The sequence below is a fragment of the Manis pentadactyla genome, chromosome 3, assembly GCF_030020395.1.
Source record: "Manis pentadactyla isolate mManPen7 chromosome 3, mManPen7.hap1, whole genome shotgun sequence".
Classification (NCBI taxonomy): Eukaryota; Metazoa; Chordata; class Mammalia; order Pholidota; family Manidae; genus Manis; species Manis pentadactyla.
Window position 1 is genome coordinate 140,263,236 of NC_080021.1, and position 121,896 is coordinate 140,385,131.

At 37.4% G+C, this 121,896-nt stretch overlaps 3 protein-coding genes, 1 long non-coding RNA gene and 2 pseudogenes across 14 annotated transcripts; 3 read left to right on the forward strand and 3 right to left on the reverse strand.

The window, feature by feature from the left end:
• The first annotated feature begins 11,584 nt into the window (after nucleotides 1-11,584).
• Nucleotides 11,585-11,958, forward strand: LOC118931073 (ATP synthase subunit g, mitochondrial-like; annotated as a pseudogene).
• Nucleotides 11,959-18,543: 6,585 nt separating this feature from the next.
• Nucleotides 18,544-25,081, reverse strand: LOC118931081 (cullin-1-like; annotated as a pseudogene).
• A 14,318-nt stretch (nucleotides 25,082-39,399) lies between these two features.
• Nucleotides 39,400-67,745, reverse strand: RMI1 (RecQ mediated genome instability 1). 4 transcript variants are annotated; one of them, XM_057498542.1, is made up of 3 exons: nucleotides 67,600-67,745; nucleotides 45,603-45,699; nucleotides 39,400-44,488 (listed from the first exon to the last, which is right to left on the reverse strand). In XM_057498542.1, the coding sequence occupies exons 2-3, from the start codon at nucleotides 45,618-45,620 to the stop codon at nucleotides 42,869-42,871; spliced, it is 1,638 nt and encodes a 545-aa protein (XP_057354525.1). In that variant the 5' UTR covers nucleotides 45,621-45,699; nucleotides 67,600-67,745; the 3' UTR covers nucleotides 39,400-42,868. The 4 variants fall into 4 exon arrangements, with proteins under 4 accessions (XP_057354525.1, XP_036779124.2, XP_057354526.1 ...); XM_036923229.2 differs by having other exon boundaries at nucleotides 39,400-44,788; XM_057498543.1 differs by having other exon boundaries at nucleotides 67,487-67,741.
• Nucleotides 67,746-67,835: 90 nt separating this feature from the next.
• On the forward strand, nucleotides 67,836-79,824 carry HNRNPK (heterogeneous nuclear ribonucleoprotein K). 7 transcript variants are annotated; one of them, XM_036923230.2, is made up of 17 exons: nucleotides 67,836-67,973; nucleotides 69,899-69,975; nucleotides 70,087-70,171; nucleotides 70,593-70,690; nucleotides 71,100-71,156; nucleotides 72,587-72,630; nucleotides 73,496-73,568; nucleotides 74,091-74,162; nucleotides 74,666-74,779; nucleotides 75,074-75,202; nucleotides 75,823-76,130; nucleotides 76,254-76,308; nucleotides 76,640-76,723; nucleotides 76,986-77,001; nucleotides 77,079-77,161; nucleotides 77,565-77,734; nucleotides 78,448-79,824. In XM_036923230.2, exons 3-17 carry the CDS (start codon nucleotides 70,114-70,116, stop codon nucleotides 78,479-78,481), a joined length of 1,395 nt encoding a protein of 464 aa, XP_036779125.1. In that variant the 5' UTR covers nucleotides 67,836-67,973; nucleotides 69,899-69,975; nucleotides 70,087-70,113; the 3' UTR covers nucleotides 78,482-79,824. The 7 variants fall into 7 exon arrangements, with proteins under 7 accessions (XP_036779125.1, XP_036779129.1, XP_036779130.1 ...); XM_036923234.2 differs by having other exon boundaries at nucleotides 78,508-79,824; XM_036923231.2 differs by lacking the exon at nucleotides 67,836-67,973 and adding an exon at nucleotides 68,211-68,328.
• A 2,604-nt stretch (nucleotides 79,825-82,428) lies between these two features.
• LOC130682973 (uncharacterized) lies at nucleotides 82,429-88,024 on the reverse strand. Its single transcript, XR_008996489.1, has 3 exons — nucleotides 87,806-88,024; nucleotides 86,756-86,785; nucleotides 82,429-84,863 (listed from the first exon to the last, which is right to left on the reverse strand). It is a non-coding gene; the product is annotated as an uncharacterized LOC130682973 (long non-coding RNA).
• Nucleotides 88,025-88,292: 268 nt separating this feature from the next.
• Nucleotides 88,293-121,622, forward strand: QNG1 (Q-nucleotide N-glycosylase 1). 2 transcript variants are annotated; one of them, XM_057498545.1, is made up of 4 exons: nucleotides 88,293-88,876; nucleotides 89,429-89,652; nucleotides 106,806-107,001; nucleotides 120,636-121,622. In XM_057498545.1, the coding sequence occupies exons 1-4, from the start codon at nucleotides 88,540-88,542 to the stop codon at nucleotides 120,866-120,868; spliced, it is 990 nt and encodes a 329-aa protein (XP_057354528.1). In that variant the 5' UTR covers nucleotides 88,293-88,539; the 3' UTR covers nucleotides 120,869-121,622. The 2 variants fall into 2 exon arrangements, with proteins under 2 accessions (XP_057354528.1, XP_036779123.1); XM_036923228.2 differs by having other exon boundaries at nucleotides 88,299-88,876; nucleotides 89,393-89,652.
• Nucleotides 121,623-121,896: the final 274 nt, after the last annotated feature.

Sequence of the window (121,896 nt, forward strand, 5' to 3'; positions counted from 1 at the left end):
ACACACATTAACATAATAGGTGTATAGTTACATAACCAAAGCATACCTGTAATTACCAGCCATCTCCAGTGAAACCAAGAAAACCAGTTAGGCACCTTAGGCATTTGTGAAAACTTATCTATGATATGGTGGATATTGCCCAACTGAGCTTGAACAGTCTGAGAGAAATCAGACAAATTAAAACAATCCATTCCTGGGGAATGTTCACATTCCATATGTTCTTTTAACAGTAAATAGTCTGTAGTTGTAAGATTTTGGAGCGCTCCAATTTGCACTTCTCCTAATTCTTGTTTGAGTTCCAACAGTATAGATCCAGTCAAATTTGTTGTTTTACTGTATGCACAGGCCAGCTTAGATATCTCCTTCCTCATTCCCATGGCAAGTCCAGGAACTGGTGGGATGAGTGCATCTACAGCTGTAGCAGTGCGTGGATCTTTGTTGGGGTTTTTTGATGATCATCTTCTGGCATGAGTCTTCCAGAGAGTGCTGATGTTGGAAGTTCTCTTTCATATCATATCTTAGTTCATTTTCGGGGTAGCCCAATTAGGCTTTGATCCTCTGTATAAACACAAACAGACCCTTTGCCTACACTTTTATATGCCCTTTATACCCTTGTGTAGGACTCATTGGAGGTATCCACACAGAAACTGCCTTTTTTTTTTTTGGTATCATTAATCTACACTTACATGATGAATATTCTGTTTACTAGGCTCTCCCCTATACCAGGTCCCCCTATAAAACCCTTTACAGTCACTGTCCATCAGCACAGCAAATGTTGTAGAATCACTACTTGCCTTCTCTGTGTTGTACAGCCCTCCCCTTTCTCCCACCCACCCCCATGCATGCTAATCTTAATACCCACCTTCTTCTCCCCCCCTTATCCCTCCCTACCCACCCAGCCTCCCCAGTCCCTTTCCCTTTGGTACCTGTTAGTCCATTCTTGAGTTCTGTGATTCTGCTGCTGTTTTGTTCCTTCAGTTTTTCCTTTGTTCTTATATTGCACAGCTGAGTGAAATCATTTGGTATTTCTCTTTGTCCGCTTGGCTTGTTTCACTGAGCATAATACCCTCCAGCTCCATCCATGTTGCTGCAAATGGTAGGATTTGCCCTTTTCTTATGGCTGAGTAGTATTCCATTGTGTATATGTACCACATCTTCTTTATCCATTCATCTATCGATGGACATTTAGGTTGCTTCCAATTCTTGGCTATTGTAAATAGTGCTGCGATAAACATAGGGGTGCATTGGTCTTTCTCAAACTTCATTGCTGCATTCTTAGGGTAAATTCCTAGGAGTACAATTCCTGGGTCAAATGGTAAGTCTGTTTTAGCATTTTGATGTACCTCCATACTGCTTTCCACAATGGTTGAACTAATTTACATTCCCACCAGCAGTGTAGGAGGGTTCCCCTCTCTCCACAGCCTCGCCAACATTTGTTGTTGTTTGTCTTTTGGATGGCAGCCATCCTTACTGGTGTGAGGTGATACCTCATTGTAGTTTTAATTTGCATTTCTCTGATAATTAGCGGTGTGGAGCATCTTTTCATGTGTCTGTTGGCCATCTGTATTTCTGTTTTGGAGAACTGTCTGTTCAGTTCCTCTGCCCATTTTTTAATTGGGTTATTTGTTTTTTGTTTGTTGAGGTGTGTGAGATCTTTTTATATTCTGGATGTCAAGCCTTTATCGGATCTGTCATTTTCAAATATATTTTCCCATACTGTAGGGTTTCTTTTTGTTCTATTGATGGTGTCTTTTGCTTACAGAAGCTTTTCAGCTTAATATAGTCCCACTTGTTCATTTTTGTTGTTGTTTTCCTTGCCTGTGGAGATATGTTCAAGAAGAGGTCACTCATGTTTAAGTCTAAGAGGTTTTTGCCTATGTGTTCTTCCAAGAGTTTAATGGTTTCATGACTTACATTCAGGTCTTTGATCCATTTTGAGTTTACTTTTGTATATGGGGTTAGACAATGGTCCAGTTTCATTCTCCTACATGTAGCTGTCCAGTTTTGCCAGCACCACCTGTTGAAGAGACTGTCATTTCGCCATTGTATGTCCATGGCTCCTTTGTCAAATATTAATCGACCATATATGTCTGGGTTAATGTCTGGATTCTCTAGTCTGTTCCATTGGTCTGTGGCTCTGTTCTTGTGCCAGTACCAAATTGTCTTGATTACTATGGCTTTATAGTAGAGCTTGAAGTTGGGGGGTGAGATCCCCCCTACTTTATTCTTCTTTCTCAGGATTGCTTTGGCTATTCGGGGTTTTTGGGGTTTCCATATGAATTTTTGAATTACTTGTTCCAGTTCATTGAAGAATGTTGCTCGTAGTTTCATAGGGATTGCATCAAATCTGTATATTGCTTTGGGCAGGATGGCCATTTTGGTGATATTAATTCTTCCTAGCCATGAGCATGGGATGAGTTTCCATCTGTTAGTGTCCCCTTTAATTTCTCTTAAGAGTGACTTGTAGTTTTCAGAGTATAAGTCTTTCACTTCTTTGGTTAGGTTTATTCCTAGATATTTTATTTTTTTGATGCAATTGTGAATGGAGTTGTTTTCCTGATTTCTCTTTCTGTTGGTTCATTGTTAGTATATAGGAAAGCCACAGATTTCTGTGTGTTGATTTTGTATCCTGCAACTTTGCTGTATTCCGATATCCGTTCTAGTAGTTTTGGGGTGGAGTCTTTAGGGTATTTTATGTACAGTATCATGTCATCTGCAAATAGTGACAGTTTAACTTCTTCTTTACCAATCTGGATTCCTTGTATTTCTTTGTTTTGTCTGATTGCTGTGGCTAGGACCTCCAGTACTATGTTAAATAACAGTGGAGAGAGTGGGCATCCCTGTCTAGTTCCCGATCTCAGAGGAAATGCTTTCAGCTTCTCGCTGTTCAATATAATGTTGGCTGTGGGTTTATCATAGATGGCCTTTATTATGTTGAGGTACTTGCCCTCTATTCCCATTTTGCTGAGAGTTTTTATCATGAATGGATGTTGAACTTTGTCAAATGCTTTTTCAGCATCTATGGAGATGATCATGTGGTTTTTGTCTTTCTTTTTGTTGATGTGGTGGATGATGTTGATGGACTTCCGAATGTTGTACCATCCTTGCATCCCTGGGATGAATCCCACTGGGTCATGGTGTATGATCCTTTTGATGTATTTTTGAATTCGGTTTGCTAATATTTTGTTGAGTATTTTTGCATCTACGTTCATCAGGGATATTGGTCTGTAGTTTTCTTTTTTGGTGGGGTCTTTGCCTGGTTTTGGTATTAGGGTGATGTTAGCTTCATAGAATGAGTTTGGGAGTGTCCCCTCCTCCTCTATTTTTTGGAAAACTCTAAGGAGAATGGGTATTATGTCTTCCCTGTATGTCTGATAAAATTCCGAGGTAAATCCATCTGGCCCGGGGGTTTTGTTCTTTGGTAGTTTTTTTATTACTGCTTCAATTTCGTTTCTGGTAATTGGTCTGTTTAGATTTTCTGTTTCTTTCTGGGTCAGTCTTGGAAGGCTGTATTTTTCTAGGAAGTTGTCCATTTCTCCTAGGTTTCCCAGCTTGTTAGCATATAGGTTTTCATAGTATTCTCTAATAATTCTTTGTATTTCTGTGGGGTCCGTCGTGATTTTTCCTTTCTCGTTTCTGATACTGTTGATTTGTGTTGACTCTCTTTTCCTCTTAATAAGTCTAACTAGAGGCTTATCTATTTTGTTTATTTTCTTGAAGAACCAGCTCTTGGTTTCATTGATTTTTGCTATTGTTTTATTCTTCTCAATTTTATTTATTTCTTCTCTGATCTTTATTATGTCCCTTCTTCTGCTGACCTTATGCCTCATTTGTTCTTCTTTTTCCAATTTTGATAATTGTGACATTAGACCATTCATTTGGGATTTTTCTTCCTTTTTAAATATGCTTGGATTGTTATATACTTTCCTCTTAAGATTGCTTTTGCTGTGTCCCACAGAAGTTGGGGCTTAGTGTTGTTGTTGTCATTTGTTTCCATATATTGCTGGATCTCCATTTTGATTTGGTCATTGATCCATTGATTATTTAGGAGCATGTTGTTAAACCTCCATGTGTTTGTGAGTCTTTTTGCTTTCTTTGTAGAGTTTATTTCTAGTTTTATGCCTTTGTGGTCTGAAAAGTTGGTTGGTAGGATTTCAATCTTTTGGAATTTACTGAGGCTCTTTTTGTGGGCTAGTATGTGGTTTATTCTGGAGAATGTTCCATGTGCACTTGAGAAGAATGTATATTCTGTTGCTTTTGGATGTAGAGTTCTATAGATGTCTATTAGTTCCATCTGCTCTACTGTGTTGTTCAGTGCTTCCATGTCCTTACTTATTTTCTGCCTGGTGGATCTCTCCGTTGGGGTGAGTGGTGTGTTGAAGTCTCCTAGAGTGAAAGCATTGCAGTATATTTCCCCCTTTTGTTCTGTTAGTATTTGTTTCACATATGCTGGTGCTCCTGTGTTGGGTCCATATATATTTAGAATGGTTATATCCTCTTGTTTGACTGAGCCCTTTATCATTATGTAGTGTCCTTCTTTATCTCTTGTTACTTTCTTTGTTTTGAAGTTTATTTTGTCTGATATTAGTACTGCAACCCCTGCTTTCTTCTCGCTGTTGTTTGCCTGAAATATGTTTTTCCATCCCTTGACTTTTAGTCTGTACATGTCTTTGGGTTTGAGGTGAGTTTCTTGTAAGCAGCATATAGATGGGTCTTGCTTTTTTATCCATTCTATTACTCTGTGTCTTTTGATTGGTGCATTCAGTCCATTAACATTTAGGGTGACTATTGAAAGATATGTACTTATTGCCATTATAGGCTTTAAATTCGTGGTTACCAAAGGTTCAAGGTTAGCCTCTTTAGTATCTTACTGCCTTACTTAGCTCACTTACTGAGCTGTTATATACACTGTCTGGAGATTCTTTTCTTCTCTCCCTTCTTATTCCTCCTCCTCCTTTCTTCATATGTTGGGTGTTTTGTTCTGTGCTCTTTCTAGGGGTGCTCCAATCTAGAGCAGTCCCTGTAAGATGCCCTTTAGAGGTGGTTTGTGGGAAGCAAATTCCCTCAGCTTTTGCTTGTCTGGGAATTGTTTAATCTCACCATCATATTTAAATGATAGTCGTGCTGGATACAGTATCCTTGGTTCAAGGCCCTTCTGTTTCACTGCATTCAATATATCATGCCATTCTCTTCTGGCCTGTAAGGTTTCTGTCGAGAAGTCTGATGTTAGCCTGATGGGTTTTCCTTTATAGGTGACCTTTTTCTCTCTAGCTGCCTTTAAAACTCTTTCCTTGTCCTTGATGTTTGCCATTTTAATTATTATGTGTCTTGGTGTTGTCTTCCTTGGATCCTTTCTGTTTTTAGGTTCTGTGTATTTCCGTGCCCTGTTCGATTATTTCCTCCCCAAGTTTGGGGAAGTTTTCAGCAATTATTTCTTCCAAGATACTTTCCATCCCTTTTCCTCTCTCTTCTTCTTCTAGTACCCCTATAATACGGATATTGTTCCTTTTGGATTGGTCACACAGTTCTCTTAACATTGTTTCATTCCTGGAGATCCTTTTATCTCTCTCTATGTCAGCTTCTATGTGTTCCTGTTCTCTGGTTTCAATTCCATCAATGGCCTCTTGCATCCTATCCATTCTGCTTATAAACCCTTCCAGAGTTTGTTTCATTTCTGTAATCTCCTTTCTGGCATCTGTGATCTCCCTCCGGACTGCATCCCATATCTTTTGCTTATTTCTCTGCATCTCTGTCAGCATGTTTGTGATTCTTATTTTGAATTCTTTGTCAGGAAGACTGGTTAGATCTGTCCTCTTCTCTGGTGGTGTCTCTGTGATCTTTGTCTGCCTGTAGTTTTGCCTTTTCATGGTGATAGGAATAGTTTGCAGAGCTGGGATGAGTGATGGCTGGAAGAACTTCCCTTCTTGTTGGTTTGTGGCCCTCCTCTTCTGGGAGAACAGCGACCTCTAGTGGTTTGTGCTGGGCAGCTGGGTGCAGACAGGGTTTCTTCTTCCTGCCCAGCTGCTATGGAGTTTATCTCCACTGTTGCTGTGGGCGTGGCCTGGCTCGGGCAGCTGCTCCAAAATGGTGGAGTTGCGTTGGAGGGGGTGCTGCCTGGAGACTATTTATCTCTGTAAGGGGCCTCTAAGCTCCCTGCAGCCCAGGGGATTAGGGTGCCCAGAGATCCCCGTATTCTCTACCTCTGGATTAAGTGTCCCGCCCTTCCCCTTTAAGACTTCCAAAAAGCACCTGCCAAAACAAAACAACGACCAAAAAAAAAAAAAAGAAAAAATTTTTAACTAAAAAAATAAAATAAATAAAAATAGAAATAAAAAATGGCCACTCATTTTTCTTTATTCTCCGGTGCCAGCCTCAGGCATCTGCTCACCAGTCTTGCTGCCCTGTTTCCCTAGTATTGGGGTCCCTATCCCTTTAAGACTTCCAAAAAGCGCTCGCCAAAACAAAACAGAAAAAAAAAAAAATGGCCGCTCGCTTTTCTTATGTCCTCCAGTGCCAGGCCTCCGGTACCCGCTCACTGTTCTTGCTGCCCTGTTTCCCTAGTATCCAGGGCCCCACGCACGCACTGTGTCTGCGCTGTGGTCCGGATGGCTGGGGCTGGGTGTTCAGCAGTCCTGGACTCTGTCTCTCTCCCACTCTGCCTATTCTTCTCCCGCGGGGAGCTGGGGGGAGGGGCGCTCGGGTCCCACTGTTCCAGGGCTTGTATCTTACCCCCTTTACGAGGCACTGGGTTCTCACAGGTGTGGATGTGGTCTGGATGTTGTCCTGTGTCCTCTCGTCTTTATTCTAGGAAGAGTTGTCTTTGTTATATTTTCATAGATATATGTGGTTTTGGGAGGAGATTTCCGCTGCTCTACTCACACCGCCATCTTGGCTCCTCCCCCACAATACTTTAAGAGAAGCCATGAAATACAGTGGAAAGTGAGAGGAAGGATAACTCTGGGGAAGACTGTCCTCACATACCCAAGCTGAATAGACCTTGCCCTCCAGCCCACTTTCCCATACATACTCTGTGATCATATCTGAAATCATTTATTGAACTTATTTGCATGCTTCTTTTTCTTACTGGACACCATTTTCCTTGAAACACTGAGTCTTATTCATCATTAAAGACCCTGGCACAAAATGGGCATTGTTAATTGTTGGTTGATTAAAAGAACAAACAAATGGTCACCTTTTTCCTCCTACATTTCATTCACAATATTTTGTTACTGAAAACAGTGTTACTTCCAGTATCATGAGTACCTTAAAAAGTATATTATGTAATGAGTGTATCTTCCACAATAATCAAACGAGTCTGATTACTGACAGAATTACTGATTACTGATGCCCTTTTACCCCTTAAGTTTTACATTTATGACTAATACCTTTCCATTAGAATCCAGCAAAATCTAGCTCCATTGTTTTTATACAGTGTACCATTTCCCAGCCAGATGTGGTTCTGTAGCTTCAAACTATATATCTAATCTGATAGAGGATTTCTTACCCAGTCTCTAAGGTTTTCTAATGTTTTTATTGGATCTGTCCAACATTTATTAAGCAGCCACTGAATATTTTTTATGAATACCACTGATTCATTCAATTAAGTTTTTGTTGAACGTTTAGGACTATTGAGAGCAGCAGATTGGTATCATGTAATCTCTGCCTTCTAAAGGAATTTCTGATCTACTGAAAGATATAAGACTTGTATATACATGAAAAGATGACTAATAATGGATCTTACATAAAGCAATGCATTTAATGTGCCAAATAATTGGCATAGAAAATAAATGACAATATGCTTATTTTTTATCTGTCTTTCCTAATTCACTGTGAGTGCCTTGAGGACATGTTATTTTGTCACATTACCACCTGCTTTTCAAGAGACATCTGATTTTAACAAACTTCCTAGGTGGTTCTGATGTACACTGGAGTCTAAGAGTCACTTCTGTAGACAATAGGGAGGGATTGAGGGGTTGGGGGGCAAGAAAGTGGCATGACAAGCATGTTTGATGAAGATTCATCTAGTAGAGGGCAAGATGGAGCACAGCAGGGAGAAAAATGAAGATGGAGGGGACAGAAAAAAAGCTGCTGCAATTTTCCATGCATGAGAAAACCAGGAATATTAGGAACAATGTGATGGGAAAGAAGGAGTGGGCACAGAAAACTCTGATCAGGAGGAATCCATCAAACCTGGTGACTGAATGTTTGCTCAAGAAGAAGATGGGGAGTGAAAAAATAACTTCACCCCCTCTAATGTAAGGACCTGGAATAATAATAATAATAATAGCAGTTAATGTGTATTAATCATTGGCCTGGCTACCTCAACAACCATGCCCAATCCTCTTTTCTTTCACTCATCTCCCATTACAGAGGGTAGAAAACTAATCATCTCTCGGCCTCTTTCACATACAAGGGTGCACATGTAATTTAGTCTTGGCAGTCAGATGTAGGGAGAAGTCCTTTGGGAGGCTTCTGGGAGGTTTTGCTTTCCTGATGAAAGGGACGATTGAGGCTGACCCTGCCCTTCCCCCTTCTACCTGCCTTGAATGTGGATGAGACGCCTAGAGCTGCAACAGTCTGGTAACTATAATATGTGAACATGAGGATGAAAAACCAACATGTTAACGGAGGCAGAGCAGAGAGATAGAAAGAAACGGGGTCCTGGTGGCAGCACTGAACTACAGCACCAAACCTGAGCTACCCACCTCCAGCATTCTAGTTATGTAGGATAATTACATGTGTCTATTGCCTACATTACTGTTAAGCAGTGTTCTGTTACACAAACCAACTACATGTCAGGCACTAGTCTAACCAATTTAACTCAATGCTTGCAACAACTTGATAAGGGATATGTTACTATTATCCCCATTTTATAGATGAGGTAATTAAGGAACTGAAAGTCAAATAACTTACCCAAGTCCATACACTTAGTAAGAACACAGCATGGATTTGAAACCAAACAGCCCCCAAGCCCTCATTCTTAACCACCACATATTCAGTCTCTCAGTAATGGTGGTAGCATAGAAATAAGAAGCTTGGGAACAGATGTTATCAGCTGTAAATCCAAGTGGAAATGCCCATGAGACAGTTAGAAGTGCCAAATTGGAAGCACAAGAATGTAAAGGATATTATTTAGAACAAAGAGACATCTGCCTTGAAATAAGAATTGACTTAGAAGCTATAGAAGTTCCATATTCTCAACTTCTATCTATAAGGTGAGTTAAACAGAACTATATATGTAGCAACTCTAGCTTGGCCTGAATAATAATGCTCTGTTGGCAGAATGCCTTTGACTGTCCAAAAACTGCCTCCCTTGGTAGTGCAGCCTTAAATTCTGTCCATGAATGCATTGTTTAGAGGAATGCTATGAGGTGGGGTCCAGGGCCGCTCTTCACTCCTTACTGCCAGGGAAGACTGTTGGCTGTACAATATAAGTCCCCAGTGTAGGCCAACGCAGAATATGACCACAGTCTCCCAGGCAGTTACCAGTTTGCAGGGCTGTGCTGGACCAGCAAAATTAACAAATCTGGAATAGGGCTTCCAGGGCTGCTGACTGTGTCCTCTCACCATTAACATCACGACAGCATATCCTCAGCAAGAGAATGAATGTTGTTGACCTGAGGTTCAGAGGAAAAGGAAAGACACTCATGGACCAATGTGGAAGAAGGGGGATACAGGTGACATTCATTCCAAGTAACAAAAATAATGGTAGTAAGAGCTTGCATGTATTGAGCATTGGCCCTGTGCTGAGCGAGTGCCTTTCGTGGGTTAATCTCCCTTGAAGTAAGTGTGCTTCTGTTTTAACAGAATCACAAAGTATCTAAAGCAAATTGTTAATCACTGAAGGTACCTTGGCACTTGCCAGTTTTTGCTTTGTTTTTGCTTTCCATCTTTTCTGAAAGGCCTAACAAAGATCAGCTGGAACATTCTTCTGATGCCCACAATATCGTGAGAATCTCGTGCAGTGCTGACAACCAGGACAACAGATCACTCCTGTGAAAAACAGAATGGCCTGCTGGGAGAATTGAGAGATCACAGATATGAAACAGATACTTTTATGACTTCCTATGACCAACTTTGAAAGGTTGGTATTTACATGGTCCCAGAAATGGAGCTGACCTAATCCACGAGATTATTCTACTGCACTGGAAACAGACCAAAGAAGGGGAAAATGCCTGTTATGCAATCCAGGTATTGGTCAGAATGTTCTGTCCTTTCCTCAGTGATGAGCTTCAATTAACTCCGTTCTGTTCTGGACATGCTGATCATCACAAATCACAGACAATATCAGAATAATTTCACTGTCATTAAAGGTTTAAATGATGTTACAATCACTTAAGCAACTAGAGTACATATATTAAAGCTTTAATTTATAATCCTTTTGCCAAAGCACTTCTGTTAGAATTTAATTTAATATTTCTCTAGACTCACACTCCAAGTCCAATCATTACAATTAATTCCAATCTCTCTAATCAAGGATGCATGTCTTTACTTATTCTCTCTATAAGTAATGGAGATAATGGATGAATTTCATTACTGTTCATAGTTGTGGTCAGTTGTTCTCAGGTCCTCTGTCTGGGACCATTTCCCCCTGGGAGGATATTTGAAAGCTAAACAACCCTATATTTAGCTTTACCTTACAGAACAGAAACAACAAAAAGACCAAACACACACACACACACACACACACACACACACACATCAAGCTTATTACAGACAGGCTGAATCACCACTGAAGGGGTCAGTTGTCCAAGGCCATTCATGTCTCATGACTGGCAGCTGTTAAGGGTTCCCTCTGCCAAACCCATTGGCCAGAGAGCAAAGGATCAGAATAGCAGAATGCTGCCTTGAAGAAGTGGCTCACACAGCATTAGTGGCTAAATCCAGGTGGACTGGAATAATTCCTCAGGTGGGTTCTGATCTAGTAGTTTAAAGCACATAGATGGGAAAACAGTTAGCAAGTCCTCTCAATTCTACAAAAGTTGATTTTTTTTTGGTCTCAAAAGAAAATGAAGAAGTGAATTTCCTCCTAGACATCAAACTCCTTGAGGATAAAGATATAAAGGAATATCTAGCATACAATAGGAGATTAATAAATGTTTGCTGGAATTAAAATTAACTGATATGTCCTATCACTGAATCTGTATAACTGCCTGGCAAAGTAGGTACTGTTACCATCATTTCACTATGAAGACAATGGGAAAGAAGAGCTTGATAACCAAACCTGTGAAAAAGGAATGAAGCCAGGATGCAAACACAGGTCTTTCTGGATCCAAAGTTAATATTCTTTCTACTACATCATGCTGATGTAAACTACTTGCTTTGCTAAATTAAGAAAAACCTTCTTTTATCTTTTCTAATTATAAAATTTGCAAGACTGTTCTATAAATGCAAAATCCCCTTCTTTCAGTTTCTTTATTCTCTCCAGATGATCATGTTCATTCCTTTGTTCAAAATGTGGAAATGATTCCACATTAACTTCATTTTCTTTTTCTCTTCCCCATCCTCCCTTCCTTCACCATGGTCATAGAGAGAGAGATGACCCTCTGGGTCTGTGTGATAGATTTTTTTCCATCCTAGAACCATGGTCCAATTTGTTCATAACCTCACAGAGAAGGCTCTGACCCTGGAAAATTCTTCTGTGACTTACTTGAAGCCTTAATTGGCCACATTTTGGCATTATGCTAAGGTTTAGCTGGTTCTTCCAACTCCTGCTGACATCCCTATGGCTATTCAGAGCTATAAAAAATAGTCCCTAATGCTCAAACTGGTAGCTTCAATTAGCTCGTGGTTAAGGAAGCTGTGTTGAATGGTTAGGTGGCCTCTGTGGTATGGATGTGTTTTTAGGTCGATAAGATTATAGGCAAGCATGGCATCATAATGTTCAAAGACCAATCTTTAACTGTCAGATCAAAATTTAACAAATATAATCTTGATTATATTTGGTTTATTATTTAAGTGCTCTTGGAGCATGTGTGACCAGACTGGATAAAATAAGATAACGTATCAAAATCAACGTTTTCTCTATCAAACACTACATGGAAGGTCACATTTCTCTTGATATTAAGTTGGGTTGTCCCTCACTTTGATACATTAATACAGCTCTAAATGCACATCTTGCCTTAGACTAAAATTAGAAAGGACATATGCAAATAAATCAACCTGGTATATGTACATATGGGGATAACTTTTGAATTTGAAGGTTTGAAATATATGATATTCAAACTTCATTTCCAGAAAAGTTGAAACAAAAGTCTTTAGAAAATTAGGACTTGCTATAATAGGAGAAATACTAATACCATGTGCCAAAGTGACATAGTTAAATTATGTCAGTAGTCATAAAGAATAAAATTGGGATGTTTCTCTTTGCTAAAATCACAGAAAGATGGCTTTTGGTAACTGCTCTGTCTACAAATGTTAGGGTACTTCTTGTCATCTTGAATATACCTCCCAGAAAGAGAATAGCAGGGTGGTAGTCTAAGTATGTACAGAGTGAATGACAGCCATGACTACATTCAAATATAAGTTTGATAGGTGTTATATTATTAATCTGGCTTGTTTTATGATTTTTAGAACCTATCTTTGCAAAATAAAATATCCTACAGATATGTAAACAGGGTTATAACTTAGTTATCACCCATGAGTCTAAATAGTCCTGAAATATACTTTTAAAAGTAGAAGTGACTGGTATCAAAAAAAAAGGGAAAAGAAAGAAAGAAAAGAGGCAACCCTTCTCTATTTACAGGTAAAAGCCCCAACTGTGGCCCTCGTCCTGATCCTTTCTCAGTATCAAATGCATCAATAAAACCCCAACCTGACCACACTTGATTCAATATTTATTCTTTCTTCTGTGACTTCTTCCCACCAGTGTAATATATGTTTTGAAGTGCCTCCCATCTTTAAATACAACACACACACACACACATATCCTCTGCTCACCAGGCTGTTCCTTGAGCTATGGTCTTGTTCCTCCCTCCTTCCCTTCACTACCAGGTTTGTTTCTCACAGCCTCCATTTTCTCACCATCTATTCATGTGCAAAATATTATTTCTTGATAACCACTTAAGAGTCCTATCCAACAGATTTTCCTCCATTTTCATGCCCCTCAGACTCTCTGCAGCCACTGTCAACAACTCTTACTTCTTCATATTATCTTCTCCCACAATGTTTTTCTCATGCTGTTCACTCTCAGATCTCCCTCTCTTTCTCTGACACCTCTTTCTTCCTCTGATCTCAATGTATGTACTCCCTTTGTTTAGGCCCATGGCCATTTCTCCTCTCTCTACAATCTCCTTTGGGAATTTTACTCAGTCTTTTCTACTAATCTTCAGTCCTGTCTAGTGCTCTAGCCCGCATTCCCAACAGTCTGTTAGACATTTTCGTCTGCCTATCCTACTGACATCCAAACACAGTATGCTCAAAATATAGTCATCTTTCTTTTCTGTACATATCTACTTATTATATTGTAATTACTATTTTCCCAATCATTGTAAAAAAGAAATATTCACAAGTTAAAGTTGCAAATGTCCAAAACTAAAGCCAAATATTAATTATAGGTGGTCCAATATTCAAATAGAACTATTTCTTTTGTTTAAAAAAATGACTCTTCAAAATTAATGCATGCTTTTCTAAAGTAATGCAATAGTAAAAAGAATAATTCAAAAGTATAAAATAGAATATTATATATAGTAAAAGGTAGATTGTCCTCCCATCCCTGACCACCATATTTCCAATTCTCCTTCTCAGAAGCAATCAATACTATCAGTTTCCTATATATCTATCCAGAAATACCTACATATTTGAAGCATATATGAATCTATGCCCCTTAAAAATTCCAGCACAATTAAATGGTAGCATGCTTTAGAAATAATTCTCCAAATTACTTTTGCTCACTTAACAATATATTTTAGACTTTATTTCTTATGAGATATACCTTATTCATTTTTAAGGACTGAATAATACAACCTTGTATGTATGCATTCCCTATTGGTAGGCATTTTTTTTAAAGGTATTAAACTATTCCTGGCCTTGGCCAAGAAAATACCTGCAAAATTAACAAACACTACAGCAGTAAGTGTCCCTCGTAACCACATTATTTCCTTTAAATACCATTTTCCACTAAAAGAAGCAAGGGTTCCTGATACTAATGTTTGATTCCAGGTAAATACATAAGACAAACCTGGCATATCTTGTTACTAAGGCTATCAAAGACTATGAGGGTCACAGCAAAAGGACTCAGGAGCTAAATACCTGCAAAATTAACAAACACTACAGCAGTAAGTGTCCCTAGTAACCACATTATTTCCTTTAAATACCATTTTCCACTAAAAGAAGCAAGGGTTCCTGGTACTAATGTTTGATTCCAGGTAAATACATAAGACAAACCTGGCATATCTTGTTACTAAGGCTATCAAAGACTATGAGGGTCACAGCAAAAGGACTCAGGAGCTAACCTGAAGAGGATGGTACTGGCCAAAAATGAAACAATTTGAGTTTCAGTAAAAATAACTAGAATGGATTGAAATGTATCACATATTTCAAATCTATGAGTTTATAGTAACAACAAAAATAATTTAAAAATTAAAAATAACTCACTGGTTTCCTTTGGATGATGCCAGGAAGCTAACTCATTATTTTTAAACTGATAGAATAGAGGGGGAAAAAATCAAGCATTTTTCCTCTTTCCTTTATAATTTATACCTCAGGGTTACTAAATAGTTAATGAGTAGTTTTTCTTACACAAGTATTCTAGCTAATAAATAGGAATTATACAACTGGAATATCATTTTTGCAACCCTAATGGACTAATGGATTTAGGCAATTATCATTAATCATAAAACCTTTTAATAACAGACACTCTATATGATAAATAACCTGGTTTATTCAACAAATAAATTGCAAAAAAAATGGTGGGGGGAGAGAGTTCCAGTCATATAGATTAAAAGGGACATATAAACCAATTATAAAGTATGGATCTTATTTGCATCTTGATTGGAATACATTAAAAAAATATATGAGACAACCAGGAAAATCTGACCACTAGCTAGATATCTGATTACATTAAGTTGTTTACAAATGCATTAATGGCATTGTGGTTATGCTTTTCAAAACACAGAACTATTTACAGATGAAAGAATGTGATATATTGGATTTGCTTCACAATAATCCAAGGAGTAAAGTGCAAGGTAAATGTGAAACAATATTGTTCTGAGTTGTTAACTGTTAAAACTGGATAATGGGATCATCAGGGTTGATTATACTATTCTCTCTACTTTTATATGTTTTTAAAATTTTCCATAATAAAGATGTTTTTCAGAGGCACTTTAGCTGTTTTGTGCAGAATGGATTTAAGAAGGACATAAAGAGATTGAGAGAGACTAGTTAGGAGACTATCATGACATTTTAAATAAGAGAAAGTTCATGGTGGCCTGGATATTTTCCAATCGCTGAAGAAGGATACGAGTCTTGAAATTGAAATTGCCAAGTGTCAATCAGGATTACCTTTTTACCACCCATAACCAAATCAAAAATGGTGAAATTTTATAACACCAAAGAAAGAGGGAAAAAATATTTTGCCTACAAAGGAGCAAGAATCAGACTGAAGTCAGACTTCTCACTAGCAATCTGGATACTCGAAGACAGACTCCTCAAGAAAATTTTTAAGTCTAAAGTTATATATAGCCAACAAAATTATCATTCAATATAATATTCAAGAACTCAGATAGCTAATGATATCAGATTATTTTAGATGAATTACTTAGAGACCTAGCCTAGTAAAATGAAAACTATAGATGTGGATATATGAACAATGGTGAGTAAAGTAGGTATTAAAAATTGTGAGGTACTGATTTATACTGTTAATTGTTTTTTAAATTACAATCTGGAACTAAAAACTAAGAGATTTCAGTATCAGAGATATAAGTAGGGTGGGATAGGCAAAGGAGAGCTTGCTAAGACTACTATTGTGTTAAGGGAGAAATGTAGATAATTACTATCTGATTCCAAGAAAAAAATCAAAATTAAAGTATATATGTTAAAGGATTAAGAGTAACCATTATAAGAATAGACATAAATGTTCAGTCTTCAAGTCACAAAAAAATTTTTTTGAACAAAGAAACATTAACCTAATAAAAGATAGGAAAGTGGGGGACAAAAAAACAATAAAAAAATGTTCTGGCATTACAAAAAACAGAAAATGTAAATGATAAAAGGGCAACATCCAAATCAATTAGTAATAGCAACAAGAATAGGTTAGACTATCTTAATAAAATTCAAAGAATTTTAGGGTACATTTAAAAAATTAATCTATATTCTACTTACAAGAGACACATCTAAAACAAAATCATGTAAATAGTTTGAAGAAAAGAAATGGAAATGACAACTACATAGAACATGTGACCTTGAACTAGATCCTTCACCAGAGAAAAGTCTCTTTTTCTTTTGCTAAATGACATTAGTGGAACCAATGGTGAAATTTTTTTTAATCTATATGTTAGATAATAGCTTTGTATCAATATTAATTTCCTAATTCTGATCATTGTACTTTTTTTCCTTGTTTTCAGGTAAATACAGCATTATTTAAGAATGAAGTTTCATCATGTCCACAGCATAGTCTTCAAAGTTTCAGGAAAAAAAAATGTATCATTATCACACACATTGCCTGTATTTGAGGAACCGGTGTAAAGAGTATATGGGAAATTTTTGTACTGTTTTTACAACTTATCTCTAAGTCTAGAATTATTTCAAAATAAATTTTTTAAAGAGATTAAAGAACAAAGTACTATCAAAAAGAAAGCAAGTATAACAATATTAATGTCAGATAAAATAAAGCTCAAAGTAAAAAGCATAAAGCATAACAAAAAGGGCCATTGCATACTAATTTGAAAATACAAGCTACCAAGAAATGACATCATGTGAAAATCTCTTTGTACTTAATAATATAACTTTAGAAATAAAAAGCTAACCAACAAAAGTATAGAAGAATATAGACAAACTCCAATTGTAGTTAAAGACTCAACTCTTAGAAATTAAGATAAAATATGCAATTTTAAAAGTATAAATATGAAGAATTTGAATAAAAAATAATTTTGAAATGAACAACAATGGGAAAACTACACAGAACATAGAACACTATATCTCATGTGGGATATAGCCAAAATAATACTCAAGCTAGTTACAAGAAAATAAGAGAGTCTAAAAATAAATGAACTTTTCATATTACTCAAAAAGCTAAAAATGAAGAAGACAAATTTAAAATATAAGAGATAAAGAACTAAATAACTATAAATGTAGAACTTATGGCAGTAGAAAATAAAATATAGAGCTGTTCAAGAAAATAAAATGAAAGCAAAGTGTGTCTTTTAAAGAAAAATAATTAATAGACAAAAATTTTACAGGTTTGATTAAGTAAAAGAGAAAACAAAAAATATGAGAAAAACATAGGGAGAAGTGGGGTTATTATTGTTATTACTACTTTTATAAGATAATACAAACACAAGAAAGTTGAAGATCTAGATGAAATGGATTTTGTTTTCTAGGAAAATACAAGTTACCAAATTAATTCAAAAACAGGTTAAAAATCTAAATAAACCAAAACCTTAGAGAAATTGAATAGGTGAAATAGAAAAATTGAAGAGCTACCACTTTTTAAATCCCTAGATGTAGATGACTTCACCAGGTTTCACCATTTGGAGTGTTTCCAGTTTTTGCCTATCACAAATAAAGCTGCTATGAACAGTCATCTACAACTCTTGTCATCACATATGATTTCATTTCTCTTGAGCCTGGAACTTGCACCATCTATTTCAATTTGCTCCTAGTTTGTCTTAACAGGTAATATTTATATAAACTCCTAAATCTTTGCTTGCCAGGAGTAGAAGTCACCACTGAAAACAATTTCAGAACCACTGCTAAACCCATACAAACTTTCAAAAGGTTTAGTTTTTAAATGAGAAAGGGGGTAATTCAAAAAGATGAGCTGACAAAGATCAGACTAAAATCCATTATGAACTTAATACAATGACATTTATGTATATTGACTGTAAACTACATAATAGATGAAAGCATCTGAAATACCTAGATTCACTTTACTGAATAACACTCAGTATGGTTTTATCATTCTTCCTCAAATATAATTCACAAGAGATGCTCTTTCTCTATTACAAATCATGTTTTTTGTATAGAATGCTTATCCATTAATAACAATTTTGAGTCTGCTTAAATTTTCAAATTTCTCTACTTGAAAAAAAAAGTTAAAATCTGTTAATACACAAAAAGTCAGTGATTCTGACTTTTGATTCTGATTCTGATGGTACTGTTCCTTTGTTCTCTCTGAAGTATTCTTTGTTCTTTCTAAATTAAAAAATGTCTTTCAGAGACCGAAGGGAATGCCATGTGAAAATGGAGGCAGAGACTGGAGTCATCCTTCCATAAACGAAGAAATACCTGGGCTACCAAAGAACTATCCTCCCCCCAGAGATTCTAGAAAGAACATGACCCAGTAAACACGTTGATTCCAGACTTCTAGCCTCCAGAACTAGCCAAAATTAATGATAATAATAATGTCTTGCTCAATGAAAGAACAATACTAGCTCAGTGTGGAAAAAAACTGATCAAAACTGCATAAAAAGAGCACATTTTAAAAAACCCATATTCAGTGATGTCATTGAAAATGACAGAGTAAAAACTGAAAATTCTCCCCATCACAAAAGCAATGGAAACACAAGCAAAAATTATCTGAATCAATTTTTTTATAACTCTGGAAATTAACCAAACCTTGGAACAATTCAGGGAGTGTTTAAAAAAAATGGCTTCATCCTCATAAGAACAGCAAGTTCTGTACCATTTTAACTTGCCCTGTTCCCATCCCCTCTTCTCTTATCTCTGCAGTAAGGCTTGAAAACCATTCCACAATTACAGTGAAAACCAGCAGCCTGACAGCCACTTGAAGTCAAAAAGGGGTTGGAGCTCCTACAAAGCTGCACTCCCATAGAACTGTCATTATTTGACCTGTCTGGTGCTTCCCCAGACGACCCCCTCAGAATGTCTTTATCTGACCTAACTCACAGCTCATCCAGTGCTAGCAACCTCTTCTCTAGAGGCATTTGTCAAAAATATCAGAGCCAATTTTTTTTATCTTTTAATTTTCTTTATTTTCACACATTAAAAAATAAAACACACTATACAAATGATTTTTCATAGCCAATTACACATGGGTCCATTCATACTTCCTCTCAAAATGCTGCCAACACTCTAAGTGCTGCCTAAGAGGACAGCTGTTAATCAATGTAGCCAATGTATCGATTTAAATGCAGTAGCATGCAGCCCTCAGCATGGAAGGTTCAATTTCCCTGTTCTTAAATTATGTTAAATGGCATTGGTGTCCCTATTTACAGAATTGAAATGTTTCAATCCTGAGCAGTAGCAGTTCTGATGTATATCTGAGACCAGCTATTGGGAGTTTTGGTCTGTTTTAAAAAGGGAGGTCTAAATGTTGACAGTCTGGGTACTATGAACTTGAGTTGTTCTCATTCTCTCCACCAGGAATGGGTCGCACAGTCAGATCCTTCTAGAAGGATTAAGCCAAGTAACTGTAGGTGTCTTTTTCACCACCAACTCGCTCCAAATAATCTTTCTCGATCAGAATGTCAATGCATTTCTTGATGACCAGGACCTGCAGCTTGAATCTGGAGGACAGCTGGGTTAGCACATTGAGCAGCTGCCTGGGCTTCAGGACCTTCCTCATCTTCATGATTCTCACACTCGCTGCCTGCATCAGTGGTTTGTGGTCTTCCTCAGTATTTTTGTGTGTGGTTTCTCATTCCTGCTTCTGTTTGGTTTTCATTGGCACATTGATATTAACCCTTAATTTCTTATTTTATAACCAATATATAATTTTATTAAAGTGCCCAGCTTCAATTCCACCTATCCTCATTTGCATTTTCATCTTCCAAAACCAATGACTTCAACGCCAGTAGAATCTGTAAGAATTATGCCAAAATGTCCACTTTGATCTGAGTGCTGTCAGTCAGCTACTGCACAGCGTAAACGTCTTCTGTGCTGTACTGAAGCAGGATTGCCATCTGGAATGTAGATGCCTGTCAAGTGTATCCCGTTTTTGAAGCAGTTTGTTTCCAATTCTCCTTCAGAGAAGTTGACATAACCACATAAGTTTTCTGCCACTGTGGCCGCTAGAGTAAAAAGCTGTGAATGGCTGATAACTTCGTTCCAACTCCAAAGGTAAGGCAAATGTACACGATTGCTGGAAGGGCCATGATCCAAAACTCAGAACTTGGATGCTGAAGTCCAAATCCAGTTCTGAATTCACCGGGTGCATTTTGAACTGCCCATTCAAATCTTTGCTCACACCAATGTCATGAAACACCTTCTGCAGTTTAGAGGTGTACTCAAAACCACAAGCTTGTTTCAGTTTTGAAATCATGCTTGGTTTGGCATCATCACTGGCACTGTTCTGATGTAGGAGACTTTGGCTGGCATCTTTGCCTAGAATTTATGAAACACATCTTTATCCTCTATATACTTGAAGACAACCATAACTTGATTGAGCATATCTTCTAGCTCTGCTGCTTCTGGATTCTAGGAACTTTTCTTCAATGAGTTGCAGTATTGAGCCAGCAACTCGGAGGACTTACTGAATGACTGAGCCATCTTGGTGGCTGCATTGTTCATGAAGTGACCGCAAGCCTTGTCGAGTGTGGCCCAGAAGCCAGCATCATTGTTGAACACTGCCATAACTGGAATGTTGTATTTTTTATGAATATCCAGCGCTGTCTGCACATGTATTTTGGAGTCATTTAAAGCAGCTCCTCCACACTTTTCAATTGCTGCATGACCCTGATTATGAATATGTATCTCTAGAAGTTTTTTCAATTCTCCTAGGCCATTCTGGAGTCTAGATACAAGATTGTACATGTGACCCAAATTTTCACTTTTGTCAGGATACAATAAATTCTGAAATTTTGTGTGGAAGATTTCCAAATAATTTTCAATGAGTGCTTGCTCACACTGCCTTGCTAGCTCATTCTATATACTTTCATGAAGATAGACCTAGACTCTACGTTGTTCCTCTAGCAGATGGGCCTTGGACTTTTTCATGTATTAACTGTGTTCTGCTGCAAGAATTCAGTACTCTCTCTGGTATAAAATCTCTCTGTGTCAGCCAAAAACTGAAATTTAAAGGCTCCTTTACACACTATTAACCATAGGGCCTTTTACAAATGCATCATTTTCATTCAGCCCCAATTCCATGTAAGACTGGAACTCCACTTCAGTCTTATATTGATGGTTTCACCATTTCTTTTCTTTTCAATCCATTTTAAAACATCATTTGTTACCTGTTTATTCAATGGCCTGAATATAAAATCTCTCCAAGTCACCAATGCAAGATAATAGATTTCATATATTCCTTTTCATCCTTCATCACATTCATTGCAAACCCAATGTCTATTGAGGTAGGCATAAATTCCATTCAGTGATTTGCTTAAACATAGCCAAAACTGAAAACAATTCAAATATCCATCAACAGGTGAGTGAATAAACAAAATGTAGTACACATCCATACAATGGAATACTACTCAGAAACAAAAAGTAATGAAATACTGATATATGTCTAGATATACAATATGGATAAACTTCAAAAGCTTTATGCTGAGTAAAAGAAGCCAGACAAAAAAGAGTACACATTATGTGACATTTACATAAACTGCAAGAGAATGAAAACTAATTTATAGTGACAAAAAAAAGATCTGTGGACCTGAGGCTAGGACTGGGAGGGAGAGACTACAGAGGCATGAGGAAATTTGGGGTGAAGGGTGATGATGAAAATGTTCCATATGACTATGGTGGTGGTTTCACAAATATACATGTCTATCAAGACTCATCAAATTGTACCCTTTAAATTAATGCAGCTTATTGTACATACATTATACTTCAAAGTATTGGGATTTTTTAAAGCTTACAGGAGCTTACATCATATACATGTTTATTACAGTAACTTTTTCCTAAACTGTGAATACAGAAGTTCCAGGTTGAATTAATATTAACAACAACAATAATTGTAGCTAACATGTATAAGATTTCAGAAGCTGTCTTATCAGAATCCCAACGGTGTTTCTTCAGAAAGAGAAAAATCCATCCTAAAATTCATAAGGAATCTTCAGGAACTCCAAATAGCCAAAACAATCTTGAAAGAGAATAATAAAATCAGAGGTTTCACATTTCTTGATTTCAAAACCTTTAACCAAGCTACAATAATCAAAATAATGTGGTACTGGCATAAAGACAGATGTGTGGAACAATGGAATAGAATAGAGAACCCAAAACAAACATTTGCACATATGCTCAAATGATTTTTGACAAGAATGCCAAGACCCACACTCAACATCATTCTAACAAATGATATTAGAAAAATGGATATCCACATGCAAAAGAATGAAGTTGGACCCCTATACACAATATATATACCATATGCAAAAATTAACTCAAAATAGGTCAAAGACCTAAGTGTAAAACTCTTATAAGAAAACATAGGTGCAAAGCTTTATGACATTGGATTTGAAGTTCAAGAATGATTTCTTGGGTATGACATCAAAAGCACAGGCAACAAAAGAAAAAAATAAACTGCACTACATCAAAATTAATAACTTCTGTGTATCAAAGGACACAATGAATAAAGTGAAAAAGCAACTGATAGAATGGGAGAAAACATTTGCAAACCATATAGCTGATGAGAGATTAATATCCAGAATATATAAAGAAATCCAATAACTCAACAACAATAAAACCCAATATAAAAATGGGCAAAAGGCTTGATAGACATTTCTCCAAAGAAAATATACAAATATTTGGTCAATAAACACAGGAGAAGATATCAAGGTCAAAAGAAATCCCCAACATTTCCTATTGATTAATAGGTTCAGAATTTAAAAACAATAGTTTGTGCAGTATCCAACAGATGACACTGTGTCTCTCCTGAAAATGTAAAATAACCTGACCCTATAAGCTCACCGGAATGCCTGAAGCACCTCATTAAATAGTTTTGGAACCAGAGATATAGTTAATCACTATGAATAGGGAAGAAATGTAAAGTGTGGTTAAACAAAACTCTAACTAAATTATATTCAAGTTTTCAGACTTGTCTAAAAACCATGAGGTGTTTAGAAGTTGTAGTCACAGTTTTAATAGCGCTACTATAATATGAGAAATCTTCTCACTGTAATATTAAATTGTGTTGATCAGTCTTTGGCTTTGCCTTCCAAGGCATAAACTTTAGTACCCTGTTTTCTTCTTCAAAACACAATAAAATTCTGTTTAATTCAGATTTCTGTTCAACAAGACATAGCTTGATAAAGGAGCCAAAATTTTATTGTACTTTTAATTTGTATTTTTGACCATATGTAAATTATGTCAATAAATTACTGATCAAAAGGATATTAAGAACCACTAAAAATAGCATAAGAAAGGATGGATAACAGAATCAAAATTTTATGGAAGGAAAAGATCATTGAGATCATCTGGTCTAGCTTCTTCACTGTATAAATAAAAAATTGAGGTTCTGAGAAACATGACTTGCTCATTCTCAAGGGCAAAACTGAATAGAAAATTAAGGAGCTCATTTGATGGTTGGTTTCCAGGATATATACTAAATACTTGAAACCAGGTTTCAGGTATTCAATATATACATTACTATATTCAAACATAAAGGACCCAGCCAGAATTTATAAGGTAGTATTTGCTGGAAAGTGTTAACCATGTTTCAGCATGGTCACCTGACATATTCTGTTTTGTAGAAGTCCCTTAAGAACAAGCCTTCAGTGGAGAAAGATGTATAAACAAACTTACATTGTTATGTATGCCACCTTAAACCACTTTACTTTCCCTTTCCTTATTGTTCATTTCTCCAAATGATATTGTTCTTTTCATTTGAACCTCTCTGATTAAAAACATTTCTTAGATTAAAACAGTTTCAAATAAACCAAATATGTAGCAATTAATGATTGAATAAGGGGACACAAAGTAGAATAATCCAAAGCAAAGAAAACTTGATTCCTTTTAGGGTCACCTACCAAACATAATTAATTAGGAGTCAGATACTTAACCATGTAACTTTTCTGGATCTTTTAAAATGAAGTAGTCTAATATACAATATTTCTGTTATCTCTTAGGATATTTCTAAATTCCTTAGGATTTCATAGAGAAAACTAGAACATGAAGCTCTGGGGTGGGTTTCTCCATGACTAAATAGCTTATTTGGCTTAGAGAAATCTACCTACTCTCCTTGTGCCAATGTTTCCTTCAATTCTGTAAAACTGAGTGGTATAGGGTTGTTCTAAGAATTAAATGAGATAATTTGTTCCTCCTCAAGATGGTGGAAGACCTCTATGCTTTTTGTTGGTCCCTCCTAAAACCTTATTTAAATAATAGTAAGTTATTTTGGGAGCATAAGTTCACACAATAAAGAGAAAGGGAGGAAAGCCATCAGCAAACAAGTAATTTTAGCAAATATTTGGAAAACAGAAAGGGGAAGGAGGATTGATGACTGATAAAGCGGAGCAGGAAGAACCACCACTTAGAATCTGAGTGGAAAAGACTACAGTAGAGGCTGACACCAATCCTACCTGGAGAAACCCAAAATGCCTAGAACCAGGAATTTCCAGTTAGGATGGACAACAGAAGTGAGAGATGTGTCTGAAAGTAGGGGTATTATTTAAAGCCTGTATATGGAAACCAGCTATTCTCCTCCCAAACACCAGAGAGCAAAATATCCATCAGGCAGGTGATTATCTTCCAGGCAAAAAGAATGATGATGATAAATTAAAAAGCAGTTTTCTATAAAGAAATTTATTGGACGGTTTAGGAAGAATTAGAGCAGCTAAATTGGGCATTGTTGTACTAAGAATCCACCGATGTGTACAAAGTTCAAAGTCAATCTTTCTATTGCCTCATTCTTAAAAGTAAATGGACTCAAAGGTTGCCGGATTTTGAAGAAAATCTGTAATATGAATGAGAAAAACAAAAGTAAACAGAGAAATTAATTAAGAGAAATTCATAAGAATTCAGAAAACTTATGAAAAATACAGTATATATCATCAAGGATACATGGAAGACACATGTATAAAACAAGAACAGGCTTCTAGTAAAAAAAAAAAAGGAACAGTTCAATTAAATAATGAGAGTTTTTGGAGATAAACACTTGAATTCAATTATTTGATATTGAATATTATTCAATTCCAGTGTTCATCTAATAGAATATTTCAAGAATATGAAAGGAAAAAAATTTTCAAATATATACTACCAGAGAAATTTCCAGAACTGGGTATGAGTCTTCAGAATGAAAAAAGACGACTAGTGAATGAAAAGACTAGCCTAATGAATAATGAAACAACCACATCTAGATTCAACATAGTAAAATACCAGAAGAGCAGGAATAAAGGTAAAATCTTAAACTCCTGCAGAGGCAAAATGCAGGTCATTTGCAACAGCATCATGCTTCTCATCAATCATACTAAATACTAGAAGTCAGAGCAGCAAGGCTGTCAAAGTTCTGAGGGAAAATTATTTCAACCTAGAATATAGGTAGCCAAACTTTGCATCAAGTGCAAGTGTAGAATACAGAAGTTTTAAAACATGCCAGACAGAAAATTTACCTCGAATGTCCCATTTTTAGATTACTTGAGTTATGCTCCCACAGAAATTAGAGCATATAAAATCAGATCCCAGAAACAGTAGATCCATGTCAGGAGAAAAACAGAAGATAATCTAGGATGAAGGCTAAGCAGCATGCTTAGAAAATATTGAAATTAGATTGAAGCAGATTGACTATAAACGAGGTATTCAACTCCCAGTGTCTAGATCTTTATTTCTAATACTATTTTCCAGTGAAAAGAAACAGGGTCCCTTGGTGAAATAGCTAATCCTAGGTCTGGAGCAGGAAATGTACAAGATGAGTTTGGAGCATCTTATAGTACCAAAAACTAAAGAAGTGTTAAAAAAAAAGATATGTCAAAGGGACACAGGAACCAAGGGAAAGAGCTCCCAATAGTCAAAGGTGGAACAATTTGAACGAAATAAAGTGGCATTGTATGTTAACCCAAATATAAAATGAATATCTATGAGTCCAAGTTGATATGATTGAATAAATTAAAAAATGAGGGAGAAAAGAAAAATCTCCACTGCAGAAGAATTTCTAATAATTTATGTAGATACGCTGCTATCGTGGAGGGGGTCATAAATCCCCAATCTTTAAGTGTAGGTTACACATAGTGACATCCTTCCAAAGCATACAGTATAGAAAGGATGGGGAGAGTGTGAAAGAACACCTTTACAGTAGAGAAATTGACAAACACTATCTCAGCCAGATGATCAAGGGGAACATAAACAATGAAGAATCATGCAATGTGATAAAAACAGTACTTTACTTCTGTGGTGTTCCTCCCAAACACCCATAAGCCCAGTATACTCATAAGAAAAACATCACAAAAATTCCAACAGAGGGGCATCCTACAAAAAAAGCACTTGACCATTACTCCACAAATCTGTCAAGTCAGCCAAAACAAGGAAAGCCAAAGAACCTGTCACCACCAAGAAGAGCCTACGGAGACATTGCAATGTGGCTTCCTGGAAGAGAAAAAGACCTTAGGTAAAACTAAATAAATCTGAATAAAACATGGACTTCAGTTAACAAAAATAATAATATTGGTTTGTTAATTGTAACAAGTGAACCATACTAATAATGCAACATGTTAACAATAGGAGAAACTGAGTGTAGACTATATAAGAACTCTCTGTACTATCTTCTCAAATTTTCTGTAAATCTAAAATATCTATCATATTTTTACAAAGAGGTATCTAGGTAAAGAGGAGATACAGAAGATTTTATACTGTCCCTAAGAAGTTGGAAGAACTCAAGGATGAGATAAAGATGGGAAATCCCCCCAAAATGGAAAGGCAATTAACCTCCCCCCAAAAAATGCTTATGAATAGATTGGTAATCCCAACATACTACATATAACTACTGATGCATTGACAATACTTAAATAGTTGTAACAGTTGTAACAGTGTTACCACAGCCAATGATTCTTCCATTTTTTTGCACATTAATAATTTATTTTCATTGACTTTGAAAAAGCAATTACTAATTGTTTAACATAGTGGCATTTAAATCAGACTACATCTAATTTCAACCCTATTCTGCCACTTTTGATCTGGGAGAAATTACTAAACTTCTGTGTTCCTTAGCTTTTTAATCACATACTGGGATTGCTATCTCAATTGCTTTAGTGTTATTATAAGAGTTAACTGAGCTACTATTGCAAAGAACCTGGAACACAGTAAAAATAGTGTGTTACTACTACTAAAAGAAAAAGTAATTGATATCTAAGGAATAGTCTATCAAACACAGAAGACAATCCTAAAATGGTTGCAATCATTTCATAGATGAATAATTAATAAATGTGGTCTGCAAAGCTTTTTTTATCTTCTCATATTTTAATTGCCTATTTCTACATATTCTTATTTTAATTAAAATATCATTGATATATAATCTTATGAAGGTTTCACATGAACAACCTTGTTGTTTCAACATTCAGCCATATTATCGAGTTCTCACCCCCATCATTGCAGTCGCTGTCTATCAGCGTAATAAGATGCTATAGTCTTATTACTTGTCTTCTCCATCACAGCCAATGATTAAGTTTTATAATAAGCTTACAGAAAAATCAGATATAAACCTGATTAACAGAATGCAAATGTTATCAGTTTGATAATGTTAAACTAAGAGTAAAACTGCTCAAAGCTGAGAGTAGAATGGGGAGACATGAATTGGAAGGGAAAGTTATGACTGCTAATGAGCCTGCTTTGTAATGAACAAGTTAAGAGAAATGGCCTATAATTAAAAAAAGAAATCTAGGGGTAAGTTCATTATTTCATGCTTTCATGATAATGAAGGGGTTCAGAACATGCCACCCTAAAATATGCTGCTTTGGCATATTATTTTGCATTGAAGTCACTTGAGAAATAGCAGATACAGGAAGGGCTCTCTGACCTCTTTCTGCCTAAAAGCAGGTCATAAAACTTTCCATGAGAAGGGTGCCATCCCTGTACTATGGGAAGAAGGACATCCTTATCACTAGAGACTGGAGTCAACACTGAGATGGATCTGCACAAACAAACCTACTAAAATAAGTCCTATCTTCCATTAACTTCCCCCATATATTTCCTACTGTCCCACAATTTACTAGCCCCTAGCCTAAATCCCTTTGTCTTGTTACATCCCACAATTTATCATTTTTTGTCTTAAAAAGCATATAAGTTAAACAAGTGGGACTACCTCAAACTAAAAACTTCAGCATAACAAAGGAAACCATCCACAAAACAAAAAGGCAACCTACTAAATTGACAAAGATATTTGCAAATGATGTACCTGAGAAGGGGTTAATATCCAAAATATATAAAGAATTCATATAGTACAATGTCAAAGAGAACTATCTGATAAAAAAAATAGGCAGAGGACCTGAACAGACATTTTTCCAAAGAAGACATACAGATGGCTAACAGATATATTGAAAGATGCTCAACATCACTAACCATGAGGGGGACTCTCTTATCCCCTCCTGGCTGGAGCCAGAAGCTCTGTCCTCTTGCTTTCTCTCTAAATAAAGGCCTCTGCCTTGCTCTCCTAAAAAAAAAAAAAAAACACAATGAGATATCACCTCAAGCCAGTCACATGGCTATGCTCCAAAAGACTAGAAAATAACACATGTTGGTAAGGATGTGGAGAAATTGGAAGACTACACTACACTGTTGGTAGAAATGTAAATTGGTGAAGCCACAATGGAAAACAGTATGTAAGTTTCTCAAAAAACTGAAAATAGAAATACCATACAACCCAGTAATTTCACTTCTAGGAATTTACCCAAAGAAAACAAAATCACTGATATGAAAAGATATATGCACTCCTTTCTTTATAGCTGTATTATGGACAATAGCCAAGATTGGAAGCAACCTAAGTGTCCATCAATAGATGAATGGATAAAGATGTACATATATACAATCAAATATTACTCAGCCATAAAAAGAATGAAATCTTGCCATTTTTGACAACATGGATGGACCTAGAGGGTATTATGCTAAGTGAAATAAGCCAGACAGAGATACATACCAATGATTTCACTTATATGTAGAATCTAAAAAACAAAACAATAAATGAAAAGAAATAGATTCATAAACACAGACAGAAGACATTGATAGTCTCTCCCAATTTGTCATGGTATTTTTAATGTCATTCTAATGCTTCAAATTACTAGCTTGAATATTACCTCTCATCTTTATATAAATTCATAAGCACAGAGAAAAGACTGCCATAAGGAAGGAGGGTGGGGAGGAGATGAAATAGGTGAAGAGGATAAAGTTTTCTAGTTATAAAATTATGATTATAAAGTACAATATATAAAATAAAAATTTTTTAATTTATAATTATAAAATAATTTAATCATAGGGATAAAAGTACAGCATAGGGAATATGGTAAAAAATATTGGCCTATAAGAGACTCATTTCAAACCCAAAGACATACACAGACAGAAAGTAAAGGGATGGAAAAAGATATTTCAAACAACTAATCGTAAGAAAAAAGCAGGAGTTGCAGTACTGGTATCTGACAAAATAGACTTCAAAACAAGGAAAGTAACAAGAGACAAAGAACAACATTACATGATGATAAAAGGGTCAGTCCAACAAGAGGATATAACTATTATAAATATCTATGCATCCAAGACAGAATCACCTACATATGTAACACAAACACTAACAGAGTTAAAGGGGGAAATAGAATGCAATGCATTCATTTTTGGAGACTTCAACACAACACTCACTCCAAAGGACAGATCAACCAGACAGAAAATAAGTAAACAGACAGAGGCACTGAACAACATATTAGAACAGATGGACCTAACAGACATCTACAGAACACTCCATCCAAAAGCAACAGGATACACATTCTTCTCAAGTGCACATGGAACATTTTCAAGAATATATCATATACTAGGCCACAAAAAGAACCTCAGTAAATTCAAAAAGACTGAAATTGTACCAACCAGCTTCTCAGATCACAAAGGTATGAAACTAGAAATAAATTACACAAAGAAAATGAAAAAGTCCACAAACACATGGAAGCTTAATAACATGCTCCTAAATAATCAGTGGATCAATGACCAAATAAAAACAGAGATCAAGCAATATATGGAGACAAATGACAACAATAATTCAACAACCAAAATCTGTGAGACACAGCAAAGGCCACGCTAAGAGGAAAGTATATTGCAATACAGGCCTACCTCAGGAAAGAAGAACAACCTCATATAAGCAGTCTAAACTCACAATTAATGAAACTAGAAAAGGAAGAACAAATGAGCCCCAAAGTCAGTAGAAGGAGGGACATAATAAAGATTAAAGCAGAAATAAATAAAACTGAGAAGAATAAAACAATAGAAAGCAGAAGCAACAACATGGATGGAGCTAGAGGGTATTATGCTCAGTGGAATAAGCCAGGCGGAGAAAGACAAGTATCAAATGATTTCACTCATCTGTGGAGTATAAGAACAAAGAAAAAACTGAAAGAACAAAACAGCAGCAGACTCACAGAACCCAAGAATGGACTAACAGTTACCAAAGGGAAAGGGACTGGGGAGGATGGGTGGGAAGGGAGGGAGAAGGGGGTAAAAAGGGGCATTACTATTAGCACACATAATGTAGCAGAGGCAGGACACAAGAAAGGCAGCATATACAGAGAAGACAAGTAATGATTCTATAGCACCTTACTATGCTGATGGACAGTGACTGTAATGGGGTGTGGGGGGGGAACTTGATTTTAGGGGGGTTATTTGATACATTGATGATATCAAAATAAAAAATATATATTGTAATAACTTACTATGTTGACAGATGGTAACTAGATGGTAACCATGGTAAGCATTTAGTAATGTATATTACTGTTGAATCAGTATGTTCTACATCTGAAACCAATATAATACTGTATATCAACTATACTCCAATTTTTTTTAAGTTATTTCAGCTTTTGGGTCTAACAGCTTCAGATCATTTTTCTTCTGAAGACTCTTGTGTAGCCATAAAAATATTAAACAAAATTTGTATGCCTTTCTCCTGTTAATCTGTCTTATGGTCAGTTTAATTCTTAAACCCAGCCATAGAACCTAGGAGGGTAGAAGCTTTTCCTCCCCTATAGTAACCAGCAGAGAAACTAAAAAGAATGATAGAATGAAAGAGGAGGAAGAGAAAAGAGATTGGGGCATCAAGTAAGCTAAAACTTAATTACAGCCAGAATTTGATAGATGTCTAAATAATGGAAATTCCCATATTATTTAGACAGTAGGGAAAATAAACAGCTATACTAAAAACAGAGCTCAGGAGTGAGGGAGCAAAACGCAGCGGGGGTGACAAAGAGTGAAACAATTGCCTTTTCCTTACTGGTCCTTCTATACTATATATTTTTGTAATTATGTTTATGTATTTCCTTGACAAAAGGTTCTTTTTAAAGCATTAGGACAGGGCGTGGCATTCAGCAAGACACTTACAGCTTGGGCAAATATTCTTGTATGACCCAAAAACTTCAAAGCCGACCAGCTTCCACATGGGACAAGAGAGTGGAGTATGTTACTCCTTGAAAGAGAGCAATCTCCAAATATTCTGCTCAAAGTAAGACCTCTCAGGATCTTTGTACAATCCTGGTAGCTGGAATGAAAGAACTCCAGTAAGGGCTGATATTTAATTTTGCATTAGCCTGTGCCCTAGCATCTACAACAGAATTCGTATGACTCAGTGAACAAATGAAAATGCAAGAGAAAAAAGTGCTGTTCACAAAGCAGGAAAATAATGCTGTTAAAGGCACTAAAATCCCAAGCTGTTTCCATTCTTCTGCAGTCTCTCTCAATTTGTCACAGTATTTTTATATTGATTTTTAATGTCATTCTAATGCTTTTAATTAGCATGAATATTAACATTGTGTTAATGACAGTTATAAATGAAAAAATATAAGAATGTTTCACTTATATGTGGAATCACCAAAATAACATAATTCTAACTTTGTAGCTTGTACATGTACACATATTTTGTTCTTACCTGAATAGTGGAAACATTGTGCAAAACTAAGTTAAATGCTTTTATTTCATTTATTTCATGCCTAATATACATACATTCTACCAATACTCTAACTTCAGTTTACTGATGAGTAAGAAAGAACTGAAGGAAAAAAGAACTAGGGTTTATGCTATCTTTCCCTCTCATCATTTTCAGGTAAGTGGTTAGCTAAAACAGTAACACAAGAAAGGAAGGACATGATAGGGTCTCTAGGCTGTTTGTGTTTCTTACTACACCATTGCCTTCTTTCTGCAGTCAATGCAAGTTCTGATCAAAAAGTCAACATGAGCTCTAGGACTGTCAGTCACCCCACCCCACCCCTTACTCTAGTATAGACCTAACACTCTTTATTTTGTACCCCTTTGAGACTTGCTCAGACTAATGCACTGGGTATCCGCTGTAATTCTGTAATCATGGGGCATCTCAAATACTATATGCCTAATAGGGTGGCAAGAGACAGCACTGGATACACATATTGTGCCTATCACCTCTGCATGCTCCACAGTCCTATTGGACTTCATTTACAAAACACAAGTCCAAAGATAAAATGATGAGGAATTTTGAGGCTCCACAGTAGAGCATTCCCATGAAGCCAGCTTTGCTGGGCTTAGTCAAATTTAACTCGATCTCAAGAAAATAAAGAAATGTGACATTTGCCACACATTCAGATTTGTGGGGTAAGATTCATATCTGCAACAGATGAGGTTTTGTCCAAAATTATATTAATATGAAACTAGAATTTGGGTTGTCTCATAATATGACAACTTGGTTTCAGGCATTAGGTTTGGTCCTATCTATAATCAGGCCAGAGAGCAGATTATGTGCCATAAACTGGCTTTGTCATGCCTTAATTATATGTTTTTAAATCGAAAAGACCTAATTTCCTTACAGTTATATTATCTTATTCTATGTTTATTTAAAAATATTTTCTCACTTTTGTCAGTCTCCCTGACCATAAAATCCCTGAGATGAAGAATTTGTTATAGTCCCAGCTACTAGTACAAGAAATGCTCAATACATGTTAAATGATTGAGGGAACAAGTGAGGAAATAGTTTCAGGATAATTTCATGAGATGTTAATTTGTTTTTATGTTGTAGGAGAGTAAGAAGAAAAAGCATTGTGTTTTGTTCTCTGTATTTTTCCGTTTAGATCCCATATGTAAGCAGGAAAGCATTCCTTTGCCCCAGCTTCCATTCCCTTTCTAGTTTTTAAGAGTGCCTGGAGTCATTCAGGGAATTAGGCTAAAGTGAGGTAAAGAGGAGAAAAATGAGAAATTGGAGAGGGGAGGAGAATTCCTCAAGACTGAAAAACAGCTATTTGTACTCCTGAGGATACTGCTAGACCTTCTGTCTTTGGCAAATTTGGATGTACCCTGTATGGCACAAAAGGAATTACTGGGCTTAAGTTATGAATATATCAGCAGTCAATAGCTTGAACCAAGGACCAATGGGTGACTTTTCTACCAGCTCAAGAAAGGAAGGAACTTAAAGTCAAATTAAAGATGTAGGGGAAAATGTGTGGTGCAATAGAAAAATGTTTTGTCTGGATAACACCCCTCCTGGCTATGTGATTCTGATCCCAGGGGAGCTATTTTAAAACTGGAAATCATAGATAACTGTTAACAATGCAAAACAAGTCTTGTCTGATATGCAAGTTATGTCCTGAGAGGGGTTGAGTTGCCCCCTACTCCACCTGTCCATTGTGGAAAAACCTTTTTTGCCTCCATTTGTACATTCATTTCAACATTCTTTTATTCCATATAAAGTTGTTTTTACTTTTCCTGATTTCTTCAATGCTTTGTTAAATGAAATCTGTAACATGTTCAATTTCATATCTGTATGAGAACCTGATTTTACCTTTTTTAGAAATTATCTTTTCACAGAAAATAACTGAAGATTTCTTGTACCTCTTTGAGTTTAGAGATTCATATCCACAACAAATATGTAAAATATGCCCTAGAAGGAGCTAATGGAAAATAACTTAAGGTAATCCACACTGGGAATAGAATCACAGACTGTCCTGACTAGTTCTTTTACCTCTTTAGGATAGTTCAATCTGTATCCTACTTCCATTTCTTCTCTGAGCTGCAATTTATCTTGGAAATAAATTGATATTATAGGTCATACTCACTAGCTATTTAAAACATACTGCTTGGCAGCAAAGTCAAATATTTTGATCTATTATTATATAAGGGCAGGCCTATACCAACAGCTCCAAACTAAATGAAGTACATCCAACACAGAGTATTTAAAATTCTCTCCTACTGCTTCCATGCTACTTGGTACTATCACAGTAGCTGACAAAAAACAGACAGGCAAGGGACAAAAAGGAGAACAGAGTCTGTCAGGAAATCCACTGCCTGAGCACATTTGATCAAGAGATAATAGTAGCTTTGGGTTAAAATGATTCTAGGGTTGATGGAGAGAGGTAAGTTTATTGGAGTATATTCTGGGGGTAATATTGAAAGAACATTGTCTATTACCAAACCACTACCATAAATACATAGATAATAGCTAGCTTTCACTGTCCTCATTTTTAAGTTTTTAATTGTGGTAAGAGATGGTAACTTTTCTTAACCACATGTATTAGAGCTGGTCAAGAAAGCAGAGCTCCTGGCAGGCAGTTCAACAGAAATTTAATATGAAGAACTAGCTACAAAGGAGTTAAAAATGCTGAAAAGCCAGAGGGAATCATGAGGAACCCAGAGATGAGCAGCAGCAGTAAGCCCCTAACACCCTGGGACCAGAGGAATCAAGATACTAATAACCGAACTGAAATTAGTTGGCATAGGGAGAATATTAATTTCCCATTGTGTAACAAATTTAACACAAACTCTGTGACTTAAAACAACACATTATCCCAAAATATCTGTGAGTGAGAAGCTGGGGACAGATTAGGTGGGTCCCATGCTTAGGATCAAAAGGCTGCTGGCCTCTGATCTGGTGCTGGCCAGGGCTGTCTCATCTGAAGCTCAACTGGGAAGGATCCTTTGGCTATTAAAAAAAAAAAATCATTGAAACATCTGGCAAAACTAAAGTGTAAGAGTTAGATGGCAACGTAGCAAATACATTTCATGATTTTGAAGGTGCTATTCTGATTATGCACATTATAATTGCTTATAGAAATGCTAAATTATTTGGGGGTGATATGGCTTTAGTTTGCATTTCCATTTAAATTTTAATATCAGGTTGATTTACACTAACATAAGCTGTTGAGATTTCATTGATACTGCATTGAATCCATACATCTATTTGGGGAGAACTGACATCTTTAAAATATTGAGTATTCCAATCTTTGGACTAAATTTACTTAGCTCCTTGGTGTTCCTTCACTGTTCTTTAGTTTTTAGAGTACAAGTCCTGTACATTCCTCATTATCTTTATTCCAAAGATTCTTTTTTAATGCTATTATCGCAGTATCTTTTTAATTGTTGCCAGTATATAAGAACACACCTGAGTGATTTTATCTTATTCTATATACAGCAACTTACTAAGCACACTTACTACTTCTAATAGTTTATAGATTTTGGATTTTCTACATTCACAATTATGTCATTGGCAGATAATGAGATTTCTTCCTCTCCAACAGTTTTGGTTTTGGATTTTGTCTTTTCTTGCCTTATTACTCTGGCTAGGACCTTCAGAACATTGTCAAAAAGTAGTAATAGCAAACATCCTGTTCTTATTCCTAATCTGAAGTAATGATGTCTGCCTGAAGATTTCCTGAAGATTCTTAGAATAATAAATTCCCTTTTATTATGGTTTGGTAAGTTCTTATTACAAATACATAAAATTTTCCAATGCCTTTTCTGCATCTATTGAAATGGCCTTGTAATTTTTATTTAATGTGGCGAATTACATTGATTGGTTAAATTATCTTGCATTCCTGAAATAAACCCCACTGTCAGGAGTATCCTTGTACATTTTTAGTTTTAATTGGCCTATACTGTATTTAGGGTGAATTTATATTTTGAAATTATATTCACAAGAGGATTGGTTTCTCTTAATCTCCTATGCATGTTCAAAATTGTCAGCCTAGTGGAGTTGGGAAACATTTTCACTGCCTAGTCTCTGGAAGAATTTATGTAGAGTGCTGTTATTATCTGGAAGAATTCAGTGGGATGCCATGTAGGCCTGGAATTTGCAGGAAGCTATTAGATAACAGAGGTGTTCACTTTTTCTAAAGATATATTTCATATACCGTAAAATTCATTTTTAAAATTCATTTTATTATCATTAATCTACAATTACATGAAGAACATTATGGTTACTAGACTCCCTCCTTCACCAAGTCCCCCCCCAACAACCCCATTATAGTCACTGTCCATCAGCATAGTAAGATGCTGTAGAATCACTACTTGTCTTCTCTGTGTTGTACAGCCCTCCCTATGCCCCCACACACACATTATACATGCTAATCATAAGGCCCCCTTTCTTTTTCTCTGCCCTTATCCCACCCTTCCCACCCCTCCTGCCCAGCCCCTTTCCCTTTGGTAACCGTTAGTCCATTCTTGGGTTCTGTGATTCTGTTTTGTTCCTTCAGTTTTTCTGTTCTTATACTCCACATATGAATGAAATCATTTGATACTTGTCTTTCTCAGCCTGGCTTATTTCACTGAGCATAATACCCTCTAGCTCCATCCATGTTGTTGCAAATGGTAGGATTTGTTTTCTTCTTATGGCTTACTCTTTTAAAAGTGTACAATTGAATGGTCCTTAGTATAAAGGACCATTAAAGTTGCACAACGATCACCACTAATTCCAGAACACTTAAATTGTTGCACAAAGGAACCCCATATCCATTAGCAGTCATTCTCCAATCATCCTCCCTCCTGCTAACAACTAACTACCTTCCATTCTTGTGGATTTAACTATTACGGGTATTTCATATAAGCAGAATTACACACTATGTGATCTTTTGTGTTGCTTCTTTCACTGTTTTTCTAGATTCATCCATGTTGCTGCATTTATCATTACTTCCTTTTTTACAGATGAATAATATTCTGTTGTACCACATTTTGTTAATCTATTCATCAGTTGATGGACATCTGGGTTGTTTCCATTTTTTGGTTACTATGGCTAATGCTGCTATGACCATTCACATGCAAGTTTTTGTGTGAGAATGTCTTCAATTATTTTAGTTAAGAATGGTACTGCTAAGTCATATGGTAACTGTTCCACTTTTTGAATAACTGCCAGACTGTTTTCCAAAGGGGCTTTACCATTTTATCATCCCATCAGCAATAAGTGTGGGTTCCAATTTTCAACAACTGTTATTGTCTGTCTTTTCAACTGTAGCTATCCTAATAGGCATGAAGTAGTATCTCATTGCGGTTTCAAGTGCATTTCCTTAATGACTAATGATGTCAAGCATAATTTCATGTACTTATTGGTCATTCCTATATCCTCTTTGGAGAAATCTATTCAAATACCTTGCCCATTTTTAAAAATTGGGTTGTCTTTTTATTGAGTTGTAGAATTCTTTATATATTCTAGTTACTAGTCTTATCAGATATGTGATTTGTAAATATTCTCCCATTCTGAAGGTTGTCTTCTCCCTTTGATAGTGAAAGTTCTGAAACACAAATTTTTAAAATTTTGATGAAGTCCAAATTGTTTTCTTTGCTTACACTTCATGTTGTATCTAAGAAACCATTCATTGCCTCATCAAAGGTCACAAAGATTTACAACTGTTTTCTTCCAAAGCTTTAATACTAACAGTTTTTACATTTAGGTACCTGATCCGTTTGGAGCTAATTTTTGTATATGGTGTGAAGTATGGGTTCAAGTTCATTCATTTCATATGTGGCTATTCACTTGTCCCAACACCATTTACTGAACTTATTTACCCATCAAAAATAGATCCAATTATTCTAATATGGAACCATTCAGATTCTTTCTCCTTATATCTATAGATTTCAGGTATTTGACCATTTCATCTGAATTTTTAAATGTATCACAAATTATTCATAATAGCCTCTTAAAAGATCTGTTAACATATGTAGGTCTCCATTTCACTCCCAAGTATCTACTTGTGCCTTCACACATTTTTCACTTGTCTTGCTAATTTCAGTCTTTTCAAAGACTCTATTTATTAGCTTTGTTAATTCTATTGTTTTGCTTTCTACTCCAATTAAGTTCTTTTTCTCCCTTCTTTGTTCTTTATTGTTTTTATAACTTATTGGGGTAAATGCCACTTTTCTATTCCTTTTAATAAATATAAAGTCCCCTCTAAGCACTTTATCTACACCTCATGAATCTTGATTACACATTCTTACAAGTCTCTAACTTTCATCATGGTTCCTTCCTTAACCAAAAAGTTTGGAGTATATTTTGTAGTTTTTAGCTAAATATGAAAATTTTTTCTACCTTATTTAAATTATGGTCAGAGAATATATTCTGTATGGTTGTCTTTGAATCTATTTACTTTCTGGCATTGCATATGGCCAATTTTTGTAACTTCCATATGTACATGAAAAATGTGTATTATGCATTTATTGAGTACAGTAGCCTATACATGGCAATTAGGCTAATTATATTCTCTATAACCCTACCAACATTTTTCATTGATACAGAGTATGCAACCTTCCTGATTGTGGATGTTTCTTCTCATAGTTCTGATAAATTTAGAAGCTATATATTGAATTCTATAAATTTAGAATTGCTAAACCTTCCGAGTGAATTAGTCCTTTTATCAACTGTCTCTTTACTGTCTTTAGCCTAAAATTTTGTTTGATATTAATACAGCCACAGCAGCCTTCTGATATAATCTTTTTACATTATTTCACTTTTCACCTTTCCTTATTGTGTCTGTTGTCATATAATTCAATTGTTATCTGGCAATGACCTTTATGGAATTTAGCCTATTATAATACAAATTTCTAATCTATTTGGCTGTAAATTTACCCCTTACCAATTGTTTTTCTTATACACATGCCACTTCTCCTGAGTTTTTTTTCTTGCTTTCTTTTAGGTTGAGTACTTTTTGTTATTGCATCTTATCCCATTAGTATGTAGTAACATACTTTTACAAATCTTTTAATGTGTTTACCCTAAATATTATAACACACAATTCTGAATATTCAAGTCCAATATAGAACTACAGCTTCACCTTTTCTCATACGAAAGGACCTTAATACACTTTCCCATTTATCCCCCTCCCAACTTAAATGCTATTGTTTTCATATACCTTACTCCTCTGGTTTTTTTAAACTTTCAAGGCTTTTTAAAAAAATTCTACAGCAAACTTTATTTTTCTCTGAAACTACAGTTTTATTATCGGCCATGGAGATAATCAGCACATGAAAAAAAAATCAGAGGGAAGGTTCCCAGAAACCACACACCTTCAAGACATTTTTTAAATCACTGTTCATTTGGCTCACATATCTACCCTTTTTGGTGTTCATCATTTCTTCTTGCATCTCCAAGCTTCCATATGGTATTGTTTTCCTTTGCTGAAACACAACATAGTATTTGTATAGTTTAAGGGGAAAATTTCTCATTTTTTGTGTGAAATTTCTTAATTTAACCTACTACACCTTAACTGGTAAAGACTTTTCTTTATACAGAACTCTAGGTTGACACTTATTTTCCATCACATTGAAGATGCCACTCTATTGTCTTCTGAATCCCACTGTTTTTATTTAGTCAGTTGCCACACTCTTCTGGTTCTTTGAAATATACCTTACTTCTTTCACTGCTGTAAGATATATTTTTTTTAGATTTCAGTGGTATTGGTAGTATTTGTGTAATATTTGTATAAATTATTATCTGTAAATATATTCTGCTTAAGGTTTGTGGGACTTCTGAAACCTGTAGCTTGATGATTTTCATAAAGTTTAGAAATTTCTTAAGCATTAACTCCAAATAGTCTCTATTTCTTCTATTTCTGGGACTACAGTTACATTGCTAGCCCTTCTGTTACATTTTCTGTACTTTCCATCCTTTTGACTCTCCACACATTCTATTTTTCTTCTGACCACTAATTTCACTATTTCTTCTGCTGTTTCATTTGGTTTTAAATTCATTCACTTAATTCACATAATTCTTATCTGCTATATTCTTTACTTTTAGTTCTTAAAATTCCTAATTATCTACTGATTTTTAATCCTTTTTTCCTCCTTGAATTGTTTTTGCAAGTCTACATATGTATGAGTGTTTCACATAATGCCTGTTAACTCCAGAATTGGGCAGACTTACCCACCCAGTCACAAGCAGAGGCCAATATAGGTAATCTTTACAGAATATACGAACAAAGAACATGTACTCTCAAAAAGCAGATTCATTCCCAAGAAAAGAAAGCTGATCTGACTAGCCCATTTTTTCCTTCATTTTGTTTTTGCCAGGTGCCCTTAGGATCACTCATGTTAAATTCTCAGTTGGAGATAATCATGCAGGTAAGTTAAGATCTGCTTAGACCCACATAAGAGCAGGTCTACTGCTACAAAGTCTCAGGGAAAACTTTTACCCCCTAAAAGAATCTAGGCCAAGTCAGCCTCATTTTCTTACAGTGTTCCTTTGCTATTGGACATATTTCCACTCTTTCACTAAAGAGGGTAGCTAGCAGCTCTTTAAGGTGCTGTGTATACAGGTTTCAGGCTTTAGTTACTAGGCTATTGGAACAAATGATGAGAGATCACTGAAAGATATTAAGCAAAGGAATAAAGATGATCAAATATGATTGTTCATTTGTAACATCAATAAACCTTTACTGGAGTTACAAAGGTAAATCACTCAGCCATATCCTCAAGCAGCTTATATTCCATTACAGCAAAGATTCTCAATCAAGGGCACTTTGGTCTCCCAAGGAATATTTTGATATGTCTGGAGAGAGTTTTATTTGTCACAACTGGGAGGATGCTACTGGCATCTAATCGGCAGAGGGTCAAGGATATTGTTAAACATCCTGCAATACACAGGACAGCTTCCTAAAACAAAGAATTATTTTGCCCAAAATGTAGCAGTAAAAGAAAAGTACAGTAAAATATTAGTCTGTACAATGTACAGTATGGCATGAAAGTGGGCAGGAAGTACATCAATGGGCACCTAAGGCTTAAGCTGAGTTGGAAATATGAATGAATTTGGGAGGGAGAGTGATCACTATGAGCTTGAGTATCAAAGCATGAGGTATATTTATATTCTACATGTTTGGGGAACTACAAATAATTTGGTATGACTAAGATTTAGGGGCAGATTAGCTAGATGGAAAGTAATAGGACAAGATGAGGCTGAAGAAGGCAAGGGCCAGATCACAAAAGACCTTACATGAAGATGAAGAATTTGGACTTCACCCTGCATGTGAAATAAAGCAGTAAGAGGAGGTTGATATTGAAGGCTAACAATGAGAAAACAAATCTATCCTAGAAAGATTATTTAGGTAAAATTATGAGAAAAGGTTTGAGGGCAAAATAAGGCACACACCGATTAGTAAAATTACTAAAATAATCCAGGACAGGGAAGACCAGAGACAGAATCAAAGTACTAATGCAGAAGGATGAATTGATATGGCAAAATACTACATCCAGTCTTTCATGACTGAATATGAAGAAAATAAAAGGTCTAATTCCCAGCTTCTAAGCACCACTCAAAGAGAGTGTACAGGAGAACATTTAGATAACAAAAGAATGTCATCTCATTTAGATCTCTTATAGTAAAAGAGCTGTGCAAGTATATAGGAGGTTACTGTTAGAATACGTCAGCAAAATCTATGTTGCGCCTTGAACTTTATCATTCTTCAAACAAAAATAGCAAAAGATTTTAAAAAGACTTTTCTACTACAGCTAGATCATATTTTATATATGTATTTATCTTATTTCCAGGTATTTTCCTATTACATTATTTAAACTAAAAACACAATGTCTTCACTTTATTATTTCAGTATTTGTTTAATGTTTTAAAATTCAAGATATTTTAACTTAAAATTTAAAGACAAAATAAAAAATAGCTTTACCTTTCAAATGTGACTTTTTAACAGCAAAGTGAAACAGTGATAGTCTCCCATTAAAAAAAAAAACAGCACTTCCCACAAAACTAAAGGAAGGCTTACAGGTACAGCTATTTCAGAATGGGATTAACACCTGAAGACATGGAGAAATACCTTATTTTATTCCAAAACAGATGAGTACTTACTGAATCTTAATAATGGAGGTTTAATATGCCATTTAACATAAATTATCTTTGAAAACAGGGTTTTTAACCATTCAATGTAATCTCTAAAATAGTATCTAGTTAACATAATATTTGCCTTAAATATACCAGATAAATATTTACAATCAGCTAAATAAGAAATAGCAAAGCAATTTACAGCTGAAAACATGAAATTCTGATCCACTGGATTTACATTTTTTCCTAAGTATAATAATATAAACATATTTTGGGTTACTCAACCTATTAGAAATACAATCATTTGTAATTGTGAACTTTCAACATTACTCATCAGTAAAAACAATCCTTTAGCAAGCACCTTATGTGAAATGACAAGTGTAAAACAAATTTCTCAATTAACAGTTCATCACCGAATTCCTCAGAAGTTATTATAAAAAATTTTATTTAAAAATCTGAACACACAAACATTAGACATTTTTAAATTAAATAAGTTATGAAACTTCCTTTTTCTTTTCAGTTTCAAAATTAAAAGGACCAATTTATATCTAAATTATTTCCATATTTTCCTGAATTGTTTTTTAATACTATTTTAGTAAATTATTTATTCAATCGTTTCTTCAGGTTGTCAAGGTGTTCCACATTAACATCTTGTAATGCCAGTACCATTGCTTTAGACAAAGAGGGATTAAACGAAATAGTCATTAGACAGCACAAGTCTATTAGATCTCTTTGACATTTCTGCAGACCTTCTAGGAATTTTTGGTATTTAAAAGGATCCTTTTTTAACTGCTTCATTTCTGGTACTGAAAACCCTATCAGACTTGTAAGTATTTCATCTACAAAGCCTACATCTAGATATGCACTACCATCAGAAATCTTTGCTGTAATACGCCAAAAACCACCAGAACTTGAGAGATTTCCAGTTAAAGTTACAATAAATGCTTTGACTGTCACTGTTGTAACTTCCTTTGGTTTGCTGGTCATTAGCACAGACAAATACACAAAGGGTGGAGAAGACAAATCCATGGCTACAGAAAGATTAGTGCTATTTCCTGATGATTTTAAAGAACAAGTTTGTAAATGCTGATCATTTTCATTAGAAATTTGTGAATTCCTTTTTGGTACATAATTGACAAGCTCTCCATTTAGTATTTTATTATTTAAGGAATCTTCATCTGAACTGCTAATAGTTTGTTTTATTTTATTATGCATCTCTAAGTTCTTATCTTTACTTATAAAATCATGGGGAAAGGGTACATTATGAACTGAGAAAACACTACTGTTTTGGTCTCTAGCGGATAGACAACTAAAAGATTTGTCCTCAGTCATTTGTTCAGACAAGTATTTTTCATTCCAATTATTTTTATAATTGCCATTTTTGCAAATCAATGAACTATTATTTGGAGTATCAGGTTTATGTGACAATCTCTCTACACTTTCATCTGTGGTTCTGTTCAAAGCCAATGGCTGCAATTCTTTAGTCTCCCTTTGTTCTTTCTGGACAGTCTCTTCTAAAAGCAAGGCTTCCTCCAATGAAAAGTCATCTAATTCCCCATCAGGGAAAAGCATAGATTGATTCACTGGTTTCTTCTTTGGCCTTGGAGAAATAACAAGTCCCTGTTCAACACCTGACTGTCTTGTGGGAATAGTATTCAAGGAACTACCTGTGCTGAAACATCTTTTTTCTAAGGGGGTGTCATTATTTGCAGCAAGCTCATCACTTTCTTCAAGACTTGCTAAGAGTTCTTCATCAGAAGGTCCTAACGCAGGATCTACAACATCTGTAATTCTGGAGATGCTTTGGTTAGAACTATTTGGTATGACCGTAACTATAGGATCAGTTTCCCCAATTAATCTTGCAAGTACTTTTTCTTGGGCATGTTCCTCTAAAAGAGCATCTACTTCTCCTCCCAACACCTTCACATTTTCTGGTTTCAATAATAGAACACCAAAACGGAAAGTAATGTTGCCATAAACCAAAATTTTTGTACCTGGACTAAGATCACTATGAAGAGCTGGAATAGACTGGTATTCCATTCCCTGGATTTGTATAGTTCCATCAGTTAGCTGTAGCATTAACATTCGTGAAGGCTTTGCTTCCCAAGGTTTTTGAGTTACTTGTGTTTCAGCTGTAATTAGGTCATTCGTGGTATTCTTTCCTCTCAACTTTTCTATCTGGGAATATGCAGGCTGACTTACATCAACCAATGAATTAATCTGCAGAGCAAAAAATCCATTCAGTTCTCCTTTTGGTACTTCTAAGATGCCCTCAGGTAAAAGAGGATGCTCCAAATCTCTCAGGTCAGTAAGAAGCCATTGCTCAAACACTTGTTTATTTATTTGTGCCTGACTCAAATTAACATTATCATTTTCTTCTTGGATCCAGTTAATACAAGCTTCCAGCCACATTAGAGGCACTTTAACATGCCATGTTGCCAAAAGCCACGTTTCAACTTTTAATGCAATACTAGTTACACTCATTTCTTTTAAATAAAAGAAATATTATGCATCTATTACCTGAAAACAAAAAACAAAAATATAATTGAGTACATTTAAATATAGTTTCTATAATTCTTTACAATGCACAAATAAGTATAACTACCTTGTTAAGAGTTAAATTTCTAGATTATTTTAGATTTTTCTCTTCAGCATCATAAGATTATTTGACTTTCTACATGGCCAAAATCTACATAGCCTCAAGCAACCAAATAGTATACTGAGACAAGCAAAAGGTTTGAGGCAGATATACCTAGGTTTGAAAGACAGTTCTGTCAAATTATAAGCTCTGTGACCTAATATAAATTTCTTAATCTCTCAAACCTGGTTTTTTCATCTGTAAAATGTCAATACCACTATTTATCTTCCAGAGTTGTGAGAATTACATGATTAACATTTGTAAAGCATAATGTCAGATCTATGAAAGATACACAGTAAATAAGTTATCATTATATTAATATAATCATCAGATTCTAATAATTTAAAATTTAGTTAAGAAATGATATTCACTAAGGTTCTTTTCATATCTATAATTCATACTCTAAAACATACCATTGTATTTGCCCGTTTAGCACCTAAAAATGAGGTTTAAGGATAAAATTACAATAATTTAAAATATTCTGAGCTGATATAAAGCATCTTACTTGTTTGTCTAAATAATTCTCAACAATCCTACTAGGTAAATATATTTCTTCTGAGTTTCTCAGTAGGATAAAATAGCACAACTCTAAAGATTAGTTAATCTTGTGTTCACAAAAGTCTATTTTTTTCCTTCTACAGATAAATATATCTAAGAGAATTTATTAAAGTTTTAATATGTACATATTAAACTTACCATTTGGAACAAAAGCATAGGATTTGATGACAGGATTTGCAACTGGTTGTTCAGTGGAGTAATTGTAACCTCTACTGTTCAAAAACGGTCCTGGGAGCTATGACAAGAAGCAGTAAGGGTTATAAAACAAAGGTGCAGCAAGAATTACTGGCCCATTTCCATGAATGCAATAGTTTAATGGTATGGTTATTGGGGTTACCAGTATCAGTCAGGGACAGTGAAGGAAAACAATAAAAACATGAGGTTTGGAGTGAAATAAACAGAAGTGACGATGAAAAAACCTTACACACTCTAAGCTTGTTTCCTTATCTACATACTTACTTTATAGGGCTACTGTGAAAATTAAACAAGGGAGGAGAAGACAGGTGGCAGGGCACTGGCCCAAGCACAGACCTTGGACAGCTGGGTTGGCTGACCCAAGGGGACCATCCAGCCCATTCAGGCTGCTAAACTTGGCCCTCAGGGTTGTCACTGCAATGACCAGTCAGTCACAGGGGATCCTACAGGCCACGAGCAAAAGAAATGAAGGCTGAAGCAAGCCAAAAAACTTAAGCTGAAATTAGACAGTACTGCCTGCAGAGGGAGAAAAAGTTCAAAGCCATGGAAGCTGCAGATCTGGGATCGCATGGCAGTGGCAACACTTCAGTAAAGAGGACCCAGAGAATGACTATCTTACAGACCTACTTCTGGCAAAACAGAGATGAACTTCCTGGATACCTCTTGGTCTCTGTCTACAACATCCAGCCAGCCATTTATCCACATAAATGAAGAGGGGGAGAAAGAAAGACATGCCTATTCCATGGAATTGGCCAATTCATGGAATATGAAGTTTTATCAAAGCTTGACTTCTATTCTTGTGAAAAGGCATTAAATTATTTCTGTACACTATAGAGTCCCTTCAGTTTTCAAAAAAAACCTAACTTCTTTATACAATCTTAAAGCTTATATATTTACAGCATGGTGACCATAGTTAATACACTCCATTGCACATATGAAAGTTGCTAAGAGCAAATCTTAAAAGTTCTCATCAAAGGAAAAAATTCTGTAACTATGTAAAGTGAAGAATGTTAACCTAATTGTCATAATCATTTCAAACTAGACTTATAATGTTCATTCAAATATAAATACTTCTGCACAGCAAAGGAAAACAACAGAGCAAAAAAGCAACATAGAGAATGGGAGAAAATATTTGCAGACCTAGCAAGGATAACATCTGGAATATATAAAGAACTCCTCAACTCAGTAACATAAAAACAAATAATCCAATTAAAAAATGGGCAAAGGACTTGAACAGACATTTCTCCAAAGACGTACAAATGTCCAACAATTACACAAAAAGATGCTCACCATTACTAATCATGATAGAAATGAAAATCAAAACTGCAATGACATTATCACTTCACACCCCTTAGGTGTGTTACGATGGCCACTAACAAAAAGAAAAAACCGTTGGCAAGGATGTGGAGAAAATGGAAACTTACACACTGATGGTGGAATTCTAAAATGGTACAGCTGCTATAGAAAACCATATGGAGGTTCCTCAAAAAATGAAAAATAGAACTACCATATGATACAGCAATCCCACTTCTAGGTGTATATATATATATATATATATATATATATAATATATTAAAGAATTGACAACAGAATCTCAAAGAGATATTTGCACTCCCTTGTGGTATTATTCACAAGAGACAAGATGTGGATGCAACCTAAATGTCCAAGAACAGATGATGGATAAAGAAAATGTAGTACATACACATAAAGAAGGACTACTACTCAGCCTTTAAAAAAAAAGTAGATCCAGTCATATGTTACAACATGGATGAACCTTAAGGAGATTATGCTAAATGAAATAAACTAATCATCAAAGACAATACTGCATGATTCCACTCACATGAGGTATCTAAAGTAATTAAATTAATAGAAGTGGAAAGAATTATACTTGCCAGAGGCTGAGGGGAAAGAAAAACAAGGAGTTGTTCAGTGGATGTAGAATTTTACTCAAGCAAAATGAGAAAGTTCCAGAGGTATGTTGTACACGGGCATAGTTAACGATACAGTAATGCACACTTAAAAAATGTTGAGTTACAGTAAACTTATGTATATTTTACAATAAAGAGGGAGAAATCCAAGAGAGAAAAACAGGAAATAATAAAATTACCCGTTTGCAGATGACATGAATGTTATGAAGAAAATACCATAGAATCCACCAAAAAGTTAAATCACCTAAAACCTGAGTCAGCAAGATGCAAATGTCAAAAGGAGGATTATAGACTTGTAGCCTGTTGGATGCAGATAGGTGTAATTCTAGTACTTAACCTACCACCATGAAAATAAAGCCAGAGAAAAGATGGTGTCATGACAGAAGAGACAGAAACCTCCTCCCAAAAACACATACAATATGAAAATATAGCAAATACATCTAATACTGAAAGAGCAACAGGAAAGAAGGCTGTGGCCAACTGCTTACACCTAGGGAAAACACTAGACCTCAAGGAAAAGGGTAAAGTACCAAAGCCATGATCCAGAGAGACCTAAGCCCTTCCCCAACTCCAGCTCACTGATGGGAAGAAGAAAAACAGAGTGGCGAGGGCATGGAGGCCTAGGACTGCTGAACACCTAGCCATGGAGATCTGCTCTAGGAGAACAAACCTACATTACATGGTGCTCTGGAGATTAGTGTGGTTGGAAAGCTAAGACAGGCAGAATACTTGGAGAGACTGAGATTCCAGCCACTTGTGGAAAACACACATCCACAATCACCCTCTCTGGGACAAAAGAAGGCGGTCAGTCTGAGAGGCTTCCTAACAGCAAGAAGGCTGTTAAAGGGGCAAGGATTGCACAGAGCTTGCTGCTCAGGAGAAAGGACAGGTGGACAAAATTGTCCCGGCGCACTCTGCTCAGCAGGTTGGGAACTTTCAGGAGCTTCAGACGTTCCATCCCCATGGCTGGCTACACAGCTACAAGACTCCCCAATAGGATACACAGCCTACTGCACCTTTCTTCCATCGGAACCAGTTTGCAAACTGGCTGGCCCCACTGTTGCACCAGGCCAGCCAGACGGTGGCTCCAGCTACAGAACCTACAAGTGCAAAGCATAGAGGCGACTCAAGTGTACTTAGCCCACTGGCCCTGGCAATGGAGGTAGGCACTGCAGCTGGGAAGCAGGAAAGAACTCTTTCCTCCAAACAGGCACCAGCACAGCTTGCTTGCAACCCCTGCCATTGATTCAAGGGCTGAAAAGTTCCAGGGAGTAGAGCTTCTGGGCATTACAGGGTGCCACCTACAAATATGAAATGTTAAAGGAACCAGGTTCAAACCTAAATCCCACAAACACCAGCAATAGGCCTAAGTGAAACTAAACTCATCAACCTTCCTGAAAGAGATTTCAAAATAAAAATTATAAACATGCACACGGAGTTACAGAAAAATATTCAAAAACCCAGGGAGGAATTCAAGAATGAGATACAAACGTTGAAGAATTCAGTATCTGAAATGAAACATACAATGGAGGGATTTAAAAGCAGATTAGATGAAGTACAGGAGAGAGCAAATTCAATAGAAATTAGAAAACAGGAATACAAAGAAGCTGAGGCACAGAGAGAAAAAAGGATCAATGGAATGAACAAATATTGAGAGAACCGTGTTACCAATCCAAACAGAACAATATTCACATTATAGGGGTATCAAAAGAAGAAGAGAGAGAAAAGGGATAGACAGTATCTTTGAGGAAGTAAATGCTGAGAACTTTCCCAATGTAGGGAAGGAGATAGACTCTCAGGCCATGGAGGTACACAGATCTCCCAGCACAACAGACCTAAGGAAGACAACACCAAGACATATAATAATTAAAATGGTGAAGATCAAGGATAAGGACAGACTATTAAAAGCAGCCAGAGAGAGAAAAAAGAATACACACAAAGGAAAATCCATCAGGCTATCATCAAACTTTTCAACAGAAATCTTACAGGCCAGAGGGAAGTGGCATGATATATTTAATGCAATGAAACACAAGAGCCTCAACACAAGAATACTCTAGCCAGCAAGATTATCATTTAAATTTGAAGCAGGGATTAAACAATTTCCAGATAAGCAAAAGCAGAGAGAATTTACCTCCCACAAAAAGTCTCTCACTTTATTTTGGAAGGACTTCTCTAGATGGAAGTGTTCCTAAGGCTAAATAGCTGTCACCAGAGCAAATTAAACCATGGTAAAGAAAGCAGACCAATTAATTACTAAGCAAATGCAAAATTAAATCAACTATGCCCAAATTCAGTCAAAGGATAGACAAACAGTACAGAACATGATACCTAAAATATGAAGAATGAGGAGGAAGAAAAAGGGAGGAAAGAAGAAAAAAAAAACCCTATAGATTGTGTTTGTAATAGCATACTGAGTTAAGTTAGACTGTTAGACACTAAGGAAGTTACCCTTGAACTTTTGGTAACCATGAATCTAAAGCCTGTAATGGCAATAAGTACATACCTATCGATAATCACCCTAAATGTAAATGGTCTGAATGCACCAATCAAAAGACATACAGTCACTGAATGGAGAAGAAAACAAGATCCATCTATATGCTGCCTACAAGACACTCACTTCAAACCCAAAGACATATGTAGACTAAAAGTGAAGGAATGAAAAAGGAGATTTCATGCAAGTAATAGGGAGAAAAAAGCAGGAGTTGCAGTACTTGTATCAGACAAAATAAACTTCAAAACGAAGAAAGTCACAAGAGACAAAGAAGGACATTACATAATGATAAAGGGGTCAATCCAACAAGAAGATATAACCACTATAAATATCTATGCACCCAACATAGGAACACCTATGTTTGTGAAACAAATACTAAAAGAATTAAAGGGGCAAATAGAATGCAATGCATTCATTCTAGGAGACTTCAACATACCACTCACTCCAAAGGACAGATCAACCAGACAGAAAATAAGTAAGGAGACAAAGGCACTGAACAACACATTAGATCAGATGGACCTAACAGACATCTACAGAACACTCTACCCAAAAGCAGCAGGATACACATTCTTCTCAAATGCAAATGGAACATTTTCAAGCATAGACCATATACTAGGCCATAAAAAAGAACCTCAATAAATTCAAAAAGATTGAAATTGTAGCAACCAACTTCTCAGACCACAAAAGTATGAAACTGGAAATAAATTACGCAAAAAAACCAAAAATGTCCACAAACACATGGAGGCTTAACAACATGCTCCTAAATAATCAATGGATCAATGACCAAATGCAAACAGATCAAGCAATATATGGAGACAAATGACAACAATAATTCAACACCATAAAATCTATGGGACACTGCAAAGGCTCTGGTAAGAGGGAAGTATACTGAAATATAGGCCTACCTTAGAAAAGAAGAGCAATCCCATATGAACATTCTAAACTCATAATTAACAAAACTATACAAAGAAGAACAAATGAAGCCCAACATCATTAGAAGAAGGGACATAATAAAGATTAGAGCAGAAATAAGTAAAATAGAAAAGAATAAAACAACAGAAAGAATCAATGAAACCACAACATGGTTGTTCAAGAAAATAAAAATGGATAAGCCCCTAGCCAGACTTATTGAGAAAAAAAAGAGAGTCTACACACATAAACAGAATCAGAAATGAGAAAAGGTAAATCACTACAGGCACCACAGAAATACAAAGAATTATTGGAGAACACTATTAAAAATTATATGCTAACAAACTGGATAACCTAGAAGAAATTGACAACTTGCTAGAAAAATACAACCTTCCAAGACTGACCAAAGAAGAAACAGAAAACCTGAAGAGACCAATTACCAACAACAAAATTGAATTAATAATAAAAAAAACTACCCAAGAACAAAATCCCTGGACCAGATGGCTTCACCGCTGAATTTTATCAAACATTTAGTAAACACCTAATACCCATCCTCCTTAAAGTTTTCCAGAGAGTAGAAGAAGGAATACTTCCAAACTCATTCTATGAGGCCAGCTTCACTCTAATACCAAAAGCAGACAAAGACACTACAAAAAAAGAAAATTACAGACCAATATCCCTGATGAACACAGATGCAAAAACACTCAACAAAACATTAGCAAACCGAATTCAAAAATACATCAAAAATATCATCCATCGTGATCAAGTAGGATTTATTGCAGGGATGCAAGGATGGTACAACATTCGAAAATCCATCAACATCTTCCACCACATCAACAAAAAGGACAAAAACCACATGATCATCTCCATAGATGCTGACAAAGCATTCGACAAAATTCAACATCCATTCATGATGAAAACTCTCAAAAAAAGAGTATAGACAGTAAGTACCTCAACATAATAAAGGCCAAAAATGACAAACCCACAGCCAACATACTTAACAGTGAGAAGCTGAAAGCTTTTCCTTTAAGATCGGGAACAAGACAAGGATGCCCACCCTCCCCACTTTTACTCAACATAGTTCTGGAGGACCTAGCCACAGCAATCAGACAACACAAAGAAATAAAAGGCATCCAGATTCATAAGAAAGAAATTAAACTGTCCCTGTTTACAGATGACATGATATTGTACATTAAAAAAATCCTAAAGAATCCACTCCTAAACTATTAGAACTAATAACTGATCTCAGCAAAGTTGCAGGATACAAAATCAATATACAGAAATCTGTTGCATTCCAATATACTAACAATGAACTAGCAGAAGGAGAAATTAGAAAAACAATTCCATTCACAACTGCATCAAAAAGAATAAAATACCTAGGAATAAACCTAACCAAAGAAGTCAAAGACCTATACTTTGAAAACTACAAGAGAGTCATGAGAAAAATTAAAGAAGATACCAGTAAATGGAAATACATCCCATGCTCAGGGATAGGAAGAATTCATATCATCAAAATGGCCATCCTGCCTAAAGCAATCTACAAATTCAATGCAATGCTTATCAAAATACCAACAGCATTCTTCAACGAACTACAGCAAATAATTGTAAAATTCATGTGGAACCACAAAAGACCCCAAATAGCCAAAGCAATCCTAAAAAGGAAGAATAAAGCTGGGGGTATTATGCTCCCCAACTTCAAGCTCTACTACAAAGCCACAGTAATTAAAACAATTTGATACTGGCAAAAGAACAGAACACTAGAACAACGAACAGACTAGAGGGCCCAGATATAAACCCAAGAATATATGGTCAATTAATATACGATAAAGAAGCCACAGACATTCAATGGGGAAATGACAGCCTCTTCAACAGCTGGTGTTGACAAAACTGGACAGCTGCATGTAAGAGAATGAAACTGGATTACTGTCTAACTCCACACACAAAAGTAAACTCAAAATGGATCAAACACCTGAATGTAAGTCATGAAACCATAAAACTCTTAGAAGAAACCATAAGCAAAAATCTCTTGAAAATAAACACGAGCAACTTTTTCCTGAACACATCTCCTCGGGCAAGGGAAACAAAAATAAAAATGAACAAACAGGGGGCAGAGCCAAGATGGTGGCGTGAGTAGAGCAGTGAAAATCTCCTCCCTAAACCACATATACTTTTGAAAATACAACAAAGACAACTCTTCCTAAAAGAGAGACCAGAAGACACAGGACAACAGCCAGACTACATCCACACCTACGAGAACGCAGCACCTTGCGATGGGGGTAAGATACAAACCGCGGGCCGGCGGGATCCAAGCACCCCTCACCCCAGTTCCTGGCGGGAGGAGAGGAGTCGGAGCGGGGAGGGAGAGGGAGCCCAGGACTGCTAAACAGCCAGCCCTAGCCATCCACACCACAGCGCAGACAGTGCATGCATGGGGTGCTGAAAACTAGGGAAACAGGACAGTAAGACCTGTGAGCGGGTCCCTGCAGCCAGTGCCCCTGGGACAAAGAAAAGTGAGTGCTTTTTGGAAGTCTTAAAGGGACAGGGACCCCACAGCTGGACGGAAGTGTCCCGGGACACTTAGCCTAGCAGCAGGGAATCCCGGAGAACTCTGGGCATCCTAACCCCCTGGATAGCAGGGCAGCTCAGAGGCCCCTCACGGAGATAAACAGCCTCCCGGCTCCGCCATATCAGAGTAACGGCCCAAGGCAGGCCACACCCACAGCAACAGTGGAGATAAACTCCATAGCGGCCGGGCAAGAATGAGAAGCCCGGTCTGCACACAGCTGCCCAGCACAAGCCACTAGAGTTCGCTGTTCTCCCAGGAGAGGAAGGCCACAAACCAACAAGAAGGGACATTCTCCCAGCCGTCACTCGTACCAGCTCCGCAAACTATCTCTATTGCCATGAAAAGGTAGAATTTGAGGCAGACAAAGATCACAGAGTCAACATCTGAGAAGGAGATAGACCTAACCAGTCTTCCTGAAAAAGAATTCAAAATAAAAATCATAAACATGCTGATGGAGATGCAAAGAAATATACAAGAGCTAAGGGATGACGTCCAGAGGGAGATTACAGAAGTCAAACAATCTTTGGAAGCATTTATAAGCAGAATGGATAAGATGCAAGATGCCATTGATGTAATAGAAACCAGAGAACAGGAACACATAGAACCTGACACAGAGAGAGATAAAAGGATCTCCAGAAATGAAACAATATTAAGAGAACTGTGTGACTAAACCAAAAAGAACAATATTCGCATAATAGAGGTACGAGAAGAAGAAGAGAGAGAAAAGGGGATAGAAAGTGTCTTTGAAGAAATAATTGCTGAGAACTACGGAGAGGAAATAGTTGCTCAGACTACGGAAGCACACAGAACTCCCAAAAGAAGGGACCCAAAGAGGACAACACCAAGACACATAATAATTAAAATGGAAAAGATCAAGGACAAGAACAGAGTATTAAAGGCAGCCAGAGAGAGAGAGAGAGAGAAAAAAGGTCACCTACATAGGAAAACCCATCAGGCTATCATCAGACTTCTCAACAGAAACCTTACAGGCCAGAAGAGAATGGCATGATATATTTAATGCAATGAAACAGAAGGGCCTTGAACCAAGAATGCTGTATCCAGCAAAATTATCATTTAAATATGAAGGAGGGATTAAACAATTCCCAGACAAGCAAAAGTTGAGGGAATTTGCCTCCCACAAACCACCTCTACAGGGTATTTTAGAGGGACTATTCTAGGCGGGAACACTCCTAAGACTAAACAGATGTCACCAGAGAAAATAAAATCACAGCAAAGAAAGCAGACCAACCAAATACTAACTAAAGGCAAAAAATAAAATCAACCACCCACAAAAAGCAGTTAAAGGAAACACGAAAGAGCACAGAATAAAACAACCAACATATAAAGAATGGAGGAGGAGGAATACGAAGGGAGAGAAGAAAAGAATCTCCAGACAGTGTATATAACAGCTCAATAAGCGAGCTAAGTTAGGCAGTAAGATACTAAAGAAGCTAACCTTGAACCTTTGGTAACCACGAATCTAAAACCTGCAATGGCAATAAGTACATATCTTTCAATAGTCACCCTAAATGTAAGTGGACTAAATGCACCAATCAAAAGACACAGAGTAATAGAATGGATAAAAAAGCAAGACCCATCTATATGCTGCTTACAAGAAACTCACCTCAAACCCAAAGACATGCACAGACTAAAAGTCAAGGGATGGAAAAACATATTTCAGGCAAACAACAGAGAGAAGAAAGCAGGGGTTGCAGTACTAATATCAGACAAAATAGACTTCAAAACAAACAAAGTAACAAGAGATAAAGAAGGACATTACATAATGATAAAGGGCTCAGTCCAACAAGAGGATATAATCATTATAAATATATATGCACCCAACACAGGAGCACCAGCATATGTGAAACAAATACTAACAGAACTAAAGGAGGAAACAGAATGCAATGCATTCATTTTAGGAGACTTCAACACGCCACTCACCCCAAAGGATAGATCCACCGGACAGAAAATAAGTAAGGACACAGAGGCACTGAACAACACACTACAACAGATGGACCTAATACACATCTATAGAACTCTACATCCAAAAGCAACAGGATACACATTCTTCTCAAGTGCACATGGAACATTCTCCAGAAGAGACCACATACTAGGCCACAAAAAGAGCCTCAGTAAATTCCAAAAGATGGAAATTCTACCCACCAACTTTTTGGACCACAAAGGTACAAAACTAGAAATAAATTGTACAAAGAAAACAAAAAGGCTCACAAACACATGGAGGCTTAACAACATGCTCCTAAATAATCAACAGATCAACGAACAAATTAAAATAGAGATCAAGGAATATATGGAAACAAATGACAACAACAACACAAAGCCCCAACTTCAGTGGGACGCAGCGGAAGTAGTCTTAAGAGGAAAGTATATAGCAATCCAGGCATACTTAAAGAAGGAAGAACAATCCCAAATGAATAGTGTAACATCACAATTATCAAAACTGGAAAAAGAAGAACAAATGAGGCCTAAAGTCAGCAGAAGGAGGGACATAATAAAGATCAGAGAAGAAATAAATAAAATTGAGAAGAATAAAACAATAGCAAAAATCAATGAAACCAAGAGCTGGTTCTTTGAGAAAATAAACAAAATAGATAAGCCTCTAGCCAAACTTATTAAGAGAAAAAGAGAATCAACACACAACAGAGTCAGAAACGAGAATGGAAAAACTCACGACAGACTCCACAGAAATACAAAGAATTATAAAAGACTTCTATGAAAACCTATATGCTAACAAGCTGGAAAACCTAGAAGACATGGACAACTTCCTAGAAAAATACAACCTTCCAAGACTGACCAAGGAAGAAATGCAAAAGTTAAACAAACCAATTATGAGCAAAGAAATTGAAGTGGTAATCAAAAAACTACCCAAGAACAAAACCCCCAGGCCAGACAGATTTACCTTGGAATTTTATCAGACATACAGAGAACACATAATACCCATTCTCCTTAAAGTTTTCCAAAAAATAGAAGAGGAGGGAATACTCCCAAACTCATTCTATGAAGCCAACATCACCCTAATACCAAAACCAGGCAAAGACCCCAGCAAAAAAGAAAACTACAGACCAATATCCCTGATGAATGTAGATGCAAAAATACTTAATAAAATATTAGCAAACCGAATTCAAAAATATATCAAAAGGATCATACACCATGACCAAGTGGGATTCATCCCAGGAATGCAAGGATGGTACAACATTTGAAAATCCATCAACATCATCCACCACATCAACAAAAAGAAGGACAAAAACCACATGATCATCTCCATAGATGCTGACAAAGCATTTGACAAAATTCAACATCCATTCATGATAAAAACTCTCAGCAAAATGGGTAAAGAGGGCAAGTATACCTCAACATAATAAAGGCCATCTATGATAAACCCACAGCTAACAACATACTGAACAGTGGGAGGCTGAAAGCTTTTCCTCTGAGATCGGGAACAAGAGAGGGATGCCCACTCTCCCCACTGTTATTCAACGTGGTACTGGAGATCCTAGACACGGCAATCAGACAAAACAAAGAAATACAAGGAATCCAGATTGGTAAAGAAGAAGTCAAACTGTCACTATTTGCAGATGACATGATATTGTACATAAAAAACCCTAAGGACTCCACTGCAAAACTACTAGAACTGATATTGGAATACAGCAAAGTTGCAGGACACAAAATTAACACACAGAAATCTGTGGCTTTCCTATACACTAACAATGAACCAATAGAAAGAGAAATCAGGAAAACAATTCCATTCACAATTGCATCAAAAAGAATAAAATACCTAGGAATAAATCTCACCAAAGAAGTGAAAGGCCTATACCCTGAAAACTATAAGACACTCTTAAGAGAAATTAAAGAGGACACTAACAAATGGAAACTAATCCCATGCTCTTGGCTAGGAAGAATTAATATAGTCAAAATGGCCATTCTGTCCAAAGCAATATACAGATTTGATGCAATCCCTATCAAATTACCAGCAACATTCTTCAACAAACTGGAACAAGCAGTTCAAAAATTCATATGGAAACACCAAAGACCCCGAATAGCCAAAGCAATCCTGAGAAAGAAGAATAAAGTGGGGGGGATCTCACTACCCAACTTCAAGCTCTACTACAAAGCCATAGTAATCAAGACAATTTGGTACTGGCACAAGAACAGAGCCACAGACCAGTGGAACAGATTAGAGACTCCAGACATTAACCCAAACATATATGGTTAATTAATATTCGGTAAAGGAACCATGGACATACAATGGGGAAATGACAGTCTCTTCAACAGATGGTGCTGGCAAAACTGGACAGCTACATGTAAGTGAATGAAACTGGACCACTGTTTAACCCCACACACAAAAGTAAATTCAAAATGGATCAACGACCTCAATGTAAGTCATGAAACCATAAAACTCTTAGAAAAAAACATAGGCAAAAATCTCTTGGACATAAACATGACCAATTTCTTCATGAACATATCTCCTTGGGCAAGGGAAACAAAGGCAAAAATGAACAAGTGGGACTATATCAAGCTGAAAAGTTTCTGTACAGCAAAGGACACCATCAATAGAACAAAAAGGTATCCTACAGTATGGGAGAATATATTCGTAAATGACAGATCGATAAAGGCTTGACATCCAAAATACATAAAGAGATCATGCACCTCAACAAACAAAAAGCAAATAACCCAATTAAAAAATGGGCAGAGGAACTGAACAGACAGTTCTCCAAAAAAGAAATTCAGATGGCCAACAGACACATGAAAAGATGCTCCACATCGCTAATCATCAGAGAAATGCAAGTTAAAACCACAATGAGATATCACCTCACACCATCCAAAAGACAAACAACAACAAATGTTGGCAAGGTTGTGGAGAAAGGGGAACCCTCCTACACTGCTGGTGGGAATATAAATTAGTTCAACCATTGTGGAAAGCAGTATGGAGGTTCCTCAAAATGCTGAAAATAGACTTACCATATAACCCAGGAATTCCACTTCTAGGAATTTACCCTAAGAATGCAGCACTCCAGTTTGAAAAAGACAGATGCACCCCTATGTTTATCACAGCCCTATTTATAATAGTCAAGAAATGGAAGCAACCTAAGTGTCCATCAGTAGAGGAATGGATAAAGAAGATGTGGTACATATACACAATGGACTATTATTCAGCCATAAGAAGAAAACAAATCCTACCATGTGCAACAACATGGATGGAGCTAGAGGGTATTATGCTCAGTGAAATAAGCCAAGTGTAGAAAGACAAATACCAAATGATTTCACTTATCTGTGGAGTATAAGAACAAAGGAAAAGCTAAGGAACAAAACCGCAGCAGAATCACAGAACCCAAGAATGGACTAACAGTTACCAAAGGGAAAGAGACTGGGGAGAATGGGAGGGTAGGGAGGGAGAAGGGCGGGGAAGAAAGGGGGTATTATGATTAGCATGTATAATGTGGGGGGTGGGGGTAAGGGGAGGGCTGTGCAACACAGAGAAGACAAGTAGTGATTCTACAACATTTTGCTATGCTGATGGACAGTGACTATAATGGGGTTTGTAGGGGGGACTTGCTGTAGGGGAGAGCCTAATAAACATAATATTCTTCATGTAATTGTAGATCAATGATAACAAAAAAAGGGGGGGATTACTCCCTGATAGGATAAAATTAACTGCAAATCAATGATTAATGCATGCTTTACATAGCCTTAATTTTGATCTTTTAAAGGGTGTCGGATGATCAGCTATGAAAGTACATTTTTCTGATAATATTTCTTTCTCTTAAAAAAAAAAAGCAGTTCCTGTGTGGTGGTCTCCAATAGGTTCCTCACAATGGTATAAAGGTTATATCAAAGTGTGGGCAAAGGGTTTGTTTGTGTTTATACAGAGGATCAAAGCCTAATTTGGCTACTCAGAAAATGAATTAAGATACGATATGAAGAACTTCCAACATTAGCATCCTCTGGAAGAGTCATTCCAGAAGATGATCATCAAAAAACTTCAACAAAGATCCTGGCGCTGTTGCAGTTGTAGCTGCATTCATCCCACTGGTTCCTGGACTTGCCATTGGAATGAAGAAGGAGATATCTAAGCTGGCCTGTGCATACAGTAAAACAACAAATTTGACTGGATCTATATTGTCAGAACTCAACCAAGAATTAGGAGAAGTGCAAGTTGCAGTGCTCCAAAATCATGTGACTATAGACTATCTACTGTTAAAAGAACACATGGGATGTGAACAGTTCCCAGGAATGTGTTATTTTAATTTGTCTGATTTTTCTCAAACTATTCAAATTCAGTTAGACAATATCCATCATATTATTTTATAAGTTTTCACAAATGCCTAGGGTACCTAACTGGTTTTCTTGGTTTTACTGGATATGGCCAGTAATTGTAGGTCTGCTTTTGTTATGTATCTGTATTCCTATTCTGTTAATGTGTGTACGCAATTTAATTAGTAGTTTGTTAAAACCTATACATGCTTATGTTACTCTACAAGAAGTTATGTCAAAGAAATAATCAATTTTCCCATGTTTTCTTCCGTCTGCTACTTCTATAGCTTTTCTTCTTCCTTCCTAATTACAGCCCTTTAGTAGAATTCGTGCCTCATATCATATCGAAAATTACTGAGTATAAGATAATTTTCCAAGTGGTAAAGATACCTCAAGACAAATGTTGGGCATAGAGGCCACAGGGCATAAATATGCAAAGAAGTAAAAAGCTAACCTTTTCAAAGAATATTGCTTCTCTCTCACTTACCAACTTTACACTTCCGTGTATGGCCCCGGAAGACAGCTGGTTAGCCAGAGACAGGTAAGATTCCTCAAGGGAGGAACAAACTAAGACAGGCACAGTCGCAGGGGGTTATCAGGTGAGAAATTGGGGATCAACAGAGGTGAGGCTTTGAACCTCACCCCCCCCCATTTTGAGAGAAATCTTCTGCATCTGTGGATGTTTTGTTGCCCTTGTCTAGCTTGGATTAATACTTAGTCTATAGCCACAGACCTGATCATCTACATTTGCCCTCTTACAGCACTAAATTATGTTTTCTACCTTTATCTTGCATCTACCTACCACTTCAGCATTTTATTAAAAAAAAAAATAAGGGAGAAATGTGGGATTCACATATAAATCAAGTATAAAAATCAAATGAATAATCATATCTGACTTGATTGTTTATAGTTCATAATGCGTGATCAAAACCGAAAGTTTCTGTGATATGACTGCCCTTGCACTGTTCACCATGTAAGAATTTATTCACTATGTAAGAACTTGTTCACCATGTAAGAACTTGTTCATTATGCTTCAGAAGATTGGAGACTGTTGAGAATTAGGCTTGGGGTTGATTAATGATTGTGCATTGAGTCCCTTATACAGAATCTTATTGTTAACAACCATTTGATCAATAAATATGAGAGATGCCCTCTCAAAAAAAAAAAAGAATAAATGGGACTACATCAAACTAAAAAGCTTCTGAACAGCAAAGGATATCATCAGTAGAACAAAATAATAAACTGGGCTTCATCAAAATTTTGACATTCTGCTTGTTAAAAGCACTGTTTAGAGTATAAAGACAAGACACACACACATACAGCAAACCACAGACTAATAAAAATACATAATTGACAAAAAACTTGTATACAGAATATATAGTGAATTCTGTTCTTAAAATTAAATTAACGAACAAATTAATTTTAAAAGGAATAAAAAAATTTTTTGAATAGTCACATCACCAAAAAAAATATGCAGATGGCAAATAAACACATTAAAGGATGCTCAATATTATTAGGCATTAGGGAAATGCAAAATTAAACCACAATGTACTACACATTTATTATCATAGCTAAAATAAAAAATAACTAACAATACAAATACTGGAATTCTCATACATTGCTGGTAGGAAAGCAAAATGGCACTACTGTGGAAAACAGATTAGCAGTTTCTTAGAAAGAAAAAGATAAGCACTTTTTTTAAAAAAGTTAAACATATACTTACTATACAACCCAGCAATCACATTACTTCTATTTACTCAAGACAAATGAAAACTTACACTAATTAAAATCTGTATGTGAATGGTTATGTAACTTTATTCATAATCACCAAAAACAACCCATATGCCATTCAACAACTGGTGAATGGATAAATACATAGTGGTACATCATTATAATAGAATACTATTCAGTAATAAAAAAAAAGAACTATAATAGATGCAAATAACATGGATGAATGTTGCCATAGACTGTCTCCCCCAAAATTAATATGCTGAAATCTAATGCCCAATGTTGGTATTAGGAAGTGGGGCCTTTGGAATGTTCTCAGGTCATGTGGGTAAGAGCCCTTTTGAAAGGGATTAGGGCTCTTACAAAAGATCCCCTCACACAGCTACCTTACCCATTCTGCTATGGGAGGTTACAGTGAAAAGAGGCCATCCACAAACCAAGAAATGGGCCCTCACTAGACACTGAATGTGCCAGCACCTTGATCTTGAAACCTCCAGCCTGCAGAAAAATTAATTTGTTGTTTATAAGCCACCCAGTTTATGGTATTCTGTTACAGAAGGCTGAACAGGCTAAGACAAATGTCAAATGATGTATGCTAAGTAAAAGAAGCAAAACACTATAATTCCATTTATATGATATTCTGGAAAATTTCACATTATAGGAACAGAAAAGTCAGTAGTTGCCAAAGACTTGGGGGGTGAGGGTGGTAGAGAGCAGCTGACTACAAGAGCACAAAGAAATTTTGGAGGTGATGAAACTTTTCTATATCATGATGGTAGTGATGGTGATGTGATTATGTTTGCCAAAACACATATAGCTATACACCAAAAAGAACATAAATTTTACTGAATGTAAATTATACCCCAATAAAAAAACTGAAGGCAAACACCAAAACAATAGTATGGTAACTAACTTTCAAATTAGCTCAGAAAAACATAGAATAAAGAGAAAAATCCAACAGAAAACACAAAAGGCTAAGCATATAAATAGAACTATAAGATGGTAGAAATGTGTCTAAGTATGTCAGCAGTCATAGTGAACAGAGATTAACTTCCTGTTAAAAAACAAATACTCTCAAATTGAATAAACCAAATTCAGTTGTATGCTTAAAAGACCTAAAACAAAGTAACACTAAATGAAAATAAAAATAAAGGCATGCTAAAACCTCCAAACATGATTCCATGAAGCCATAGCTTAGTGACATCTTATCATCAAGAATGACAGGTCTGTACTTGTTTTGTAAAAACCCAAGATTCCAAAGTGCTACTTTATAATATCTACTGTCATTTTTTTAACCTCAAAAATTAAGGCCAGATCTGTGGCTTTTAGGTGCACTCATTCAGTGTTACCTATTTCCTCCACTAAAATTTAAATAAGACAACACTGTTAAATGTAGAATTTGGAAAAGTGTCGGTAGTAATGTATGACAGTAGTTGAGAAAACTGAAATAAGGGCAAAGTGTACTTTCAGCAGTTATAAATTGTTTAAGTGAAATATCAAGTATAAATACAACATTGACAATTAAGCTGTATGCAGAACGTTTTTGTACTATAAATCACTCTGGGTACAGTACATACCCCTAAATTATAAAATGCAGCCATATAATACAAATACTATTTTCTACCAAACCTGTCAAAAACTTGGAGATTATACTGTTGATCCTTATAAGGAGAAGGATCAGTAAGAAAGGAAGAAAGACTGGTTGTGAATCAGAAATGTCAAGGCTGAACAGAAAATGAAATGGGCAAGGATGAATTTCAGAGATATTAGTCCATATCCCAGCAGGTAGAGATATAAACAAAGAATTAAAGATGGGGTTTTCCAAAAATTAAAATTAAAACCTCTTATTGGTAAGATTTTTCAGCTTTTTTCAAAATACTTTCACATCTGCAATATTACCTAAGCCTCGAAATAGCAGTTGTGATAGAAAAGCTAGGCATTGTCATCTATTTGAGAATGAAACTGAAGCATGTGAAGACATAAGGATTATACCTAGTAGCAGAACCAGAGCATAAACTCTACTAATCTCCATTTTTATGCCTTTTTCTAGACACTGCTGACTTAAGTGAAAAAAGTATAGCCAGTCCCTCATTTACACATAAAACCCACTTATATATGAAACATAATGACATTTCTATAAAAAACACTACATTGCTATAATAATGAACAAACTTTCTGGAGATCTCATTTAAGTAACAAGCTCACCCAGTGCATCCTAAATTATTTCATATACGAAGTCAAGTCAAAGAAAAACACCTACTGCATCTTTGTGACAGCTTCAAAACAATTTTAACAGCTAAGTACTACTTTTCTTATGCTATAACTCTACTAAAATACCACTTAAAATAATTTTTAAAAAATTTTAATATTACAAACTGATATTTTCAAACTTATGTATCCATTTACTTTTTTGTTTCAATTTGCATTTGTGTTCTTGAGCATTCCAACTGTCAAAACTCCTTTCAAATGACAGTTGAAACAAATTCTAAGAAACCCTGCTCAGTGAATCACAACATTGTTCTATTAATATGTGCCAGTCGTAACTAATAATTGTCTTCATCCAAGTACTATCCTCTAGAATATAAAGCTCCACCCCTGGAGCTAACTGACATACTATAATTTTACAATAATGTTATCATAACTAAGCTAAGAAAAAAATTCCAATGACTATAAACCCCAAGAGAAAACCAAGATATTTTTATTTAAACACAAGCAAATGTGATGAGATGCTTAACAATGAGCAAGTACTCAAATATAGCTCCTCAAATATTTTATCAGAAAGTGAAGAACTTTGGGAAAAAAAGTGCTAACTGTACATCTGCTAGACAGTTTTCCTTTAATAGCAAAGTAAAGTGGAGGATATAGTGATCTGAGACACAGTATGGTTCCCACAATTGCATGTTAAAATAGTTCTAATAAAAAGATGATTCTGTATATAATAGGATATTTTTCTTCCAGTTTGTAAAGATTTATTAAGAGCTTTAATTGAATGGAAAATGTGGGATCTATATTATAAAGTTTACACTGGGTTTCAACAACAGTGCCCCTTAACAATTTAGTAAATTGCATTACTTGCATCTAGTTCTTCGGTTCCTACGGTTCTCATTCCTCCCTTTTTTGAGGAATTGAGTAACCACAGTCACTGCAGGTAGAAGTTAATCAGTGGGAGGTGTTAGCTAGGACAGCACAACTTCCAATTTGCTCATACACAAAGAACAGCCCCTGGCCCTCAAGAACTTCATTGTCCAAAAAAAGAAAAATAGGATAAGTATGTTTCTTAAATTGTACATTTAAGAAGTTCATACCATATTATCCACTTCTTACTTTCCAAAATTAATCTTAAGAAAACAATCAGAAATGAGGACAAAGATTTATGTACCTGTGTTTATCAGTGTTGTATAGTGTGGAAAAACTGAAAACCTAAGTGTCCAACAACAGAAAAAAATGCATATATTACACTGGATCCATGAAATGGAAGGTTAGAGTCTTTAAAAGTATATTTTTAAGGACTATTTAATGACGTGAAAGTACGTTCATACTTAAATTATGAAAAGGCCAGATATATAACTACATACATCTTAATTCCCATTAATTTTATAACCTTGAAAAAATACTTTCTTAAAAAGTTGACATTTTGTAAATGCTAAACTTGGGTAAACACAGTGACCTACATTCTACATTCTGACTGAAGGAACTGTGAAGGGATCAGAGGAAAATCTAAACATTCACCATTAAGACTAAGACATATTTGATCTTTAAGTTAATTTTTTTAATTGGAAAAAGGAGCAGAGGTACCTTACTTTTGGACAGTCTATGAGGCATTCAACCAACAGCTGAGACTTAAAAGCACTAACAAATACTGAAATCATAACCATTCCATGTTTCCACTAGCTTCACCTAAAAAATAAAGGTAAACTGTGTTTTAACTTCCTGGAGATGACTTCAAAATTTTGAGATGGTACTCTGAAAATTAGGGGAAAAAAATTATATTTAATGACTGGAATCAGAAGCAATCTGTGTGGCTCTTTGTGGGCCCTTAATAATCTAATGTAAAGAAAAGACAGAAAGAGAATAGGTTTAGGAGTCTGAATCTCACCTCTGTTATGTGACCTTAGACGTGTTCCTTAACTTCTTACTTTGTCCATAAAACAAACATAACCACAATTTATTCACAGGACTATAAGCAGCACTAAACTGCCAGCACAAGGTATAGCACATAGTGGGAATTCAAGAAATGGTAGTTATATTTTAATTAATCATCCAGCTGGCTAGTGTAAAATCTCAATTATATTGGCTTACCTAAAGAAAATTCCACAGCTAAGTAATACTAGCTCTAAATTCACTGAGAGTCCAAAAGGATACCATTAATTACACAAGACAAAAGCCAAGGTGAAAAATTAGCTCTTCCTGTTATTTAAAGAGTAAACCTAAAAAGTAAATTAAAAGACCTAAGGAAGAAAACAAGTGGAAAAAGAAAAACAGAAAAAAAACATCTGACAATGACATCTAGAAAAGGTTAACAGCTTTAACCAGTGAGGGTCCAGTCACAAGACCGTGAAACCGGGAGAAAGCAGTTCTTACAGCTGCTTACTTTGCATTCCTGCTCATCACTCATCACTTTTATCAAGGCAGAAAAGAATGGCTGCACCAAAAATGCTGCTTGAAAGAAAGCATCATTAAGTAGTACAGTACTACTGTATATGCCTATTGTTACAGAAATGTCCCAGGTTTCAAATGACAAACTCAATTAAATGTTGCAAATCCTGACTTGCAGATTAAGTCTATAATCCAAGTATCCCCAGTCTCCACATACTCATCAATGTTAGGTTGAACATTTAATAAAAATCTGACCTGTTATGTATCGTTTTACCTCCCAACAGGACTATAACACTCTTCATGGTGGGGAACACACACACACAAAAATCACATTACCACTTTAAAGAGATCTTTTTAAAACCTCCCCAATCCGACACTATTCTCTATTTGCTAACTCTCCACCCAGCCGGTAAATGTTGGCGCTTCGTGAAGTCTTCAGTTCCCCTAACAAGAATGGACGCAATCATAGGCATTAAAAAAAGATGCTGGTCACATCTATTTTGCAATAGTCAAGAGGGAAATCAAGTTGCAATGGAATGAATCAGCACAAATTCATCATAAAAAAAATACGTGTTCCTATTGTTGAGCTTAGCTTTACATGTAAATTACAACATCTATATGCTTCACCACAAGTTTGGGGTTGTGGATGAAGGCTGCGGGGTTGAATTGCCAAAATGTGTATACTGGTAACTACCAGGCCTGGCCACTTCTCATGTTTGTCAGCGATTGGAATTAACCTTACGTGCCTTAACAAAAGAAATAATCAAAGCTTGGCACAGGCGCCTTATAAATAACTGAACACTAAGCAAGTATCAACGGAATACGTAGAACGGTAACATGTGAGATCGAGGTTTTGGGTGTGTTTTAATCTCTCGAATACCAACACACCATAGAAGCTTTAGAGTTAAATGAACCGAAAGCGGATGTCTAAAACTTATTTTGCGATTTGCATTCGTTTTAAGAGATGAATGCAATACTTCCGGATATTTTTCAGATGTAACTGCAGCAAAGACACTAGACAACACTCGCATTACGTGTCCCACTAACAAAGCAGATAAAAATGCAAGGTCTGGGCCCTGGAAAGACGCATCGGCTCTCCCGGGCGTGCGGACTCTGGGCCGGAACGTCCCCAAAAGGAGGAAGTTCTCTAGAACTAGGAGACAAACCGGCGGACCAGCCTGCGTTTCCCGGAATCCCGCCCGAGCAGGCGGGGGACCGCGGGGCGCGAATCGAGAGCTGCACCCCGGGCCTGGCACATGCCTGACGGGCTCCGCGGCCCGTTACGAACAGCAGGTTTCCGCGGCGTGGACAGGGCCGGCGGTGGGCAGGCTGCACTTACTCACGCGCAGCCCGCCTCGCAGCCGGCAGCCGGGGCAAGAGAGAGTGCGGGCAGGGTGAGAGACCCAAGTGTGGACTGTGGAGATAGAGCATTCGTCTGGGCCTAGCACCGACCTGGGCGTCCCGCCTTCCTCGCGCAACAGCGGTTCCTGGGGCACGCGACTGGGAACACAGATACCACCACCGCGCGCACCCTACTCCTTGTTTGCCTCTTCCCGCCGGATTTGCAGCGCGCTCACGCCCCTCCTCCAAGCCTAAAAGACTCCTCCGCGTCCCGAAAACGCCCCTTCTCCGCCTCCTCCTGTGCGCGTGAACGAGGCAGCCTTAGTTCTCGCGAGAGGTTTCCCCTCCCCCCCAGCTATTGAGTGCGCGAAAGAGAAAGGAGGAGGGCGCTCCAGGCGAAAGCGCTGCAGACGCCATTATCTTCTGTTTCTCCGCTGCAGCAACCTCGACGTCTTGCCTACGTCTCGCCTTTTTGCGGCGTATAGGTAACTGGGGCTATTAGGGCTAGGGTATTATGGATTCAGGCAGGGGTTTGGCCTCCTTAAAGACTGCGCTGACTTTCCAAGCCCGGTTTTTCTCGGGCCTTTAGCGGCCTTAACAGCCTGAAGGGAGGTGCCGGCGATAGGCGGGGCCGTTGCCTTCTCGGCACGTTGATAGACACGGCCTTGGGCCAATCGCTTCGCCCTCGCGCCACCGTGGAAGCCGGGGCAACCAATCGGGCACAGCGGCGGGGTAGGAGCGCGGGGAGGCGGTGGAGGGCGGCGGGGGCCTGCGCTCGTTCTCTGTCTCGCTGTGACGGTCTGAGGCGGTGCGGCGGCGCAGGGACGGTGGCCTCGCGCGGTGAGGAGCGGGTCTGGGCCAGCGGTGCATGTGGGCGAGAACCGGAGACCAATTCTTCGGCTTGAGGGAGATGTTTCGGGGCTACTTGGTGGTTGGCCGATTCTCAGAGGGAACGTTGACCGGTTTCCCCTCCCCCATCTCCGCCATTTCCCTGAGCGTGTATCCGCAGTACGCGTTGTAGTACTAGAGGCTCGGAGAATCGCGAGGCATGCGCTTGTATGATGATATATGTTTGTAGTCTTGAAACTAGACATTTGTGGAGAAGAGGCTGACTCGAGAGCGGTAGAGAATGCCGCCCCTCCCTTTGTGTGGTTCCCGCCGCACTTCGAGTCTCCAGGCTTCAGCCTGAGATGGAGCCGGGAAGACCGAAGGGCCGGGGCTACCTCCCATGCTTTGTCTCTTCCGTAGTTGGGGGGAGGGCTCGGGGATGAGATCTCGGGACCGCGTGGTGGGTGGGGGAGGGGGTCCGCGCTCGGCTCCGCCTAGCAGCACGTAGTCGCCATTACGCGGGCCGCCATTTCCTGTCGGATCCGGGTGAGGAGAGGTGCGGCGCTTCTGCTCTGGTCTCCGGCTATTTTAACTCCCTCCCCGGTATCTGGTGAGGGGAGGGCATGTTTGCGCTCGGCTGTCGCCCACAGACTTAGCAATTTCCGTAGTTTGAGAAATGGTGACTAAAGGACCTGAAGGGTGAACTTCATCAACGTTACCCTTTCAAATAAATTCTGCTGTTTTTGTCTTTAAACTCCTTAACCAAATCTTCCGCCATACCACAGTATTTAACTGAGAACTGGGCCAGGATAACATTTCAGTTAGTCGTTAGTTACCGATAAACCTTAAGAATGTGAGGCATAAATGTTGCCTTGGATTTTGCTGTACGCTGTCTAGTCCCTAGTATGGGCCACATGCCGCCGCTTTCGGACGGTCCTAAGAGGGGACCTAAAAAAAAAAGGCTGTTAAAATTGGTGATAAAGGTGTAATTGTTAGATTATACCCTGATTTTAAATGTCCCTCTGGTTGTTGTATTGGTATTCAAGAACCCTGTTAACTCTGTTGAATGAATAATCGAGTGGACTTGGAAGTTTGGGTTTACTTATGTATCGGGTTTTGAGGTTTATATTTATCCCTAGATGAATCTTGTTGCATGTGGCTTCAGTTTGCCTTTTTTTATCTTCATAAACTTCGGAGATTTCAGAGACCAGCATTTCTAGTCATCAATGGAAAGAAACACCAAAAGTGATTAAAAATTCAATATAAAACCTTTTTCATAAACTTAGAGATTTCAGGGATAAAATTGAGAATCGTGGATGAGTGGTCTGCTGTGTACTTAACGTAAAACAGCTAGTTTGTGGTGGGACTTGATTCAATGACTAAAAATTAGTGTTTTTCCTTCTGCAAAAAAAATTCAGATGCCCTTTTTTTCTTTAAGGCGGTAATTTGAGCATTTAAGATCCTAAAACGAAGAAACTAATTTTAGAACTAGCTCTTCAGTATTTGTATTCAAATTAGCGTTCATTAGTATTCAGTAATAAGCGACCAAAAAAGCAAAACTGTTTTATGTTGGATTTTATAGGCTACTGCAGCACTAGGGTGTCAGTTGGTCCCGCCCAGAACACTTCAGTTCTGCTCTGCAAGGATATATAATAACTGGTACGTTCTAGAAGCAGATTTATTTCTTTACCTTTTTTTTTTTAACGTTTAGCAAGATGCACATCTACTTCTCAATAAGGCAAATGTACTAGCCTCAATTTTTTTCTACAGATTGGTGTGCCCATTTAATACAAGAAAATGGAAACTGAACAGCCCGAGGAAACCTTCCCCAATACTGAAACCAATGGTGAATTCGGTAAGAGGACATTTTAATTCTAACAGTTTTACATGTTCTGTTCATTTTATGTCTGTTTAGTCTGAGATGCCTGTTAACATTTCATCTTTTAAATATGACCTAGAGAATTGTAAACGAGAAAACCAATCAGTATGAAAATGTTTTCCTGGCATTTTGTTATTTGTAATCCTATTAAGTATTTTGGCATGGTATCTTGCTTAGAAAATATTGGAAGGGATTTAAGCTTTGATCCTTTCTGAAAGTCCTGCATATGAGTGCTGAGTGCCTTTGACTTTGTTAAAACATAACTTGGAATTAGCAACAAATCTCTTCAAATGGAATGGAGTTGCTTTGTGTGATATAGTTAAAACTAAAATGCAACTAAATTAAGGGTACTTTTGAAGATACTGCTTTCTTTGAAATATGAATTGTTAATTTTTAGGTAAACGTCCTGCAGAAGATATGGAAGAGGAACAAGCTTTTAAAAGATCTAGAAACACTGATGAGATGGTTGAATTACGCATTCTGCTTCAGAGCAAGGTATAAATTTTATTCTTGACAATTTGTAAGTGGTTCTTAAGTAGAAAATAAGTTCAGGTTTGGGAAGCCTTCAAAATCTTAAGAGGTTGAAGAATAAACAAGACTGGATGTGAAGGTGCCTACTATTGAAATGAGTCTGTTTACAGGGGGATACTGTAAAATTACTGTTTCAGTTTTATGTTAAGTGTATTTCTGGCATTCTGAATATTCCAAACCTTTGGCTTGGTGTTAAATGACCCAAATACATAGATTATTTCTTTTTCCTTGTTTAATCTGATGGTTTTGATATTCAATAGATTTTCAGTCCTATAACAAAAAAGAGAAGTTATAGGTTTTTTAGTTAAATCTTACATAGGAAGACAATTTTAGGAAAAGGCAAAAAAAGTTTCATCTTTTTTATCTTCTCCAGAATGCTGGAGCAGTGATTGGAAAAGGAGGCAAGAATATTAAGGCTCTCCGTACAGACGTAAGTATTAAAGAGTTTATACTACTACGCAAGCAGCTTCAGTTTGTGTTTGTAGAATTTTAAAGATTTGCATCATAGAAATCATAGTCTAGTTTATACGCCATTTGTAATAATTGATTACATATATGAATCAAGGTTTTCCATTCCTGATTAAACAAAACCCAAATGGATTTGGGGGTGGCAATATTAAACCTTTTCACTACACCGAATTGTTCACTTCAGGCAAGACAACATCTCAGAAATAACCAGTGTAAAAACCGTTTATTGCAACCTTTTCCGTGTGTGATTAGAATATGACCAAAAACCATTGCAGGTGGCTGATTAAACTCAGAAAATTTTACCTTTTTTTTACTTGTCCATCTGTTCTTTAACAGCATGCACATGGAACACGATGTTGAGGTTGCAAGATTTAAATATGGATAAAGAATAGAGTAGGCACTTGATTGCATAATTAGGAAAGCATTTGTCAATGCCAATGATTTGAGTCTTCATATTTTATAGTGGGTTGACTATTGTGTTAGACACATTGAAATGTTGGTGTCACCAGTAGTGAGCATAATTTATAGGACTTGGCTACACCAAATTTCCTAGGTTTTTTTCTCATAGTGTACACACTCTTGATGTTCCTTTGTTAAAGTTGAGGCAAATAATAACTTGATGTTGAATATTTATTTGATAGTATTTCATTTCTCTCTCGCAGATCTTTGTATGTTTCTCTTGATTACTGTAAACTGAACTTGGAGATTTGCTTAAAATTTTACAAACTTGCCTGTTAAGACCTAGGAATGCGTTTTAAACCTCCAGGAAACCAAACTATAAGTCTTTTTAGGAGTTAAGGTTTTTGGTGGTGTGGGAATTTTTGTTTTGTCTTTTATAAGCCTCTCTCCTCTTAATCCAGATGTTCTATATAGTTATCTGGGTTATTAATTCCCCCATTTCCTCAAGAATTTCAGTAAACTGAGTCATGACAGGTTTGTGTCTACCCTCATGAGCCAGCCTGCTACTGAAACATCATTTGTTTCTGTTTTTTCTTTTTAAATAGCTAGTACCATCATTGAAGGTCCTTAATGTTAAGCCACAGTCAGATATAGAGAAGTCCATTATTGTGTTAATCTTCAGAACAACTTAAGCTTGTTTCATTAATTGAGAGTATGAGTATAGTTTGTATTAAATTAAAATTTATTGCTTTTCCCCCTTTTCCCTCTCCTTGTTTTTTTGGCCATATATCTCCGTTGCCCATGTACTGGATCGACTTACCCCTGCGTTGCCCACCATGACGTTGGCCCATCCGCCCCTGAACGCCCATGTGAAAACCCTGGTTGGCTATGCCCAAAAATGTGCTCGTTGCCAAACGGGTACCATACTTGACAACTTCTGATTGAATGCCCATGCCCAATGCCAACATCCACGAACGCCAATGACCAATGCAGTACAATGCCAGTGTTTCAGTCCCAGACAGCAGTGGCCCCGAGCGGTATGTCCCAACAGTTTATGCCTCACTGCCTGATTAGAAAGAGAGAAATGTATTTTATTACCTGCCTATTATATAATTAAATAGTATCCCCTTTAGACGGTGTATTGTTTTTCAAGTTTCTGTCTTATTTTCCCCATTAAGTCTTTTTGTCACTGAACTTTTACCGTGAGTTGCCCACCCAAACGATCCACTAATTTTATTTCGATGGAAGGAGCACAGCTTCAAGTGTTGCATATTTGCTGCATTGTAAATCAAATTGTTACCAAAAATAGTCTCTCGCTCTGTCTTTGTGGCCCACCTTGCTTCCCAACATTGCCTGTTCATAATTTTTTCTGATGAAATGCTAACTCTAGTTCACTTTCCTTCACTTCTCATTTGTGTTTTGTCTTGCATTTGTATTTGTTTTCTTGCAGAGCCCATTAGTGACCTAATTTCTAACTGGTATCCATAACCTTACTCCAGATACAATGTTCACCACTTGCATATTCCCCCACTTTGCCTACGAGAAGGTGTGCCAGTTTTACCAATGTAACAGCGAGGGTATCCTTAATTAACTCGGTGGCGGGGAACATAAATATTCAACTCTGCTTCAGTTCTGGTCAATTTATTGCCCACTTAATCTGAGCCCTTCCAAGAGCCCATTCTCTCTGTCTCTCTGCAAGTGTCCTAATATTGTTAATGTCTGTATTGGGCATAAAACAAAATGCATGTGAAAATCTATAAATAGGCTACTTTAAATGGGGAGTATTGAATAATTGTATGTTACTTCTCTGTAAAAGTTTGAAATGACTACTGGTGATGAACACAAAACTCATTTTTCTTTTCCACCTTTTTTGTACTATCTGGTATTTGTGATGTTTGACAGCATATTGAGTATCAGTGCTGATATTGAAACAATTGGAGAAATTCTGAAGAAAATCATCCCTACCTTGGAAGAGGTAGGCTTTTTTTTTTAAATGTATTTGGTGATTGAGGGTGTGTGGGAGGTGTTTAAAGTTGTTTTACTGGGGCGTTATGGGAGAGGTACCAAGACAGTAATGTTAACAGTTTGTAGCAGCAACATCTTAAAACTGGCTGCATAACTTAATATCCACATTGTTTAAAAGTGTACTTTGGCCACTCTAGAATACATATGAACTTGTGGTTACCATACTTTTGTGGGCTTAGTGTATACTATTACGGGCGTTAGTCTAGAGGAGGTGCTTTTAAGTTGGAATATTGATTGTGGGACTTTTGGGAAAGGATTGTGTTTGATCTAGTTAAGGGTTTTTAGATTCCGTGTAATTGTTTACTTAGTTTATAGAGAAAAGTGTTTTACATTGATTTCTTAGTGTAGATGAGCAGTTTTCTCATTAATGATAATAAATGTGAAATATGTCGTAGTAGCTTTACCAATATATGCAACAATAGCCTGATCACACTAGACACTTAACCTATTACTCTTATTTTTCTACTTTCAGGGCCTGCAGTTGCCATCACCCACTGCAACCAGCCAGCTCCCGCTCGAATCTGATGCTGTGGAATGCTTAAATGTATGTCATAGTGCCATTGAACCCCACTGAAGTATGGAGCCTGGCCCATAGGATCGATTTTATTTTTAACATAGTATACTTTTCCCATCTCTATAGAAAAAGGCTTAAAAAATATGATAAGTGAATGGTCTTACAACTCACTGTTGACCCTGCTCCATGCTGCAGTGGGAATTAACTACATTTGCAAAGTGCTTTGCAGTCATTTTTATTATGGTGTTATTTGAATGTTAATAATAATTTTGTGGTAACAGCGACATGCTAAATGGCTGCAGTGTGGGTATGGTGTTGCAGGACCTGAAAATAAAATAGTTTTTTAAGGTGGTGCAGAATGTCCTTTTTGGGCCTGGCTATTGAGGATAATAAGCACATAACTGGTAAAGTTATTGAAATATAAATTCAGGTTGCTTACTGCAACAGTATATTGTTATGCTTATAGCAGATAAGTGTGTGTTACTGGGGAATCCTTGATTTGGGACTAAAATTTTACAATTCTCCCTCTGCAGTACCAACACTATAAAGGAAGCGACTTTGACTGCGAGTTGAGACTGTTGATTCATCAGAGTCTGGCAGGAGGAATTATTGGGGTCAAAGGTGCTAAGATCAAAGAACTCAGAGAGGTAAGTGCAGTGGTTTATTCTTTCCTGCCATGTTAACTTGAAAACCACCCCCTTGAGTTCTCTCCCTATCTAATTTGCTATTAGAATAGTACAAGGCCCTAGACATGCTAGAGAAATTACTTGCCAAGAATTTTACACCATTTCAAAGTCCTAAAATTTCTAAGTGTTTTTATTGGGGTAGGAAATTTACTGCAAGCAAATGTGAATTTACCTGAACTTAGGAAACCTGGTTTTAGTGGTTTTGTTCTTTTTATTTCTTCTGATTAATTTCTTTTTTATGTGAACTTATTACAGAACACACAGACAACAATCAAGCTTTTCCAGGAATGCTGTCCTCATTCCACTGACAGAGTCGTTCTTATTGGAGGAAAACCTGATAGGGTTGTAGAGTGCATAAAGATCATCCTTGATCTTATATCAGAGGTACCTTCAGAATACTTGTATATACATTTAATTTCATGAAACAGAAGTAGGTGTCTTTATTCAAAAGCAGTTTGAGAATGTTTAGATAGGTTCTGTCCCTTTACCTAGCAATTTTCTATCAGCTTTAGCTGTAAACCTAATTTAGAAATACATGGGAGAGTGTAGAAAAGTGGTCATTTTGATTACTGGTGAGGTGTTTTATCGCCTTTGGTCCTTCAAACGCAGGTTCTATAGTTCTCTGTTGTACTATATCACACAGCTTCTGACTGATGAACTTCATTAGGGATTTGTACCCTTTGCCAAGATACTGATACCCTCAGCATGTTTTTTCTTCATACACCCACTGAAATGTGAAAAGAGGCTTGTTTGTAGTCCTTAAAGCAAGGGGTAAAAGCAGGCTGCTTAGTTCTTCCCCCAGCAGCGGTAAAACTCTCCTTTTAAGACTCATTTTTTAAAATCTTTTTCTTTCTGTTACTTTTGCTTGTATTCATGTCCCTTTCTCAAGTACCTTCCCAGGAGAATTAAAGGGTTTTAAATGTTTTGTTAGTTGTTAAAAGAATGGTCCTATGAACCAAGGCTTCTTTTTCAGTCTATATAACATTGATATGTTTTTGTTTCAGTCTCCTATCAAAGGACGTGCTCAGCCTTATGATCCCAATTTTTATGATGAAACCTATGATTATGGTGGTTTTACAATGATGTTTGATGACCGTCGTGGACGTCCTGTGGGATTTCCCATGCGGGGAAGAGGTGGTTTTGATAGAATGCCTCCTGGTCGTGGTGGGCGTCCCATGCCTCCATCTAGAAGAGATTATGACGATATGAGCCCTCGTCGAGGACCACCACCACCACCACCTGGACGAGGTGGCAGGGGTGGTAGCAGAGCTCGGAATCTTCCTCTTCCTCCACCACCACCACCTAGAGGAGGGTAAGTGTTTTCATCTACACATTATTAACACACAAGAAACTGCCCTTTAGGGGTAGATAAGGGTAGGTTTTTATTTGATGTGTGTGACACGTAAGCAAACATTAACAAGTACTATGCTTGCAGAGATCTCATGGCCTATGACAGAAGAGGAAGACCTGGAGACCGATACGATGGCATGGTAAGAACTTTATCATCAATGTACATGTAAGGGATTTAAAGTGTTATAGTCAGTCACACAGTTAACATTTTGCATAAGGATAAATGTTAATTGAAAAGTTGGTAATAAAAAGGACTCTATATAGCTGTTTAATCATTTTTCTTTGCTGGAATATTAAGGTATTGAACTGTCTTTGTGTTCCATTCCTCCCCTTCTTCCTCCACCTCTCAAAATGCGATTGCTACCAACTCATATATTTTAATGATGTAAAATAGAAAATGGACATTTTAAAAGGATAGCTGCCACAGAAATACAGTTCATGTTCATGTTAATAGTTCTCTCTCTAATACAGGTTGGCTTCAGTGCTGACGAAACTTGGGACTCGGCAATAGATACATGGAGCCCATCAGAATGGCAGATGGCTTATGAACCACAGGTTGAGTATCATGAGTGTTTGCATTCATACCAGTAATGAAAGATGCTTGCCTACTCACCAAAAAGTTTTTATTTCATAACCTTTAAGTAATGTTTCTATTTCTGAGTGCTGTATTACCTGAGTAGTTTTTTTCCCTTACGGTTGTCTTCTGAAATTTACTTACTAGGGAATATATGGGAAGACGTTTACTTTGCTAAACTGAGGGATTTTCAGAGTACTTTGAAGGCAAAGTAATTTGCTGTTTTTTTCTTTCTCTTTTTAGGGTGGCTCTGGATATGGTAAGTTTTTTCCTTTGTTGAAATCAAACATTATTTCATACTTTCTACATGAACTGAATGCTCATTATTTAAATCAGATTATTCCTATGCAGGGGGTCGTGGCTCATACGGTGATCTTGGTGGACCTATTATTACTACACAAGTAACTATTCCCAAAGATGTGAGTATTCTTAAAATTCTTAACATTCTTGTAATGTTACAAGGAACACTTAATCCTTTTCTTTTCCTGGTTTTCAGTAAAAGATTTTTAATAAATGTATTCCATTTTAAAATTAAAATTGTGTTTTCAGAATTTCAGTGAGATGTTATCTCCTTAGTCTCTTTGTCAAGTGATCGGTACTACTAAAAGCAGTTAGAGGATTTTGAGCCTTTGATTTGCTATTAAAGGAAATGCTGATGTGCAGTGTAAATATGTTGTAATCCAAACCTCAGCTATTTAGAGAACATTAAATAACAATCATAGAATGACTATACAAAGTTAATACTCTCAGTCATTGAAAACATAGGTTGTATGGTTTCTTTTAAAGTACATCATAAACACTTGCTTTTAAAAATCTTTTCAGTTGGCTGGATCTATTATTGGCAAAGGTGGTCAACGGATTAAACAAATCCGTCATGAGTCAGGAGCTTCGATCAAAATTGATGAGCCTTTAGAAGGATCCGAAGATCGGATTATTACCATTACAGGAACACAGGACCAGATACAGAATGCACAGTATTTGCTGCAGAACAGGTCAGTTTAAGTTGAACTTTATGTTAGCATATACATACTAAAACTTGCTTTAAAAGCTTTCCTTCTCGGTTGATTTTTCTTTTAGAAGCCATGGTGTCTCAACCTTTTGGGGACCTAACTTCTAAACATTCTAATAGCTTTGCTTTAATTTTCTTCTGCTTTCTTACTAAAAATGAAGACATTCAATACTAATCTTGCTGGAAGAAGCCTTAACCAAGCAAACTTCTCATTTCTCTGGTGAAAACTGCTGCCCAAACCACTTGTTAAAATTATACAGAGCCTGTAGAAAATATAGAAGATTCATTGGATGTTGGTCTAGTTCTGTGTGGAAGACTAGTGATTTTGTTGTTTTTAGATAACTAAATCGACAACAAATCACAGTCTGCCATATGGCACAGGCCATGCCTCTACAGGACAAATGATTGGTGCTGTAAAATGCAGCATTTCACACCTTACTGGCATTTCTTTGACTTTTCTACCAAATATTAACAACTTTGATTTCATTTTCTTAATTCTGCTTTGATGTCTGATTTAATAAATCGTTCTTCTTGAATGTTACATTGCTGTAATTTGTAATTACTAATGTTTTAATTTTTCTAATTGTAATGGACATGTTTATCATTTTAATTTAGCATTGAAATTGTCTTAATGTTGATGAAGATGTTACGAACAAAAATTCTAATTCGTACTTTTTTTTTTCTTTTCTTTTATAGTGTGAAGCAGTATGCAGATGTTGAAGGATTCTAATGCAAGATATTTTTTCTTTTTTATAGTGTGAAGCAGTATTCTGGAAAGTTTTTCTAAGACTAGTGAAGAACTGAAGGAGTCCTGCATCTTTTTTTTTTTTTATCTGCTTCTGTTTAAAAAGCCAACATTCCTCTGCTTCATAGGTGTTCTGCATTTGAGGTGTAGTGAAATCTTTGCTGTTCACCAGATGTAATGTTTTAGTTCCTTACAAACAGGGTGGGGGGGGGGGGAAGGGCGTGCAAAACTAACATTGAAATTTTGAAACAGCAGCAGAGTGAGTGAATTTTAGTTTTTGTTTATTGGTTTGGTTAAGAAAAAATTCCCCCCCCGTGTAATTATTGTGAACACTTCATTATGTGATCACTATATAACATTTTGGCGGGGAGGGTGGGACAAGGAGGGAAAAGTAACAGTAGTCCATATGTCCCTGGCATCTATCTATTCAAAGCAGTATGCAGAATGTAATGCTCTTTTGTAAGAAACGTTTTATGATTTTTAAAATAAATTTAGTGAACCTATTTTTGGTGGTCTTTTTTTTTTTTTTTTTTTTGAGACAGTCATTTTCAAATGGCTGAAATCCCCAACTCATCCCCAAACTAAACACTAAAGTTTGATTTTCAGCTCCTCTGTTGGATATAAATAAATGCATCTCTTCTTGGATATAGACTAAAATACCTTGGCAAATTCAGTTCTGGTGATTTTCTTTATGGTTTGAAAGTCCATTGCTTGGGGAAATCCATCATACACGCTCATGCTTATAAGCTGGGGGTATTTTTTGTTTGCTTTTGCAAATGCTTGCCCCTACTTGGCAACAGTTTTCTGTTAGTAATTGTGAAGAACCAAGAGTGGGGGGAGCAGTACTACAAATTGAGTGATGCTATAAATATATGCCAGAAGCCTAATTGCAGCAAGTTTGAATAATCAATAATACTTGGTAATGGAAGTGACTGATGATGCTAAATAAGTCCTGATTATTTTTTATTAGATAATTTCTCACCTATAGACTAAACTGTCAGCCTGCTAGTGTCTTAGTTACTCTGTAAAATATATATATATTCTTGTTTTTCCATTGTATGCAAATTTTAAAAAAAGATGTACCATTTCTCTGTTGTATGTTGGATTATGTAGGAAATGTTTGTGAACAACTCAAAAAAAAGTTTGCTGTGGATGTTTTGTGTAGTATCTTGGCATTTGTGTTGACAGTTGAAAGTTCACTTCCAAATAAATAAAATTCCCATAATGCTAGATTGGATGTGCTCCCAGTTTGAACAAGGGTTGATTGACACATGTAAAATTTGTTAAAATGTTCCTCTTAAAAGGAAATACAGTACTCTTAAATTACATATTTTTTGTGTGATGTTGTTTTTCTAGCATTTATAAATGAAGTAGGGGTGGTAAATTCCAGCAGTTTAGGTTCTTGATTTGTTAAAGGGGAAGTCTAGCATGAGAGCTAAGTCATTGCCCAGTTTTCACATCAGACATTCTGAGTGAGTTTTGGGTTTCTGTCTTGAATAGCTTGTTTGACGTTTTGAGAATATTGACAGATACTATAAAATAACTGCAGAGTATGATTTCCTGGCTCATAAATCATCCTAAAACACTTAAACTCCAACTGTCCAATAAACATGAGAACAATTAACGTGGAAAAGGATTCAGATAACAATTCTGCATTAAGTTTAGAAAAGATTTGTGTATAGAATATTGGCAGGTTTTTTTTGGAATACACAAACTACTTGAAAGTTTTAAGGCCATTAGAATTTCTGTGATGGGTCCCTTTTGAGGAAGGAGGATTGTGTTCTCTTGTAAGTGAAATAAATGTTTGGTGTCACAGCATCACTTAATTGTGGAATCATTTCCCCCTAGGTGAAATCAGGCTGACTTGCCACATCAGTGTTACTTAGCTTCCCTGTGCTATTTTATGAGTGAGTTACATGCTTAGAGTAGTGTGACCTACCCAAGTTGAAATAAGAGCCCTTCCCCTAGAGAAAAATTACTGGTAATGACATTTTGATCAAATTGTTATTCTTGATGGAGGAAAGCTCTCAACAGAGCTGCTTTCAAGAATCAGTTATGGTATGCAGACCTAATGTAACATCTAGACAATACTGCATTGGCTGAAAGTGCTTTTATTTTTGCCTTTTATGATAGTGAAGACCTTGAACATTTGAATCTACTAGAGAGAAATAGGTTGGCGAATACCTGGCATTGATAGGTTGAGCAAACAGCTTTGGGAGGGAGCGGCTGTTTGCACTGCCACTATTGGTAAGTGGTGCCATATGCTCGTGGAAATTGAGAAAAATACTGAGCTTAAGATTTATTAAATGTAAAGGGGACATTTAGGCCATTTTCTAAAGCAAGTTCATACGATTGAAGCTTTAAAAACTAAAGCATAAACAAGGTTTCAGAAAGGTTTTTGAAAGTTACTACCAAAATGTCAACAGATGAGTTCGAAACCAGGTTGCACCAAAATTTTGTCAGTAATGAAAAAAGGAATTTAAAACCTTTCCCTATTCAAATCTTAATAGTTGGCCTGAGACTCTATAATCTGTTAAGATGATGCAGAAGTTAATCTTAAATCGTTAAAAGCAATTGGGATACACAGACATGATATTTGGGGAAATTAACAGCAAATTTTTCCCTACTAAAGTGATTTATTGTAATTTCTTGCTCAGGACTTGAATTACTGTTCCAGAAATAAGTTAATTTGCTTGAGATTTCTGTTAAGTAAAATAGGCTTATATTTTTAATTTCCTCTTTAGACCAATGAGATAAGGTCCATAAGATTAGTTTGATTTTTTTTTTAAGTTTATAAAGCTTTAAATGCCATCAAAATTTTTAGTGGGTAGGGATTCAATCTTTGGCTAAATACAAATTAAGTCAAATACTCTTGTTTATAATAAAGATTTGCCCATTGCTGGCAAGTTTGAGGTGAAACTGACCTAATTTCTCCACTGGCAGCACTGACTTGGAAAGCAACATTGCAATGTTTCTCAAACTTTGTAGAACCACTTTAATAATCAACAACACTGATTAAACATGAAAATTCTGGACCATACTTCAGCTCCACCGAATCATAATCTTAGAGCGGTGCTAGGAATCTGTCTTTAACAAAATCTCCAATTCATAGAGCACTAAGTAGTAAGAACTGGAAGTGTGTTCCCATACCTTTTCATGAACTCGTCCAATACAGACTTAGTTCCCTCTGTACAGGGAAGTGGAAGGCTCTAAGAGTGCAGTGATGAGCAAAAAGGGTCAGTTCGGGGAGAAAATAGAAGTAATGAGGACAAAAGACCTGGGTACTATATGGTGAACATATGTGAGTACATATATGTGTACATATTCACAAGCATGTTAACTTGAAACAACTAGAGCTAAAATAAAATGCCAGTGTATATTGACCTGGAATTCTGTCCCTTGCTCTTAGCAGATGAAAAAGATAAGGGTTTGTGTACATAGATGGACATCATTTGTCCAACAAGGTCTCAGCATTTCTAGTCAGGGAAGAAATCTGACCTGGGGAAAAATAGAAGGAATAACTGGAAAATTAAGGATGATTTGGTTTTAAGTACATGCAGGCAATTGTATTGCTGAGTGGAGCTGGCTGAATGTGTAAGCACACATTAGAAATAAGATGCAAATATCATGTGTTAAGAGTAGGTACCCCTGTTTGTAAACTTGTAAACTGAGCAACAGACCCACTAACTGGGTTGGGGGTAACTGGTACACCAGTTACCTTGTCACCTCAAACCTTCCTAGTATTCACGTAATTTTTTTGTCCAGAGCCCATCAGGATTTCTTGTTTTCCCACTCAAAAGCTCTCCACCCCATTTCTCCCTGCTCTCCCCCAAACTCAACATCTGTAACCTCTTGATCTGTAATTGTGAAGGAAATAAAAGGTGCACCCACTTAAATTAGACCATTTAAAACTGGAAGATTTTGATACCTTCAAAATCCTTTGAGAAATATTTTCCTCTTTTGGACATAAAATTCCCCTTGGCCCTTTTTTTCCTGAAGTCTTCCTGCGGTTAAGAACATGCTCTGGAAGGGAAGGACGGATTCACCTAGAACAAATAGTCTGCAGGAGAGGAGTCCGGGAGTGAAAGCATTATGACAGCTGCTTATCAGACCAAAACAGAGAAGTCATTGTGATAGTAAAGAGATTTGACAGCAGAATAGAAGGTGCCAGCTAGGTCCCACAGACCTTAGGGTTCAGCCTGAGGCAGGGCAAATTATGAGCAGGAACTCCAGATAAGTTGAATAGGAAGCGAAAAGCAAAGAAGCCTTCTATTTGGAATCCTGCAGTGTTGCTAAGAGATAGGCTGGTAAAAACAGCAGAAATTGAGGCATATATTTTGGCACAGACCCTGAGACTTTACACATACACACACCACAGAATTCCCTTTCATTCCCATATTGCTTAAGAGTGATACCAGTTGAGTACCGAGGGGCTTGCCATGGGATCACCATGGTGCATGGGATGGTTACTGCATGGCAGGAAGTGTAATGTAGACAGCCCAGAAGGGCTGGATGGAGATACAGCAGAATCTCAGGATTGTCAGTGCCAGTGAAAAAAGTGAGATCAAGTTAGTCAAGGAAGACCACTGGGCTGAGTGCCGAGAAACCAGACCACCACTCACTAGTTCGGTCATTCAGTGGTGAAGGGGGAGACTAGGAGCCAAAATTCAGATACCAGACAGACTACACCTCAGCTGGAGGTCAGAGACAGCTTGTTGACAAAGGCCTATTCCTCCCATTATGAGAACAACTAAAACTCTTTCCATCTAGACCTTGGAAGGTCTTGAAAAGGTGGAGGTGAACAACAGAATTTTTAGAGAAAAAAAAAAAGCTCTAATAAGGGGTCTTACCTTCAAGGTAACTGAATAATTATTTCCCTTAAATTAGACCATTTAAAACTGGAAGACTCCAGCTGACTTGGAAAGTTTTTTTGTCTACCATCAATGGGAATGGGAACTTATGAGAAAGAGGGCATATAAGAATTTGGGAGCTCTCTAAATCCTCATAAAAGCAGGAGAGGTAAGACTAATACTGTTAAACCGTAAATTCTCATTTGGGTTAGCCTTCATTTGGCAGATCAGGCAGGCAGCCTTTTTAGCTAGATCATTTTATTCATACTTGTGTCTCAAACTGGCACAAATTCGGTGTACAGTTCAGACTCCAGAACTCGGATCAGGCTGACACCAATCCCCAGCTGAGACCAAATCATGGCTTGACTAATTACTGCCCATACTGCTTCTCTCATGCCCTTTCACCTGAGTGTTTTTCCAGTGAATCCCTTGCACAAGCATCTCCAGCTCAGGCCCTGCTGCTTGGGACTTAATCTACAACAGATGAGCTGGAGCTAGAGCAGAAATTTACATCACCCGGACATCCTTAACTTAGATTTTGATACACTAAGTAATAAGACATTGCATTATCTCCTGAAAAAGCTGTGAGAATTTTGTGTTCTATGAGGAATAACTGCACTGTTAGGAGTATTTCTGGAAGTATGTGTATGGGAAGAAAATTCTTTGGATTCTGAACCCCTGCCTCAGGTTCTGTTCAAGGTAAATATTCCTATGTATGTTTATTTTTATACTTTTAAAAAAAGCAGGCTTATATATTTATAATTGTATAATCTGTATCCCCACTTCTTTCTGCATTACAATCTAAGCAGAGTGCTGTATTGCCAACTGGCACCAATTCTCCAAATCAGAGTGTGCAAGAGAAACACCTTGGATGATCCTCTTCAATAGAAGATACACCAGGCAAACTGTCTACTTCTGTTCCCCAAAATAAAATAACTTGAAGGTCTGCTGCTGCTCTTCCACATATTTGAATTTCAGTTCTGGAAATTTCTTCAATCTGTCTTTCATCAGTGCAACAACCCTTTGATGGTAACCTTGAGTTAAAGAAGGTGATTACCAGATCAGTATTTTGCATTTTATCCTGAAATGAAAGGTGAGTTCAAACTTTTTCAGAGATCTCATTTGTAAAGCAGTGCACACAAGTTTGGATTGTAGTGAAGAGAATTTGTCAAAAAGGAACTCAGAATTACTAGTATCATTCAAGCCACTCCTTTGATGACATTTCAGTCTTGTGTATAATCTAGTAAGGGAACATCACTGGAATTCAGCAAACTTCTCAAGGGCTGCGACTTACTGCAGAACTTTGTTGTGTTTTTTTAGACAGCAAAGAAAACGAATTTCCAGCTTATTATAAAAGGATATAACTCAGGAACATCCAGATGGAAGAGACACGTAGGACAAGGTCTTGTAGAAAGGGCACAGAGCTTCCAGCTTTAAGCATGTCACTCTCCCTGACTCTCTACATGTTCACTAACTTGGAAGCTCTGTATTGTTTTAAAAATACTTAGTTCTTCCTCCTAAGTAGGAAACATTAATTTCACTAGTTAAAAGCAAAGAATGGTTCAAAAAATTCTACTTGGCTTTGAACTATAGTAATAATGATGTGTATAATGGAAATACATTTATTGCATTATAACTAAATATTTTAAAACCAACTGAAGTATTTAAGAGTCAGAGTTTTCACTAGAAAGAGTCCATTCTGTCCCTAAGCCATAGCCTGTAAGATGGGACACTTTATATGCAAGAAGAAGAGAATAGTAAGAGAAAAATCCTCCAATGACCCTAAGAAAACTAGGATAATATAATGCCCTAGAAACCAAGAATGAATTTCAAGGAAGTGGTCAATTTTAAATGTGATTGATCAGTAGATAGATAAGATAGGTAGGTAGGTAGGTAGGTAGACAGATGAAGAAAAGGAACAGAAAAATTACACAGTAGTAAACTATATATTCTGCAAAGCCTTCTTGGGGCTTTAGTCTATTGATCACTGTGGGAAAGTTGGGGGAAATGAAAAATAATTGAGATGCTCTATCTTCACAAATTCCATTTTACTTCTCTGCTTTCCTCCTTCTGCATATGAGAAACTACAGCCTCCTCTCTAAGTGTCTGCTGTCCATCCATGCATCTAACTTTTGCAATGTTTCTTCAAGAATACCTTTTAACTGACTATTTAAATATATGCCATAGCCTATAAGGATAGAAAATAGTAGATGTAGCAATTATTGTTGCCAATGCTTGACATTTATTTAGCCCTTCAGAATGAGGGCTCTTTTGATGACTGGAATAATCTAATCTAGCAAGGGAGGAGAAGGAAAAGGATGTTGTGTAGGTAATGAACTCATCTCCTGTATTCCCAGAATCTTGTAGATACACTTAAAAACAAAAAACAAAAAACAAAAAAAAAAGGAAAAAAGTGGTGAGGACACATCATTGCTCCTGCCTCCCTCCTTTGTTAACTTTTAAAATGCAAGTTTAAGGACTATTTAAAGGTCATCTAGATTATTCTCTTCAAAAGCCTATGCCTACAGGGTAGAACTTCTGGCAGTTTTACAAAAGAAATATATCACCTAGCATGTTCCTTTGCCCCTTTTATTTTCATCTTTCTTTCTGTGGCACATGTCTGTAAGGGCAGAGCCACCTACCAACCATAAAGACAAAAGCCACATGCTAGGGATAGTGAGCCAAAGCAAGGAGCCTAGTTCCTTGCTGACATTCTCAAATAGCAACACCAGCCCTGGAGTGCCTACCTCTGGACTTACTGTATGAGAAAAACAGTGCCCTGCTTATTTCATCACTTTAGTCTGGTTTTCTGTTGCTTGAAGTACAGTCCTACCCAGACATTTGAGTGTCTGCATTCCCCACTAGATCGTAAGATTTCAGATACCATGTCTGTATTTCCTATTATGTACGATAGGAAGTTTCACAGCAAGTAATAGAAAATTCAACTCAAAACTGCTTTAAACTGTAAGGAAGTTTATTAACTCAACTGGAGATCCATAAGTAGGATGGATTTGAGTTGATGTAATCCCATTATTTCAGCTGCGTACTTTACCTCCCTTCATAGTCAGGTTGCTGTCAAAAGGACTGTACCAATTTCCAGCCTCATATCCAAGTTCAAACACGTCCAAAGTAGGTGTGAATTACTTCTGAAAGTTCTCCTGGAAAAGCTTTTCTGGAAGCATCCTGCCAACCTATTGTTGCAACTCATGGAGGTGAAATGGGCAACATGCACAATCCTAATCCAGTCCCTGGCAAGAGGGTGATAATTACCCTTAGACTAGCAGACCACCCTGAAGCAGAGGATGCTGAGCTACACCAACTGTGCATAAGGGGGAGGGATTCCTGAACATCAGGATTCTGTTGACAAGGGAGGAGGAAGAAAAGAATGTTGAGTAGGTAACAAACTCACCTTCAGTATTCCCAGAATCTTGTAGACATACTTAAAAAAGAAAGAAAAAAACACATGCAGAGTTTATGCTTTATCTCAACAATAATTTCCTTGAAAAGGAAGCATGTTGTACTTTTGTTTATACTACTCTTAGTCTCTAACTCAATATCCTGAGCACAGTAGGAATGTTGTCAACTTTTTTTCTGTTAATAAGCCTCAGTGAAAGAAAATTGCCTAAACTGTTTAACCGCCTGGATTCTTTTGTAGGTTGCTAGATTTTCTTGCTAATCAATTTCTTTGACTCAAGACTTAGAGCTGCTGGGAAAGAAAGGAAAAATCTTAAGTCAACAGATTTTACATTTATTCAACAACCTTATTTTAATGCACTGGTGACTTTTTCTGGAAAAGCAAATCATAATAAAGTCCTTAAAGTACCCTTTTCTTACCAAAACGAAGAAACTGGAGGGATGAAGATATTCTGCTTCTCTAAGGGCACAGTCGTCAAACTTAAACTCCAAATCCTCCCAAAATTCCAGGATTCTTTACTGTCAATAACTAGAGATGACTACTGATGATTATTTTTAATAGTTGATTGTCAAAGTTGTGAACATTTCACATTATCCATGGAGATATAAGACTCCGAAGGAGAAAAAAATGTCTCTATACTAAAATTTCATCACTAGCCCAATCTGGATCACTGCTACATTGACTCCTGTGCTTCTCTCTTCAGCCTAGTAAAAAGTATTTTTTTTTAAAGTTTGAGGTTGCCAGGTGATACTTATTCCCTCTAATTGTGTCTCCACAGTAGGGCCATTGATATGGTCACCACTTGACCCAAATGGTTGGCTCGTAGGAATTGCCCTTGACTGGGGGATGGATAAACAAGGATTTCAATCTCATGCAGACAATTCCTGTGACCCACGGATAACCACTGAACCACTCAGCTTCTCTTACCAAACGAGGTTTACAATCACTGCTTTTGTCACAGCCAAAACTAAATGAGATGCAGAACTTAGCACAGTTCCAGGCACACAATGTTAATTTAACAATTTAGTACACTTGTTTTCTTACCCATTTCTTCAAACCCAAATGTTCATTCGTCTTCCAAATGGGCCAGGAATTTAGCAAAAGAGGAGGCTTGCTGGGGGATGGGGTGGGATAGCAGTCTGGGCGTAGCTCGGACCCGCCCAGTACCGAACCGACACTGCCTGCTCTAAAGCTCGTCGTGGCTCAGGGACCAGGCTGCTAGGCGTTGTCGACGGCGTCGTGCCTGGACTTCGCCCTCCAAGGAGAGGGGAGGGGCAGGAGGGAGTTAAAGGAGGGAACACCGTCCAGGGATTGGCATCAGCGTGACCCAGGCGAGCCGCAGCCCCACCTACGCAAACATAGGGTGGGAGCGCGGCCAAAATGGCGCACGTCGCAATGTACACAACTTCCGCCCGCCGCGCGCCGGACACTTCCACGCGCTTTCCGAACCTTCGGAACCGGAAACTGGGCCAGAAAGCACACCCAGGAGAGTGGGCGGGGCCGCACTCCCGGAAGTGCCTGCGGCCTTGGTCCGACGCACTGCGCCGCCGTCTCCACCGTTCCGCATCCCGGAGGGCGTGGAGGGAGAGGGCCGGAGCCTGGCCGCGCTCTCGGTTCTCAGGGCCGCTCTAGGAGGGCGGGACCCTGTTTGGGCAGCGACCCCACTGTGGATAGGGAGCGGGAGTTTCAGCGGGCCCTTGCTCCGGCTAACGAGGGAAGAGAATTTGGGCAGCCTTCCGCAAAAGCGTCGTTCCCCAGCCCCAAAGTGGAGGGGCGGGATGGACGAGCCCCTCACTCCGCGGGCGTCCGCACAGTTCATCGCGGAAAACAGTCGGGAAGTGTTCATTGACGGCGAAGGCGTTCGGAAGGTGGCGGACCTGCTGCTCGCCAGAGCCTCGGGGCCGGAGCTGCGCCTGGGGAGCTGGAAGGCCCTTCACGAGCTGAACCCCAGGGCGGCCGATGAGGCCGCGGTCAACTGGGTGTTCCTGGTAGATACGCTCAACTTCTCCTTCTGGTCGGAGCGTGACGAGCATAAATGCCTAGTGGGGTACAGGGGGACGACTTACAGTGGATACTGGTCCCTGTGCGCCGCGGTCAACAGGGCCCTTGACGAAGGTTGGTGCCTCTTCTCCCGGTCCGACCCGACCCTGCAAGCCTTTGAGGTTTCAGTTTGCCTGGAGGGTCCCAAGGAGCGCGCTGGGAGATGGAATAATGTGTTAAGACGAACGTGGAGGTCTTCATTATCAGTTCCTCTGCTTAGAGTAAAAGTATGGGAAGGTGGTATTAAATCCTTATACCCCGTATGTAGTGGGAAATGATCCTAATATTTATCCTTATGGCAGATAAGTATAAAAGTCAGTTTTCTAAAAAACACCACTATGATGACATCCGAAGAACAAAGGGATAGATATTATAACACATTCTATGCAAACTATATCATGTGTAATAGAAATGGATATTTAAGCACAGGCAAGCAAATGAAAAATGAGGGCTCTACCGATTATTTTTCGTCCACTTTTAGTGCATTCCTGTAACACTCATTTGGTTTCATATTAACTGCTTTTTGTAAAAGCAAGCGTCTAATGTATGTAAAAGTTTGACATTGTTTCTCTGCACTTTTTTCTCCCTAAGGAATACCAATAACTAGTGCTTCATACTATGCCACAGTAACCCTGGATCAGGTTCGGCATGTACTCCGTTCTGACACAGATGTTCCAATGCCTTTGATTGAAGAGAGGCATCGGATTCTCAATGAAACCGGGAAAATTCTGCTTGACAAGTTTGAAGGCTCTTTTCTTAATTGTGTTCGAAAAAGTGAAAAAAGTGCACAGAAGTTAATGTACCTGGTAGTCGAGAGCTTTCCTTCTTACAGAGATGTGACTCAGTTTGAGGTGAGTTGTTTCTGTTGAGGACTTTAGAATTCTTAGTTAACCATCTGTGGTTAACTCTTTTACTTACCAGAACTTTTTTTGAGAATAAAAACAAAGTTTAAAGTGTTCCTTGTGAACAAGCGCAGTAACAAAATTGGTAAGTAGTATTCCAAAGATGTTACTTCCCTTGTGTTTTCTAATCAGTGTATTTCCTCTGGTTTCTTTTCCCACTTACTTTTCTTTTTTATTGAGGTACATATAATAAAATGCACAAATCTTAGTGTGCAACTTGGTAAATTTTGACATGTGTATCCACTTATGTAACCATCCGTCAGATCAAGAAATCAAACATTCTCACTAATTTCTTTACCCTTATTTCTCCCACCTCCCAACCCTTTCCCATGTAGCAACCACCAGTTGTTCTCTGTGTTGATGAGTTTATTTCTGTTTTGCTTGTTTTATTTTTAAGATTTCACATATAAGTGAAATTATATGGTATTTGTCTTATTTCACTTAGCATAATACCCTCTAAGTCCATCAGTGGTCCAAATGGCAAGATTTGGTTCTTTTTTAATGGCTGAGTAATATTCCTGTGTGTGTGTGTACACACCATATCTTTTTAATCCATTAATTTATGATGGACCCTTAGGTTGCTTCTATATTTTGGCTATTGTAAACAGTGCTGCAATAAACATAGGAGTGAATATACCTTTTTGGATTATTGATTTTGTTTTCTTTGGGTAAATTCCCAGAAGTGGAATTCCTGAGTTGTGTTGATATTTCTATTTTTTGTTTTCTGAGAAACCTCCATACTGCTTCCTATAGAGACTGTACCAATTTACATTCTAACCTTATCATGTACAAGGGTTCCCTTTTCTCCATATCCTTGCAACATATTACTTCTTGTTAATACTAGCCACTCTGGTTGGTATGAGATGGTATCTCATTGTGTGTTTTATTTCCTTCATTCTTTGTTCTTTTAAAATATTTCACACCTGAAAAAACCCTGGACCTGGGATAATGGGGTACTTATAGTGCTTCAAAAAATTTACTTCATTGGATGAAAATCAAATTTATACTGAATTCTCGCTAATAAAATGTATTTTTTGCTGAGTTTTAATGTATATATACTATATGCTCTTTTTTTCCTGCACAGGATACTTTATTAGTATTATTTGCTTTATAGTTCAAAAAAATTTAAACAGATGTCCTTTTGAAATAGTGAACATTTTGTATATCCTCCTGGTGTATACCTGGATTTTGTTTTTATAAAATTCTTCTAGACTCCATTATCACTGTGTATTTTAGTTGTGACAGAATTGAAAGCAACTTCAGAGGAATCACAATATAAATCTATTAAATAAGTTAATGAATACTGATGTCAAATTGAAATTTTAAAACTACCCTTTTGTAATCACAATTCAACAACTAAAATTACCAAAAATACTGTTTAAATCACTCTTTATGATTTACACAGTGTTTGCACATACACTCTTATTTGATTAACAGAACAGCTCTGTGGGGCCTAAAGACAAGGAACATTCTTGTCCTGTTCACAGACCAGGAACCAAAGTCTTTCTAAAAAGATGGGTGTAACTAGTTTATCTTAGGTCATTCGGTTAGGAAATAGCTAGCTTTTCTATTCTGCTATAAAATGAGAGATGTCTGATTATGTAAAGATTTTTTTAATTGCAAGTGACACAAAACTAGAAAGCATTACCATGAAGAATTTTTGGATGGGTATTGGGGATAAAAACAGCTAGGATGAAGGACTTGAAGCCATCAGGATTCAGTCTCTGTTTCTGTTGGCTCCATTTTTCTTACTGAAAATCAGCTTTCTCCATGAAGTTTTCTAGAAAAGGTTCATGAATTTTGCATCTTACTGCATCAGTCACCAGAGAGAGAGACAAGGAGACACTCTCAGTTCCAGTTCTAAAACTTCTGGCAAGAACTAATTGGACTGCACTGGATTATAACCAATTATGTGGCTTTGGAGGCATGGATGGGGCAGAGGAAGTTCCTGGAAAAGAGGCCCTATGCCACTGTTGAACTTATTCCATTCTAATTAATGCAGACTTTGAGATCTATCTCTGTCTTCGAAGTATGTCATTTCAGTGTAGTTTTTCAAGAAGTTGTGATCAAGTTCCTTGGTCTATCATTCAGACCATTTAACTGTATTAAACTGTATGAAAGAAATTAAACTACATTCATGTGGCGAAGAATTCATGTATTCCAGAATTGACATGGTTGTAGTAGAAGGATTGAGATTAAATTTAATAACATTTCAGGATGGAATGAATTCAGAATACCATGTAGTTTGTTTACTTTCAAGTTGTGAGTTTTTGTGCTGAATAAAGGAGTGAATTTTTTTGGTAGATTGTAGTATTGATTTAGTAAGCATTTGCTGAGTTGCTGTTCCTTTTTCCAACACAGTGCTTTTGATTTGCTTTGCTGAAAAGTCAGTTTTTATTAACTGTACCAGGATATAGATTAATTTTTCAGGCTGATACATTTTTAAATGAAAATTAGTATCTGAACCATTTCCCATCAGTACTAATTTATAAAATACACCTAAAATTCTTAGAGGAAAATCCCTAAAATGTAACAAAAGTCTTAGGAATTTTAACACTTTTCTAAAGGAGTAATATATTTTTTTCATTTATTATTTCCATAAGATTATCAGTAGTGTTATCCAAAAGTACTGTATTTCTGTAACCCCTACGACTCCTAACATAACTCTGATCACATAATGGTTACTCGTTTAATGCTTTGATTAGTTAATTTATAGTTACCTTCACATATTCATTTAAAAGATACACAAATAATTGAAACTCTTTGTGCAGTTAATTCCAAATCTGGAGGAATTCTAATGAACTATTGCTACTACTTTATATTCAGAAGGTGTTAAAGTCAAATATATTTTTTTATCCATTTGAAACTTTTCTAATTACAAAAGTAAAACATACTACTTACTGAATTTGGAAAGTGTGGGGACAGTCTGTTCTACCAAGAGGTAACCACTGTTCACAATTTGGTCTTTTTCTGTGTCTGTATGAATGTGTATACATACAGTCATGGGAGAATTAGGATCATGCTGTAGTTAATGTTTTAAAATATAACATTGTGAACATCTTCCCGTGTCAGTAAAAATTCTTCCGCAGCCCAGTTTTTTTTCATAGTGCCATTTTTAATGGCTTCAAAGTATTCTACAATATGGATGTACAATCCCATATTTTTGCCCAGACTATTTTAGTGCAATAATTGTGTTTGGTTGGTTTTATTTTTTTAACAATAGTTTTATTTTTTAAATTGTATTTTCTTTTTTCCAATTTTATGCAATAATAAGCATTATTACACAAGTTTAAAACCCATAATTATTTTCTTAGAATGGATTCCGAGTAGGAGAATTGCTGAATCAAAGCAAAGCCAGGATTTTCATAAAAATGCTAATGGTTCTTCAGGTTGATAATAACAAACATGATCAGCAGCAGCATGTGAGAGCCCTTTCCATTCCCCTCTTTCCTTCCTCCCTCCTTAATAACACTATGGTGTTGGTTGCTATATTTGCTAATATTTAACAAGTTGCATAAACATAATCATAATTGTTTTTAGTGTACACTTATTTACTGAGATAATTAATTTTTAGATATTATAAGTTATACAGGGTTCTGGTTCATTGAGTTGAAGAATGAACTTTGCAAACACTCAAAAGCAGGAGAGCTTTTCTTTTTCATATCATTAATCTACAATTACATGAAGAACATTGTGTTTACTAAACTCTCCCCTTCACCAAGTCCCCCCTACAAACCCCATTACAGTCACTGTCCATCAGCATAGTAAGATGCTGTAGAATCACTCCTTGTCTTCTCTGTGTTGCACAGCCCTCCCCGTGCACCCCCCCACACATTATACATGCTAATCATGATGCCCCCTTTCTTTTTCCCGCTCTTATCCCTCCCTTCTCACCCACCCTCCCCAGTCCCTTTCCCTTTGGTAACTGTTAGTCCAGTCTTGGGTTCTGTGATTGTGCTGCTGTTTTGTTCCTTCAGTTTTTCTTTGTTCTTATACTCCACATATGAGTGAAATCATTTGGTACTTGTCTTTTGCCACCTGGTTTATTCCACTGAGCATAATACCCTCTAGTTCCCTCCATGTTGTTGCAAATGGTAGGATTTGTTTTCTTCTTACGGCTGAATAATATTCCATTGTGTATATGTACCAGTCTTCTTTATCCATTCATCTACTGATGGACACTTAGGTTGCTTCCATTTCTTGGCTATTGTAAATAGTGCTGTGATAAACATAGGGGTGCATCTGTCTTTTTCAAACTGGGCTGCTGCACTCTTAGGGTAAATTCCTAGAAGTGGAATTCCTGGGTCAAATGGTATTTCTATTTTGAGTTTTTTGAGGAACCTCCATACTGCTTTCCACAATGGTTGAACTAATTTACATTCCCACCAGCAGTGTAGGAGGGTTACCCTTTCTCCACAACCTCACCAACATTTGTTGTTGTTTGTCTTTTGGATGGTGCCAATCCTTACTGGTATGAGGTGATATCTCATTGTGGTTTTAATTTGCATTTCTCTGATGATTAGTGATGTGAAGCATCTTTTCATGTGTCTGTTGGCCATCTGAATTTCTTCTTTGGAGAACTGTCTATTCAGCTCCTCTGCCCATTTTTTAACTGGATTATTTGCTTTTTGTTTGTTGAGGTGCGTGAGCTCTTTATATATTTTGGATGTCAGCCCTTTATCAGATCTTTCATTTATGAATATATTCTCCCATACTGTAGGATACCTTTTTGTTCTATTGATGGTGTCCTTTGCTGTACAGAAGCTTTTCAGCTTGATATAGTCCCACTTGTTCATTTTTGCTTTTGTTTCCCGTGCCCGGGGAAATATGTTCATGTAGAAGTCGCTCATGTTTATGTCTAATAGATTTTTGCCTATGTTTTTTTCTAAGAGTTGTATGGTTTCATGACTTACATTCAGGTCTTTTATCCATTTCAAATCTACCTTTGTGTATGGGGTTAGACAATGGTCCAGTTTCATTCTCTTACATGTAGTTGTCCAGTTTTGCCAGCAGCAACTGTTGAAGAGGCTGGCATTTCCCCATTGTATATCCATGGCTCCTTTATTGTAAATTAATTGACCATATATGTTTGGGTTAATGTCTGGAGTCTCTATTCTGTTCCACCGGTCTGTGGCTCTGTTCTTGTGCCAGTACAAAGTGTCTTGATTACTGTGGCTTTGTAGTAGAGCTTGAAGTTGGGGAGCGAGATCCCCCTGACTTTATTCTTCCTTCTCAGGATTGCTTTGGCTATTCGGGTTCTTTGATAGTTCCATATGAATTTTAGAACTATTTGTTCCAGTTCGTTTAAGAATGCTGTTGGTAATTTGATAGGGATTGCATTGAATCTGTATATTGCTTTGGGCAGGATGGCCATTTTGATGATATTAATTCTTCCTAGCCAGGAGCAAGGGATGAGATTCCATTTGTTAGTGTCTTCTTTAATTTCTCTTAAGCTTGTCCTGTAATTTTCAGGGTATAGGTCTTTCACTTCCTTGGTTAGATTTATTCCTAGGTATTTTACTCTTTTTGATGCCATTGTGAATGGAGTTGTTTTCCTGATTTCTCTTTCTATTAGTTCATTGTTAGTGTATAGGAAAGCCACAGATTTCTGTTTATTAATTTTGTATCCTCCAACTTTGCTGAATTCCAAAATTTGGAATTCAGTGGTTTTGGAGTGGAATCTTTAGGGTTTTTTACATACAATATCATGTCATCTGCAAATAGTGACAGTTTAACTTCTTCTTTACCAATCTGGATTCCAGGAGAGCTTTTATTTAGAGATAAAGTGAGAGGACAGAGCTCCTGGCCTGCGCCAGGAGGGAAGAAGAGAGTCCATGGTGGTTCGTTGTCTAGGGGATTTATTGGTGGTTGAGAGACAAAGAGCTAGGGACGCAGACCTGCTAAACGGTCCCCAAATGCTTATCTTTGAAGAGACACTAAGTTTCTTACCAGTTTTCCAGATTATTTTGTAGAGTTAGCACAAGAAATTTACTGCTTTGATTCTTTCCCAGAATAGCAGCTTCTTTGTCTGGGAGCCTATCAATCAAGACTACCTGTCCTGCTCCCAAGGTGGGCTGAGTATTGTCTGTTATGTTAAGAAACCTATTTTTTTTTTTAAGAGGGCATCTCTCATATTTATTGATCAAATGGTTGTTAACAACAATAGAATTCTGTATAGGGGAGTAAATGCTCAATGCACAATCATTAATCCACCCTAAGCCTAATTCTCATCAGTCTCCAATCTTCTGAAGCATAATGAACAAGTTCTTACATGGTGAACAAATTCTTACATAGTGAGTAAGTTCTTACATGGTGAACAGTACAAGGGCAGTCATCACAGAAACTTTCGGTTTTGATCACGCATTATGAACTATAAACAATCAGTTCAAATATGAATATTCGTTTGATTTTCATACTTGATTTATATGTGGATCCCACATTTCTCCCTTTATTATTATTATTATTATTGTTTTTTAATAAAATGCTGAAGTGGTAGGTAGATACAAGATAAAGGTAGAAAACATAGTTTAGTGTTGTAAGAGAGCAAATGTAGATGATCAGGTGTGTGCCTGTAGACTATGTGTTAATCCAAGCTAGACAAGGGCAATAAAACATCAACGGATGCAGAAGATTTCTCTCAAAACGGGGTGAGGTTCTAAGCCTCACCTCTGTTGATCCCAATTTCTCACCTGATGGCCCCCCTGCGACTGTGCCTGTCTTAGGTTGTTCCTCCCTTGAGGAATCTTACCTGTCTCTGCCTAACCAGCTGTCTTCTGGGGCCATACACGGAAGTGTAAAGTTGGTAAGTGAGAGAGAAGCAATATTCTTTGAAAAGGTTAGCTTTTTACTTCTTTGCATATTTATGCCCTGTGGCCTCTATGCCCAACATTTGTCTTGAGGTATCTTTACCACTTGGAGGAATTATGATACTCAGTAAATTGGATATGAGGCACGAATTCTATTTAAGGGTTGTAATTAGGAAGGAAGAAGTAAAGCTATAGAGGTAGCAGACAGAAGAAAACATGGGAAGATTGATTATTTCTTTGACATATCTTCTTGTAGAGTAACTTAAGCATGTATAGGTTTTAAACTACTAATTAAATTGTGCACACACATTAACATAATAGGAATACAGTTACATAACCAAAGCAGATCTATAATTACCAGCCATCTCCAGTGAAGCCAAGAAAACCAGTTAGGCACCCTAGGCATTTGTGAAAATTTGTCTATGATATGATGGATATTGTCCAACTGTACTTGAACAGTCTGAGAGAAATTAGACAAATTAAAACAGCCCATTCCTGGGGACTGTTCACATCCCATATGTTCTTTTAACTGTAGCTAGTCTGTAAGATTTTGGAGCGCTACAACTTGCACTTCTCCTAATTCTTGGTTGAGTTCCAACAGTGTAGATCCAGTGAAATTTGTTGTTTTACTGTATGTACAGGCCAGCTTAGTTATCTCCTTCTTCATTCCAATGGCAAGTCCAGGAACCGGTGGGATGAATGCAGCTACAACTGCAGCATCGCCTGGATCTTTGTTGAGGTTTTTTGATGATCATCTTCTGGTATGACTCTTCCGGAGAGTGCTGATGTTGGAAGTTCTTCTTAATATCATATCTTAGTTCATTTTCTGGGTAGCCAAATTAGGCTTTGATCCTCTGTATAAACACAAACAGACTCTGCCCACACTTTGATCTACCCTTTATACCATTGTGTAGAACTAATTAGAGGTCACCACACAGGAACTGCTTTTTTTTTTTTTTTAAGAGAAGGGAATATTATCAGAAAAGTGTGCCTCCATAGCCGATCATCTGACACCCTTTAAGTGATCAAAATTAAGGATATTTAAAGCATGCATTAATTGTTGATTTACACTTAGTTTATCTTTAATCTACACTTACATGAAGAATATTATGTTTCCTAGGCTCTCCCCTATACCAGGTCCCCGCTATAAACCCCTTTACAGTCACTGTCCATCAGCATAGTTAAATGTTGTAGAATCACTACTTCTCTTCTCTGTGTTGTACAGCCCTCCCTTTCTCCCACCCCCCCATGCATGCTGATCTTAATACCCCCCTTCTTGCTCCCCCCCTTATCCCTCCCTACCCACCCATCCTCCCCAGTCCCTTTCCCTTTGGTACCTGTTAGTCCATTCTTGAGTTCTGTGATTCCACTGCTGTTTTGTTCCTTCAGTTTTTCCTTTGTTCTTATACTCCACAGATGAGTGAAATCATTTGGTATTTCTCTTTCTCCGCTTGGCTTATTTCACTGAGCATAATACCCTCCAGCTCCATCCATGTTGCTGCAAATGGTAGGATTTGCCCTCTTCTTATGGCTGAGTAGTATTCCATTGTATATACGTACCACATCTTTTTAATCCATTCATCTACCGATGGACATTAAGGTTGTTTCCAATTTTTGGCTATTGTAAATAGTGCTGCAGTAAACATAGGGGTGCATTGGTCTTTCTCATACTTGATTGCTGCATTCTTAGGGTAAATTCCTAGGAGTGCAATTCCTGGGTCAAATGGTAAGTCTGTTTTGAGCATTTTGATGAACCTCCATACTGCTTTCCACAATGGTTGAACTAGTTTACATACATTCCCACCAGCAGTGTAGGAGGGTTCCCCTTTCTCCACAGCCTCGCCAACATGTGTTGTTGTTTGTCTTTTGGATGGCAGCCATCCTTACTGGTGTGAGGTGATACCTCATTGTAATTTTAATTTGCATTTCTCTGATAATTAGTGATGTGGAGCATCTTCTCATGTGTCTGTTGGCCATCTGTATTTCTTTTTTGGAGAACTGTCTGTTCAGTTCCTCTGCCCATTTTTTAATTGGATTATTTGATTTTTGTTTGTTGAGGCGTGTGAGCTCTTTATATATTCTGGACGTCAAGCCTTTATCGAATCTGTCATTTACAAATATATTCTCCCATACTGTAGTGTTCCTTTTTGTTCTATTGATGGTGTCTTTTGCTGTACAGAAGCTTTTCAGCTTAATATAGTCCCACTTGTTCATTTTTGCTGTTGTTTCCCTTGCCCAGGGAGATATGTTCAAGAAGAGGTCACTCATGTTTATGTCTAAGAGGTTTTTGCGTATGTTTTTTTCAACGAGTTTAATGGTTTCATGGCTTACATTCAGGTCTTTGATCCATTTTGAATTTACTTTTTTATATGGGGTTAGACAATGGTCCAGTTTCATTCTCCTACATGTAGCTGTCCAGTTTTGCCAGCACCATCTGTTGAAGAGACTATCATTTCCCCATTGTATGTCCATGGCTCCTTTATCGTATATTAATTGACCATATATGTTTGGGTTAATGTCTGGAGTCTCTAGTCTGTTCCACTGGTCTGTGGCTCTGTTCTTGTGCCAGTACCAAAGTGTCTTGATTACTATGGCTTTATAGTAGAGCTTGAAATTGGGTAGTGAGATCCCCCCCCCAACTTTATTCTTCTTTCTCAGGATTGCTTTGGCTATTCGGAGTCTTTGGTGTTTCCATATGAATTTTTGAATTATTTCTTCCAGTTCATTGAAGAATGTTGCTGGTAATTTCATAGGGATTGCATCAAATCTGTATATTGCTTTGGTCAGGATGGCCATTTTGACGATGTTAATTCTTCCTAGCCACGAGCATGGGATGAGTTTCCATTTGTTAGTGTCCCCTTTAATTTCTCTTAAGAGTGACTTGTAGTTTTCAGAGTATAGGTCGTTCACTTCTTTGGTTAGATTTATTCCTAGGTATTGTATTCCTTTTGATGCAGTTGTGAATGGAATTGTTTTCCTGATTTCTCTTTCTGTTGGTTCATTGTTAGTGTATAGGAAAGCCACAGATTTCTTTGTGTTAATTTTGTGTCCTGCAACTTTGCTGTATTCCAATATCAGTTCTAGTAGTTTTGGGGTGGAGTCTTTAGGGTTTTTTATGTACAATATCATGTCATCTGCAAATAGTGACAGTTTAACTTCTTCTTTACCAATCTGGATTCCTTGTATTTCTTTGTTTTGTCTGATTGCTGTGGCTAGGACCTCCAGTACTATGTTAAATAGCATTGGGGAGAGTGGGCATCCCTGTCTAGTTCCCGATCTCAGAGGAAAAGCTTTCAGCTTCTCGCTGTTCAGTATAATGTTGGCTGTGGGTTTATCATAGATGGCCTTTATTATGTTGAGGTACTTGCCCTCTATTCCCATTTTGCTGAGAGTTTTTATCATGAATGGATGTTGAACTTTGTCAAATGCTTTTTCAGCATCTATGGAGATGATCATGTGGTTTTTGTCTTTCTTTTTGTTGATGTGGTGGATGATGTTGATGGACTTTCGAATGTTGTACCATCATCCTTGCATCCCTGGGATTAATCCCACTTGTCATGGTGTATGATCCTTTTGATATACTTTTGAATTCGGTTTGCTAATATTTAAGTGTTTTTGCATCTACATTCATCAGGGATATTGGTCTTTAATTTTCTTTTTTGGCGGGGTCTTTGCCTGGTTTTGGTATTAGGGTGATGTTGGCTTCATAGAATGAGTTTGGGAGTATTCCCTCCTCTTCTTTTTTTTTTTAAACTTTAAGGAGAATGGGTATTATGTTTTCTCTGTGTGTCTGATAAAATTCCGAGGTAAATCCGTCCGGCCTGGGTGTTTTGTTCTTAGGTAGTTTTTTGATTACCGTTTCAATTTCTTTGCTCGTAATTGGTTTGTTTAACTTTTGTGTTTCTTCCTTGGTCAGTCTTGGAAGGTTGTATTTTTCTAGGAAGTTGACCATTTCTTCTAGGTTTTCCAGCTTGTTGGCATATAAGTGTTCTTAGTAGTCTTTTATAATTCTTTGTATTTCTGTGGAATCTGTCGTGATTTTTCCATTCTCATTTCTGATTCTGTTGATGTGTGTTGATTCTCTTTTTCTCTTAATAAGTTTGGGTAGAGGCTTATCTATTTTGTTTATTTTCTCAAAGAACCAGCTCTTGGTTTCATTGATTTTTGCTATTGTTTTATTCTTCTCAATTTTATTTATTTCTTCTCTGATCTTTATTATGTCCCTCCTTCTGCTGACTTTAGGCCTCGTTTGTTAATTCTTTTTCCAATTTCGATAATTGTGATGTTAGACTATTCATTTGGGATTGTTCTTGCTTCGTCAAGTGTGCCTGGATCGCTATATACTTTCCTCTTAAGACTGCTTTCGCTGCGTCCCACAGAAGTTGGGGCTTTGTGTTATTGTTGTCATTTGCTTATATATTCCTTGATCTCTATTTTAATTTGTTCGTTGATCCATTGATTATTTAAGAGCATGTTGTTAAGCCTCCATGTGTTTGTGAGCCTTTTTGTTTTCTTTGTAGAATTTATTTCTAGTTTTATACCTTTGTGGTCTGAAAAATTGGTTGGTCGAATTTCAATATTTTGGATTTTGCTGAGGCTCTTTTTGTGGGCTAGTATGTGGTCTCTTCTGGAGAATGTTCCATGTGCACTTGAGAAGAATGTATATCCTGTTGCTTTTGGATGTAGAGGTCTATAGATGTCTATTAGGTCCATCTGCTCTACTATGTTGTTCAGTGCTTCCGTGTCCTTACTTATTTTCTGCCTGGTGGATCTATCTGTTGGGGTGAGTGGTGTGTTGAAGTCTCCTAGAATGAATGCATTGCAGTCTATTTCCCCCTTTAGTTCTGTTAGTATTTGTTTCACATATGCTGGTGCTCCTGTGTTGGGTGCATATATATTTAGAATGGTTATATCCTCTTGTTGGACTGAGTCCTTTATCATTATGTAGTGTCCTTCTTAATCTCATTGCTTTCTTTGTTTTGAAGTCTATTTTGTCTGATATTATTACTGCAACCCCTGCTTTCTTCTCACTGTTGTTTGCCTGAAATATGTTTTTCCATCCCTTGACTTTTAGTCTGTGCATGTCTTTGGGTTTGAGGTGATTTTCTTGTAAGCAGCATATAGATGGGTCTTGCTTTTTTATTCATTCTATTACTCTGTGTCTTTTGATTGGTGCATTCAGCCCATTAACATTTAGGGTGACTTTTGAAAGATATGTACTTATTGCCATTACAGGCTTTAAATTCGTGGTTACCAAAGAAAGGTTCAAGGTTACCCTCTTTAGTATCTTACTGCCTAACTTAGCTCGCTTATTGAGCTGTTATATACACTGTCTGGAGATTCTTTTCTTCTCTCCCTTCTTATTCCTCCTCCTCCATTCTTCATATGTTGGGCGTTTTGTTCTGTGCTCTTTCTAGGAGTGCTCCCATCTAGAGCAGTCACTGTAAGATGTCCTGTAGTGGTGGTTGTGGGAAGCAAATTCCCTCAGCTTTTGCTTGTCTGGGAATTGTTTAATCCCGCCATCATATTTAAATGATCGTCATGCTGGATACAGTATCCTTGGTTCAAGGCCCTTCTGTTTCATTGTATTAAATATGTCATGCCATTCTCTTCTGGCCTGTAGGGTTTCTGTCGAGAAGTCTGATGTTAGCCTCATGGGTTTTCCTTTATAGGTGACCTTTTTCTCTCTAGCTGCCTTTAAAACTCTTTCCTTGTCCTTGATCTTTGCCATTTTAATTATTATGTGTCTTGGTGTTGTCTTCCTTGGATCCTTTCTGTTTTTAGGTTCTGTGTATTTCCGTGGTCTGTTCGATTATTTCCTCCCCCAGTTTGGGGAAGTTTTCAGCAATTATTTCTTCCAAGATACTTTCCATCCCTTTTCCTCTCTCTTCTTCTTCTGGTACCCCTATAATACAGATATTGTTCCTTTTGGATTGGTCACAGCGTTCTCTTAATATTGTTTCATTCCTGGAGATCCTTTTATCTCTCTCTATGTCAGCTTCCATGCGTTCCTGTTCTCTGGTTTCAATTCCATCAATGGCCTCTTGCATCTTATCCATTCTGCTTATAAATCCTTCCAGAGTTCGTTTCATTTCTGTAATCTCCTTTCTCGTATCTGTGATCTCCCTCCGGACTTCATCCCATATCTCTTGCGTATTTCTCTGCATCTCTGTCAGCATGTTTATGATTCTTATTTTGAATTCTTTGTCAGGAAGACTGGTTAGGTCTGTCCTCTTCTCTGGTGGTGTCTCTGTAGTTTTGCCTTTTCATGGTGATAGGAATAGTTTGCAGAGCTGGGACGAGTGATGGCTGGAAGAACTTCCCTTCTTGTTGGTTTGTGGCCCTCCTCTTCTGGGAGAACAGCGACCTCTAGTGGCTTGTGCTTTGTAGCTGCGCACAGACAGGGCTTCTGCTTCCTGCCCGGCTGCTGTGGAGTTTATCTCTGCTGTTGCTGTGGGCGTGGCCTGGCTCGGGCCTCTGCTCTGAAGCGGTGGAGTCGCGTTGGAGGGGGAGCAGCCGGGAGGCTATTTATCTCCGTAAGGGGCCTCTGTGCTCCCTGCAGCCCAGTTGATTAGAGTACCCAGGGATCCCCGGATTCCTTACCTCTGGATTATGTGTCCCGCCCTGCCCCTTTAAGACTTCCAAAAAGCACCCGCCAAAACCAAACGACCACAAGAAAAAAACAAAAAATTAAAAATTAAAAAAATTAAAAAAAAAAATAAAAAATGGCCGCCCGCTCGTTTTTCTTTATTCTCTGGCGCCAGCCTCAGGCACCCGCTCGCCGGTCTTGCTGCCCTGTTTCCCTAGTATTGGGGTCCCTGTCCCTTTAAGACTTCCAAAAAGCACTCACCTCAGCAAAACAGCAACAACAACAACAAAAATGGCCACTCGCTTTTCTTATGTCCTCCGGCACCAGGCCTCCGGTACCCGCTCACCATTCTTACTGCCCTGTTTCCCTAGTATCCAGGGCCCCGCTCATGCACTGTGTCTGCGCTCTGATCCGGATGGCTGGGGCTGGGTGTTCAGCAGTCCTGGGCTCTGTCTCCCTCCCACTCTGCCTCCTCTTCTCCCGCCAGGAGCTGGGGGGAGGGGCACTCAGGTTCCGCCAGGCTGGGGCTTGTATCTTACCCCCTTAGCGAGGCACTGGGTTCTCGCAGGTGTGGATGTGGTCTGGATGTTGTCCTGTGTCCTCTGGTCTTTATTCTAGGAAGGGTTGTCTTTGTTATATTTTCATAGATATATGTGGTTTTGGGAGGAGATTTCCACTGCTCTCCTCATGCCGCCATCTTGGCTCCGCCTCTCCAAGAAACCTATTTTTTGACTTCTTTGGTTTTAAAATACAATCTCATTTTTAAGATGGAGATATTTCTGTTTTTACAATGTCATTTGTGACTGGGCTCGCTTGCCATATTAATTGCCCAGATTGTAAATTACTTGATTATGGGCTGGAGGAGGAAAAACCAGCATTCAGGTAACGTCAAAGAAAATAATATGGGCCTTTTAGCATGCTAAAGTAAATTTCACAATAGCATGATTTAATTGACACAATGAAGACGTGGGCTATGCTGACCTCATTTTCTTGTCTGGGGATAGTCAAACATTCCAGGCCAAGTTACTCCTGGCTTTTTAGTTTTAACTAATATCACTGAAGAATGCTTATATTCCTAGTTTTATATTTCCCTTTAGAGAATTAATGTGACTCTGGCTTTGCTTAATTGTTTAACATGGAATTTTGGTAGGGGTCTTTTTCCGGAGACCCTCACTCTACTTTGTCTAAACCCACAGTCCCTGTCTCATAAGCACATTAGTGAAATTAGAAAATTTTAATTCAGACTGATTGAGGTCAGTGATGTCCCAAAACTGGGTGTGGCCCAAAGTCAGGAAGCTTCAAAATTCAGATGTGTTTCCAAAACTCCACACTCAAAATTTCTGACCAATAGATAAAAGAGAAAGGCCTGATTTTTAAAGCTCTTCAAGTGACTCTGGCTTAGAGTATGCAGTATCTCTGTAAAAGTTGTAATTAATAACTCAGCTTCTTTAGGCTGTGTACTCTGACTGATAAATATTAATGGAAAATGAGCTTTTTTGATATTTTAATTGATAATAGTTTATGTTACTCTTAAGCATTAGTAATTCTTGACCTTCCTAATTTGTTCTTAATACATTTGTTGAAGAAAATCAACTCATGGTCATAGAGATTTTCATCGACAGTTATTTTATAAAGGTATTATTTTGAAAATATTACATTCACAAAGCAATGTGATGAAATGCAGGGAATTGCTATTTTTTGATTTACAGATACTTTCAGTGGTTTCAGTTAATACTTTAGAGATATAGAATTTGATTACTTAAAATCATTTTATTATTAGAACCCTACCAGCTTAAGAAAATGTTTAATAGATTATTTGAATTTACTTTTAGATTCCTTACTTGAATCTTATTTTTGTTTTCTGTTTGTTTTTGTTTTTCATTTTAAGGGTACTATAATCTTTATGATAGATACACTAGTTGACTACTATGGAAACAGTGATCATGATGTGACAATTTATGTTTTGTGAGATGCTAGCACTGCTTTTGTTATATAAGGTTTGGTTCTTAGATTTTTACAGTTTGCTCTGTATCTTATTAAAAATAGGAGATAATTGCTTCTATCTATTATAGTAAACATAATTGTGTTTAATAGTTTTATAAATTAAGTTGTATGTCTTGCTGTTCAATAAACTAGACTTGCATTAGAAATAGAAACCTAGTTACCATGTATAAGTCCAATTTATATGGCGTAACAGTAGCTACATTGTAATTTTTTTATAAGTTTGGGAATATACCTTATTCCCAAATGATGTGGGGTTACTTTTTAATGGTGATTAGTTCCCCCAGCACTCAATTTATTGTAAAAAAAATTGAGTGTATATGTTTGTCCTAGAAAACAAAATAGTGAATTTCTTAGTGGTGGCTGTGGAAAATTTTATTTACTTAGGAGAAGTAGGTCTGGATAATTGTAGTAAGTATACTTTAAGGTTAAGCAGTATTAGGTTATTTCTCATTTGGACAGAGTATCATCAGGTTTTTTAGTAAAGGAATCTATATTGAACCATCTTAAGGATTTTTTGTATGGAACTAGTTTCATGTCTTAATTTCTAAATTTATTTATATCATTTACTAATTAAAACATTCCCCAAGGTGATCAGGATATAATTTGGGAGCCAATAATATTGATTATTCCCCTTTAGACAAGCAATTCTCAAAGATAATTTGAGGTTATTACCATTGGTGGTAGGACTAGGAGTAGATTGTAATTACGCTTTTCTATAGTCTATACTGATATGCATTAGTAATTTCATAGAGAATTTTAGAGTTAAATTATAGCCCACTATCTTATAATGCTTGGTTAAATTTAGTTCTTCCATGTATAAGTATAATTGGTAGTTGATTTTGTTACATGGACCAACATATTGACTTTGACCACTTACAAAAATGGTAGACTTGAGTAATTCTGGCTGTTGATCAGTTATGTCTTTATCTCTGAAATAAGTTAATCATATTTTTCAAAGGCATTATTTTAAAAATGTTTTGATTCTCCTTAGAGGTGAGTTTAGGGATGATTATTTTCCTCTTTATAGTCTTCTGTATTTTATGCAATTATTATGAATTTTGTTGTAATCAGAAAACATACTATTTTTAATTAATAAACTTCATTAAAAAATACTGTCTAGTCATTGAAAATAATAAGCAGGTAGATTATGGTGACACAGAAATATGTACATGAATATTCTTGGCAATAAAGATTGGAAGTGCAAATAAGTTTCCAATATATAAAGCAGATTTATTTCTTGTTTCATATGAGCTTGTTCCAGGTCTCTGCTCATGAAAGACCATGCTCTCTGCAGTAAGATGCTGTTAATGCAGTTGGTTATGATAAATGACCTGTAATTGTGAATTAGATACTGGGTTTTCAATATTGAATTTATTCTGTCCTCTTAATAGATATTAAATACTTCAGAGAATTTTTTTAAAAAGAAATATGTATATGAAGTAATAGCATTAAAAAAGAACACTAAATACTACCATGATCACATTAAATTCTATTTTATGTGACTTGAAAAATATAGGAAGTAAATTTGGAGTGATAGAGATAATTTAATATTTATTTTATCTTTTTTTTCTGTAAAAGGTCTATAAATTCTTACAGAGTAAGAATATCCTTCTCTTGAAAAATATTTTCAGTGTGTCCCTTTTTTATAGCCTACATAAGCTTTCAGATTCTTAGGTAACATTTATATTCTCTTCATTCATCAGGGGAAAAGAATTTCTTTTTATAAACGGGCTCAAATCCTTGTGGCAGACACGTGGAGTGTGCTAGAGGGAAAAGGAGATGGCTGCTTTAGGGACATCTCCAGTATCACCATGTTTGCTGACTATAGATTACCTCAAGTTCTTGTTTACCTGGGAGCCCTGAAATACTCTGAGGAACTACTAAAGAAGCTTCTCAAAGGTTTGCCACCTTAATGCATTCTTTGTTAGACTATGAATTGTTGTTGTACTATAAATTGTGGCTGTCTAGTTTCGTTTACAAAAGGTTTCCTCTCCCTAGATAAATAAAGCACTATGTATTGTTAAAAGCACTCATAGAAATGCAAAGGCAACTAAAATACAGAGAAAATTGCTTTGTGTTGTTGCTTACACTCTGGAATATGGATATCATAGGGAATTGCACTATTTGGACGTCACAATTTCTGAGCCTCATAATAAAATGAACCCTAAATTTATGTTACATGAAGGTGTGCAAGACTAAGCTCATCAGATATAGTATTTGAAAAGTGCTAATTAAGCTGAAGAGCACACTACACTGTGAAATAAAAGGTGGGCCGAGAAGTTAGGTGGTGGATTTTGAGTCTGGAGGCTCCAAGGCTTGCCAATGGATTACCATGCATGAGTCACTCACTTTTCTAGGCTTACTTATTTACTGTTACAGGATTTGGTCATTGATTCTCAGGAGTGGGAGCCTTATTATAATACATAAGTGTAGATAATTGTGTAAAAACTAGCTTTTGTTTTTAAACATTTCTTTGTGTAAGTAATTGTATAATTTTTGTGTTAGTGTCTCTCTTTTGGATAAAGTATTTTCAGCTACATTTTTATTTTTAAAAGGAAGCAGTTTTTTTTGTTATCATTAATGTATAATTACATGAAGAACATTATGTTTACTAGGCTCCCCCCTTCACCAAGTTCCCCCCACAAGCCCCATTATAGTCACTGTCTATCAGCTTACTAAGATGCTGTAGAATCACTACTTGTCTTCTCTGTGTTGCACAGCCCTCCCTGTGCCTCCCCCCACATTACACATGATAATCGTAATGCCCCCTTTCTTTTTCCCCGCCTTTATCCCTCCCTTCCCACCCATCCTCCCCAGTCCCTTTCCCTTTGGTAACTGTTAGTCCATTCTTGGGTTCTGTGAGTCTGCTGCTGTTTTGCTCCTTCAGTTTTTCTTTGCTCTTATACTCCACATATGAGTGAAATCATTTGGTACTTGTCTCTCTCCGCCTGGCTTATTTCACTGATTATAATACCGTCTAGCTCCATCCATGTTGTTGGAAATGGTAGGATTTGTTTTCTTCTTATGGCTGAATAATATTCCATTGTGTATATGTACCACATCTTCTTTATCCATTCATCTACTGATGGACACTTAGGTTGCTTCCATTTCTTGGCTATTGTAAATAGTGCTGCAATAAACATAGAGGTACATCTGTCTTTTTCAAACTGGGCTGCTGCACTCTGAGGGTAAATTCCTAGAAGTGGAATTCCTGGGTCAAATGGTATTTCTATTTTGAGTTTTTTGAGGAACCTCCACACTGCTTTCCACAATGGTTGAACTAATTTACATCCCCATGAGCAGTGTAGGAGGGTTACCCTTTCTCCACAACCTCGCCAACATTTGTTGTTGTTTGTCTTTTGGATGGTGCCAGTCCTTACTGGTGTGAGGTGATATCTCATTGTGGTTTTAATTTGCATTTCTCTGATGACTAGCGATGTGGAGCATCTTTTCATGTGTCTGTGGCCAACTGAATTTCTTTGGAGAACTGTCTATTCAGCTCCTCTGCCCATTTTTTAATTGGATTATTTGCTTTTTGTTTGTTGAGGTGTGTGAGCTCTTTATATATTTTGGATGTCAATCCATTATCGGATCTGTCATTTATGAATATATTCTCCCATACAGTAGGATACCTTTTTGTTCTATTGATGGTGTCCTTTGCTGTACAGAAGTTTTTCAGCTTAATATAGTCCCACTTGTTCATTTTTGCTTTTGTTTCCCTTGCCCAGGGAGAGATGTTCATGAAAAATTCACTCATGTTTATGTCCAAGAGATTTTTGCCTATGTTTTTTTCTAAAAGTTTTATGGTTTCATGACTTACATTCAGGTCTTTGATCCATTTCGAATTTACTTTTGTGTATGGGGTTAGACAGTGATCCAGTTTCTTCTCTTACATGTAGCTGTCCAGTTTTGCCAGCACCATCTGCTGAAGAGACTGTCATTTACCCATTGTGTGTCCATGGCTCCTTTATTGTATATTAATTGGCCATATATGTTTGGGTTAATGTCTGGAGTCTCTATTCTGTTCCACTGGTCTGTGGCTCTGTTCTTGTGCCAGTACCAAATTGTCTTGATTACTGTGGCTATGTAGTAGAGCTTGAAGTTGGGGAGCAAGATCCACCCCCCATTTTATTTTTCCTTCTCAGGATTGCTTTGGCTGTGTGGGGTCTTTTGGTGTTTCCATATGAATTTTTGAACTATTTGTTCAGTTCGTTGAAGAATGCTGTTGGTAATTTGATAGGGATTGCATCAAATCTTTATATTGCTTTGGGCAGGATGGCCATTTTGATGATATTAATTCTTCCTAGCCAAGAGCATGGAATGAGTTTCCATTTGTTAGTGTCTTCTTTAACTTCTCTTAAGAGTGTCTTGTAGTTTTCAGAGTATAGGTCTTTCACTTCCTTGGTTAGGTTTATTCCTAGGTATTTTATTCTTTTTGGTGCCATTGTGAATGGAATTGTTTTCCTGATTTCTTTTTCTATTAGTTCATTGTTAGTGTATAGGAAAGCCACAGATTAAAAGAAAGTAGTTTTTAATGAGTGAATAATTTCCTCTTGTGTAGTAGATTTCAATCACCCAAAATAAGAATAACACAGAATACAAAGGTACCATTGTTCTTGAGATTGCTTCTACCAGGTTTTTATGCTGCTTTGGGCAATCTGTTTTGTCCCTCTGCTTCCTCATTTGAAAAATAACAAGCTAATTTATTCTCATGCCCTGGGTTATTAGTTGTTGGATACTTTTAAAAGGGATAATATTTAGCAGTCAAGGCTTATTTTACATACAGTCATATTCCGCTGACCTTTTTTTTTTTGGGTCTGTATATACAGCACTGTTTTCTCTCTCTAAAGAGTCTTGTCTGGTTTCCCTCACCCCCAATTTTTTTCCAGTTCAAATCCTACACATACACAGGGCTTAGTTCAAATGCTACCCCTTTCACATAGTTCTTCTGACCTGATGATGTGTCCATCTCCTGAATTTTTGTAGCACCCACTGTCTCTGCTACTGTGAGAAAACCCCTCTTTTTACCAAAGGCACATCTTTAACCCATTTCTTTACCAAAGGCGTGTTTTTTAGCTAGTTTTAAAGACTGACAATGCAATTGACTAAATTTAGATTCTTCACTGTGGTTTTAGGACTGACTTTTAGGCCTAATACATTTGTTGTGTTGCCTTCCCTGGCTCTGTCAGTCCTCTCAAATGATGTCATTCTTTTTCTGTGTTAAGGTCCATATCCTATTTCCGTACTGCAAGTTGCTGTATTAGTTACTTTATTAGTTCCCTATGGCCAACATAATAGATTATCACAAACTGGATGGCTTAAAACAACAGAAAATTTATTCTCTCACAGCTCTGGAGCTGGATGTCTGAAATCAAGGTGTTGGCAGGGCCATGCTCTTACTGAAGGCTCTTGGGAGGAATCCTTCTTGCCTCTTCCCAGCTTATGAAGGCTCCCCAGAATCCTTGGCATTCATTGGCTTATAGCTACATCACTCCATTTGGCCTTCTTCCCTGTGTGTCTCCTGTCTCTTTGTATCCTTTCCTTTCCTTCGGAGGATACCAGTCATCTCATTAAGGACCATCCTAATCCAGAATGATCTTATGTTAATTAGATCTGCAGAGACAGTATTTACAAATAAAGCCATATTCCCAGGTAATAGAAGTAAGGAATTGAATATATCTTCTGGGGGGAAACAATTCAACACTGTAGTTATTTATTACTGTGTAACACTTATGCTAACATCTAACTTAAAACAACTTAAAACTAACTTAAAATCGGCTTAAAACAACAAACATTTATTATCTTAACTGGGTGCCTCTGGCTCAAGGTTGCAGTCCAGTTGTCAGCTAGGGTAGTGGTCTTCTCTAATAGTTCTACTTGGGTGGGTGTGGTATCTGCCTCCAAGGTCACTATTGTGATCTTGATGTGGCAATTCTGGCAAGTTGGCATTCAAGTTTGGAGGAATTGATAAGGAGAACTGAAGAGGAAGGGGTGGATTTGTATTCTAACACCTAGGGCAAAGTAAGGAAGTGGAGGGGCAGGCAAGTGTCTGTTCTTCCACCTGTCGGTGACCAGTGCCTTGGCCCTGGGGAGAGATGGGTGGAGGGCACATAACTACTGAAGATCCCAGGTGACAGAGTGGAACCCAGTGGGGCTGGGGCATTTTCCCTGCGTCTCAGTGGATCACAAGGTACTGTGACTCTGCAAGGGTGTAGATAGGCCAGGGACCAAATACAGCCTGCAGATGTGATTTGTTCAGCCTCCATGGTGCTTTAAGCAGTTGTTAGCTATCAGCCCTAGTCATTGAGGAGATATCCCATGAAAGTCAAACTTTCTGACTTGTAAAAATAGAGAAATACAGGAACTGCCTAAAAATTGGTCTGCCTTTAGACCAGCCAGCACACTAGCTCACCACAGTTTGCATCTGGCTGCTGCATTCACTTACTCTGCCTGATTCTCATTGGCAGTTGAGTTGATGATACACCCTGGAAATGGGCACTGAGTAGGCTGTGGGTCCTATGGGAGTACAGCTCCATATTCAGGCAGAGCTAAATGAAGGATCCTGGATCCAAAAGTTATGGTCTTTTTATTATATTTTTATTGAAGTATCATTGATATTATATTGGTTTCAAATATACAGCACAGTGCTTCAACAGTTACCCGGTATTATTAAATCCTCACCCCCACTAGTGTGGTTGCTATCTGCCAACAAAGGAAGGTATTACAAAATCACTGGCCATATTCTCCATGCTGTACTACCATCCCCATGAAAATGTCATGCTCTTCTTTTTTTTTTTAGATAATTATTTTTTATTGAAAGGTAGTTGACACACAGTATTACATTACATTAGTTTCAGGTGCACAACACAGTGATTCAACATTTATATACATGGTAATTCTAGGTACCAGCTATCACTATACCAAGTTGTTACAATATTTTGACTATATTCCTTATGCTATACATTACATCCCGGTTACTTATTTATTTTACAATTGGAAGTGTGTACTTTTTGTGTGTGTGTGTGTGTGTGTGTGTGTGTGTGTGAGGGCATCTCTCATATTTATTGATGAAATGGTTGTTAACAACAATAAAATTCTGTATAGGGGAGTCAATGCTCAATGCACAATCATTACTCCACCCCAAGCCTAATTTTCGTCAGTCTCCAATCTTCTGAAGCATAACAAACAAGTTCTTACATGGAGAACAAATTCTTACATAGTGAATAAGTTACATGGTGACCAGTACAAGGGCAGTCATCACAGAAACTTTTGGATTTGCTCATGCATTATGAACTATAAACAGTCAGTTCAAATATGAATACTCATTTGATTTTTATACTTGATTTATATGTGGATACCACATTTCTCTCTTTATTATTATTATTTTTAATAAAATGCTGAAGTGGTAGGTAGATACAAGATAAAGGTAGAAAACATAGTTTAGTGTTGTAAGAGAGCAAATGTAGATGATCAGGTGTGTGCCTGTAGACTATGTGTTAATCCAAGCTAGACAAGGGCAATAAAACATCCACGGATGCAGAAGATTTCTCTCAGAATAGGGGAGATGAGGTTCTAAGCCTCACCTCTGTTGATCCCCAATTTCTCACCTGATGAAGCCCCCTGCGACTGTGCCTGTCTTAGGTTGTTCCTCCCTTGAGGAATCTTACCTTTCTCTGGCTAACCAGTCATCTTCCGGGGCCATACAGGGAAATGTAAAGTTGGTAAGTGAGAGAGAAGCCTTATTGTTTGAAATAATTAGCTTTTTACTTCTTTGCATGTTTATGCCCTGTAGCTTCTATGCCCAGCATTTGTCTTGAGGTATCTTTACCACTTGGAAGAATTATGATACTCGGTAAATTTGATATGAGGCACGAATTCTATTTAAGGGTTGTAATTAGGAAGGAAGAAGAAAAGCTATAGAGGTAGCAGACAGAAGAAAACATGGGAAGATTGATTATTTCTTTGACATATCTTCTTGTAGAGTAACTTCAGCATGTATAGGTTTTAAACTACTACTTAAATTGCACAAACACATTACAGTTATATAACCAAAGCATACCTGTAATTACCATCCATCTCCAGTGAAACCAAGAAAACCAGTTAGGCACCTTAGGCATTTGTGAAAACTTATCTACGATATGGTGGATATTGTCCAACTGAACTTGAACAGTCTGAGAGAAATCAGACAAATTAAAACAACCCATTCCTGGGGACTGTTCACATGCCATATGTTCTTTTAACAGTAAATAGTCTGTAGTTGTAAGATTTTGGAGCACTCCAATTTGCACTTCTCCTAATTCTTGGTTGAGTTCCAACAGTATAGATCCAGTCAAATTTGTTGTTTTACTGTATGCACAGGCCAGCTTAGATATCTCCTTCTTCATTCCCATGGCAAGTCCAGGAACTGGTGGGATGAGTGCATCTACAGCTGTAGCAGTGCGTGGATCTTTGTTGGGGTTTTTTGATGGTCATCTTCTGGCATGAGTCTTCCAGAGAGTGCAGATGTTGGAAGTTCTTTTTCATATCGTATCTTAGTTCATTTTTGGGGTAGCCCAATTAGGCTTTGATCTTCTGTATAAACGCAAACAGACCCTTTGCCTACACTTTTATATGCCCTTTATACCCTTGTGTAGAACTCATTGGAGGTTACCAGACAGGAACTGCCTTTTTTTTTTTTCTTTGGTATCACTAATCTATACTTACATGACGAATATTATGTTTACTAGGCATTCCCCTATACCAGGTCCCCCCATCAACCCCTTTACAGTCACTGTCCATCAGCATAGCAAAATGTTGTAGAATCACTACTTGCCTTCTCTGTGTTGTACAGCCCTCCCCTTTCTCCCACCCCCCCATGCATGCTAATCTTAATACCCCCCTACTTCTCCCCCCCCTTATCCCTCCCTACCCACCCATCCTCCCCAGTCCCTTTCCCTTTGGTACCTGTTAGTCCATTCTTGAGTTCTGTGATTCTGCTGCTGTTTTGTTACTTCAGTTTTTCCTTTGTTCTTATATTCCACAGATGAGTGAAATCATTTGGTATTTCTCTTTCTCCGCTTGGCTTGTTTCACTGAGCATAATACCCTCCAGCTCCATCCATGTTGCTACAAATGGTAGGATTTGCCCTTTTCTTCTGGCTGAGTAGTATTCCATTGTGTATATGTACCACATCTTCTTTATCCATTCAACTATTGACGGACATTTAGGTTGCTTCCAGTTCTTGGCTGTTGTAAATAGTACTGCGATAAACATAGGGGTGCACTGATCTTTCTCATACTTGATTGCTGCATTCTTAGGGTAAATTCCTAGGAGTGCAATTCCTGGGTCAAATGGTAGGTCTGTTTTGAGCATTTTGATGTACCTCCATACTGCTTTCCACAATGGTTGAACTAACTTACATTCCCACAAGCAGTGTAGGAGGGTTCCCCTTTCTCCACAGCCTCGCCAACATTTGTTGTTGTTTGTCTTTTGGATGGCAGCCATCCTTACTGGTGTGAGGTGATACCTCATTGTAGTTTTAATTTGCATTTCTCTGATAATTAGCAATGTGGAGCATCTTTTCATGTGTCTATTGGCCATCTGTATTTCTTTTTTGGAGAACTGTCTGTTCAGTTCCTCTGCCCATTTTTTAATTGGGTTATTTGTTTTTTGTTTGTTGAGATGTGTGAGCTCTTTATATATTCTAGACGTCAAGCCTTTATCGGATGTATCATTTTCAAATATATTCTCCCATACTGTAGGGTTCCTTTTTGTTCTATTGATGGTGTCTTTTGCTGTACAGAAGCTTTTCAGCTTAATATAGTCCCACTTGTTCATTTTTGCTGTTGTTTTCCTTTCCCAGGGAGATATGTTCAAGAAGAGGTCACTCGTGTTTATGTCTAAGAGGTTTTTGCCTATGTTTTCTTCCAAGAGTTTAATGGTTTCATGACTTACATTCAGGTCTTTGATCCATTTTGAGTTTACTTTTGTATATGGGGTTAGACAATGGTCCAGTTTCATTCTCCTACATGTAGCTGTCCAGTTTTGCCAGCACCATCTCCTGAAGAGACTGTCATTGCGCCATTGTATGTCCATGGCTCCTTTGTCAAATATTAATTGACCATATGTGTCTGGGTTAATGTCTGGATTCTCTAGTCTGTTCCATTGGTCTGTGGCTCTGCTCTTGTGCCAGTACCAAATTGTCTTGATTACTATGGCTTTATAGTAGAGCTTGAAGTTGGGGAGTGAGATCCCCCCTACTTTATTCTTCTTTCTCAGGATTGCTTTGGCTATTCGGCGTTTTTGGTGTTTCCATATGAATTTTTGAATTATTTGTTCCAGTTCATTGAAGAATGTTGCCGGTAGTTTCATAGGGATTGCATCAAATCTGTATGTTGCTTTGGGCAGGATAGCCATTTTGACTATATTAATTCTTCCTAGCCACGAGCATGGGATGAGTTTCCATCTGTTAGTGTCCCCTTTAATTTCTCTTAAGAGTGACTTGTAGTTTTCAGAGTATAAATCTTTCACTTCTTTGGTTAGGTTTATTCCTAGGTATTTTATTTTTTTTGATGCAATTGTGAATGGAGTTGTTTTCCTGATTTCTCTTTCTGTTGGTTCATTGTTAGTGTATAGGAAAGCCACAGATTTCTGTGTGTTGATTTTGTATCCTGCAACTTTGCTGTATTCCGATATCCGTTCTAGTAGTTTTGGGGTGGAGTCTTTAGGGTATTTTATGTACAGTATCGTGTCATCTGCAAATAGTGACAGTTTAACTTCTTTACCGATCTGGATTCCTTGTATTTTTTTGTTTTGTCTGATTGCTGTGGCTAGGACCTCCAGTACTATGTTAAATAACAGTGGAGAGAGTGGGCATCCCTGTCTAGTTCCCGATCTCAGAGGAAATGCTTTCAGCTTCTCGCTGTTCAATATAATGTTGGCTGTGGGTTTATCATAGATGGCCTTTATTATGTTGAGGTACTTGCCCTCTATTCCCATTTTGCTGAGAGTTTTTATCATGAATGGATGTTGAACTTTGTCAAATGCTTTTTCAGCATCTATGGAGATGATCATGTGGTTTTTGTCTTTCTTTTTGTTGATGTGGTGGATGATGTTGATGGACTTTCGAATGTTGTACCATCCTTGCATCCCTGGGATGAATCCCACTGGGTCATGGTGTATGATCCTTTTGATGTATTTTTGAATTCGGTTTGCTAATATTTTGTTGAGTATTTTTGCATCTACGTTCATCAGGGATATTGGTCTGTAGTTTTCTTTTTTGGTGGGGTCTTTGCCTGGTTTTGGTATTAGGGTGATGTTAGCTTCATAGAATGAGTTTGGGAGTATCCCCTCCTCCTCTGTTTTTTGGAAAACTTTAAGGAGAAGGGTATTATCTCTTCCTTGTAAGTCTGATAAAATTCCGAGGTAAATCCATCTGGCCCGGGGGTTTTGTTCTTTGGTAGTTTTTTGATTACCGCTTCAATTTCGTTGCTGGTAATTGGTCTGTTCAGATTTTCTGTTTCTTTCTGGGTCAGTCTTGGAAGGTTGTATTTTTCTAGGAAGTTGTTCATTTCTCCTAGGTTTCCCAGCTTGTTAGCATATAGGTTTTCATAGTATTCTCTAATAATTCTTTGTATTTCTGTGGGGTCCTTCGTGATTCTTTCTTTCTCGTTTCTGATACTGTTGATTTGTGTTGACTCTCTTTTCTTCTTAATAAGTCTGGCTAGAGGCTTATCTATTTTGTTTATTTTCTCGAAGAACCAGCTCTTGGTTTCATTGATTTTTGCTATTGTTTTATACTTCTCAATTTTATTTATTTCTTCTCTGATCTTTATTATGTCCCTCCTTCTGCTGACCTTTGGCCTCATTTGTTCTTCTTTTTCCAATTTTGATAATTGTGACATTAGACCATTCATTTAGGATTGTTATTCCTTTTTAAATATGCTTGGATTGCTATATACTTTCCTCTTAAGACTGCTTTTGCTGTGTCCCACAGAAGTTGGGGCTTAGTGTTGTTGTTGTCGTTTGTTTCCATATATTGCTGGATCTCCATTTTGATTTGGTCATTGATCCATTGATTATTTAGGAGCGTGTTGTTAAGCCTCCATGTGTTTGTGAGCCTCTTTGCTTTCTTTGTACAGTTTATTTCTAGTTTTATGCCTTTGTGGTCTGAAAAGTTGGTTGGTAGGATTTCAGTCTTTTGGAATTTTCTGAGGCTCTTTTTGTGGCCTAGTATGTGGTCTATTCTGGAGAATGTTCCATGTGCACTTGAGAAGAATGTATATCCTGTTGCTTTTGGATGTAGAGTTCTATAGATGTCTATTAGGTCTATCTGCTCTACTGTGTTGTTCAGTGCTTCCGTGTCCTTACTTATTTTCTGCCCGGTGGATCTCTCCGTTGGGGTGAGTGGTGTGTTGAATTCTCCTAGAATGAATGCATTGCAGTCTATTTCCCCCTTTAGTTCTGTTAGTATTTGTTTCACATATGCTGGTGCTCCTGTGTTGGGTGCATATATATTTAGAATGGTTATATCCTCTTGTTTGACTGAGTCCTTTATCATTATGTAGTGTCCTTCTTTATCTCTTGTTACTTTCTTTGTTTTGAAGTCTATTTTGTCTGATATTAGTACTGCAACCCCTGCTTTCTTCTCGCTCTTGTTTGCCTGAAATATGTTTTTCCATCCCTTGACTTTTAGTCTGTGCATGTCTTTGGGTTTGAGGTGATTTTCTTGTAAGCAGCATATAGATGGGTCTTGCTTTTTTATTCATTCTATTACTCTGTGTCTTTTGATTGGTGCATTCAGCCCATTAACATTTAGGGTGACTATTGAAAGATATGTACTTATTGCCATTGCAGGCTTTAAATTCGTGGTTACCAAAGGTTCAAGGTTAGCCTCTTTAGTATCTTACTGCCTAACTTAGCTCGCTTATTGAGCTGTTATATACACTATCTGGAGATTCTTTTCTTCTCTCCCTTCTTATTCCTCCTCCTCCATTCTTCATATGTTGGGTGTTTTGTTCTGTTCTCTTTCTAGGAGTGCTCCCATCTAGAGCAGTCCCTGTAAGATGTTCTGTAGAGGTGGTTTGTGGGAAGCAAATTCCCTCAGCTTTTGCTTGTCTGGGAATTGTTTAATCCCACCGTCATATTTGAATGATAGTCGTGCTGGATACAGTATCCTTGGTTCAAGGCCCTCCTGTTTCATTGTATTAAATATGTCATGCCATTCTCTTCTGGCCTGTAGGGTTTCTGTCAAGAAGTCTGATGTTAGCCTGATGGGTTTTCCTTTATAGGTGACCTTTTTCTCTCTAGCTGCCTTTAAAACTCTTTCCTTGTCCTTGATCTTTGCCATTTTAATTATTATGTGTCTTGGTGTTGTCCTCCTTGGATCCTTTCTGTTTTTAGGTTCTGTGTATTTCCGTGGTCTGTTCGATTATTTCCTCCCCCAGTTTGGGGAAGTTTTCAGCAATTATTTCTTCCAAGATACTTTCCATCCCTTTTCCTCTCTCTTCTTCTTTTGGTACCCCTATGATACAGATATTGTTCCTTTTTAATTGGTCACACAGTTCCCTTAATATTGTTTCATTCCTGAAGATCCTTTTATCTCTCTCTCTGTCAGCTTCTATGTGTTCCTGTTCTCTGGTTTCAATTCCATCAATGGCCTCTTGCATCCTATCCATTCTGCTTATAACCCCTTCCAGAGTTTGTTTCATTTCTGTAATCTCCTTTCTGGCATCTCTGATCTCCCTCCGGACTTCATCCCATATCTCTTGCGTATTTCTCTGCATCTCTGTCAGCATGTTTATGATTCTTATTTTGAATTCTTTGTCAGGAAGACTGGTTAGGTCTGTCTCCTTCTCTGGTGTTGTCTCTGTGATCTTTGTCTGCCTGTAGCTTTGCCTTTTCATGGTGATAGGAATAGTTTGCAGAGCTGCGACGAGTGACAGCTGGAAGAACTTCCCTTCTTGTTGGTTTGTGGCCCTCCTCTTCTGGGAGAACAGCGACCTCTAGTGGCTTGTGCTGCGCAGCTGCGCGCAGACAGGGCTTCTGCTTCCTCCCCGGCTGCTATGGAGTTAATCTCCGCTGTTGCTGTGGGCGTGGCCTGGCTCGGGCAGCTGCTCCAAAGTGGTGGAGTTGCTTTGGAGGGGGAGCGGCTGGGAACCTATTTATCTCTGTAAGGGGCCTCCCTGCTCCCTGCAGCCCAGGGGTTAGGGTGCCCAGAGATCCCCAGATTCCCTACCTCTGGATTAAGTGTCCCGCCCTTCCCCTTTAAGAGTTCCAAAAAGCACCCACCAGAACAAAACAACGACCACAAAAAGAAAAAAAAAAAAAAGGGTAGCACACTTTTCTGGTATCCTCAGGCGCCAGGCCTCCAGTGTCCGCTCACTGTTCTTGCTGTCCTGTTTCCCTAGTATTGGGGTCCGTATCCCTTTAAGACTTCCAAAACGCACTAGCTTAAACAAAACAGCAAAAAAAAAATGGTCACTTGCTTTTCTGGTGTCCTCCGGCGCCAGGCCTCCGGTGCCCGCTCACTGTTCTTGCTGCCCTGTTTCCCTAGTATTGGGGTCCCTATCCCTTTAAGACTTCCAAAACGCGCTCGCCAAAACAAAACAGCAAAAAAAAAGAAAAATTTGATCGCACGCTTTTCTGGTGTCCGGCGCCAGGCCTCCGGTGCCTGCTCACCATTCTTGCTGCCCTGTTTCCCTAGTATCCAGGGGCCCACCGCGCACGCACTGTGGCTGCACTCTGGCCCAGATGGCTGGGGCTGGGTGTTCGGCAGTCCTGGGCTCCGTCTCCCTCCCGCTCTGCCTGCTCTTCTCCCGCCAGGAGCTGGGGGGAGGGGCGCTCAGCTCCCGCCGGGCCAGGGCTTGTATCTTACCCCCTTCGTGAGGCGCTGGGTTCTCTCAGGTGCGGATGTGGTCTGGATATTGTCCTGTGTCCTCTGGTCTTTATTCTAGGAAGAGTTGTCTTTGTTATATTTTCATAGATATATGTGGTTTTGGGAGGAGATTTCCACTGCTGTACTCATGCCGCCATCTTGGCTCCCTCCCATGCTCTTCTTTACTCAAGTTAACAACTTTGATTTCCTAGGTTCTCGTTCTCCTTGATGCCCATAGGGTATGGCCAAGTCTGTTCTTTTCTCAAGTGGGAAAGGGAGGTGCTGTTTATTTGGCCTGGGAGTCTTTAAAATTTTGCAGTAATGTATTTTTTCCTGACATCAAGCCCAATTTTTCAATCTTTTATTTTCAATAATTTAATAATCTTGCTGTCATATTTTAAAATTTATGGTTACCCAGTATTCATTTGGCAAATTTTTAGTGGAAAGATGGTATGACAAGGTGCTAGACAAACATGGCAGCCATGATCCCTGTCCTTGCAGAACTTGCAATTTAAAATTAATGCCTGAGTTTAGAAATGGTTTGAATTGCCGAAAATAATTAGTCTGAAGTTTACAGTTTTAAAATGAATACTATTTAAATGCTGTGTTTTGTCCTACAGTAAAGTTCTGAGTTGACTTTATATCATTGACTTATCACTCTGTTTTTTATCCCTTGCAGGAGAAATGCTCTCATATGGGAATAGGCAAGAGGTGGAAATCAGAGGGTGTTCACTTTGGTGTGTTGAGCTCATCCGGGATTGTCTTCTGGGGCTTATTGGAAAAAAGGGTGAAAAAACTAGTGGAGAAATCAATTCCATTCTTCTGGACTTTTACTTATGGGACTATGCCCGTGATCACAGGGAAGACATGAAAGGAATTCCATTTCATCGTACACGTTGCATATATTACTGACCCAAAGTGTAACTTGACTCAGGGAAAACTCCTTGCATTTTTATATCACATAATCATTTGTACAATTTTGTGTTGTTATTAAGAGAAGGTGATAGATGTTATAGCAGCAAGAAAATTGATTACATTGTCTCACTTAAAAGTTTTTAACTGACATATCACTCCGTATCCCCAACTTTACCCTTTGTTTGCTTGTTTAGTTTTGATTCAATTTTCCCTTCCTGTGGACACATGACAAAAAACAGTGAAGGGACTTTAATGCTTTATTTCAATTTCAAATTTCTTAAAATTAATCATGAATTATAATATGATTAATCTTCAATGATAATATATCATCCATTCAGTTGGCTGTTTTTTCTCAAGGTGTAGTGATTTTCTATATACCTTAATCATGTGATATGAGAGAAAGAAAGGGTAGGGTCTTTGCTGTGTGAATGCTGTTGCTCTTGTAAAAATCTATCTTGACAGCTTATTTTAAACTTTTTACTGGTAATGATAGCGGGTTTTGTACATAATGATTTTCAGTTTAGGTTATCTCTCTGTCTTGATTTCTTTTTCCAGAGCAACTACATTGAAATTGAATAAAGATTTTTAGTGGTGGGGACTTGATCATAGGGGGGAATGTAGTAACCACAATGTTACTCATGTAAAATTTCGTAAGATTGTATATCAATGATACTTTAATTTTAAAAAAGGTTCTTAAAACGTGTCAACCTGGAATTGATTTTTTCATTAAAATAGAATTTTCCAGATATAATTTTAAAAGGTTTACAATAATTTGATTAATTACTTTACATTGAAGAATTCTCTTTACCTACCATGCACTCATTTCCCACCTTCACCCCTACCATCCTTCTAACATCATCTTGACTTTTTGTTAGTTGTCTACCTTGAGCTCCCTGAATCCCGAAAAGGCATCCTTTTCCCAAGCATTTTACTGCAATCTGCTGCAACTGCCAAATGACTGACTGAGTGCAAATGGGGCAGTGCCCAGCTTTCACCACCATAAGCAGTGGTCCTATATCTGTCCC

What these genes read in the sequence shown, in the direction of transcription:
- HNRNPK (XM_036923230.2), top strand. Translation starts at nt 70,114, where the DNA reads ATGGAAACTGAACAGCCCGAGGAAACCTTCCCCAATACTGAAACCAAT. An exon ending in AGATCAAAGAACTCAGAGAG is followed by an intron (nt 74,780 to 75,073) that starts GTAAGTGCAGTG and finishes AACTTATTACAG; the next exon opens with AACACACAGACAACAATCAA. An exon ending in CCACCACCACCTAGAGGAGG is followed by an intron (nt 76,131 to 76,253) that starts GTAAGTGTTTTC and finishes CTATGCTTGCAG; the next exon opens with AGATCTCATGGCCTATGACA.
- RMI1 (XM_036923229.2), bottom strand. Translation starts at nt 44,752, where the DNA reads ATGAGTGTAACTAGTATTGCATTAAAAGTTGAAACGTGGCTTTTGGCA.
- QNG1 (XM_036923228.2), top strand. Translation starts at nt 88,540, where the DNA reads ATGGACGAGCCCCTCACTCCGCGGGCGTCCGCACAGTTCATCGCGGAA. An exon ending in CAACAGGGCCCTTGACGAAG is followed by an intron (nt 88,877 to 89,392) that starts GTTGGTGCCTCT and finishes TTTCTCCCTAAG; the next exon opens with GAATACCAATAACTAGTGCT. An exon ending in GAGATGTGACTCAGTTTGAG is followed by an intron (nt 89,653 to 106,805) that starts GTGAGTTGTTTC and finishes TTCATTCATCAG; the next exon opens with GGGAAAAGAATTTCTTTTTA.